Raw genomic sequence first — 115,648 nt, 5'->3', positions numbered from 1 at the left:
TCAGTGAGGGTGTGGGGTATATTTGTTTTTTGCTTCTCACTTGTGTGTGGCCCTCAACTGAGCATACCCTGACCCAAAAAAGTTTCCCACCCCTGCAGGCCTAACCCATCACCCTACAGCCCTGTACCGCCTTACACCCTAACCAATCACCTCACAGCCCACCGTGCCCCCTACACGCTAAACCATAACCCCACAGCCTCTGATCCCCCCAGCTCCAAACCTCCCATCCTCCCACCCCACACTCGTTGAGTCCCACACCAGCCCTAACACCTCACAGCTCCCAAAACTCCTCACACCCTAAACCAGGGCTACTCAATACACGGCCAGTGGCCTGTTTGATTGCTGCCCACGGTGTGGTTTGGGTTTATGCAGAGCTCAACACACCGCCTGGTTGGTCCTTTGAACATGGCCTCCGCTGGGAACACGCTCCACGACAGCAAGGCATCTCCCAAGCAGGATGAGCATTGAAAGACGCAAGCAGATGGGCTGGCTGGAACAGACAGGTACAGGTTGTCTGCATTTCTAGCCCCCAGGCAGGAGGCACCAGGAGTGCTGAGGCATTGTGGGAAGTGCTTTGTAGTCATGCCCATCAGTGTGAAAGAAGGTATTTGCGTATATATTTGCATGTATATGCAGGGGTGGTCGGAGGCAGACTGCGGCAGCTGGCACCTCAGGTGGAATGCCCTGGGCACCCTGTTGAAAAAAGCGCCCTAGGCAACGGCCAAGTTGGCCTATACTCATGGGCCGCCCCTGTGTATATGCAACCACACTTAAGTTGCAGCCTTCAGCATGTGCTGTGAGTATCGTTGTGGTCCCCAGGGCTTCCAAAGTTGAGTAGCCCTGCCCTAAACCATCATAACAGCAGCCAGCCTGGGTCAGACCAAAGGTCCATCTAGCCCAGTGTCCTGTCTTCCAAAAGTTGCCAATTCCAGGTGTTCCAGAGAGAATTAACAGAACAGGTAATCAAGTGATCTATCTCTTGTTGCCCATTCCTAGCTTCTGATAAACAGAGGCTAAGAACACCATCCCTGCCCACCCTGGCTAAATAACCATTGGTGCAACTATCTTCCATGAACTTACCTAATTCTTTTTTGAATCCTGTTATAGTCTTGGCCTTCAGAACATCCTTTGACAAGGACTTCTACAGGTTGACTATGCATTGTGTGAAGAAGTACTTCCTTTTGTTTGTTTTAAACCTGCTGCCTATTAATTTCATTTTCTGAGTCTTAGTTCTTATGAGAAGGAATAAATAACACTTCCTTATTTTCTTTCTCCATCTCAATCATGTTTTTATAAATGTCTGTCATATCCCCCCTTAGCCATCTCTTTTCCAAGCTGAAAAGTCCCAGTTCTATTAATCTCTCTTCATATGGAGGCCATTCCATACTCCTAATCATTTTTGTTGCTCTTTTCTGAACCTTTTCCAATTCTAATAAGCTTTTTTTTTAAGATGGGGGTAACCACATCTGTCCTCAGTATTCAAGATGTGAGCATTCCATGGGTTTATATAGCAGCAATATGATATTTTTCTGTTTTATCTATCCCGTTCTTAATAATTCCCAACATTCTGTTCACTTTTTTGACTGCCGATGCACATTGAGTGGATCTTTCCAGAGAATGATCCACAATGACTCCAAGAGCCCTTGAGTGATAACAGCTAATTTAGACCCCATCATTTTCCGTGTATAGTTGGAATTATGTTTTCTAATGTGCATTACTTTGCATTTATCAATACTCGATTTCATTTGCCATTTTGTTGCCTAGTCACTGAGATTTGTGAGATCTTTTTGTAGCTCTTCACAGGTTGCCTAGGATTTAACTATCTTGAGTAGTTTTGTATCATCTGCAAATTTTGCCACCTCACTGTTTACTCCTTTTTGCCAGCTCATTTATGAATATATTGAGTGTGATTGCTTACAGTGCAGACCCCTAGGGACACCACTAGTCACCTCTCTCCATTCTGAAAAACTGATACATTTATTTCTATCCTTTGTTTTCTATCTTTTAACCATGAGAGGACCTGCCTTCCTATCCCATGACAGCTCACTTTGCTTAAGAACCTTTGGTGAGGGACCTTGTAAAAAACTTTCTGAAAATCTAAGTACCACTAAGATCAGCTGGATTCCACTTGTCCACATGCTAGCTGACCCCCTCAAAGAATTCCAGTAGAGTAGTGGGGCATGAGTTCCCTTTCCAAAAAACATGTTGATTCTTTCTCAACAAATTATTTCCATCTAGATGTCTGATCATTTTGTTCTTTACCATAGTTCCAAACAGTTTGCCTGATACTTAAGTGAAATATACCAGCCTGTGATCGCTGGAATCACCTCTGGAGTCCTTTTAAAAAATTGGCATCACATTAGTTGTCCTCCATTCATTTGGTAAGAAGCTGATTTAAATGACATAACATAAGAACATAAGACAAGTTACAAACTTCAGTTAGTAGTTCTGCAATTCATATTTGAGTTATTTTGGAATTCTTGGATGAAGGCCATCTGGTGACTTATTACTGTTTAATTTATCAATTTGTTCCAAAACCACTGCTAATGACACCTCAATCTGGGACAATTCCTCAGATTTCTTACCTAAAAAGAATGACTCGGGTATGAGAATCTCCCTCACATTCTCAATCGTGAAAACTGATGCAAGGAATTAATTTAGTTTCTCTGCAATGGCCTTATCGTCCTTGAGGGCTCCTTTAGCATCTCGGTCATCCAAAGGCCCCACTGGTTGTTTAGCCGTCTTCCGACTTCTGACATATTTAAAACATTTTTTGCTATTACTTTTTAGGTCTTTGGCTAGCTGTCCTTCAGATTCTGTTTTGGCCTTCCTAATTATATGTTTATACTTCATTTGCCAGAGTTTATACTCCTTTCTATTTTCCTCACTAGGATTTAACTTCCATTTTTTAAACAATGCCTTTTTACTACTTGTTTTACTTTGTTTAGCCATTGTGGCACCTTTCTGGTTCTTTTACTATTTTTTTTATTGGGGGTATACATTTAAGTTGAGCCTCTTTTATGGTTTTGTAAGGGGGCAAGGCCCTACGGCCAAGAGGAGCATAGAGAAGTCCTCCAGATTGGTTGGTTCCCTCTAACCACTCTATCAAGGATCAGGAGGGACTATATAAGAAGCTGCAGGACCAGAGGTGGCTCAGTTTCAGCCCAGACCTGAAAGGGAGAAGGTCAGGGCTGGCTGGACCAAGGACAGCTCAGAGTGAGGAGCTGTTAAAACATTGTCTCCAGGAGGAGAAGCCCTGGAGGCACCACTCTCATATTGAATGGGGAAACAGACTTAGAGAATGGAATGGGCTCAGACGCACTACAGAAGGCACTGGAACGGACCTCCGTTAGAGCTGTACCCCAGAAGGGGTTGTGATCACACAGAGCATGACTCGGCTGAAGGGCTGAGTAGTTGCAAAGCTTTTAAGATGGACACGGGTGCTTGCATGAGGTGACCGCTGACCCCATTACAGGAATCTTTAAAAGCTTTCATGCAGCTTTCAGGGATTTTGTTTTGGTACCGCACCTTTTAATTTCTGTTTAACTAACTTCCTTATTTTTGTGTAGTCCACCTTCCTCAAATGAAATACTACAGTGTTGGTCTGCATGGTATTTTCCCTGCCACAGAGATGTTAAGTTTAATTTTATTATGGTCATTATTACCAAGTGGTGCAGCTATATTCACCTCTTAGATCAGACTCTGCTCCACACTGAGGACTAAATCAAGACTTGCCTCTCCTCTTGTGGGTTCCAGGACTGGCTGCTCTAAGATGCAGCTAATGTGTCAAGAAGCTTTCTGCATCACCTCACAGCCCCATCCTCTTTGGCTTCCTGCTCTCAAACTCCCCTCAGTCTCCCACTCCACAGTACCAAACCTCTCCATAGCCCTAACACCTCACAGCTCCCAAATCCTCTCACCTATTAATCCATCAGCCCCCAAACCCCACGCTCTCGTGCCCCACAGTTCTGATGTCTCCCAGCCCCTAAAACGCCTCACTCCAAGCTATCTCTCCACTACCTCCATTCTCCTCCCTTCCCTCATACTCCACAGCCCCCAAGCTCTACTCAGTCCTCTTTCCTACCAAAGTCCCAAAATCCCAACCCAAAAGCATCCCTTGAAACCCTTTACATCCTAAACCAAGGAACATGGGGGCTGGATGCAGCCCCAGTGTGCCTGGATCTGTTCCCCAAGCCTCAGCCTCCCCCCCCCACCATTGGAGAGCCTATGCTGGTGCCCCAGCCCCTCTACTCCCACACCATGGGGCTGACAAAATCTACTAGCCTGGGCCCTCCTAGGTTCTGGTGTTCAGTGAGAGTGTGGGGGCTGTCTTTCTCCTTCACAGTCAAGGGCCACATCAGTGAGGGTTTGTTTTGGGTTTTTGCTTCTCTCTTGTGTGTGGCCCCTGACTGATTTTTCTGTGGGTCAGCAGCCCCAGACCCAAAATAGGTTCTCCTCACACCTGGCCTAAACCATTACTCCTTCCACAGCCCCAGACCTCAATAACACAGCTCCCTACTCCTTCTTAGTCCTATAACACCTTTCCCCCTTCAACCTCTAATGCCACACACTCAAATTGTCCCTTGCCCAAACCTAACACTGCACACCTCCATATCAGCCTCAGTCCTCAAACCTAACATCTCACCCAAATCCCTGTACCCCCAAATCTAATACCACAAACCCCAAACTCCTGCTCTCTAAAACCATAACACTCACATTGCACCAACCCCCACACTGAAAACAGCACCCAAATCCTCTACATTCATTAGCTCCCTGCACATCTCAACGCTATCAAAGCTCCCCAAATCTCACTTCTTCCAAAATCTGACACCCCACAAACTCCCCCAAATCCCAATAGCCCTTCTCCCTGAATACTACATGCTCCCCAACTCTCAAACCCCATAACTTTTCAGTTGTCTCAGCTGCATCTCCTCCCCCATGGCTGGATGTCTGCCCTGCAGCTCCCACATTCCTTTTTCTCTTAAACTCACAACAGTCTTATAACCCCACATCCCTCAAGTTCCACTCACTCCTAATCTCCAGCCCTCAAAATTCCATATCCCACAGCTGGTCATACCTCCTGTCCCCACAAAACACTCATTCCTAAGCATGCAAGGGGGGAGGAGGGGTGGCTCAGTGGTTTGAGCACTGGCCTGCCAAACCTAGGGTTGTGAGCTCAATCCTTGAGGGGGCCATTTAGGGATCTGGGGCAAATCTGTTGAGGGTGGTACTTGGTCCTGCCGTGAGGACAGGAGACCAGACTCTATGACCTCAGGTCCCTTTCAGCTCTATGAGATCAGTATATTGCTTTATAATGCTATCAGTCCCACCAGTTTACAGCTCATCACAATACCCCATAACCATGCAGCCCCTTCCAAATCCAGACCACCAACCTCCAGCCAGCCCTGACCTTCTCCCTTTCAGGTCTGGGCTGAAACTGAGCCACCTCTGGTCCTGCAGCTTCTTATATAGTCCCTCCTGATCCTTGATAGAGTGGTGAGAAGGAACCAACCAATCTGGAGGACTTCTCTATGATCCTCTTGGCCATAGGGCCTTGCCCCCTTACAAAACCATAAAAGAGGCTCAACTTAAATGTATACCCCCAATAAAAAAAAATAGTAAAAGAACCAGAAACCCATTCCCTCAACTCAAACCCAATTATAACTCCCACAGCACAGCCCCAGCTACCACCATCCCCACCACTAGAATGTGTGTTGTCCTCTAGTTAAGCTGGAATAGCCACCTGGGTGATGGTCACCTTTTTGCCAGTAGTAGTTCATCTTCCTCTTATAGACTCAGCATAACTGTAGCTCCCCCAAATCATCATAGACCTAAACAAACAAGACATTATTTTATCATTTTATTTTCTAAATGTTTGCAAAGAATTTAGTGCTGGTGGAAGTTGGTGAGCTGACAACCCTGGAAACTGAAGGCCTCTTTTAGCCGCAGGACAGGTGCATCTCAAAGAACAGCAGCATGTTTCCCTTACCCACACCATGTGTCAGGTTTCCTATGGAGGGACCAACCACAGGCAAACAGGAAAATTCAGTCTGCCTGGCTCAATCAGTCCTTCAGTTTGCTTGGTGAGAGGTGGGATACTTGTCCCACTTAGAGACGGCCTGAGATCACCTCTTTCATGTGTCACAAAACATCATTAGACTGTCATCACTTTTGATCTCTACTGACCTGCTCCGAAACTTCAAAGTGTCCAGGCCTCAATGGAAAGCTATAAAAGAAATTGCAGATAATCCTGCTAAACATGCCCTGCTACCTAGATAACCTACTGGTAAAGAGCATGGCTATAGGGAATAATGCTGCATCAGAAAGACACAGAAATGGATTTGAAGTGCATCAGGATACAGCCTTCTCTACAGTCGTATCCGGTACACGAGGCAGCAAGAGTAACATAGGCTGAACCGTCAATTTCCTGCTGGACAGTCTGAGTCACATCCTTACTGTTATTGTGGTTGCTATTTGTCAGTTTCTCTTTGATGCTTTCACCATCTGTTGTGGAAGTAGGTAGGTACAGGGCACAGCTCACTGTGTGGTTAATGAACTGATGGTTAAATTCTTTGGCCCCAAAGTTTCACCTAGTTCCTTGTCCAACCCTACTGGAATCAGCAGAATTGGATGGTATGGAAGTAAGCACAGAATTTGGCCCCTACCAATTTAAAATTTCCACAATTATGTATGACTAGAATTCAAGGTCCATCGAGTTCTAGAAGCTCTGGGAAATGAGTGATGAAGACATGGACTACGTTTGGAGGGGAGAAACATGTTGAGTGAGGCACGTCCAAGAGATCACCCACACTCAGGAAATGGGTTCCCTTGGCCTGAATCTGGGTGGTGCAATAGGCAATAAATGGGATCAGCAAAGCCTGAAGCAACAGCTCGAGTCCAGAGAGGGTCAACTTGTGGAAACAATTACTGAAATGGGTGGGTGGGGGGTGTGTGTGTGTGTGTGTGTGTGCGTGCACGTGTGCGCGCAGGAGGCAGTCTCCTGGGTGTGGGCTAATAGTGCAGGGCTCATATTCAGGCTCAGGTTTCTGAGTGACTGTAGCTCTGTCTCCACTAGAGAGTGTTGCTACGCTTTGTGTGCTGCAGAGTCTCTTGCAATAGCACCTAAGGACACCAGTTCAAATGGGTTTTTACCAGTTGTTTTCGACAGCCAGAGATACTGAAATTGCAACAGGTCTGTAGTGAGTCAGCCTGACCTCCCGCTGACTCGGACCATTACACGGTCTATTTTAACTCATTGATTTATTTGGAGTTTTTAGTTTAATGTTTATTTACCAATGCAACATCTGATGTAAACATTCCGCTGACATTTTTAAAACAGAAGGCAAAGTTTAAACACAACAGTCCAGTATTGGAGCTTTCTGTCTGGGAAACAAATTAAGAAAATACCAGACATATAAATGTCCAGAATTTTCTAATTAAGTTTTTATTATCATCATGAGTATCAGTACGTAGTTGCGTACTGCCGGGCTGGTAGACACGCTCACACTGTGAGAGCATGTCTACCAGCCAGGCAGTATGCAACTACGCAGTAGAGAGGAGAGGGATGGGGGCAGGCTGGAATCCCCAGGGCTAGATTTGCCCATGCGCTCCGCCGAGACCCTGCACGGGACCAGCAGCACCCCGGGATTTGCACATGCCCAGGCCAGTCCCGCTCCCCGCCAGCTGGTTCCCTCACTCCCTTTCCCCCCAACCCCCTCCTGGCCAGCCCTGCTTCCCACCAGCCGGTTTTCCCCGGCCAGCCCTGCTCCTCCTAATCCCCTGCCAGCCAGCCCTGCTTCCTGGTGGCCGATTCCCCCAGGCCAGTCCCGCTCCCCCAACCGCCTCCCGGCTAGCCCTGCTTCCCGGTGGCTAGTTCCTGCCCTCCCCCAGCCAGCCCTGCTTCCCCCCAACCCCCTCCTGGCTAGCCCTGCTTCCTCCCAACACCCTTCCAGCAAGCCCTGCTTCCTGCCGGCTGGTTGCCCCCCCTCCTCCCCACTGTCCCTGCTCCTCTCCGGCCGGTCCCCCCCATCCATCTGAGATCAAGCATGTCTGGTATTTTTTTTAAACCATTTGGTAACCCTAACAACAGACACAATTGCCTTCTACAGGCTCAAATATATGGAGCATGTCCCTCAAGCAGATCGTTGCAGAATTCAACTGATTCCAGTGGCAGCATGCAGATCCCATGGATGTTTTGGAATCTCACTATAGCCTCTTCCAGTTGGCTGGAGGGTTTCAGGGTATGTTTTATTTTAAAGAAGGGGTGGGGAACCTTTGGCTTGTGGGAAGGTTCTGGCCCCCAGCTTACTTGGATCCAGCCTGCAATAAGGCTTGGGGCTTCCTCCGCAACAGGGAAGAAGAAGCTGGCACTTGCGTTCCAGCCCAGTGGCATCCTCCGAGTCTCAGCACACACCCCTCCCCTAGGGCTGGAGCAGGAGCACCACATCTGGGGGAAGCCCTGAGCTTGTTGGGAACCAGATCCAGGAGCTTTGTTTTCTTTTGTTGCTTCTCATTTGTGCGGGGCTCCCAACTGACTGTTTTGTGGGTCAGTGGTTCCTAACTGAAAAAAGGTTTAAAGTCTCATTATCCATCATGTTTGCTACATTAGCCTGTTGCTGCAGAGGCTAGTAAGTACGTTCCAGAATGCAGGCATACCTGCTTCTATGTTCCTTTAAGTCTGTCCCTTGTAGGGCTGAGAATGCCAGTATCTCAGAGGAAACTTTTATGGCCTGCTGCAAGCAGGATTTGAACCAAGGCATCCAACTACAAACAGCTACTGGTTGGGTGTGTATGTGGAGGCTGGGGAGACGGGGAACGGATAACACCCTAAATCACTAACTGGCTAGATATGTATAGTATACTGAAATACCGTAGAACCAGATGGCTCGGGGGCACCAAGGGTATGTCTACATGGGAAGCAGAAACTCACAGCAGCAAAATCCAGGGTCAGCAGAACTGGGGTCCCACTGCAGTGCTAAAATAGCTGTGTAGCCATTGAGCCTCAGGACAGAGCTAGGGCTCTGAAGCTATTTTGAGCACGGCAGCACAAGCCCTGGGTCTGAGACTCACTGCCATGGCTTTCTGCTTGCTGTGTAGCTGTAGCCCCAGAGCCTTCATCAAGCTTGGACAGCTGGAGACTGTCCCATTGATAATTAGCTAATTCTGTCTTAAGCAAACTCTTTTGTGACTCCACCTGTTCTGTGTGATGCAGAAAGGGCTTATCCGGGTGCTCGTGCAGGAAATGAAGCACACGGGGAAGGCTTCTCCTTGCGAGCTAGAGGATGCTTTGAGTTTTTCCGGCCCAGTTTTTATTCTGCAGATAGACTCATCAGTTATAACCTACCCGCTAACCTTAAACAGGCCTGCAACTAATTTCACTGGACAATTAATTATGGCAAAGTGCTTCACAGAAGACCTAAGAATAAAAAGAGAGCCACTCCCACAAAGAGTTTACTGATTAGATTATGGCCATCAGACAACCAGCAATGGTGACAAACTGTAGGAGGAGGATGAAATGAGGATGGGATTTACAACAGTAAGAACACTGAGTTGTGCACACAGTGGGAGTTCTGTGTGCCTTTAATGAAGAGTAGCATCAATTCACTTATGCCAAGTGTTCTGAGCGATGCTGTCCCCATTAGCAGCTCCATCACAAATACGTGTTCTCAGACTCTACGTCCAAGGCAGGAAGTTGCAATGCAGGATTAGTCCAAGCAGCCAGTAGGACAGGAAGTATCCCAGAATGCACTTGGTGACAGGGGAACTTATTCTCCAGTTCAGCAGTAATCTCACAATGGGGTTCCCAGAAATCCCTTTTCTGAATGATCCAGGACAGAAGCTGCCTACATTGAACTTCTCAGAGAGGGATGCTTCAGTCTGGGTAGCAGCTTCTTCTTTCCACAGCCAAGGTTCATAGTCCTGGAGCAGATGAGCAGAGAACCAGTACAAGACTGGGGTAGATGACCCTAGGAACCTGGTTACAACCTGAAAACAACAAGGGAGGGAGCACATTAATTATGTGTCTGTGACTCTAAGCGACCCTGATTTTGAAGAATGACAGGTGCAATCTACCTGCCTCAGACAAGCTATAACAAACTGCAGTGAAAGATAGCCCCTCTTTATGGTGCTGAAATGTATTACAAAATAATGTGACATAAAATGCCCCTCGGCTCCAGGTTATGTTTATAAAGATGTCTGAAAGCTGCACTCTAACACAGGTTACAGACAAACACAGCAATAGTTTACTCACTACAGCCACGCAGAAACCTATTCTATAATCCCTACAGAGCTACAGTGAAACCTTGAAATGGTGTCTCCTCCCCCAAGGAAAATGAGAAATCCAAGCCCTAAGCGAGATGATGGCTATTTTACATTTATGAAGAGCCTCCCATCCAGGAGGTTTCCCAAAGCACTTTTCAAATACTAAGCATGGAGCATCATTAAAATGCAGCCATCTTTGCGGATGACATCAGCAATCAGTTGGTATACCGCACTCTGCTGAACAGGGTAGGGAGGACAAGAAACAATGGCCTAAAACATCTGCACCATAAACGGCCAACAACTTCTAGAAAGTGACAAGGAACCCGATGTACTGAACTAGCTGCCATGCAACGTGGCTCCCGGGAAGGATAAAGTTCACCCTGTGGTTCCATGGCATCCCCATGTCTTGTAACCAACGATGGGGACAAGAACCTGTAACCACTGAACAAATGTATACACAGAACAGTAGCAAGTCCCCAGGACCAGATGGCATTCACTCAAAGAGTTTTGAAAGAACTCAAATGTGAAATTGCGGAACTATTAACTGTGGTTTGTAACCGATCCTTTAAATCAGCTTCTGTACCTAATGACTGGAAGACAGCCAATGTGACACCAAAATGTAAGAAGGGCTCTAGAGGTGATCTTGGCAATTACAGACTGGTAAGTCTAATGTCAGTACTGGGCAAGTTAGCTGAAGCTAAAGTAAAATTGTCAGATACATAGATGAATACAATTTGTTGGGGAAAACTAAGTGACTGGGCAACAAAATGGCAAATGAAATTGAATGCTGGTGAATGTAAAGTAATGCACATTGTAAAAAATAATCCCAACTATACATACAATATGATGGGGACTAATTTAGCTACAGCTACTCAAGAGAGATCTTGGAGTCACTGTGGATAGTTCTCTGAAAACATCCACTCAATGTGCAGTGGCAGTCAAAAAAAGCAAATAGAATGTTGGGAATCATTATCAAAGGGATAGAGAATATCTTGTTGCCTCTATATAAAACCATGGTACGCCCACATCTTGAATACTGTGTATAGATGTGGTCACCTAATCTCAGAAAGGATAAACTGGCATCGGAAAAGGTTCAGAAAAAGACAACAAAAATTATTAGGGGTTTGGAACAGGTCCCATATGCTGAGAGATTAAAAAGATGTGATCTTTTCAGCTTGGAAAAGCAGAGACTAAGGGGGGATATCTTAGACATCTATAAAATCACGACTGGTGTAGAAAAAGTGAGTAAGTAAAAGTTATTTACTTGCTCCCATAACGTAAGAACTAGGAGCTTCGGGGTAGCCGAGTTAGTCTATTACAGAAAAAAACCAACAAATGGTCTGGTAGCACTTTATAGACTAACAAAACATAGATGGTATCATGAGCCTTCATGGGCACAGCCCACTTCTTCAGGTTATCTAAAGAAGTGGGCTGTGCCCACAAAAGCTCATGATACCATCTACATGTTTTGTTAGTCTATAAAGTGCTACCAGACCATTTGTTGTTTTTTCATAAGAACTAGGGATCACCAAATGAAATTAATAGGTAGCAAGTTTAAAACAAACAAAAGGAAGTTTTTCTTCACACAGAGCATGGTCAGCCTGTGGAACTCCTTGCCAGAGGATGTTGTGAAGACCAGGACTTTTGACAGGTTCAAGAAAAAACTAGATAGATTAATGGAAGTTAGGTCCATCAATGGCTTTTAGCCAGGATGGGTAGGAATAGTGTCCCTAGCCTCTGTTAGAGGCTGGGAATGGGTGACGGGAGAAGGATTGCTTGAAGATTCCCTGTTCTGTTCCCTCCCTCTGGGGCATTGGCCACTGTCGGCAGACAGGACACTGGACTAGTTGGATCTCTGGTGTGACCCAGCCTGGCTGTTCTTATGTAACCCTCCTGAACTCTGAGTAATTGGTGGAGCAGCCTGTCAGCACAAGAGGAATCTGGAGTCATTCTCCACTAACCCCTGCTTGCTGAACAGGTGCCCTTACACCCACAGAGACTGGAGAGGTGATTTAATAGGGTTCCAAATGAGAGGAGGCAGATTCAGAAGGAGGAGTCCTAATGCTACACTGGGAGGCAGAGGAAGAGAGACAGGACCTCCTCCACTTGAGTTTTTATTTAATGCTTCATGACCCACATTTGGAAGCACCAACTTTCTACTACCACTAGCCATATATTAAATGGTCTTGAAACATTTCTAGAGACTGGTATAGGGTTACAGAACCTTTCGCTTCCAGGTCACTAGGGGTGTGTCTAGACTACTGAGTTTTGTCGACAAAAGTGGACTTTTGTCGACAAAACTATACCTGCGTCCACACTACCACTGAGTTCTGTCGACATAACGTCGACAGAACTCAGCAGTTTTGTCGACGCTGGTAAACCTCATTTCACGAGGTATAACGCCTTCTGTCGACAGAGTTTCTGTCGACAGAAGGTGTTATTGCATGTAAACTGTCCTTTGCGTCTACACTACCATGTCGACAAAGCAGCTTGCTTTGTCGACAGAACTGAATGTAGTGTAGACGCTCTTTGTCGACAGAAGTTTTGTCGACAGTATCTGTCGACAAAACTTCTGTCGACAAAAGCCTGTAGTCTAGACGTACCCTAGGATAAGTACAGCCCAAGGTGGGGGAGACCCAAAATTTTTACCCCCCCCCGACAGCTGACTCTCATTACTTTGCTGTTCTAGTGATAAGCAAGTTAGAAATACTATCAGCTAGATAGGTAATTGGGCAAAGTGAAAAAAGCCTGTAGCTCCTAGTGAACAAGTGTCCCCATCACACTTAGCACCTAATAGGGCTCCTTTTAGACAGCCCCAATGAAAGAAAAGGAGCTAAGTGTTCAGGGAAACTAAAGAGACCTCTCTGAGCTGGAATTGGTTCCTACCAACATGGAAATGTGCGGAGAGAAAAGCTTGCACTGTCCCTGACCTTGTTCTGTGGCTAGAAAACTTCAGGCGCCATGGCTGCCATCTTGCCCCAGCATTACATTTCTTTAACGTCAACGCTGACAGAAGCTGCTGCAAAGGTCTCACCTGCACGTGCATGCAGAGGATTCCGAAGGCCAGAAGAGCCGTGGCATGGACCACGTACACGAAGACACTGGAGCAGCAAAATCCAACCTCTGGCTTATCAGACTCCTCTCCTTTCCCTTCTCCCTTCGCTCTTCTCACTAGGCCAAGCCTTAAGCAGTAGTGGGGATTTGCAGTAAGGTAAAACCAGGCGGCCCAAGAGCCCAGCACGGTCACTGGTGCAGCTAGCAGGAAGTTGGGTACCTGTTTGGGCTCAAAGTACCTTAGAAAGCCCACATTCCAGTAAACATCTTGAATATAAGAATAGGCCACAGGGAGCCCCTGGGAGCACCACGAAGGTTTCACCCCATTTGCGGCCGCTAGACGATACCCTTTATCCACAGCCAGCTGCAATAGCAGCCTGGGAACAGCATGTTCAGAGCTGGCATCAGGGTTGCAGAATGTCCAGTAGGCATAGAACTGAAACAAAGCAAAAGGGAGGAAGACCCCAGCAGACACCAAAGCCACTGAAGCTGCAAAGCAGAGGAGTCGTCTCCAGGTAGGAGGCTGCTTTATTACAGTCCCAGCACCTGCCTGGAGTTGGAGGGCCAGGTCTTTACTCTGGGAATAGAAGAGGAAGCCGGCATTGATCACCCCGTTGGAGCGTACACCAGCAGCAAGGCAGAAGAGCAGGCCGCTGGTCCAGCTCTGCCCTTTCTCCAGCTGCAGCATGGCACTGAACACCAGGAAAGCAAACATGCTTTCCGAGTATGCGGCGGCCATGAACACATTGGCAGGGGTGAGGCAGAAGAGGACAGCAGAGAAGAAGGCCGTTCTGCGACATTGCAGCACCACGCACCCCAGCTCGTAAAGGACAGCAGCTGTCAGGACAGAGAGCAGAGCGTTCAAAAGCACCGCCGACAGGAGAAGGCGGCTCCATAAACTCAGCAGCCCTCCCAGGGGCCACAGCGCGAGCTCCGCCACTGCTCGCACGCTGAGGGGGTACCCTGGGAAGAAGGCGAAGTTGTGCTCATACAGGTAGCCATGCTCAGCTATGAACAGGAAGTGCTCTGCATCCCAGTGCGACAAGCCTCCCAACAGCCATTCCAACAACCGGTCCCCGAGGCTGGGCTCTGACAGGCGGGGTGGAGAGAAGGCATCTGCTGCATGATCTGGGATCAAGACATTAAACACGGCCTGGAAGAGAGAAGGAGAGAACTGAAGCCAAGCCCCCTGTCCTTCCAGCACGGAAACAGTCACCCGGAGTCCCAAGTAGGAGGCCTCGAGGGATTCAGTGTGTTGACTCCAAGAAGGGAGCATAACTAGAAGCTAGGGGTGTGTGTATCCTGGAAAGGTGTGTTCTTAGCTCAGTTCAATGGCTCAAATTCTATGCCGGTCTCCCCCAGGGGCTTTAGCTCGAGATACTTTCCGAGTTGCCGTGCCTTTGCTGCTCTTTTAGCCCGAGCTAGTGAATGCTGGTTAGTTATCCTGAGTTAACATACACGTTGCTTTGGCAGCTTTCACACCTGGAGCACCAGGAAAAGCTTCTAGATGGGGAGACCTATTGGACTCCAACACGGCATCCAGTGAAAACCCAAGTCACTTGGAACATTCAAATCTGGACCAGACTAGGGATGTTACATTTAGATGAATTGGCTAATTGAACAGCTGGCCCCAGGCCCCACGCAGCGCTGCCACTTTGAAGCACCCCCGCCCCGCTGCCTCTTTTTGATGAAGGCAGCAAGGTGGGGGAAAGCGACTAGTCAACTAGCATGTCGACTATCCAATGAGCATTTGCTAATCAGATAGTCGACTAATTGTTAGGCCAGACAACGCTCTGGAAAATATGCAGAGAATGTTCCAAATTCTTCATTAACTCTGTGGTGCAAGAGGCGGGAAATGGAGAACGAGCAAGTCTTTTCTTTCTGTAATGGCTATGATTCGGTAGCTAGCCTCTGCAACACAGTTTACTCATTCCTACAGCACAACTGCTCTAACTCTATGTACCCGGGAAGGTACTACTGGAGCAACTTCCATATAAACCAAGTGCTTTACAAGGCTTGTTTCACAACCCTGTTCCCATGCCAGCAAGAGTCATTTTGACCCCTCTTTACATAGGGGAAACTGAGGCATGGATGGGGGAAGAGTCTTACCTTTGTCTCACAGCAGGTTAAGGCAGTGCCATAGGCCCCTTCTCCAGCCACTATATCACATTCCCTTTATCTCTGCTGCTGTGGGAGCTGACACAAAGGTGTCCCCTGACCTTCATATTAGACAGGTGAAGGGACCCCCAATCAACAAGCCCCTTTGGGAGTTTGTGGCATTCACCATGTTTTAACAGAGGAGAGAAAACCAGGAAGCTCAAGAGGCCAGGGTCTGAATTTCAAAGCACTGCAATACCCACCCAGATGAATGTCACACAGCTGGCGGAGCAGTCTCTCAGTTTTATACACGGAATTAGAAGTGTCCCCTGTACAATGACGTCAGTGTTGGCACTGACCAGGGAAGGAGGACAGAAAATAAAGGCCTGCACTGAATAAACTAAAAAATAAATATTGGTGCTTTACAGTGAAACCTACATCACCAGGAAATTGGCTGGCTTAGAAGACTGTTTCTCAGATATGGGACCTCTCATCTCTTAGAGGACTGCTCAAATCCAACCCTGTAGAGACCTAAAGTTGTTACTATCTTTGACCTGTTTGGTGGCGCTCAATCTTTTTCACAGACTGGTTTCACTTCACAAAAGCCAGAGCAGCTGGGTTCCTTGTTGAGTCTCAACAGACACACTAAGCAGAGATTGGGCTACGAGCACCAAGATGTTCTCGTGTCTAAAGGATGTAAAATTCCATTTACAATTTGTTTAACCAGTTAACCCTCAAGCCGGGTGCCGATTAACCAGTTATTCTGATAAGCATGACAGCATGGTAATGTTTACCCGGTAACTGATTAACCATTTGACATTCCTGCAAAGACTGATGCACCTGTTTCGTGGATAAAGAAGGGACTTCGCTCTACAGAACTGTCAATCCAGCCCCCTGCAACAGCAGCGAATTCACACAAAAATGTCAATTTAAAAATAAATTAACTGTGTCAAACTTCTCTTTGACAGAAGCACGACTTCCCTGATGCTGCAGGTAGGCTTCTGCATGAGAAGTGCAATTACAATCATGAAGCTCCTGGTAGCACACTAAACATCCTGAAGCAGAGGTAAGTTGGGAGTGGGGTATTACATTTGTTTCAATGTCTTGTGTTCACTAACAAGAGACTTGCCTGGAGCACAAGTGCCAGGGCTCTGCAGCACACTGCAAACCAGATCACCTCTCGAACATAGGGGTCTCTTCTGTTCATCAGTTTCATTATGACCTTGGAAGTTGCTTCTGTAGGTTACTGCTGCTTTCCGCAGTGGAAATTCTCTCCCCGGCTTTGGAAACCTGAATTAAACACAGAGCTCAGGGACACAAAGAAGCATTGCAGGCTCCAACTATGTTTGTAAGTTACAGATCTTTATTTACTGGCCAACATTACTTTCTTCATCAGCCTTAAACAAGAATGTTTCTTTTGGAAGAGACCACATAAGAACATCAGAACAGTTTAAGATACTTGGTCAGACCAAAGGTCCATCTAGCCCAGTGGCCTGTATGCCCGCAGTGGCAGATGCACCAGAGGGAGGGAACACAGCAGGTAATCCTCACATGAGCCCTCTCCTGTCATCCATGGATCAGGGACACTGCAGAATCTCGGTGGCTGACTACATCAGGAAATTTATTTATTCACACAATGCACATTCAACCTGTGGAACTCCTTGCTAGAGGATGTTGTGAAGACCAGGAGTTTAACATGGTTCAAAAAAGAGTGAGAGAGATTCATGGAGGTCAGGTCCATAAATGGCTATTAGCTAGGATGGGTAGAAATAGTGTCCCTAGCTCCTGTTTGCCAGAAGCTGGGACTGGTCATCAGGGGACGGATCACTGATGGATCCTTGTTCTGTTCATTCCCTCTGGGACAACTGGCATTGGCCAGTATTGGCAGACAGGACACTAGGTTAAATGGATCTTTGGTCTGACCCCGTCTGGCCATTCTGGTATTCTTAAGATTGGAGCACAGGTGGTGACATGGGAAAAACTGACCTGCTGCTGTCCATCTTGCCTTTGTTCCAGAGAAGCAGAAAAAATGGCTAGAATCCCCTCAGTGTCCAACGCCTGCCACTTAAGCCCTCCACAGAACAATGAAATCACTGTCCTGACGTGACATTTACAGAACTCTGCTCTCTCACTGCTTGGCCAAGGTCTCTGCTCACTAGAATGAAGGCACCTGCAAATAATATATGCTAAGGGGACTCTTACTTCCCGTACCTTCTGTAGGGGATTTACGCCAGTTTAACATACACCTTAGTATTATGTCCTGACATTTCTAGAGCAGATATCCTCAGAACAGGACCATGGCTATAGAAGGCAGTTAAGCAAGCTTGAGATGTTCTCTAGGGAGCTTTAGAACAAGTCTTTCCTTGGCCGCCATAACCCTTAATGCCTTCTTGCTTTGAGAAATGGTAAGCGCTAGGCCGCCTTAGGTTCACATTCTGCTCTCCACTCATTCATTGCATCCAGTCAGTTTTCTATAATTCACATGAAGAATTCAAAGCACTTTACAAACTTTCATGAGTCACACCTTGTGAGATGAAGAAATGGCCCCAGCTTCATTTCACAGGTGGGCAAAACAGAAAGGTAAGGTGAACCATCCAAGGAGACAGAACAGGCCCGTGGCAAACCCCAGAACAAGAACCCAAATATGCCGAGTCCCTGTTCTAGACTGTAACCATTAGCCTATGCTTCCTGTTTTCTCACACATAAAACTTTTGGTTTTGCTCATACAACCCTGTCCTTCCCAAACATTTACAGCAGCAGACAAATCAAGTAATTAACATGGGGAATACGCTACTGCACCATGAAGCGTTAATTTAGTATGAAAGGGGATCTCAGCCCAGCTATACATTGTACATTCACGGCTGTAAATCCTATTAAAGCAAATAAAACATGAGGGGTAAAAAATGTCTATCAGCACATTGGATATTTAACAAACCCTGAAATGAATTCCCCAAGAAGGTTCAAATCAAGCTATGAGAAAAGCCTGTACCTGTAAGCACACAGTACACCCTCTATCAGAAGGCTCGAAAGCCTAGACAGCCACCATACTGACAGAGAACACACTGTAGCTTAGGTTTGGATGCCCTTACACAAAAAGCATTACCAAGTGTGCTCATAGGGCCATAAGAACACCAAAGTGGATAGAAAAGGGACATATGGCAAAGATGGGTAAAAAAAAATCTTCATAGAAGAAAAGTCAAATCTTACGTTAAATTAAAGGTGGATTTCTGTCAATGTTCATTCAATATTTCTAACCAATTCATCGTTTTTGGACAGGAGTTCCCTTTGCATCATCCCATTAATTATGCAAGGGGGTAGGGATCCTCAATAAAAGAGATGTTAGATAAATCAGGAGGGAAATTAAAATGAATCATGATGGGTCCGAAAAGTCTGTAGTGTTGACTGTCCACCACCATGGGGCAGTACACTCTTACTACATTGGCACTTCCTTTTTTCATACATATATACACTATAGCAGTGAGTCTGGTAAGGTTATAGGATTCCTATTAGGAAATCCATTTCAGTGTACATATTGAAAACACTTATAAAACAGTGATTTAGGCATCTTCCTTCAAATTAAAGGGACACTTGAATTATAAATATATTTACAACATTCTCACCAACATTACAGAAATCCAATTCACTTTTCATTGTTTGTACTGCTTCTTGTTTGCACATGTAATGGCTTTGATTATAGCAGGCCTAGTCATTTTCATATTTGTTTCTAGTCAGCTTCAGTTTCTGGTCCTCAAACACAAGACGAAAATGTTTGGTTCTCGCCACTGCACTATTTCTTTTAACATTTTCCACTCATATTTTTTTAGAAAGGGAATATTTCTATTCACCATAGTTTTTCTAAAAGCTTATTTGTACAAAATGTATGCACTTGGTGAAAAATTAACATGCTGCTTGCTGTCCTTGTATAATTAATTTGAAAAAACTGGCCCATTGGACCACAGCCAGAGTTGTTTTAACGGGTACAAATTCACTGAAGTCAGACCTGCACCTGCTTACAGCAAGTCTTGAAAATGGTCCAATTAATTTCACACACCTGGCTATATGCCAATTGTTTTGCCCTACCTACATTTTCAAATGTGTCTGAAAATACTTATTGTGGCTAAGAGAAAATTGAACTCCAAAAATCACTTTACAAGAGTAATTGGTCTCAGACCAAGTAACACTTTATTTTTTTGGTTCATGGACTCAAATGCATTATTTTGCTGTTTCTTGCAGATAGCTAAAAGCCTGGACCTGACATTTAAATTTAAATGATAAAATGAAACAAAATTATTCCTCCTCATTTGGGAGATAAGTAGGTCTTCCAATTTGCAAAGATCCCAGCAGAGGTTAGATTCTGTGGAAGTCCTGAATAGGAACACTGTCAGGGTTGGTAGACAGTTACTTAAATAGCTTGCATGTGTATTAATGGATTAATATTAAACACCATAGAATATGAAATAAAAAGCAGCATTTATAGACATAAAAGGGCCTCAACCCCAACTCAGGTCCCTGCGAGTATTTCCATGTAATGCATTAATGTCTGTTGTTGCACGTCTCCCTATAGGGGAGCAGCCTAGGACGCCTCAGTGTCGGCTAATTCACTGCCAGGTCCCGCTCAGCTCTGGGCTTTGCAATTAACTAGCCCTGCAGAGGGGTCAGGGCGAGCGCGGCCAACTCCCAGCGGCAGAGGAAACAGCGGCCCCGCCCCCGGGCGCGCCAGGGGATTTTAAACAGGGTCCGGGGCGCTCGCTGCAGGCTCCGGCCTCGGCTCGCTCCTCTGGCGCAATTCCCGCGCCCCCCCCCCCCCCTCCGCCGCGCTTCACTCCGCGGCCCCGCCCCGCCCCGCCCGCTTTGTCCCGCGCCAGTTGACTCCGGTCACGTGGAGCAGGGACCGAACCCCCCGCTCAAAGGCTCCGCCCCGGCAGGGCAGGGCGGGGCCGGTCTCCCTCTCACCCCCCGCCCCGCTGCTTTCCCACGTGCCCCCGGCCCGGGAGGCTCCAGCTCGGGGCGCGCGGCTCCCGCCTCCGCCCCCCACCCTCCAGGGAGAAAAGTCCCCGCGGCGCCGGGCAGGGCGAGTCCTCGGTGGGGGGGGGGCTATTGGGAGAGCCCCCGACAGCCGCCCCTCCCCCGCCCGCTGTGAGGGGCTTCAGGGCCCCGCCCCTCCCCCACCTGAGCACTAAGCGCAGGGCTCCACTCCGGCGCCATCCCTCAACTTCCGCCTCGCTGCGAGCACTTCCGGGGGCAGACGCCTGCGCGGGAACGTTCAGCGAAGCTGCCCGCCTGAGTGACGGGCCAGATAGCCGCCATCTTTGTTAAGGGCATCGGCCGCGCCCGGCTCCAGCGGTCCCCTCGTGGTGGGGGGAGGCGAGGGAGAAAAGAGCTGCCTGGCCTGGGGAGGTGCCCAGCAGGGCTCGGCCAGGGGCGGACCCCCCCGCGTGGTGACGTAATGGGGGCGGGGCAGAGCACGAGGCGCGTGACGGTCCCTTGTGTTTAGCGTCCCGCCCCCGCCGCACGTGGCTGCGCAGTAGCCCAGGGGTGACAATCGCCCCCCCCCCCCCCCCGTTTACGCCCTTCGCTGACCTCGTGCACGGAGCGTCCCTCGCCGCCAACTGCTAACTTAGCGGGGGGGGGGGGGGGGGGGGGGGGCGAGAATAGGCAGCAGAGAGCTCGGTCCGTACCCACCTCGCTGGTTTTACTTCTCCCACGTGCATAGAAGGGGCAAGACACTTTCTCCGCTCAACGCTGCTCCGGCACAAACTTTCTACTAAAGAGGCGGCCCTGGATCGAGGAGCGATGAGACGAGTTACAAGACTTTTCTTCAAAACGCTCCCCTGAACAGGCTGAAGTGGTGGAGCATAAGCTTTCGTGGGCAAATAGATGCATCTGGCAAAGTGGGTCTTTGCCCACGAAAGCTTATGCTCTAACACTTCAGTTAGTCTATAAGGTGCCACAGGACTCCTCGTCGCTTTTGCAGATTCAGACTAACCCGGTCGTGGGCAAAGACCCACTTCATCAGATGCATGTCGAAGTGGGTCTTTGCCCACGAAAGCTTATGCTCCTACACTTCAGTTAGTCTATAAGGTGCCACAGGACTCCTCGTCGCTTTTGCAGATTCAGACTAACACGGCGACCCCTCTGATACTTAGCTGAGCAGGATCTGTAACAGTTTCTTACCAGTTGGTAGGTTCCTGCCTCTCCACCAAGGGCTTGACACCACACAAAGTTTACAGAAAGCTCTCCCTCCATAAAGTTTTCTTCTTTCAAACATCAAAAGACAACTATTTCTCCCTCTACATGGTTCTCTTTTCCTATTTAAGCTTACAAGGAATGGATTCCCTATTAACTTCAAAGTTTCCACCACAAAATTCAGATTTTCCCTCCAGGCAAGATTTATATTTATGAAGCTGAATTTACCACCACTATGGCTAATCTATAACTCATCTATATTTTACCCCCCCCCCCCCCCCCCCCCGCTGGCAAGGCAGGACAACGGACAAACCATGGAGATAGGGATAGGATCCATTTTTCTAGTAAAAATAAAAACCCTTACAAACATCTTACCAAGATTTAATGTACATTTATTCTTAACACGTGGAACATATAGTATAAAGATTTCATACTGAATAAATGATATTCATTAAGCCAAAAAAGGAAAAAAGGGAGGAATTTACATCAAGTTTTTAGCTACATCGTCTGAAATACAAATATGCAGAATTCATCACTGAAAAATCTCAATTGTGTTTCTTCATCAGGAACTTCAACTGAACCTAGAACTTTTTCACACCTCGATTAGAAAGAAAACAAAAAAAACAGGAAAAATAAACTATAAGTTGATTGGCTGCTGAGACAGCAATGACTTTATACACAAAGACCTGTACAGCATCCTCCAGGGAGAGATGTCTGGCAAGAGATTAAATAATTGTGTCTCGCTTTTGCAGGTCATCAACTTGTTAACTCGTCATACTATAAAGGGGGGCAGGGAGGGGAACAAAACTGCAAGGAATCGGAGGGTATGTGCAATGTACAACGTCATATATATATACACACGTGGCAGCGTTCAGGCTGCAGCTAAAGGTTAAAACCAGTTCTAAGAGGTGATCTCAGGGTTATTCATACAATCAAGGAGGAAGAGAGAAAGAGGTCAGGGTGTTGTAGGTTCACACATGATACTTTGGGGGAAAAGCCTTTTTTTCTCCTCAACATTAACTAAAAACATTTTTAAAAACTACAGCTTGCTGCTGATCCAGCGTTTTTTTTTTTTCAATGTGAGACATTATTACAGTATGTTTACAGTTTAAGGTGTACAGTACATGAAGTTCTACACTCTACTGCACAGGCCTCCATTGGACAAGGTCTGTTCACAACCGGTAACTTCTTGGTTCCTGCAAGATTGTGAATGTACAACGATAAACCACACAGAGTTCAGCAGTCACTTGTGTCCTTCAGAGTTTACCATTAAAAACAGCTATGAAAGTGGCGCCTGTCGATGTGATAACACGGCAAGTCGTTTTCCCCAAACTCACTGTAAACGACAGTAACTTTGGTTAAAATAAAAAAGTCTTCTACGTAGGCAGAACTTTTGTCTCCTTTAACTGGGGATTCAGGGCAGAGTTGAGGGTAGGGTAAAGGGAAAAGGGAAGGGGGACATCTTTCCCCAAGGAGAAGCAGGGCAGCGCAGGGCAGACAGTGGATTCTGAGGTGGTTTTGCATAAATAAAGGGCAACAGTCAGTTTCTAAGTTCTCCACTCACGCACACGCACACAGGGGTATAGGCATCCCACGGCTGTCATGACTGGCCAATTAAAAACAGTACATCACAAATAACTTGTGAAACCAACGAGTTCATCAAAGGCGACACGGAGATGTCCAACAGCCGCGACTCATATAACGTGAACTCAGAGTGGTTCTCGTCCACTTTGGCCAGGGCAAGCAGCGCCCGAGCTGCCCGACGCATCATGTCCACACTCGTTGACTCAAAGGGAGGGTTTTGCATGTGCATCAAGCTGGCCTGACTCTGCTGGAACTGAGTGGCTGCCAGGCTGTCCTCCAAAAAGCCCAACAAGTTGCCAATGCTGCCCTTCTGCACAGCAATTGCCCTGGCTGCCAGGCTGTCACCCTGCGCCAAGTTGGCCAGCAGTACCACAGCCATCTCCCGACACACGGGGTTCTTTCGGTCACTAAGGAAACGCACCATGGTGCTATAGACCTTCTCCAAGCGACTAAAGGGAGGAGTTGCAAGAATCAAATCCACATTGTTGTCCTGGATGCTGAGTTTGCTGAGAGTTTCCAAAACCAGTCTCTGAGGGGAGAGGACAGCGTTAGGTCCCAGGGTTGGAAAAGGGTCCTGGGCCTCTGCTGATGGACATACAGCCCAGTGGAGGAGCCCATCCAGGACAGGCAAACAGATGCTTTCAGGGTAAGGGGAGAGGTCCAGCTGACCGGAAATGTTGGCCAGTGTAACCAGCGTGTTTTCACGCAGCATCTCCAAACAGTCCCACCACCACTCCACCTTGTTGCAGCTCACCCCTTGGTCCTGTTCCTCTTCCTTCTCATATGTCAGTGGTGCCTGTTTGCGTTCCGGATGCTTGTGGTGCAGGAGAATCAGTTTCCCTAGAATCAGCAGCAGACCGGGGTGCTTAGACATTTCAAAGTCATTGCCCGGCACAAATGATAAACTCCTGATGATGTTAGACACACAGACGCAACGTTTAGCTAGAGAGTCCTGCCAGTCTAGGATGGTGCAGAGGGGTGTCTCGTCCTTACTGTGAGGTTCATCCTCCAGAATTTTTATATTTCTGTGGCTCTGAGCTGGACTGCTGCCAAATGGAAATTTGCTGCTTTCCTTTGCTGCTGCCGAGTTTTTGACCTCCTCCTCCTCCTCCGCCGCCGCCAGTGAGCCTGGCCGCGCCGAAAGCATGTCATCCATTGTAGCTGTTATCCTTTTCTCCGGGGGACCATCAGATGGCAGATTCTCCCCCTCTCTAGTTCCTGGATTGCTCTCTGCTGCTGAACATTTTCTCAAGACAGAATTGCAGGAAGCTCGTTTGTGAGTTAATAGTAACTCCATTTTGCTCTCAAAGTGGGTTTGAATGTGTTCAGTGGTATCTCCACCACCAATCCGCCAGTGTAGCAGTCCACTTTCAAACTCCTGTACTCGCCCCAGCTTGTCTGAGTAGTCTACCACAAATGGGTCATTTTTCTGCACTATCTTGACTGGAAGCTTATCAAATTTACTGACTAGTTTTTCCTCACTGCTCTCTACGGGTGCTTTGTCTTTACTTGCAAATGCAGCCTCCTCTTCCTCCTCCTCGTAGTTAGGGCTCTGTGGTGCCTCCTCTTCCTCCCCCTCTTCAGGATGGGGACTTGAAGACTTGCAGAACCTTTCAGGATCCAATAGTGTTTTCTGTCCTGGATCTCCCACTTCATATTCTTTTAAGATCCCAAAGATTTCTATCAGGCAACGCCGGAAGTATTCCACCAGTAGTTCCAGCAACCCTGGAAGCTATATGAAAAAAAAAAAAACAAGGGGAGGGAGTGGAAAAAAACCCACATCAGAGTGCAAGCCAAACCTGGTGATTCACTTCATTACTGGGGAGGTGGGTCAGAAGAGGGCTGGGTTGAAGCAGTATTGTCAATTAGTTTCTTAGAATACAGGCTATACATTACAGTGTGTGCTACGCCAAAGAGAAAACTGGAAAATATGAGGGTTCTCATCTAGGAAAGGAAATAAAGGGGGCATAGGGGGAGCTCGGTCAGTATTTACCATTGACCAAGCAAAGGACACATGCCTGTACCTCCTTCCTGGTCATCACCTCCTTCCTTCAAGCACTGGGTGCCAAGGGAAACAGTATTTAGAAATTTCAGTGCATGGTTTTTGCTGTGGCGAAGAGGAAGGAGACAAGACACTCAGCCAGAGGCAGTTTAGGAAGAAGGTTAATGTCCTTAAAGTGGCACCCAAACGTCAGGAAGAGAGGCGTGACCAGGACAGACAGCTAAAGAAAACAAGTGGCGTTGCAGAACAGCAGAGACGATAGGCAGCCTTCAGCATGCTGCTGTACCATCACTGGGAGAGCAGGTTTGTACACCTCTCATTCACAAATTCATTCTCTCTCTCTAAGTGGTGTAAGTGCCACTACATAAGACAGTGAACCACACCCAGCTGGTGCATGGGTTACACGTACACTGACAAAGTAGCACGTACCCAGACTCTGAGCAGTTATGTATTCAGGGTTGGCCTACACAACAGGCACGTTTAATTTCTGCAAATGCTGGGATGGCTGGAAGCTTGGCGCTAGCTGGAGAAAGCGCCAGGGTTCTGCTATCTTGTCAGCACTTGGAATCAAAAGGCCTACATCTCAGAGCATCTGAACCCACCTGGCTGAGGTTGAAGGTCATTATGCTGTTGTCATCATAGAGCAGGATGTTTATGGTATCTAAGGCCCACGTACTTTCAGCCAGCAGCCCCGACTTCAGAGACATCATCACTCTCCAGGCTTCAGGAGTTCCTGAAATATAAACATACGATACTTCCAGTTCCTGGGCTTGAGAAACAAGAGACCTACAGTCAATGTTGCTTCGTTTCCATGGACAGCACAGCCCATTCCACAGGGTTCTGCAGACCACAGTGCAGACAAGCCAAATATCTGGGGTAGGGGGGGAGAGGAGGCAGTTATACAGACAAAACCACCGAAAATTGATTTCCCTTGATGGCTCCCCTTCCCAACAGCGCCGATGGTCCCTCTGACACATCACCTCCAACGGCTGACAGCAGAGCGGGAGCCAAGTCTTACCAATATCTTTTGTTGTCAGCCGTCTCCTTGGCTTCAGCACAGGCTGCGTAGCTTCCACTGAGCCAGGTGGGAAGGTGATGTCCCGTCGTATCATGGGCGGCTGTACGGCTGCTGAGGCTATGTGTGAGGCAGGGACAGGAGGCCCTGCCTTCTGCATTTTCATCCCCGAGTGCAGGAAGGGAGATTTGCTGGGCGAGGTGCGGTTCTCCAGAGGTCTGGGCAGAGGTGCTGGGCTGGATACCTGAGGAATGTGATTCTGCATGCTAGGAGGGGTCTGGTAGTTCGGCTGTGGGGGTCTTGTCAGTGGGGGTACCGGGGCAGAAGGACCATAAGGAGGCTGGCGGTTCCCATGGGAGGGCCATGGTCCCTCATGATTGACCCTCTGCTCTGAATGGAGAATGTCATCTGTTCGATTCACTCCGTGATAAGCAGGCCCCTGCGCCGCAGAGCCGGAACTCTGCCTGTTTGGATAGCTGTACCCTATTTCATTACGCCCCTGCCATAGGCTGCCCTGCTGCAGGCCCTCTGGAGTAGGCTGCATGGGACCACCCATCATCTGAGGTGGTATATTCTGCTGCGTGGTGGAGCCTGGGGGAGCCGAGACCCTGTCTCTGCCAAACTGGAATGGGAACTGGTTCTGCGGCCCTGCAGCAGGCCGGCGGTCAGTGGCAGGGTATGTACTCCCATACTGGTTATACAGCTCCTGCTGGGGGGAAGGCTGGGCACTTTGCTGCTGGCTCGGCTGTTGGCTCTGTGCTGGAGGCAGCTGCTGCTGTGCCTGTCCCTGTCCGGTGCTGTAGGGTACGTTGTACATCTCCCCTTCGTGTCGCTTGGCAGGTGGGCCGTAAGTGCCGTCCATTGGGCGCTTGTAATTCTACAAGGAAGAGGTACACAGCAGTCGGCAATGGAGTAGATTTAGAAAACATTAATGACAATGTGAATTCTGGGGCAGAGCTACATAGCCCCAGGTGGGACTGGGTCCCCCAGTCACATGAATACTGTGATCTACCCTGCACTGGGGTGAGGTTTGCTAAAGGGTCAACATGATCAACCTTCCCATGTGTGACCTGAAGAAACAGCAAACGCCACATTTTACAACCCACCACAGAGACTCTCAGGCATTTTGAGTTTTCCTAGCTGCTTTCTCAAGGGTGCTTTCAGGCTAAAGGTCAGCAGGAAAGACTTGCCTATATCAAGGGCTCAGCCTCTCAACCTTTAGTACAGTGTCACCACACAGTACAGTCTGTGCATCAGTTCCATTCTGGTCAGTGTCAGGGGCTTTGGCAGATCCTGTTCCAGTTTTTCCATACATTGGATGGCAAAATAGATGTTTCGACTGAAATCTCAGCTAGGGGGTGCATCAAAAACTACACTGAAAGCTTGAACTTTTAATTGTTCCTTTCATCCTAGAACTCAAAGCATCTTACAGAAGTGACAGTGGCTCCTTTTTTACATGGGGAAGTAAGTGAGACCACGGCACCGCCAGGATTAAAACCCACATCTCAATTCCCACTCCTGTGGCCTACCCAGGGTGCTGCCCATCTAGGTTTCAGCGCAAAGGCCTTGAGCTCCAGGAAGACACTTGAGAAGCGAAGTAACTGAAACCCTTGGCCCAGCGCCTGGTGGCTCTGGTTGCAAAGCCAAACAAATGGCAATGCAGTTGAAATTATTCTTAGCGCAGATCTGCAAGTGCCCTCTGCAAGCTCACAAGCCGCACAGCTTCTCTCCCAAACATACAAGGAAAATAAGGCACTGATGGAGACATCACCATGAACAGCAAGTTAAATCTCCTTTCTTTGTGTTTATCCTTGTTACGCTAACACGTCTCTGAAACACACACCATGGGTAGCTATAAAAACCCCACTCCTGGGGATGGACGGAACCCCCAAAACTTCAGCAACCAGCTCAGCAACTGAAGCATCCAAGAAAATCCTGGGTGCATGGAAAGATCCAGGTCAGCGGCTGCTGCCTAGACCCACTGAGGGGTGAGAGTGAGGCCACCCATGAAATCCTAGACAAATCTGTGGACTAGACCCCTGGCTGTTAGAGATACCACAGAAGGTCAGACAGGAGGATTACAGGGAGAACAAACCCCAAGTGAAACTTTCTGGCTCCTGGTATCTGAATTGGCAATTGTACTAGCTTTGCTCTGAAGAGCCCCCCTCTTCACAGAACACTGGGTATTAGGTCTACACATTGTACACACTGTGCAAAATCACAATACAAGGCACATTAAAACCCAACTTAATAACTACTTGAACACTATTAGTAATATGGAAATGTTTGACACAAAACTCTGACCTATGAGGGGAGACTGGAAGAACTGGGTTTGTTTAGTTTGGAAAAGAGAAGACTGAGGGGGGACATGAGAGCAGCTTTCAAGCACCTACAAGGGTGTTGCAAGGAGGAGGGAGAAAAATTATTTTCCTTAACCCCCAAGGATAGGACAGGAAGCAATGGGCTTAAACTGCAGCAAGGGAGATTTAGGTCGGACATTAGGAAAAGCTTCCTGCCTGTCAGGGTGATTAAATACTGGCATAAATTGCCTGGGGAGGCTGTGGAATCTCCATCCCTGGAGATTTTTAAAACATGTTAGCTAGACATTTCTCTCAGGAATGCTCTAGATGGTGCTTGGTCCTGCTGCAAGGGCAGGAGACTGGACTCGATCTCTCAAGGTCCCTTCCAGTTCTGGTATTCTATGATACTAGGATAATACTTGGATGTATGCACATTATGTAACTGCTGCGTATTACATATCAATCAGTACATCAGATAGCTAGTTCAGAAAACAATTTGCTTTTGACAACTTTCCAAAGGAAATTCACCCCTTGCTTCTCTCGAAGAAAGTGGAGACATCTGGGGAGCTCACCTGCTGTTGCTGTTGGTAGATAGAGGTTTGCTGACTGGGAAAGGGGGTGCCAGAGGATGTGCCTTGAGTGGAGAACTGATTGCCATAGGAATCATGTCTGCAGAGAGAATTAACAGGTACGTTACCTCTGACCAGGTGCACACTTAACGATGAGGGTTTCTGAGCCCACTTTCAGTTGTAGGAGGCAGTCACTTCTACTAACTGGTAAATGCTGTTTGTTTGGCCCCAGCCAACACCTACCGTTGCTGCTGCTGCTGCTGCTGCTGCGGATAGCGGCTGGGGGAGTACATCCCTGAGTCAGGGGTGGAAGGCATAATGTTGGCCTGGGGAGTTCCGGTTCCTAAACTGCCCTCGGGTCCCATTCCTGGCTCCGTCCTACACAAACAAATACACTTGGTCAAGACTGCTTCTTTGTTCCTCTAGAGGAAAGAGGCTACCAAGGCAGTCGCTGCAGTGATGAAAAGATATCAGCCCTCACCTCACTCTGTCGTAAGGACCTCCATAAGGGTAATGTTGCCGTTGTCCCAGGGCCATGTTACCCATCCCTGGACCTGCAGCACGATTGTAAGGGTCACCCATACCAGTGTTGGGGCCCTGCCCTGAGGACATGAAAGGATCACTTCCTGGAGCTGGGAGAGAGTGGGAAGGGGAGGAGGGGAAGAAAAAAAAAATCAGCACAGCAAGTTCACCTTGGAATCAGAAAAATCTTCTCTCCTTTTGTTGGAGATGGATGAGCAGCACATGGCTCCAGCGCAGGGGCTGCATAGATCCCTACTGCACTGTCAAGAGTTAGATAGCTCAATAGCATTAAAAGCTTAATCACCTTTCCTCATACTGCTATAGGGATCCTTGTTTGGCTCATAGGACATGCGACCCATCATGTCAGAGGTATTCATGCTGGGCTGGTACCCTGGATTTGGAGTCATGGAGTTCCGCTTCTGGAACGTTGGGTCACTGCCATCTGCAAAGGCATCCTGGAGCCCCACAGAGTTGCTCCTAACAGAACACAAGAACATACTGCTTAGAACAAAGTCCTGTGCCACTCCTCTCCCGCCGCCTTAGGAGATGCCGATCGTATCCCCCTCCTGACAGACCCACCAAAAGAAGGGCAATGATTACCTACATGATAGGCTATCATTGCCACTACCACAGGTTCACTCCAGTTACCCTGGAACCTCCATAATCCAGCAACCTTAGGCATTGGGGGTAGGGGTGTGGGGTCTGGAGGCAGGAAGGGTGCAGGAGCACATGGGGGATGAGAGTGCAGGGTCTGGGAGGGAGAAAGGGAAGGAGTGTTGGGGGGGAGGGAGAATGTGGGGTCAGTGTGAGGGGGAGGAGGCGCCTAGGACCTGGCACCCTGCTCTTGGGGACACACAGTGCTACTCCCAGGCACTGCCCCCTCGTCATCATGGGAGTGGGGGGGAGAGGAGAGGAGAGCCTCCAGACCAGTGCTTCACTGTGCTGCCATTCCTCCAGCTGGGGGGGGGGAAGAGGGGAGGGAGGAGAGTATCACCACAGAGCCACTTCCTCCTCCCCCTGCCCGGGTCTGAACCACAGGTGTTCCCAAATCAGGGACACCCGGATTATGGAGGTCACAAAATGAGCATGACTACTGCAACTGAGCAAAAGCTCCCTTTGGCCCCAACTCAACACTGCTAGTGACCATTAGCAACCCTGCCTGCCCCACAGGCTCTCTGCTTGCAGCGGACAGAGTGTGGCAGTGCACTACCTGACGCCTGGCAAAGGGGGCATCTGGCTGTGTGGTGTAGATGCTGGCGTTGGTGGTTTCAAATCTCCTCCCTCTGCCATAGAGCTGCTGGTGGACTGAGGTGTTTGAGGACCCTGCATGGAGCCTGAACCCGCTGCAAGAAGAAACAGGAGAGTCAGCATGAGCAGCTCTGTGCCGGACAGAAGAGGCTGCCCTAAAACACACCAGAATGTCAGCAACTCAAAAAACCCAATGCACACCCTGAAGGAGAGGCATGCCTATGAACTCAGCGTACAGGATGGACTCTTGGCTCTCCAGACCCCCCCCCCCACACCTGTGACAATGCTTAAGGCCCTTATATTTCTCCATCAGAGAGAGCATCTCATCCTATTCCTCCCCTTTAAAACACCTCCTACCCCCAGACTCTCTACTGACAGAGGAAGCTGCTTAGTGTACCAGGCGGCACAGAATTAAAATGTTTGTCCCACAAGCATGACAACCACAATATCAAGAGTGGCAAGCACTGCAGCCCTGCACCTTCGTGAGTCTGGTTTCTGTACGGCTCACGTCCTTTATGAAATGGACACTCCACTGCCTTCAGTGACGGGCACTGACTGTACAGCAAGGTTCCCTGATCCGACTTGCCCTGCTGGTGGGGGGCTTGTTCAGGATAATTCATGGGGCACTCCTAAACCATTTTGGGCTAGACCAGGGGTAGGGAACCTAAGGCAGCCCCCAGCTTGCCTGGATCCAGCCCCTGAGGGGTGGGTTTTTTTGTTTCTCACTTGTGTGCAGCCCCCAAATGATTTTTCTGTGGGTCAGTGGCCCAACCCAAAAAAGCTTCTCACCCTGGGCTAGACCCTTAGGAACAGACCAGAGAAAGAAGAGCACTTTCAACAAGTGACAAAAGCCAAGAAGTGGCTACTCGGGATCCCTTGAGACAGAGGCCAGGACAAACCCAATGAAAACCCTAGGTCCCCATGTGTAAGGGAGCACACAATGTGCTTAAGTCCCACTATTCCTGCAGAACTACTGCTACTCTCCTTGCAGCTGGCAAGAGCCGAACCCTTAATTAATGTTTCCATTAGTTACCATTCCCGGCATCCGATATCCCTCAGCTTCAGCCTTGCTGGTTGATGAGTCATTTCAGCTATTCATTAAAATCCTCTAAGGTCACTGGCAGGTCATGTTTGTTTATGCCCCACCTTCCTGGCACCCTGTCCCCCCCCCCCTTCCAGCCCGAAGGGCGGGCAGTCCAGCTCAGCAGGGAGCTTCATTCATAACCCTCCCCCCACACCCTGCTTCACTATTCATTAGCATGTCAGCACCAGGCTCCCCTGGGAATTCAGGGCTGGTCTCCAGGCTGGGGACAGTCCCTGTGCTGGACAGCCCCCTGCTGTCCCTCCCACTCACTAATTCACAAACTGTTGGAGACCAGCCAACTCCACCTCCCAGAGGACACCCAGCCATTCACACTCAACAGCCCAAGGAGGCCTGGAAGGGAGGGGCAGTAGCCCAGACTGTACTGCCCAGGAGCCAGCTTCCTGGGCACACAAAGCACGCAGCTTTGTGGGGCAGGGGGCGGGGGGATTCTGCACACTGTTTTCCAGAACGGCTTGCCTGAGCGGGGCACAGATTTCAATACAGTCTAGTAGCGCTACCCCATCACACGCTCCTGGGAAGATCCTACAGCTACGAAACACATCACTTAGCGCACAACTCTGCATTAGAATCTAAGCCTCCATTAAGGCAAGAAAACATGGAAAGCGCTCGTCACAGCCCAAGGACCAGCAATCAAAGGTGAACTGAGCAGTCCGCAAACAGCATGAAGCAACAGCTCTGAGGAATACGACCCACCTCTATCCATCTTCAGGGAGTGTTAACCTCACATGCCAGCAACGGGAGTTTAAAAGCATTCAGTGATGGATAAGTAGGGCACAGCTCGCTCCCACCAAGAGTCATCTCAGAGACACAGAGATGAAGCCACAGCTGCCCCCTCAGTTCTAAGGGTCAAACTGCTGTCAGTTGCCAAACCTAACTCTGCCTGCCTGGGTACCACATGCCCCACTGCCGGCTACCCAGCTGCCAAAAAGAAATGTTCTGAGAGTTGCCCCTGGGCACTCCCATTTGCGAGATGCTCCCAGTCTGGGCATCAGGAACTTGGTGGGACAGGATGAGCACCCACCTGAGGCATTGAGGTCTGGAGTCAATGTTGTGAAAAGCGAGTGAACAACATGAATATGCAGAGACAATTCTGAGAGGACCACCCAGCTATCGGCTTTGCGTCAAGGTTACTACAGCATAAACGCACAATGAGGTGCAGGCAGCAGACCCACAGAGTTCCATCACCAAAATCAGCCATCAATGCCACCTTATCCCTAGAAGGCCAAGTCGTGAGAATCACATTCCCTTAAGCTAAGCTAAGCAAAAAGAAGCAGCTATACACAAGCTAGTCCACTCACCGGGAGCAAGAGGAAATCTCCAAAAGCCATCGCAAATTAAGTGACTTCCTAGATGTGTTAGTCCTAACCAAACTCACTCAGAACCCTCTTAATGCCTTGGTTACGTAGCTTCCTTTCCTTGCTGGAAAGAATGAGGTTTTTGGAAGAGACGGGTGGTCTGGTTTAAGTTTAACTCAGATGCTGCTTTAGGCAAAATTTTTGCCTAATGACAAAAGTAGTTTCATCCTGTGGAATACAGTGAAGTTATGTCCATATGGGGACAGGTTTCCTGAATGGAGAAAAGACATTACCCAGTTTTTTTAGGCTTCTTGGGACTGTGGCTAAACGCTTCAGTTGCCTGTGGGAGAGAGTGGTATTCTGAGGTGGCAAACAAGTGCATTTTGTTCAAGGATATCACACGGCTGATGTTTCAGATACAGGTAGAAGTTAATACAAGATTATATGAATACAGAGTATGGTGACAGACTACTATCCACTGCTGCGAGAGGAAAACCTTTATCCACTTCTGGGAGTAGAATTTCAATAGGGAAGGCTAAGTGGATCTGGCCCACGAAAGCTCATCTCCTAATAAACCATCTTGTTAGTCTTTAAAGGGCTACATAGTCCTGGTTTTTGGTCTGCAAGGAAATACTTTGCTGCCTTGCAGAATTTGCTAGATGAAAAGAAATCCATGTCCTGTGATCCAAGCAGCTAGGTGAAGAGACTGATTTGTGATGCAGGAGAAGATGGCTGTCTCATGTTACGAGGCTTGGAAGTCTAAGTAGCAAATATGGAGACATTTCCTGTTCCAAAAACTGGACTGATCAAGCAAAACTCTCTCCCCCCCACCCCCCACGGGTGGTAGCAATGGGATTGTTGAAAATACACATAGTAGATCCCTGCTCCAATTCAACAGGAAAAATACTGATCACTGGATTTTCTGCTCATCCCTGCACTGGAACTAAAACGTAAAGGCACTGACTGCACTGCCACCTCTACCTGAGGCAATATGGTTTTTCGGCCCCATAAGTAAATCTTTCTGGTTTTGTCAGAAGGGCAGAACCACAAAGCCTGGTGCTATTAAAGCTTCCCTTTGGCTGCAGAGACACCCAAAGAGTCTGAGTCAAGTATGGAAGAGGTGCGAAAATGCTGCTATAGAACCGTGTACAAGGAATCTCTTTGTGGGCAGATCCTGGGGTCAGCCAGTTGCCTGTAGCAGGTGTGTGTCAGCATCAATCAACAGCTAAGTTCTTCTCCTTGGTCTCAGATACAGTATATATCAATACAGGCAGCATTTTCTTCCTGGACTTTGACAGTCTTCTACTCAAGACATTTATTCAAACCAGCAACTCCCGAAACTATCTGCAGTCATCAGGCGTAAGGGGGCAGATGTGATAGTATTCAAGCAAAGCAGAAGTTTTGCTATCAAATATGACTTCAGCCCTATTCAGTACAGACATGTTACACTGTGGATATGAGCCACAGGTGAAGAGAGATGAGAGAACAATTTAAAGAGACAAAGACGGTTCTGGTGGTTGCCCGTGGCCCTTTTGAGAAAGGACAAAGCAACAGGCTTCTCAACTGGCCACCGATAAATGGTGAGGATGGGAGAAAGCAGCAGCATCTGCAGAGAAAAATGCCAAGGACCTGAGAGGCCTTTGAGAGAAAGGTCCCAGTGGTGCCTAAAAGGGTTCACACAACCAGGACTGACCAGATTTGATTTGAGAGTACAAGTAGAGTACTCTCAAAGCAGGACTGTTGCACTGTTCTGGAGCTGAACAAAGAAGCCCATCCCAGAACCAAGGATTCTCCCATTCCCTCATGAAGGTGTTTCAAAGCAAACAAACTGCACCTAATGATCTGACTTGAGAGGGAGGCTGTGGAACAGCTGAGTTTACCTGGTATTTCGCAGTAGAGGTTCAAGGTTTGGCATGTTCAGAACAGCCACCTAGGGAGTGGCCTTCCATCTCTACAGAAGGCACCATATTCTGGGAAGAACACAGGGCTCAAAGTGCACTGCTTAAACCCATACTTTTTTCCTGGTCTTTACTGGCTGGATCAGACATGATGCTCAAGAACAATCTAGAGACTCTCCAGGAAACAAAACTACACAACAGTCTACTTCATAGCCTACTCTAAAGCTCACCCAACTTGTCTACAACCAAAACCATCCCAACGAGTTGGTATTTAAAAAAAAAATCGTTTGTAGGCGCACAGCCCTAGGCCAGCAGCTAGCTGTAGGAAAGTAAGCAACCGAGGCAATATCTGATTACACAGGCCTGGAAGGCAAGCTTCAAGTATTCAGTGCTTTGGTGAGCATAAGGTGCTACTTTCCCAGAAGATCGCAAACCACAGCTGGATGCAATGCTGCTCAAATATACAGAAGTCACCTCAAAGAGCCTTCTCCAGGCCATGATCCCCCACTTGCCCCTTCCTCCAAACAGTTCTGTCAGGGCAAAAGCCTGCGGAATATTAAATGTTTGGAGGCAGCACACAAGCCAAGTACCAAAGAGTCTCCGTTAATGTGGTCCCTATGGATATGCACTGCAGGCAGGCATGTGCTCAGTATGCCAAGGACTGGAAATCCTTCAGCAGTGCCTGCTGGTCTGTGCCAGCACCTGATGCCTTCTTGTGCTGCAGGGCATAAGGGGCAGTGCAGACTGGCCACCTCTACAGTTGCCACTCTGCCATGAGCCATGTGAGGATCCAAACAAGAGGAGAAAGAAAGGTCACAGTCACCACAGGAACCATACACTTTTCTTTGAGTGCTGGTCTCTAAGTATTTACTATGAGTGACTCCCAAGCCATGTCTATGTCTTCTCTAGGTTTAAGTGCCCCGATGGCTGGAGAAATGGAAGGGAGAATCCCAAGCCTATCAGCTAACAGTTTAAGACTTTACTAATTAATAAAAGGAACTAATACAACTATTTACAGCATCTGCAAACAAAGGACAGACATCACTAGAAGGCCACATGCATGAGGGCTCCTTCCCAATCTGCAAGCAGCAGAAAAGAAACAGGTTAGGTGGTCAGCTTGCCGCACCCCACATGGCCCTGAAGATGCAGGCCAATGGACACTCTTACTGAAGGACTCACATTTGCACCCGCCGGGATGAGCACTGCAAGAAGATGCACATACCACAAGGAATACTTTATTCACTGCACTAGTCATATACACGGAGCCCATTAAAAGCCTCAATTTGAACACTTCAGATATCGTCATAAGAAATTTCATGTGACAGTAGAAAAGAGGAATTTAAATCCAATTTGCTGCAGAATATAGGGCATCTTGTCTATAGTCTTTATACTCACCTGGAGATGGGGGCTGTATCTTGGGCTGGGACTTCTTTGAATCAGCAGCTGCAAAGATGTCTGGGGGTGGGTCTTCGCCTCGTTCAATCTTGCACTCAAAGGCATAGAGGCATTGGATGTACTGCTTCTTCAAAGAACTAGCTGCACTGCTAGACGTGCCCACATTAAGATTGGTGGCTAACTCACGCCATTTCTTGTTTTTATTGACCTGCACACACACACACCCCAAAGAAAAGAGGGTCAGAATATAAAATTCAAGCCATTTCCCTTTTCTAGGGGATATACCCCAGAGCCATATTTCCCAACTAGATACCAGCAAAACAGGTAGCAAGCACAACAGCCACACAGTTGGGCTGAAACTGTGGATCAAAACCAAAGCAGTAAGCCTCTGCTTGCCTGGCTCAAAGGAAAGGGAGATTCAGAGAGGGGTAACAGCGAGCAGCAAACTGAAGTAGCCAGGAGATCAGCAGGCAGCCCATATGCAGCAACACTAATAAGTGATGCAAACAGGGCCTCACTGCTGTTCTACAGCCTGGGTGAGGAAAAGCACCAAGTGGATCTCAGTGAGGTCAGAATACTCTCAAGCACTGCAATTAGATCCACTTAATTCTAGGATACTGGATTTTAGAAATAAGGTATTGACACTACTTTAAAGTTGCAGATTCAATTTAAATCTGAAGAACTCAATTAGCAACTCGAGTTAAGCTTGAATCCAGCTGCCTATATGATTGAAGTTTTGAGTCAGAGGCTACATATAAACGTACAGCCATCTCATTTGCATCACGGTTGTGATGGCTTTCTGAACTTCTGGTCACGCACCTGAGTCAGTCCTCCAATCTCTTTTACAGAGATATAGAGCCGGTAAAGGTCTAGAGGTTTCCTGCCCACAGCCGGGAGGTTGGTCATGCCCATGGCTTTCTCTTCAGTGAAGGCTAGGTAACGATCTACCCAAATCTTCCTCTCCGGCTCACCACCCAGCTCATACAATTTGGTAATCTTTTCGTTGGTGGTGGTAGAAGAACTGGACTTCTAGAATGAAGAGAAAACAGATCTCAAGATGGAGGAGCAAGTGAGTCAAAAAAAATCTTAACACATCAAGCTCAAGCTGGTTTTGTCATCTTATAAAGTAGAAACCCTGAAGGGATAAAATTCTGCAGTTGTATTAGGAGCAGCCAGACATCAGCCCAAAGGTGAAACGCACATGTCAAAATCAGAGGTTGCTGTAGACCAATGCAGGCAACTTGCAGCGCATGGGTCACATGCAGCCCGCTGGGGCTCCACTTGTGGCCCACAGAACCCCTGCCTACGCCCTCCCCTACATGTCTCATGTACTGGGCCAGCCAGAGCCCCATGCTTATTTGCTTCTCCCCTACCCTCCCAGCACATCTGGAGCCTGTGAATCGCCTGATTCGCACTCTGTCCCCTGCTCCCCCCCCTTCCCAGAGCTAGAATGCTGCAAGTGGTGTTCCAGCTCTGGGAGGGAGGGGAAGAAGTGGGCACAGAGTGCAAAGCAGGTGATTTGCAGGCTCTGAAAGTGCTGAGAGGAAGGGGGAGAAGCAGTTAAGTGCTGGGCTCCGATGCTCCAGAGGTGTGTGGGGGAGCAGATCGGGGGCCCTGCAGGTGGAACCCCCGTTGAGTCACGAGCTGCGGTGGCCCACTAAGGTGAAGGAGTATCACTCTTGTGGTTCACCCACCATTCCTGGTTGCCCATCCATGCTGTAACAGATGGGTAACATTGAGCTTTTGTGGACAATGCTGCTGAGAATCAAAACAGGATCCCAATGAGCACACTTCAAAAGAGGAAGTTAGTCCACCCACAGAAAGGCTATAGAAGCCAGGTAAGTTTCATCTAGACACCAGAATGGTTTGTGTGGTGAGGGGGAAAGGGACGGACAAGGGGTGACAATCTTTTCAACAAGAGACTGAATAACCCGTATGTCTGCTTCTCTGAAGAGACCTTAAAGGGATATTCTTACTACTTGGTCTGTTCCATAGCACAATAAATGGGGAATTCCATCAGCTCTTAAAGTTTTCTGAATCCTAAGCACAGCTCTATCGGGATAAAGACAAGCCAGATCCCTATTAGCCATCACTCTCTGCCAACTATAAACACTACCCTCCTAACCCTTTTAGTCCGTCCATTTTCTATTACTCTGGTGGAAGGTCCCAGCATACATAACTACAAATGCATCAAGAACCAAAAATAACACTCTGAAAGGTTTTCAGTTAAAACCACCAAATCCTAATAGGAAGTAAATGTGTGAGGAATCCTACAAAAGAATCTTTTCCTTTCATAATCTTCCCTTCCTAATGATTGAATTTACAGAATTAGGTACAAGTTGCAACAATGTCACTAATGTAAAAAACATTGGAAACCTCTCTCTTCCCCTGCCAGCACGTGCTGCTTTTTCCCTGCAAATATAAAAGAAAGATATCTCTTAAAAATACCCTCAAGTCTGCGGAAGGACAGCACAATCAAAACTTCTTTATGCAAAAGATTGCCAACTGAAAATAAGGGTGTTTTTTTTTAATTAAAGACTGTTTTGGAGGCAAGAGGAAGGAAGACGGTTTGGCCTCTCCTATCTTTGAAATTGGGTCTGGAGTAGAATCTCTATTCTAGAGGCCAAATTCAAGCAATAATGTGTGAGTCTGCAGAAGGAAGATCATGTAGCTACTCTGCAGATGTAATTGATTAAATATTTGGGGCAGACTATGGTGACTATGTTGTCTTGGAGTTTTTTTACAAGGTCTTCTTGTTTCAGGCCAGCACGTCATAAGAGCAATCAGGTATCCATTTAGATGTGGTCCCACGGGTCACAATGTTACCTAGCAAACTGGTATGAACAGAAAAAGAATTGGGTGGATTTTTTTTTTTTTTAAAGAGTCTAGTCTGCTCCAGGTAGAGCCAGATACATCCCACCTTGGACTGTTTGAGTGACACACACAGAAACATGCTTCTCTTGCATGGGGGGCATGCCATGCTGGTGAGTGGTGATAGGGGAATAAGTTCATTAAGATGGAACTCAATGTGCTGCTTCAGAGCACTCTGAGATGAGTCTGCAGCACCACTCAGACACCGTCTACCAGGTTTTACAAGGATAGTCACTACAGCACTTTGTGGCTGACGTCACCAATACTAAAATGCCCTTTCAAGAAAGACATTTAAACTCCCTGAAAAACATGGTTCCCAAGGAAAGTTCATCAGCTTTGATGATACAACAGTAGTGTTCCACAACGCAAGAGTGTGTGTGGGGGTGGTGGTGGGGAGTTTAATGTTTTTTCATCCCCCCCCCCCAAGTATCAAGCCTTATGGGAGTCTGACAAGGGGCTTCCCAGACCTAAGTGGAAATAGGCTAGACATACCTGGATGGAATCAGATTGAGACAGGTGAGAAAGGTAGCCAAAAACATTTTTTGCAGAAGGCAAGTAAGAGAACTTGGATCAGCCCAAACCTTTTGCGCACGGATTTGTAGGGCTTTCTGGCAGAAGGTCCGAGATGCCAGGAGAACACAAGCTACCTGCAACAGACATCATGCCTATGCATTGCTATCTTGCCAAGTGTTCAGTGGCTAATGAGCTGTTAGCTGTCCATCTAGAGGTGGGTATTAGCAGTGCTACCTAAACAATGATTGCAGGACCAATCCCACTTGCAAGCTTCTGACAAAAGGAGCAATGCCTTGTAAACATAGGGACCAAGCTCCATGTAGCTGTCTTCACAGTTTCAGAAACAGGGACAGTCTGCCAACAGGCAGCAGAGGCTGTCTGAGCTCTCAAGTGGTCAGGTGGATCTTACCTGGCTGACTCTTACTGTGTCTTTATACACATGGAGACTCTGGGAGGATATTGCCTAATGCAGGTGGAACCTCTCTAGTCTGGCACCCTCGAGCCCTGACCGGTGCCAAACCAGAGAATTTGCCAAACCACAGGAGGTCAATACTGTCTAGCAGCTTTACCAACATTTCCACTGCTTCCTGGGCTCTTAAGACATTGAGGGGTAAATTAAGAGCTAACTGACAGCATAAAACACAGAGCCAGGACTGGTGGCTGGAAACAAATTTTATGGGGCCAAGGGAAACTTGGCTACACGTATGATAAGTGGACATCGGCTAACTAAACTCATGCCGGACCACAGATGTTGCAGGACCAGAGAGGTTCAACCTGTACTCCTTACAAAGGCCAAAACACAGAGCCCACGGGTATTCCTGAATGAGTCTGTCCCGTCAACGTAGAAAGACAGTTCTAAAAGGGCACTGAGTGAGGCTTGGCGAAGACCACTTGGAAATAAATCAATTGGTTCACATGAAATTCTAACACAACTTTGGGAAAAAACGTGGGTTGAGGTTTGAGAGATCCTGTACTTGTGAAAACATGATATAAAAGGGCCCCTGCCATGAGGGCGCCATTCCCTCTGCCTGTTAAGGTGATGTACTTACTGGTCACTAAAATGTCAGTCGTCCTAGATAAGTGGCAAAGAAAACAAGTTGCTAAGGGCTCTGCAGTGGGATTAATCAACTGTGCTAATACCTGAGGCCCTCCATCTGAGGGCAACCACAAATAAGGTCCTTACAGGATCTTACTGCTGTAGCATGGGAAGATACAGTATGGCCCCCGATCTGAGGATGATGAGTCAAGAGTCCAAAAACAGGACACCAACCTCCTTTCTTCTTAGGGATGGTGAAATAGTTGGAATAAAACTGCCCTGCTTCTGAACTCTGAGGGCACCTCTTGCACTTCTCTAAGTGGCAGAAAGATATCAACTTATTGTTTTAACAAAATCACATGTAAAGGAGCTCTGCAAAGGAATGGGGGGGAAGGGCTGGACCGGAAGGGGACTGGAACTGGATAGAATACCTCTTGTAAATTTCTAGGCTCTAATGATCCAAGCTAATCAGAGTCCAGGCCTCCCAAAAATAAGGCAGTTGCCAAAAGTGGGTGGGCTAGAAGAGCACAAAGCCTTTGGAGGTTCTGCCAGGTTACCCCCGACACCACGTGGTGGACAAGAGACAGTAGCAGCAGCAGCAGCAAAGGCAGAGAATCATCACCGGAACCTCTGCTTCTCTCAGCAGCTCTGATGTCCTCTGAAGGCTGGTAATAGGAGAGGCCAGAAGAATGCTGCCTGAAAAAATCTGTGGTTTCACTGCTTCCTTCTTGTGGGTGGAACACAGAGGCTGAGGGAGGGTAGCGTCACCCTGGAGTCCTTTAAGCAATGGAGTCGGTCTCTCAACTAAAACATTTGTTTCCTTAAAGGGAGGATCTTCAGTTGCTGTTTGGACCTCTCCAGGCTGGAGCCAGGATGATCGGCTCACGCCCACCACTGTAGTTACAGAGTGCACAGCTGCACTGGACACATCCAGCGTGGGCTCTCAACTGTCCTTCAGACACCATCTTCAGTTCCTTGTGCTCCTGGAGATAGCATGTCCACAAACTGAGAGAGCTGGTTCCAACTGAAATAAAGGCATTTAACAGAAGCATTTGGAGGCTGGAAGATGATCTGAACAAGTCCAGTCTCTGTGTGTCTGCCTCAGTGTGGATTTGGGAGGCTCTAATTCCTTCGACATCTCTTGGGCCACAGTTACAACAATAAACCTGGTACTGGATGGGAACAAAGGTGCTCAAAATCCCTTGGAAGTGACTTAGTGTGGATGTAGCCAGAACAGTGGTAGCTGTCATCTACCACAGATTTTTTGCACATTCTAACAGACCCTCCTTTATAGGCATGGAGGGCCCAGCAGGCATGGAAGGGTGCAAAATGCCCAGCAATCTGGGAACAGGCACTATTTCTAGAGGTATCTTTAGAGACTCTGCCATGTGCTTGAGGCAGCCCTAGAATGCCTTGAAGCCATCAGCTAAAGACAATGCTGAGAAGAGAATGAGGAGACTGTGGTGGGAACAAGCTGTTCTTCCCTTTGTAGATGTCATTTCTCAACACTCTCCTCCTGCCTCCGCTCCAGCATCTGATGCGAGCTGACCTGGTTGTGTTGGTTTATATAGTCTCTTTGGAGTGGGGGTTCTAACCCTGAGGAGGGGAGGGGGAAAAGATGAAGGCTCATGTGAATATGGCTGCAAGCCCTAGAGAATCTAGCACAGGTTGTACCTCCCTTGTCCGACACCCTGGGGACCCGAACCAGGGAATGTGCAGGCCGGGGAGGTCAATGCGGCAGGGGTTGCTTTACCCCAGGCAGCTGCACTGCCACCAGGGCTCTGGTCTCCCCACAGTGCAGGGGGAGCTCTACTTCCCCCACCCCCACTTCGCTGCAGCCTGGGACTCCCCTCTCCCCACGGTGGCCAGGAATTCCACCACAGTAGCCTGCTGCCATCTGAGGCGTCACGCTGTCCCAAACAGCTTTGGTGCTGCCCAGAAGACTCCATCAAGCAGCCCTGCTGCCGCCCGGGGAGCTTCATGCTTCACCAAATGGCTCTGCTGCCACTTGGGGGGCTCCATGCTCCTCCCCAGCACCTCTGCTATGGCCTGCGGGCCTCTGTGTTCCCCTCCGGTAGCCGTGCTACTACCTTCCCTCCCATGACAAAGTTCCGCTCCTCCCCTGATCCCCAGAGACCAGGGGCTCGGAGTTCCTCCCAGTGGCTCCGCTGCCCCATCTCAGCCCCCTGATTTGGCAACGCTCCCAGCCCCAGCCCAAAGGCTTATCCCTATGGCTGCTCGCACAGATGATGCCAGACCAGGGATGTTGCTGGACAAGGGAAGCGTGGATTAGGCAGTTTCAACCTATAGTGCCAATGCCAAACACAGGGAGGGATAAATGGATTATGGGGAAAAGACCAGAAAGAACATTCCTCATGAGCCCTAGGCTCTCAAGGATCTCTCCCCGGAGTCTCACTGTGCTATCAAATGAGGGTACGTAGAGAGTTCCTATTATACCTCAATTGGAACAAGTAAGGCGCACACCTCGTCCATGGAGGGGGCCATCTCATAAAAAATGTCCCAGCTCAGCTGCATTCCCCTCAAGTGGGCAGGAGGGGAAGTCAGTAGCAGTACCTGCCACAGTGACACCTCAGTGGCAGATGCCTTAGTTATTACCACCCTTGACTCTTACCATGCTCACAGGTAAATCACTAGCTACAGGTGTACTGGGAGCCAGCCAACAGTTCTGAGGTTGCCTGTACAGAAGTGCTGACAGTTTGTAGATACAGTGAGTAACCGAGTGTCAGACGGTCTCTTCCTTGGCTGTTGACTGAACCTCGACTGTTGAGACCAAGAGAAACCTGATGCACAGCTGGATTCAGACACCTGAAGTGACATATACCCAAGCTCAACTCCAATGAAAGGCTCCATCCTACCCATTGGCTGAAGTGGGAAGAGAGGCATATTGGGGATTACTAGTTAACATAGCCTGGGAAGTCAGAACAGAACCTCTGCTTGTCAGGGGACTGACAGGAGGACTGAGGAGGCTAGTGTCGAGTGCTCCAACTGGATCATTTTTAAGGGGGCTTTTCTAGCTCGGACTTTGCGCAGAGAAGAAATGATGTTATGTCACTACTCACAGGTCTATGCTACACTCCTACACGGCTGTAACTGACGCTGAGCGGGGGGTGGGAATCCACACCCCAGAGCAAAGTAGTTAGACCGACCTAGCCCCCCATGTATACAGCGCTATGTCAACAGGAGGGCTGTTCCCACTGATAGGCAACACCTCTTGTGGTGATATATTAACTGCATGACAGAAGCAGCTCTCCCATTGGTGTTGTACTGAAGCACTACAATGGTGCAGCGTAGCTGCACCAGTGCATCACCGAACATGAAGACGAGGTCTCCGGACCAGGTCCCTCTGCTAAACAAAACAGAGCCCATCAAGTGGGATTGAGGCTTACCCAAGGAGCAGGTTCAAAGCACTGGAGCCATTTTGCTGCAGCCTAGAACTAGAGGTGGTGGGGGCTTCACACCACAAACTAGAACCTAAGACAAGGATTTGTGTATGTGCACTGCCAATGGGCAACAAGGTTCTCTCTGAACTCTGCTCTGCGCTGATTAGGTCTCACCTGGAGTATTGTGTCCAGTCCTGGGAACCACATCTCAGGAAAGATGTGGAGAAGATCCAGAAAAGAGCAACAAAAATGATTAAAGATCTAAAAAAATGAGCGATGAGGAAAGACTGAAATAATTGGGTTTGTTCAGTTTGGAAAAGACAAGACTGAAGGGGGACATGACAACAGCTTTCAAATACCTAAAAGGATGTTAGAGGGAGAAACATTTTTCTCTTTAATGTTTGATGCAAGACAAGAAGCAAGGGGCTTAAATTGCAACAAGGCAAGTTTAGGTTGGACATTAGGAAAAACTTCCTAACGGTCTGGGTGGTGAAACACTGGAATAAGTTGCCTAGGGAGGTTGTGCAATTTCCATCACTCGAGATTTTTAAGAGCACCTGAGTCTCACACACATCAAGGATGATCTAGATGTTGCTTGGCCCAGCCATGAGTGCAGCGGACTAGACTTGATGGGCTCTTGAAGGCCCCACCAGTTCTATAGTTAACTCCCACAGCCAGAACTATCCACCTGCTCTTCTCTCTCTCTGCCAAGGAAGGTGAGAAGGAAATGAGGGTGAGATGGACTTCTCTGCACTCAAGTGCTGGTGGCCATGCACAGCCCCAACGAATGTCTGGCCATAAGAATCCAATCTTCTGTGCATATGCAAACCAAGAGTGGAGTCCTTGGGAATCACCACTTGAATCATCTTCAGTTTTTGGTACAGGGTCGTGGGTGCTGCTCAAGTGCCCTTCAGAGAGATGCTGAAAAGGAAGAAAGCTTAAGAAGTGGAGCCTTTTCCTTGCATCCCTTGAAGAACCCCTAAGAAACCAAAATGCAGGACAATGTAGCACTTTAAGAAACCACAGCCTTTGCCTCCTTTGCCTCCTGCAGAGAGGCTTCCTGATTCTACTCTCCAGTGTAAGTCAAAGCCCTCAAGAACGGTTGTCTTGGTGGGACCAGCATGGCCTTAAGGCAAATGCATGCGTGCTATATATGCCTGACTATAGTTGTATGGCTGCTTAAGATCCTATGATTTCTCTTGGAAAGGTGAAGAGGGAGGGGAGATGAAAACTGACCAGGATAGAGGCCTCATTCCAAAGCCCCACCTGGCCCTTAGCTACAAGGACATGGTAATCCATGACTAGAATCGTTGCTACTAGCGATATAAAATCCTGATTAAACCAGCTAAACATTAGGTTAACTGTATGTTTAATTGGTTAACCGACTAATGCAGGATCCCACCCAAAGGCAGGGCTGTCCACCACTGGTGGCAGCAATCTCCCAGCCCTGGGGCTGCCACCAGCAGTGGCAATGGCAGGACAGTCCCAGCCCCAAGATTGGGACTGCCGCCACCATGGCCAAGAGCAAGGATGGGCAATAATATTTGGTGAGGGGCCACTCCGAAGGCTGGGTGCAGAAGGGCGCACGGGGTAAGGGACTGGGGTGCGGGGTCTGAGAGGGTGTTTGGGTGGAGGAGGGAGTTGTGATCTGGGTCAGAGGATTGGGGTGTAGGTGCAGAAGAGGATTCCGGCCTGAGGGAAGGGTGTGGAAGGGGGTACAGGCCTGGAAGGGAGCTGTTACCTGGGGCAGGGGGCACAGAGGGTTTGGATAGCGAGGGAAGGGAATTGGGGTGCAGGAGGGGTTGGGATGCCAGAGGCAGGCGCTGGCTGGGCTCCCTCCATGTGGCTCTCAACACCAAGTGGGGGGGGGGAGGAAGGGAAGAAGAGGCTTGCACTGCCCCAGTCTCTCAGGCCAATCTCTCAGCTCCGATTGGCTGGCTGTTTCCAGCCAATCGGAGCGATTGGCTGAGGTCAGTCCTTATTGGCCGGTTGTTTCTGGCCAATAGGAGCTGAGGACTGGGCTGGAGGCAGAGACCCAGCAGGAAGCCTTGCCCTACCTGCAGAGCAGAGAGCTGCAGGGACCGTGTCAAACCGCAGCAACTGTGTGCGCCCAAGGATCTCGGCAGGGTGGTCTGCGGGCTGGATCTGGCTCCTGGGCCGTATTTTACCCAGCCTTGGCTAAGAGGTTCCCTGCCCTGCCACCACTGGCAGCAGGAGGGTCCCAGCTCTGAGACTGAGGCTGGCTCCCAACCCCGAGGGGCCAGCCCTCCACTGTGATCCCAGGTACCAGTTGTTCACATCCCTAGTTGCTGCCACACACTTTCCAATTACTCCCCCACATGAACTGCAGTTCGGAAAAGACTCTGGGCCACAGCACAGTAACCAAGCTTTCCAATACCCACAGCCCCCACTAACAAGTTCTCTTGAAGAGGGTAGAGACAGTCAGCAGCACTCTCGGGTAAGATGGACTCTCCCTCCCTGTCTACCACATAGGGGGACAGTCTTTGCTAGCTGACCCAACACACAGTGTAAAGGCACAGTACCAATATTGGCCAGAGATTCCTGGCTCACATACTTCTCAGTTTTGACCTGTGTAGATTCCTGGGCTAGATCCAAGTTGGGGGTGGGGTGGGGTGGGGAATGTCATCTGTCTTCACTTATGTGAGAAGTAGGAAAAATCAGGCTCTTCCTATGTGGACTCTCTGTGCTCACACTGGAGATGTATTTTGCACCGGAAATGTCTAAACGATAGCCCTTTTCACCCAGATTTTTAGTGTGCCTCATACAAATAACTAGAACTGTCCATGTGATTTTGGGGGAGAGGAGGGAAAACCTGTATAGTGTATGCTGTCTGCACCATAGACTTGTGTATCAAGACCGTATAAGCCTTGGCACAAAGCACTGATATGGAGACATAATGGTGCTGACAGCAGAACTAGAGCAATGCAAAAATGCAGCATGTAGCGGAGAACTCTGCCGATCCAGTCAAGAACTGGAGCGTCTGAGAGGGCAGCAGTAGTACTTTGCAAGGGCATGGTATGTGATGGTCACTAGGATCTGGTGTATACTCTACCTCAAAGTTAAAATAGAAACATTGACAGCTCTGGGAGATCCATGAGCCTTGTAGTAAGGAGTTAAGACCCAGGCGGGAGAATCCTTTGTAGATGATCTCTTTAGAGAACAAATTTAGATGCTCATACCTACTTCACACATACCTCCCCCCTTTTGATTTTTTCTAATTGGTCAGCCTTTTGCACATGCAGAAATACTGCAAAAACCTAACCCTATTAGCAAGGAAACAGGCTCTCCCACATTTCCTAAGTAACTGTTCAAACCAAGAGGCGAGAGTGGCATCTATACAACAGAGAATTTTAAGGAGAGGGTAAAATAATCTCCTTGGGATAAAGAACATGTCTGTGTGTTTGCACAACACCCCATGCAATGAGGCCCCAATTCAGCCTAGTTGTGGCCCCAATTCAGCCTAAAACAGGAACACACGTTTTACCTTTGACTTGGATTCTGTTTTTGGCGTCCCATCTGCCTTGTTGTTCATTTTAGTTGCAGGTGTCAGTTTGACATCCCCAAGGCCCATCATTTCCGGACTTGCTGCCATCCCTAGAAGATTAAACAGGCTCTCAAAACACTGCATTTCAATTCAGTATCATGAAATCCAATGCCCTCCTCGGGGTTAGCACTGCTTTACCTGCCGAGTTGTTGGCCATATTCCCACTCATAGAATATGGAGGACCCTGGGGATTTATCATGCCAGCCATACTGTTAATTCCTTGTCCATAAGGAGGTCCAGTTCCCATCATTCCTCCTTGGTTCATGTTGGGATAGCCAGGAGGCCTAAAAGCAGGAGAGGGGTAGAGCAGAAGTATGTTTTCAATATCAAGCATTAAAATTTGCATTCTGCTGGAGTGGGCTTTGCTAACAGAGGCTTTCTGCCGCTGACATGAAACGGAAGCATCTGATTCCATGAGAACACTTGCCCACTAAAACTGAGGCAGAATAAAGTCTACAGAGCACTTAAGTGACTCTGAAGTCCAACTGCTTGTCCACACTGCACCACAACACGGACATTGCAGGGCGTGAATTGCAGAGTAAACCCATGTGCTAATGGCTCTGTGTGGACGCTACTAGGGCGAACTAGCACTCCTCTTTCAAATGGTGTCAAGTATCAGAGGGGTAGCCGTGTTAGTCTGAATCTGAAAAAGCGACGAGGAGTCCTGTGGCACCTTATAGACTAACTGAAGTGTAGGAGCATAAGCTTTCGTGGGCAAAGACCCACTTCGTCAGATGTACATGCATCTGACGAAGTGGGTCTTTGCCCACGAAAGCTTATGCTCCTACACTTCAGTTAGTCTATAAGGTGCCACAGGACTCCTCGTCGCTTTTGCTAATTGTGTAGTTATTCAGAAACTCTTCTCTCCTCCTAACTTCTCCAGATTGACTGAAGACTTGCCCTTCTGCAGGCATTTTAAGGAAACCTGTATTCAGAGTTTCTCAAAGTCTGACTGTTTCAAAACGCACCCTTGTCTGAAGTCAGAGGATATGCCACATGAAAGGGCTGAAAACAACAACAGGACATAGGGCAGTCTCATTTCTTACCTGTTCTGGATAGAGTTGGCAGCAGCATGCATTGCAGCAGCAGCTGCTTCTTGTGCTTTCCGGTTCATGCCACCTGGTGGGGGGCACATCCCTGTCCCCACCTGGGGAGGCATATTTGCCATGTTGGGTCCATAGGGCCTGTTCCCCATGGCAGCATGGCTCATCCTTCCTGGGGGAAGCCCAGTATAGGGTGGCACACCAGTCTGACCATGCATTTGGCTCCCTGCTCCCATTGGGTTTATACTTCCTCCCATTCCTGGGCTGGGGTAGTTGGCATTAGGCATAGCATTGTAGTTTGGCTGCCTGGGATAACCTCCTGCAGAGAGAAAAGAGGGGAGAAAGAGCACCTCCAGCTATTTAATCTGTGACTTACTGGAAGTCTTCAAATCTGCAGCTGTTTTAAAATCATTAACAAAAAGAGCACAGAGACCTAGGTGAATTTTAGCACCTAAACTCAAGTTACCTGGTTAATCTGCATAAAATAGGTCTAAACACAATCAAGTTACAGCATCAAATCAAAGGCAGCATGAACCTCCCCTGAGCTCATCACAGAACACAATTACCCAAATGGCCCAGTACAGAACAGAGAGGCCCTAGTTAAAGTGACATAACACATACAACTCTGTCAAATTCTTCCCCTTCTGAAGTCAACCAATTCAGCAGTAGTTTTTACAAGCACCCTCATCTGAATTTTTTTCAAATCAAGAGGGGAATTCTATAGCAGAAGCACTTTAATTCTTAAAGTCATCCGTCTTACCCTTGTTTCCAAGTGTGAGACACAAAGCACACTCTCTTTTGTGGCAGGAAAGTGTTTCAGATGCTGTTGCAACATCCACACATTTTAATACGGTGTAAAAAATGCAAATTTGTTAAAGGCAAAAAAAAGGCAGCAGGGGATATGGGCCATTTTTCCTGCTCACATTTACTAGTTCTAGCCTCCCATTCTATCCAGCTGGTTCACGCTCATACCTTGAGGACCATACTGAGCCCCCTGGGGTCCATAGCTTCCCATTGAATTCTGCTGATAAGGTCCCATCCCAGCATGCATCTGTCCTCCAGACGACTGACGAGGAGATAAGGCAGAGCCAGGCTGAGGGGAGCTATACTGGGGCATCTGAGGAGTCCTCTGCATGTAACCTGATCAATGAGACAATCAAATTAGTTGGTACAATTGCATACATAAACTTCCCTGGGTCCCCTGAACACACGCAAACATAACAGACTTTTTTTAGCAGTTGTCTTTTAAAAAAAATTGTGCTTTGTTTTAATTATTTTTGTAAATAAAGCCAAATTTATAACTGCGCTAGCCAGGGAAAAGCTGTAGCCTGTCACTGTACTCAGTGAGCTAGCCAAATATTGCTTATTAGTGGGGGACCATAGTACTACATATGCCTACAGCCATAAAGAGAAAAGCTCCCACTCACCTACCCTTCTTCCAGTGAATCTGTTCTCCTTTAGGGAGAACAGACACACAACTGTTGTAAACATCCCACATTTTGAAAATGCAGCATTCACAGAAATTTGTTTTCAAAGCTGCAGGGAACATCTTAATCGAAGTCAACTCTCTAGGGCAAGCAACAGGCAACCTTATTGCAATGTGCTCTGAATGTTTATTGAGTTGAAAGGGCTGCTCCAGCTCTACAAACTGTATATTAGCCCATAATCTCTGCCTCACATAGAAGATGCTGGTTTCAAAGCTTGCACAGTTCAGGCGATCTTTATTATTTATATATCCTGCTTTATATTTAATCTATTGCTAAAACTTAGAATGCTTAACACCACCCCTACCTCGATCTTGGACTATGCTTGATTGATTCATGGAAGGATGCAGGATACTGTCCGACTGGACACTTGGTGGTCGGGGTGGCATCTGATTGCCTGCACCACGGATAGAAAAGTGTTAGCCACAAGCAGCACACCAGAAAATGCAGAATACCTAGAAATGGCTACTAGAGACAAAACCATTCCTAGGGGGATGTGGGGCAACCCCATCCTAGTGTCCTAGATGCAGGTTCTGGGTAACCCAAGCCCTTCCCCCAAACCCCCTTTTCCTCAAGTAATGCAAGGCAGAAGATTACCAGAGGGACCTGGTGCAGGGTAGCAGCAGGAGCCAGAGTGGCCCAGCAGCCTGCTCAGCCACCCCCTCCCAGCCTGCTGCTGCGGTGAAGCCAAGCACATTGGGGAGAGACGAGAAATGACTCTTCCTGCTGCCCTGCGCCAGGCCCTGCTCCCCAGGTAATCCCCTGGGCCACCTTGGGATCTACTCATAGGAGGGCTTAGGCAGCGCCTGGGACAGCTCTGACTAGAGACTTAGATAAACATTAGAGTTGCAACAAAATCCAAGAGGAGATGGTGAGGGTGTTAAGCCAACCAAAGGAAGCAGGCCGAAGGCAGGAGAAGAAAAGTTACATTAATATTTTTCAAATAAAACAATTAACAGTGTTACTTGTTTTCAAGCGAACAGATTGATCCCTTATTTTATTTAAAAATCCCCTCCTCTAAGTTGTAGCTTTATTTTTAAGGCAACTAAATGATCACAAGGACGCACACTGCCAGGAAGTGGGACTGCTCTTGGTAAACTTCTCTTTAAAAGAGCCAATATTAATTCACTGTGTGGAGACTCTTCGGCTGCACAGAGCAGTCACAAGCAGCAGATCCACAGATACACTGAATACTTTTACCTGGTACAGCAGCAGGTGAGAGTGGACCGGAACGTGACTGAGCAACACTAGCAGGAGAGCCAACAGGGGAAGGGGAAGGTCCTCTGATTCCTGGGAGGTGAGGCGAGGTATGCGGAGAGAAAGGAGACTGAGCTGGGTTACTCTGCTCTCCTTGACTGCTTGAAATCCCTGATGTGCTTACTCCAGGACTCAGGGCTCCTTCGGTACCCATTGGTAGATCATCTATTGAACCAGACAGATCCTGTAGTGCACAGAAAAGTGGATCAGACAAAAAAAATTGGATCAGACAAAAAAAATTAAGAGGCAAAGAAATTGTTCTCCCAAACACCATCAGGAAAGAGAAGTGTGTGTTACAGAATTCACTGCATTCTGCTCCTAGGCAAACTACAAACAAATAGAAAAAAAAAATCAAACCAGCTCATGTTATTGTCAATTATGAAGGCTGTAGCACAAACCTAGTTAACTGACAAATGTATTTTATGCTATCCTCTCCTCTCCTCCTTTTCCGTCCCCCCTCCCCCCAATCCAGAAGTTCCCCAGCTGTGGTCTGTGAAGTGCTGGCTAGCAGTCCAAAAAGCTAGTTGGTCACATGGGTACCAATTCTCAAACGTGTTTCCAGCTGCTAAGTTGCATTAAAAGAGGGTAAAAGTAAGCCCATTCCTATATAAACAAGTGCTGCGGTTGCCACAGGCTCATATAGGATTGCACACAGGAGAAGAGGCTGTCTGTGTGATGACTAAGTGAAGGGAAGTGGTCCATGACAGAAGAGTGGTTCACCCTTTGAAAGAGTATGAGAACTCCTGCCTAGCCTCAGTCCCTTCTGAGGCCTCCGATAGGCAAACGAGTTTCTTACTTGAGAAAAACAAACGAAAAAATAACCTAACGTAGATTTAAAAGAAAACACGAAACATTTCCCACTTCTCATTCTTCCCAGACATCAGCCATTTCTTTCTACAGCATTAGGTTTTAGGCTTTGTTGAAGGCAAGAACAGAAAAACTCTCCCTTACTGCACACATCCATCTTGAACTAGGAAACAGTTTTGTCTGAACTAGCTTCAATGCCCTAAACTGGAATAAGAGTTGCTGGAAAATTGCAGCCTGCGAACAATTGGTAAATTGTCTGACTACCGTGTTTGGGTGGGCAGGAGAACCTCATATAATCGACACATGGCTATTAGTGAAGTACCTTGGTAATGTACAAACAAAGGTGCAGACGGTCTTTGCCATTGAGTAGGCACTAGGGTTCAACTCACCACCAGACAGAGGACCTAGCATACTAAGAACAGCTGGAGGAGGGTTACATGATGATGTGCTCATAACACTTTCACATCCTTATACCACACCCACTGGTCCATCAGTAGTAGCTTTGTAGAAGCTCAAGAAACAGTGCAATGAGGATTCTGACCCAACCAGAAATCCTATTTTCTGTATTTCTAAAATATACACCTAAACTTTAAAATTAAAGGTTTCTGTTTTTTAATCTTTGTGTAGGAATCATTGCTTCCTGAATTTGTTATAGTTTAAACAAAAGTTGTGCAGATTTTCCTTGATTTGGTCCTTATTTCTTATCCTGCGTGAGATCATCATTAAAAAAGGCTACTTAAAATTAGTTGAAATATTTTTTGTAGAGTCTTCGGAGGTATTTCGATGAGGAGAGAGGAGCTTGGAAAACCAGTTTTAGGAGCACGTTTAATACAGAAAAGGAAGCATGATGAAAGGCTCAGAAGCGGGGAGGGGGGAATGAAGAGCAGAAAATGGTGCTGATAGATTTAGGAACAGGCCACATTTTAGCCTACATTTCACATTTATTTTATAACAAGAACAGACATCAAGTTAGCTTTGCTCTGTACCTACCACTGGCCTAAGCACTGCGCATTATACTTTTAAACTTTGCATTTGTCAGGAGTAGCCATGTGACCATAATATTCAAATCTGATTTGCGGCAGTTATGCTAAAAACATTCACAGTCTTATGTAGACATCTTTACTGAGAGGACAGCTAGTTTTATAGTACAGGTTGTATCTCTCTTAACCGAGACTCCCTGGCCCAGCATCATTCGTGGTGGGTCTGGTATGGACCACCGATGTTCCTGGACCACAGAGCCCAGGAAGAGGGAGGTCCAGTGGTGGGGCAGGAGCGCCATAAGGGGCACCAGCAACTCATCTGGGAGCCCAAAGTGTGTGTGTGTGGAGGGGCAGAGGAATGGTGGCATGGTGGGGAATTCTGGCCCCAGTGGAGCTTCCTGGCCCCAGCAGCCAGGGAGCTCAGGCCTGGGCCATGGCGCTCCACCCCATCCCTCCACCCCAGCCGCGGAGTCAGGTAGCTGCAGAGCTCTTGCCATGGCACTCCGGCCCTGGCAGCAGCGGGGCCAGGGAGAGCCATGGGGGACTGAGGCAGCGGCAGGGTCAGGCTGGAGACCTAGCCTGGTGGGGAGGAACCTTCCCTGGTCCAGCAAATCCCCTTGCTCAGGACCAGTCAGGTCCTGAGGGTGCTGGACAATCAAGGTCCAACTTGTATCTGTGAAATAGCAGGTGTACAACGGCAAGGGTGATCTGACTTTCCATTCTTAGACACGACAATCTCAACACTTACGAAGTCTGGATTCAACCCCCTGCTATTACAGCCATCCTAGGAGATCTTGGGGGCAGGTCACTATCTCAGTTCCCCTAGTTTGTAAAGTGTGGATACAATTAAAGCCACATTGCAGAGGATGTTGTAAAGATACATGCTACAGCAATGGATGGTGGGGAGGCATGTAAATTAGGGATGTTAAAAATGCATTTAATTAAAGTAACTACGTAACAGCTGAAAACTTCAGCAGTTGCACACAAGGTAGCCAGCAGTAGACTCTTTGTGTGAACTGACTCCCACCTGCCCCGTGCTGCTGCCTCCGATACAGGCTTATCGGTTACCCATGTTCAGTTACACTTCCGTGTCCCTAATATTAAATAGGGGGCAGGGACACAGAAGAGCTCACAGAAGCTAAGCATTGAGAGGAATGGGTCTGAGAGCCCTATACAGGAGAGGACAAGAAACTTGAAAGCAAATTTGGGAAACTAAAATGGCAACTCTGAGGTCTGTTGGAAAACATCAGCAATAGGTGTGGAGGGGTCAATCAGTGGAATACACGTGCACATTGGGGCCTAGCTTATCACTGTACAGACTCTGTGGATGTTTTTCCCCCAAGAAACACAATCCAGTTCAAGCAGCTGTTATTTCAGGGGAAGTTCTATGGCTTGTATTATGTTTGCAGGAGTCAGGTTCAATCACACTGACCCCTTCAGGCCTTAAGAGTCCATGACACTCTAGCCCAGTAGTCCCTAATGTGGTGCCCGCGGGCGCTATGGCGCCCACCGAACAATCTGGGCCGGCCCCGCCCCCAGGCGCGTGGCACATGCGTGGTGCTGGCCCTGGGCGTGTGAGGCATGGGCGGCCCCTGCCCCAGGGGCGTGGCACAAGCGCGGTGCCGGCCCCTGGCATGTGGACGGCCCCTGCCCCGGGGTCGCAGCACATGTGCGGGCCCCGCCCCCAGGGGCGCAGCCTGTGAGTGGCTCTGCCCCTGGACATGTGGTGCATTAGTGACCCCGCCCCTAGGCACCCGGTAGCCCCAAAAGGTTGGGGATCACTGCTCTAGCCAGATTAGCACTTAGAAAGTGTTGCATGACTAAGCATTAAAACCAGCTCAGACAAATCCGTTTGAACAGCGCCACTTAGGGGTCCAGCATGAACAGGGCCAAACCACCTTTAAAAAACAGAATTCAGAGAAGTCAGGACAATTGCTAAATATGATTGAGAGAGTCTGGTTTCATCCTCACTTGGTGGGCTATACCAGTGTTTCTCAACCAGTGGTACAAGTACCCTTAAGGGTACTCGAGGAGTCTGGGGGGGTATGTCAGCACAACTGAAATTTGGTTTGTTTTAAGTTTTACAGCATTTTATTTTTGTACTTTTTATACCCAAAAATTTCATTGTCCACTCGGCTACGATTAAGTTGTTTAAACAAATGTGTTGCAATGGTAAAAAAAAAAAATTGTGTGTGGGGGGTCTGAAAACTGTAGATACTGGGGGTACTTAATTTTTTTTTTGAAAAAGGGGTACTTATTAAAAAAAAAGTTGAGAAACACTGGGCTATACCATTCTTGACAGCTCAGATAACCCTTCCCCACTCCAATGCACATGGGGCCTGAAGTACTGCAAAGTTATCTGTCAGAGGCCTTGTCATTCCAAAGCATCTGCTCTTCAGTGTGTCCCAGCCTCTGGCTGTGTGCACAGCTCTTCGCTGAAAGTTCAGGAAAGGGAAGACACGAAGGCACAGGCCACAAGTGAGGAGATTCCTGCTGCAGATTCCTGGCCATCCTAGAAGATGGTTGGGTAGTTCATGATGGGAGAGGGTAGGCAAAGAAATCCGTGTGCAAATGGATGCATAGCAGTGGGAGGGTATATGAACAGAGTCTCATCATTCTGCCTTCTCTTGCACCATTGCAATTGCACTGACTTTAAGGCTGGAGTTTGGCTCCATTTTGCTGCTTTTCTTTTTTATTTCAATCAAAGTAGGACTGTCCAGAAAAATCCTAAAAAGTTTATAAGTTCCCATGACTCTTCCATCTCTCTGCTGATCAGTCTCAGTATGCTTGATGGCACAAAGCTCCCCAGTCTAAACAAAATACAACTCTGGTCTCTCCAGAGAAGGCGGCTGTGTGCAAGATACCATCTTCATGCCGTTATTATTGGTTCTTAGTCACTCATATTCAAGAGTATTATCTCAAATCCAAGAAAGATCTTCTCTCATCATGCTTTGGTGCTTTAGGTTAAATTTCTCACTAGGTAGGAATTAATTTCTTCTTCTTCTTCAATCTAGGAGTGCAGTCGAGTTGCTCACATTATCCTAACCCATTTGCATTTGGGGTGAAATTACAGATATGTATCACAACCTCATGTCTAAGTGGGAGTGTTACAACTGTAGCTTCTATTTAACCCTAACTTTGTGTGCCCAACCAACCAGCTAGGTTATTACTTTGGACTTGCCTAGCACCTTCCATCTAAGAATCAAAAAGCATTTTATAAATATTGCTTCACAATACCCTCATAACAAAAAAGGAGTTTATACCTGCGCTATAAAACTGAAATTAAGGGAATATACAAAAAGAAAAGATAGCCAAAATGAGCCACACACTCAAATGTATAATTAGAATCCTGCACAGATACAAAATTTGTATCTATATCTGCAAAAGTAAGTCATGGATAACCACAAATTTACAGAGTTCTAGATACAAAACTTGCATCCACAAAAATGAGCTGCGAATATTGATGCAGGGCTCTATGTATAATGGTCTGAAAGGTTCTCTTACTACAAGATGTCTGCCTTTTTGTAATCTTAGAAAAACAAAAATTTCTAATCTTGTCTTTTCTGATTTTGATTGGAGAAAGAATGATGTCGAAACTGTAACAAACATCCCCCCCAAAAAATGCTTTGTGAAGTGTTTTAATTAAATAGGAAAATTAAAGAAACAAAATTGTCTAAAAATCCCATTTCTACTACAAGGCTTGGGTTTCACTTCCTTGGTAATGTAATGTTACAATCTTAGTAGTTTCTCTGTAGTTGTCAGAGTCTTTTCTGGAAGACAAAGTAGATAAGATCTGAATTCCTAATGTGAAACATAAGTGGAAGTTTGATAAAGAATAAAAAAGTAACATACAACCACAAATACAGAGGGGGCAAGTTCTTCCTCCCCCCACCCCCTCTTAGCAACTTCCATTTAAGTGTCTTTAAGCAGTATTAGCCACTGGAAGTTTATATACTCCAACAATGCAGCCATCTCTCACTGGAGAGGAAATCCACCAGATACACTGTCTTGGTCAGGAGTCAAACTTAAGCAGAGTATCATATGGCATTTATAAAATTTCACAATAATTTGGACTACAACAGGGGGGCAGGAGAGAAATGGAAGAGTTATGGTTCCAGTTTTAATTATGGCAAAGACTCGTCCAGTTTCCCAGACTAGCTATCTTTTAATCTTGCCCAAATAACTTTAAAATATACCTCACTGAAGTGCATCACAAATAAAAACGTACTAAGGCTTCCCTTACACAGTCTACTTCTGGGACAGGCTTTAGCGCAGACCCTGATCAAAAGTGCACTGCTTTCAATAGTTTTGGACCACGGTATCTGTGCTAAAACCTGTCCCAGAAGCAGACTATGGAAGGGAAGCCTTTCATTTCATTTGCCCTTCACAGGGCTTTCAGAGAATGACTAGAACTATGCAAGAATACCACTAACAGGGCTCTTCCCCTTCTCGCCTCTGAGCACAGCCAGTCATACTGAGAGACAGGAGGTGAGGATCAACAGCAGTAACTCTGCCAACTTGAAGGAAACGTCAGGGTCTGGAGAATTTCCTCACGTGTTTCCAATGTGTTTTTTATGCATTTTATTGCTCATCTGCCATGCAGATCAAAAACGCTGGAGGGATTCCAACTATTTCACACAGAATCTCACACTCCAGGCTGGCTGCAGCCCCAAAGCCTTAGTTTCTTCACTTGAAATACTGCCCAGTGTTATTTTGGGATGTGACCTGATAGCGGAAGCCCACAGGGAATCTGAAATGATAAATGTTCCAGCTGCAATTGGTTGCCCAAACCCAGCTCATGCCAGCATGGGTTTGTCAGCATTGCTGACAAACAGGGACTCAGCAGCTAAAACCTTTTCACACCACAACAAAACCATGCATAAAAAAATCACACAATCCAACACCCAAAGGAGGAGGGGAAAGGGAATTTCTCAGAGTGGGAGCTGCAAGTCCTAGCAGGACCAGTAAGAGGAAGCTGCTTGGTTTGTGCTCAAAGTAAAGGTTTTTGTTTTATATGAAATGGGAACAACCATCTCTCACACCATTAGACACTAGTTCATTTGCTAAGCAAACATCAGGATGGATGGTTTTGAAAAATAGAAAAACTTAATGTGAACAAATCATTGGGACCGGATGGCATTCACCCAAGGGTTCTAAAAGAACTCAAATGGGAAATTGCAGGACTGTTAACTGTGGTTTGTAATCTATCCCTTAAATCGGCTTCCATACCTACTGACTACCTACTGACTGAAAGATAGCTAACGTGACACCAATATTTAAAAGGGGCTCTAGAGGTGATCCCGGCAATTACAAACTGGTAAATCTAACGATGGTACAGGGCAAATTAGTTGAAACAATAGTTAACAATAAAATTGTTAGGCACGCAGAAGAACATAATTTGTTGGGCAAAAGTCAACATGGTTTCTGTGAAGGGAAATCATGTCTTACTAATCTATTAGAGTTCTTTGAAGGAGTTAACAAACATGTGGACAAGGGGGATCCAGTAGATACAGTATACTTAGATTTTCAGAAAGCCTTTAATGAAGTCCCTCACCAAAGGCTCTTGTGTAAATTACATGGTCATGGGATAATAGAGAAGGTCCTTTCATGGACTGAGAATTGGCTAAAAGACAGGAAACAAAGGGTAGGAATAAATGGTAAATTTTCAGAATGGAGAGGGGTAAACTAGTGGTGTCCCCCAAGGGTCAGTCCTAGGACCAATCCTATTCAACTTATTCATAAATGATCTAGAGAATGGGGCAAGCAGTGAGGTAGTAAAGTTTGCAGATGGTACTAAACTGTTTAAGATAGTCAAGACAGAAGCAGACAGTGAAGAACTTCAAAAAGATCTCACAAAGCTGAGTGATTGGGCAACAAAATGGCAAATGAAGTTTAATGTGGATAAGTGTAAAGTAATGCACGTTGGAAAAAGTAACCCCAACTATACATATTATATGATGGGGGCTAATTTGGCTATGACAAATCAGGAAATATTTTGGCGTTATCGTGGATAGTTCTCTGAAAACGTCTACATGGAGTGCTGCGGCGGTCAAAAAGGCAAATAGAATGTTAGGAATTATAAAGAAAGGGATAGAGAATAAGACACAGAATATCTTACTGCCCCGGTATAAAACTATGGTACGCCCACATCTTGAGTATCGTGTACAGAGGTGGTCTCCTCACCTCAAAAGAGATATTTTGGCCTTGGAAAGGGCTCAGAAAAGGGCAACTAAAATGATGATCGGGGTTTGGAACTGGTCCCATATGAGGAGAGGCTAAAGCGACTGGGACTTTTCAGTTTGGAAAAGAGGAGACTGAGGGGGGATATGATAGAGGTATATGAAATCATGAGTGGCGTGGAGAGGGTGAATAAAGAAAAGTTATTCATTAGTTCTCATAATAAGGACTAGAGGACAGCAAATGAAATTAATGAGTAGCAGGTTTAAAACTAATAAGCGAGAGTTCTTCACACAGCGCATAGTCAACCTGTGGAACTCCTTGCCAGAGGAGGCTGTGAAAGCTAGAACTATAACAGAGTTTAAAGAGAAGCTAGATAAATTCATGGAGGTTAGGTCCATAAAAGGCTATTAGCCAGGGGGTAGGAATGGTGTCCCTGGGCTCTGTTTGTCAGAGGCTGGAGACTGATGGCATGAGACAAATCGCTTGATCATGGTCTTCGGTCCACCCCCTCCGGGGCACCTGGCGCTGGCCACTGTCGGCAGACTGGCTACTAGGCTAGATGGACCTTTGTTCTGACCCAGTGCGGCCATTCTTGTGTTCTTATAAGAAATACTTAAGATTCGGATAGTCATTCTTCTGATTCTGGGCTATTCTCTAGACCTTTTACACTCCTCTGGCAATGTAAATGGCTGATCAGTAAGCCAACAAGTTTCATCCGTTGGGAATTACATCTGTCCCACCACCTCCTATAGCCCCCAAGGAAAGGGCACAGATATAGTGTGTTGAAAAGGGAAGGGACAAAGCCAAGGTGCACTATGAACCTAGCTACTCTAACTACACATGCTTTAGTTGGAGCATCAATCGCTGCTCTACATATAACAGAGATGGACAGGCCTAAACCTGTCCCAGATTCTCAAAGCTGCAAGATTGACAAAGTCACTCTCACCTGTCCGTCCATGGTGGAGCCTCTCCACCTTCCCACAGTTCATTCCAGATATGTTCTAGACCTGAAGATTTTGTTACAAAGCCCAAGATAGCAGAACCATAGTGAAAGTTGTAAAGGTTTTTACGCAATTATAAAGAAAGCTTGATTTTTTTTAACTCTAATTTTTTTGGCAGCTTATCCTCTTGTTTGTTATCTTGCCAGAAGAGTATTTTGGGGCAAGTTTTATTATTATGAAATAAATTAAGAATTTAAGATACAGGACTTGGGTGAAACACACACACAAAATCCGCCCAAAAGCGCACACATCCAGAAGCCTTCTTTTATTTGGGCAACTCAAAAACAGCCCTATGAAGAAATTCTACTTGGTCCTCAACTTATTTTTTGGGTCCACTAAGTAAGCTTATATAGCATATGCACAAAGCATTTAAGACTCCACTGAGCCACAAAGTTTATATAGTCCCAGAATTGGAGAATAAGGGTTCCACAACAGTCAATGTGTCACTTACAGACTGTTTGATCTGTTCTACATTAAGCACTACAGACACTTCACTTTCTAAGGACAATGTTGCGCTTGCAATCCTTGCTGGCACCAGTAAGCCAATAACCGCAAACTGGAGAAATGGAGTAGAGCTAACCGCTTCCACACAGACAAGTAAGCTGCACTGGCAAAACCAAACAGGGATTCTAAAATCTTACAATTCCCTCATTAGTCTTTTCAGAACACACTGTTCCTATACTCTGGCTTTTCTGAAAATGAAAAGCATCCTCATCGCTGCTTAATTGAAACACCTACTTTCTGGTAAGGTTTCTTCATTTTCCTGCAACTTTCTTTCCAAGCACTCAAGAATTAAACATCTTCCATACCACAGTCTCCTGTTCTCCCCCCTTTCTTCTCCCCACACACAACTACTTAACCTATTTCATATTCAAACAGGTATCACAGACCAAACCTCCTCCAATCCCTATACCACAGAAAGCTAAACAGCAGTCCAGCAACTATGATCTCCACATTACTTATGTGGATTTCTTCCTTTCCAGTGCTGAGACTGCTGTATCTTCCATTTTACACTCCATATGGCCACCACATTTACTCAGATATGGAGTCCTCACTATACCTCATTAACATATTGAAGGGTTCACCCTATATATGTCCCCGTGTCCCTAACAGTGCTGGATATGCCATCATGCTAGCACCACACCATAATGTATTATTGAAATTCATTTATAAAACAGATCACTTTTGACGGTGGGTTTAACTATTTGGAAGACAGGTTGGAGTTGAGGGGCAGAATAAAGGATGAGGGTACAAGTTTTAATTTTAATTTCCTTACCTGAATATTTTATACACATGTTCTATTAATTTTTTACAAGTTAATGTATTTCAATTAAATCCAAGTTTTTATTTCTGAATTATAGTGGAGAGAGTTCTCTCATCTTGTTGATTGAACGGGATTTTCCATTCACAGTAAACATACTAGCTGAAGAACTATATTGGTAGCCAAACAAAATCCAGTTAGCGAGAAGAGAGTGTCCCCATTCGTCTTTGCGTTGTGTGAACTTCACTTTCTACAGTAGCTGCAATCACTTAAGTGCCTCATTTCAGTACTACAGGCCAGATGCTCAGCTCCCACTGAGGTACATTTCCACTGCCAGAATGGCATAAAAGGACCGTAAACCATCCTAAATAGATAACTGAAGAGTCTCTTTTCTCCCCCAGAGCAAACCTAGCATACAAAAGTGACCAGAAACACTTACAGAATTGAGGTTTATTAAACTAGGTAAAAGGAACTTGTAGGTTCCAGTCCTGTTCTTAGCAGATATTTGTCCACCAGTAAAACATTGCTATTTGCAGGCTGCGGGGACTGGATGAGAAGTGTAGAAACCATGAGACCGAACTGCTATTTCACTCCCCAAGGCAGTAGCATCAGGATACAGTACAGGCAAAATGCCGAGGGAATGCATAACCTGTACTGCCCTCTGCTCAGATTGTACCTGTTGTGTGTATTGAAGTTCTAACTGTACTATCAACACAACAGTCTCAAGCACTCAGTTCACCACAAGCTGATTCATGACGCTTTTGCTCTAAAAAAGTAAGCCAATGCTAGGACATGAGCTGCACAGGAAAGCACTACACAGACCTACAAGTGCCGTGAGGGGAAAAAAATGAAATGATTAAATACCAAAAACCACAGAACACAGATTTCCAGCAACCCCAATTCTAGCCTAAAGCATAAAACTTGCCACAGTGTGGACCAGGTCATTGAACTACTCCACTCTTCCACAACAGGCTATTGTGTGGAGGATAATGGGCCATTCTTCATGGTATGAGAAGCACCTTCTAGATGCTCATCATTCCTGGGGCACATATTGAGGGGTAGAGGAGGAGAACACAGAATCTCTCGTTCATAGGCTTCTCTCTAGCTCTAGAATACTTTGAGTCCAAGGGTATATCTACATTGCAATAAAGAGCCATTGGGACAGCAGCTGCTGGCCTAGGGCAGCTGATTTGGGCTTGTATGATTAAAACATTGTAGTGTGGATCTATTTGAATCTCTCCTGAGTGGTGGCACAAGTGCACAGCTTACAGGGAACACTCGTGTGGATGTCTGGGTTCAAGTTGGAGCATCGTCTCTGAGACCCTTCTCACTCCACCCCTCACCAGGCTTCAGAGCCCAGGCTCCTGCCCAAAACAGCTACTACACAGCAAGTATTAGCCCCATGAGCCCAAGTCAACTGAACTGGGCTTAGACACTCAATTCTGTGAATATTTTTATGGCACTGTAGATGCACCCTAAAGACTACACTCAGAGCTCCTGCTGACAGAGATGATTACTGACCATCCCACAACCATCTTTTTACCTGGGGGATGGGGGAGACAGAGAGGAAGCTTAGAAAGGTCAATTTATATTTAGCCAACAGCTCTGGAAGTGGGACTAGACAAGAGATATTGACATGTGTATACATGCTAGGAAAAAGAATGCGTGTCAATTTCCCCCAGGTACCTTTAAACTAGGGATGTTAAACAACAGTTAATTGAATAGTCAAGTAACCTCATGAAGTCTTATTGGTTACTCGACTATTTTATTGTCACTCGAGTATTCTATATTCGCCAACAGCCAGTGCACTCCAGCCCCACTCCTCAGGAGCCCCTACCACTCTGCGCTGTTGCCTCTGTAACACAGGCAGCAGCAGGAGTTGCCAGGCAGGAGCTGGTCTGCAAGAGAAGCCAGTTTAAAAAACAGCTCCCCTCACGAACTGGCTTCCTGTCACCCTGCGCTGCTACCTCTGATACAGAGACAGCAGCACAGGGTGGCAGCAGCCCCTGTCTGCGGTTGGGGCTGAGCTCCTGGACCTGGCTAGAATTGAGCTGGGCTGCTTGCCTCCTAATATGCTTTAAATGCAGAGCTGCAGTGGGGGGTGAGTCCCGAACCCGGCACAAGCCAGGACTAAGCCAGCCTGCTTTAAAAAAAAAAAAAAAAAAAAAAAAGTTACTTGGGGGAAGGGGGATTGTGTGTAGTCTATAACATTAACCTATAAGCTTTTGCTTATCGATTAATCAACTACACTATTTTAAACAGAAATGTATAACAAAATTAAATACCACAAAATAACTTAAGTGCAGCTGCACACTTCAGTACAAGGCTATGTCCCCTCTGCCCCAATATGCTTTCTTCCAATACATTCGTTATGCTCCCAAAGTGCAGAAAAGAGGACTATCTTTGTGGGTTTTCACCATTCCTTAAACTAGAAAAATATTTTACTTATTTGAAACTAACAATTTTGTGGAGGAAGATTACTTTCCCGGTGTTCCCCATTTCTAATACCGGGAGGAAGAAGTCAGCACCTTCTGTTGTCTGGTTCTAGGCAGAGCTCCATGTGCAGATATCTGTGCACCTGATTCATAGCCTGCCCTCTCCCCGACATCCCTTTTCAAAAGTTTTAATGATCAAGCAGAACGGACAGCTTTAAATATAACTGACAAATCAGGTTCCCAGCTTCCCAAAAGTGTCATCGTGAGCTCAACTGGCAACAAGGCTGATCTGAACAAGGACGGTGTGAGAGCAGCTACAAACTAGACAGATTCTAGGTTGCTCTTTGGAGGATGCACAGCAACTTTTGGGATAAAAAAGCATAAGACTGGGGTTGCTAACTAAAGGATACATAAAGTACTCCAAGTCCCACTATCTGGGACATACTCCATCCAACCAGTCCTCAAAATTGAGTCAGTCATTCCCCGGCTCAAAAGGGAACAAAAACAAAATGCTAAAAACTAAATAAACACTCCTCAATTTTCAGTCTCCTTTTTTTATTCTATGGACAAGCCATTTTTCCCTCCCTTCCTCCATGAGGCGGCTGAGCGTCTCTGGAGTATCAGAGTTGTCAAATGATTGCTCCAGGGCAGGGACTAGAATATGGCAGAGCAATCTCGGTATGATTTCCTTCTCTGAAAAGCTCACTCTTCTAGGATGGCTTCAGACAAACTGGGAGAAGCTGCTGGCTCTAGCTGCAGTGCAGGCAAGGAGCGTTTGGAAAGGAGGCTGTCAGGAGGAGGGGCTCAGTGTCACAAGAAATTTTACTCTAATTGCAAAAATAAGCTGCTGTTCTAATCCACCTCAGCAAATCTAGGTGGGTCTGGCTGCTTTGGTGGAGACTGGATACAGAATCAAGGGGGGGGGGAGGGAGAAGAGTACTGCTGGCTTTACTACATTCCTGCAACGGGAGACCTTGCAAAACAGCCAGCACAGCTACTGCAGCAGCCATTGATTTTTCAGGTCGATACTCCACTCCCACAGAACTGCTCAGCAGGAGCTTCAAACACATCTACTGCTTCTGCTCTCCACCACCCCTTCTTTTCTATCCACCCCAAATACAACTGAAAAAAACCACACATACCCCCAAACACTGAGCAAACCCCATTTCCCCTCCTCTCAGAGAGAAATTCAAAGCTACAGTGGCAGAAAAAAGTAAGAGGAAGGAATAACGTGATTCATTCACAGAACAAGATGTCGCAGAAGGAAAAAAACCCCATCTAGCACAGGCCAGCAGTCTCTCCCTCCTTAGGGAATGCTGGGTGCTGATCCCTTCTGCAAGTTCCTGGGAAATACAGCTGCAAAAGTAGCTTACATTTAACCCTTTGAGGGCCCCCTCCTAGTTTCTACAAGGCACTTTATACATTAATGTTAATTAAATGCTAACAGGAAATGTTCAAAGTAACAGTGGAAAATGCTCCTGTTTTGGCTTTTCCTGGCTTGCCAAGGTAATCAGATTTATATTCTGACTCATATTTGTTGTTTAATTGTTTTATCATAAAGGCTGGCCCAGAAAAATGGACAGCAGCACAAAAGAGGATCATAAGAATAGACGAGAGCCAAACTTTTTGATCCTCAAACAGGTCAGGGCACAGGTAGGTCTGGATGTTGTTAGTGGCAATACTGCATCATTCAAGAAAACTTTCTGCTCCCAGCAACACTTTCATATTCTAGAGAGAGAGATATATAGTCCACTTTAGTCAAGAACATTGGTCTTTGGAAAGGAAAATGGCAATGTGTGTGAGAGTGAGAGAGAGAAGTATAACACTCAAACGACTGACCACAACTTAGTATTTTTGGTTTGTTTGTTTTCAAATGCACCTCATCCTTTATCTATGAAAGATGCAGAGTCTCCTTGGAGGTCAAGAGTGTCCATATACAAAGCTAACTCTTCTTCATGCCACCCCTAATTATAAGAGTTCCCAGAGCTGCTTCTTGATCTTCTCCATGGCATTCTTCACCGTGATGTGTTCAATTTGGATTATGGAATCATTTAATCATCTCCACATGTGATTATACCACCATGCCATCCACACGAATTTGGGTGGCTAAAGAAATGCAGAGAAGTCAGGAAAATGTGTAAGACTCTTGGCAAAACAAACAAAAAACCTGCCACTGAGTGAGGACAGCACAATACTCCTGAAATTAAGATTTGAGTAATAGGGGAAATGTGGGGTGGAAAGGGGATTTGGACTTCAGAAAAACAACAAAGCCAGCATCAAACGTTTGTTGTAAGTCAGATAGATCTTGCTGAACCAGGCCACTGAAACCCCAGGCCACCACGAAGGGCTAGCCCCCAGGTCCTCTTCTCAAGGCCTCGTCCTCCACCCCTACTTACTCTCCTCCTCCACAGTAGCCCAGAACACCTCCACTGTAGCTCTCAGCCCTTGCACTGCTCGGCTGTGGGCGAGGCTTCAGCACTGCCAGCCCCAGTTGTGGTGTTACAGACTGCTGGGCAACATGGGTACCCTGCTTCCTGCCCTGGTGCTTGGCCAGCCAGCCCCAGAGCGCTGGGCAGCAGCGTGGCCGTGCACCAGCTGCTCCAAGTCCCAGTGGGAGGCAAGGCCAATGTTAGATTGTTTGGAGAAGCACTGTCTATGATAGCTGCCGCCTGTGCCCATCCTCTTTTCCTTGCTAGCTGCCACTTCCACACAATTAACTCTGTAGCAGCCGTCTGGGCATTGTAAAGGCAGAGTGGGGTGTTCAAGATGAAGGCACTTTTGCTTTGAGAAGTCAGGCCATCAACACATTCCTACATTATGCTGCTGCTCTGAATGAGCCAGGCCAGCAGGGAAACTGAGGTATGTAATCTAGGAAATTCTCCTTCCCCACCAGTTGACAGAAATGAATGTGGGCAAGGGAAAATAAAAGTGAGCATAACCATGGCAACTTAGCCCACTCCACACACTGATGACTGCAGATTACTACCCCTGGAGGTCAGAGGTTGCCAGAACAGTCAATTACCAGAGATGTCTTTCTTGCCATTTCAGGGAATTCAACAGTTTAAGAGGTTTCTTCCTTCCAGGATAAAGAGCTGATTAAAAATAATAAAATCAATTGCACAACTCCTCTGCTCCTCACTGAAGCTTTGTCTGAAGTCCTAGTGCAAACCCTGGATCAGTACTGACCTGGGCACTGCCCTCACAAAGCAGCCAGTGTCTCCACAGGAAGGGGGCAGAGCAGACAGTAAACTGAAGAGGCTGAGCCTTGAACCTACCCTACTTCTACCTCCCCATTCTCACACAAACCCCTTCCCATAAGAGCCAGGTAGGGGCCGTTTTCCCTATGGATACTTGTTACTTGTATGCATTAGCTCCCAGAAGTCAATTCTGAATGCCAAGGGTGTAGTCACATGAGGATACATGCTGTCAACTGAGAGCTCAGGTGACACTGTGCTAAAGCCTGTACAATTAACAGCCAGAGTTACCCATCTCCATTTATCCCTTATACACCTTATGCCTAGAGCAGAGAGAACCAGTCAGTACATGTTCTCCTCGCCCCTCCCACCTTTCTTCAATTCTCCAGTGAGGTTAGCGTCAGACTGCCAGAGGGAGACATCTGCAAACTGAGTCAGTAGCAAAGTAGAACAGGTCTCCTCACTTCACAACAGACATCCCTGGAGAAGCTGTCCAACTCTTCGGCCATCTTTCAAAGATTGCTCCAGAACTGCTTCTAGGATGCAACACGTCAGCCATAGGTTTTCACTGGCTGTATGTGACCAATGGGGGACAATTATTAGGAATCCAAGATCAGAATGGGTAGTCCTCTAGCAATTTCCTGATTAAACACTGACCTGCCTATTTACTACAGTCAGGCTTAAAAGCAAACTGTGAAGAGTAAGAAACATACTTTCAGACAGCCTTGGTTATTCCTCAAAGGAGACAAAAAACTAACCACTATAAAACAAGCTACACTGAAATTGTTCCTTTGAAAACAAAAGGCTCCAACAGTTAGGGGAATCTGTGTAACACATACAGGCAGGAAGCAGAGCTGAGCCACCAACGACAAGAATAGAAACAGGAAACAGGCCCTGGATCGAGCATAGAGCAATCTGCTGCAAGCACAAGCCCCAGCACGAAGCGCAGAGAAAGCAAACTGCATCAGTGGCTCAGAGCAACATGATTTATACGGTGGAAGCGGATTGGCTACCCCAGAGAGAAAATGAACGCACGGGGCTCAGCACTGTTCAGAACAGCCATGGTTGAAACAGCAGCGGGGGTGGGGAATTTCATTCTACACACCAGGTTAGACTAGCTTAATCCAAAAGTGGAGGGAGCAGTGGAAAAGGAGAAATTGCCACACGGACAAATAGCAAAGCAACCTGAAGAAGAAGCAGGTCACGCACAAAAACCATGTAACTAAAATGACTAGAAGATCATGCTAGAGCTGCTGATGCAATGTCCGTCCCAGAATATTGGACAGACAAATTGGATGAGGTAATTTCTTTTATTGGGCAACTTTTGTTGGTGAGAGTGACAAGCTACCAGAGAGCTTCAGAAAGGTAGCTGGGTAGCTTGGTCTCTCACCATCAGAAGTTTATCCACGAAAAGATACAGCTTCGCCCACCTTGTCTTTATGCATTAGAGCTCCTAGTGGCATTCCCCAAATCAACACCCCCCCCCCAAAAAAAAACAAACAAATCCACTAAAGCAGCTCAGGATTCCAGAGAAACAGCAGAAAAATGTTACCAGCCACAAGACCATAGCAACAAATAATCAATTCTAGATTTTAAAAAAAACCTTCTATAAGAGAAAGGGGATTCCCTTGTCAAACCAGACTTTATAGGAAGCTCAAAGAGGCACCAGTCCTTGAAATACCTTAGGATTGCAGGAATTGCACACGTGAGGATAAGTTTTTCCCTTCTAGATATTTCTATGATGCCCAATCACCAAAGCATAAAAGTGACAACCGGCTTTAAAATTGTATACACTGCTGGTCTTGCTTATAAGGTTTATAGTCAGAAAAAGGTGCCACAAGTCCAGAAACAAGCAAGTTTACAAAAAATGTTCAGCAGGAAGCTAACTTTGAGTTCACCATTAGATTTAGCTATGAATATGTATTTCTCCCTCCAAGTCACCAGCCTGGCTCTTAACTTGGTCTTTAGCACCTAAATTTTAAATGAAGACATTTGTGGCTTTTTTCCCCCAGCAATTTCCTCAAGTCAGTCTTTAGCCATAATTTAGTTTACTGTTGTTCTGATTATTTCCAGTCAGGGGAATTCTGCCGAAGACACTTTACTCAGACACAGCTAACTAAACTCACAAATTATTCTACATTTCAGTGCCTACAAATATAAAAGTTGGAGGGAGAAGACAGGCAGAAAAGTTGAAATAGTGGTAAATTTAGCTAATCCCACCAGCAGTTCTTGACAAGCCACAGATGCCAAAAAATAAATGGATGTTAAATATTTGGGGTGGCAAGCAGGTAGAGAACTACTAAATAATTCCCAGACTGCCACACCACACACAAACAGAAGAAGAGCTGTGCTGCTTTTCACCACTTCCCCAAAACTATTATCTAGTTTGAACTAAAATTATCTAGACTGAAAAAATATGAAGCCATAGTGAAGGTGGAAACTGATATTTGGCTTTTGAATTCTCTTTTGTCCTCAAAAAGGTATTAATTACCCCCAAACATCCAATGGCAAGTGAATGACCAGCACATGCAGCTACCAAACAGTATCAAAGCACATCAATTTTAGAATACCCTCAAAGATAAGTCAGAGTGTCCCAATAACCACAGCTAATCCTCTGCACTTGGAAAAGTTATAAATCAGTAGATATTTCAACAATAATTGTCTCTTGATGTCCTCCAATCTCAGTCTCAGAGCTTTCAGGAATTCTTTTACTCAGATCTTTCAGGACAGCCTGTAAACCAGATACTGCTGCAGCATGTGGTTGCTGGGGGGGGAGGAGGGGGGGAGAGGGGTTCTTTTGGTGGGTGGGGAAAGGTGAAAACTGACAACTTCTCCAAGTCAACCCTGAACCAGGATGCCAATAAATAATTTAAACCTATTATATATTTGCAGTTCCCCTCCTCCTGTACTCAAAACCAATAAGTGGAAGAGATCAATAACTCACAATCCTAGTGACTTGATACTTTATTTATTCCTTAGGGCAGAGTTTACAGCACCAAAAGTCACTTTTTACAGCAAAGTCAAATAGCTCACTACGTCACAACAGCACACTGGCACAGGCACGCAGGGTTACAAAATCTCCATTCTTCTGACATGGGAACCCCTTAGTTTCTACATCTTTCTTTAAGCTCCTAACAATTACATCTTCCAACCACACAATTCGAAGAGGTTTCAAAAGTACTGCCTAAAACAAAGTGTCTATAAACAAGAAAACAGCCTCCCCTGCCCCCCTATGCCATGCTGCTGTCTCTGATAGGAGGCAGCAAGGGGGGGCAGGTGGGTCGGTGGAGCTGGCACACACCCCGACCTTCCACGCTGCTGCCTCTCATCATTGGCTCCCACTCCTCCCCCCCCCTCCTGCTGCCTCTGATACAGAGGCGGGGGGGGGGGGGGTGTTGACAAGCTTAACCGATAAGCCTAGGCTTATCAGTTAATCATATATAGTCATCTACACACAGACTTTCCTAGAGACCAGAGACTAGCTACAGTTTCCTCACATTTTGCCCTGACTGGTAAGAAGTGCCACATGGCCTGGATATTCCTATCTGACTTATGGTTAAGTATCTCAGACATTGACTTTTTCTTAAAGAAGCGTTTCCCCTTTTATTGCCTAAAATTTCACCACAGGCAGTAAGCCTGACAGAGACTCGTGGAACCTATGGCCCTTCTGTAATTAAGAAAAAAGTCGAAATATATTTAATACCGTCTAAGAAGAGAGACCTAGAAAAGAGCAGTATTTACTTTAGCCAGGGCTGCTCTACATTAGAGATGAGAGTGGGTAAATGTTTAAGCGCGATACTTACTGGGTAAGTTAACTGTTACATGGGAACAGCCCCCTCTCCCTCCCCTCCTGTGGAAGAGGCAGCTGGGGGGGAGGGGGGAGCTGCCAGCTAGTAGCCCAGTACATGACCAAAAGCAGCTGGGCTGGGGCAGCCCCTGCCTGTGGGCCATGGCAGCTACAGCCTGCCCGCCCCCATTTAATCAGTTAACCGGTTAAATGTAATGTTTAATCAGTTAACTAAGTTACATGGGATTTTACATTCTCTACTCTACATGTTTGTAATTTAGAAGCTGCATTTCACAGGTTACAAGTTTCCAAGGCACACAACAATGGCTACTCTTCATGGTTTATTGATCTTATGGAAGCACCTAAAGCTTTCAGATGTGAAAGGCCACAAAACTACTTACAGTTCTATAATGCATTTATATGGTTGCTTGGGAAATTTACTGTGTTGTGGGGGACTCCAAAATCCGATCAACCTGCCAACTTTGAGGGACACAGGGGAAAAAATTAAACGCACACACTTATATTAAGAGGGAAAAAATCCTGAATAAGTACCCATTATCAAGTTATTCTGCTGCCAAATCTTCCACAACAGGACCCAAAGGTTGGGTAGACAAAATAAACATCTGCAAACATTCCCTTTTTACTGATACAGGAGTTTGAGACCATATGGGATGTGCATCAGACAGTAAGTAACAGACAAGAGAACGTTTATCTTAAAGCTAGTGTAGAGCATTACTAACCTATGTGACCACAATAAGGAATTCTGGGAAACAAAACAAAAAATCAGATTTTTAAAAATCCCACATATCTACAAATATAGAGAAAGACATCAAAAGACTGACTGGTGGCCTTTGATTTCACTACCTAACCCTTGAAAGTCTGAGCGACTGAAAGGCTATACAGATGTTTGGTTAAAATAGAACAGTTGGTCTTACAGAGCGAACACGTAATACAATACCGACAGCAATGCTGGATTGAGTTCCGCATGCTACAGAGTTCTAGAACAGATTTCTCACAAGGGAAGCTTAAGTACACATCAAACACGGCTGGAGATGTTAAAATTCAAGCTTCCACACATGATGGCACTCCCATGCATTTCCAATCCTTCTATTCCACAACAGAGCCACTCCGATGGTGAATTTAAAGAGGGCTCAAAGAGAGACCACATTTATCCATAACACCACAAAAACAAACTCCCACTTGGCTCTGAGCAGGACTTGCTTCTGCCAAAGAGAACAATTCATCCCTATAATCCCAGTCAGCTCCATCTGACAGGAAGGATTCATGGAGACAGCAGCAGTGGTCACTGCTTAGATCCTGAAGCCTTTGAAGAAACTGCTCTTTCCCTACATTCCAAGACAGAAGATGGGTGAAGGAGTTAGAAAGAGAAAAAAGAAGCATGCTTCTACTTTAAAGATTCTCCGTGCCTCAGAAAATTAATCTTCAGAACCAGGTTCAAAAAGAATCAACAGCAAAATAAATGTAACCCATTTTATTATCCAAGTTAGAATCCTATCTGCATTCTGATGACACAACTTGCCCCTATGATCTAAGTAACTATTTAGAAGGGCTCACAACAGACCAGAAAACTGGTCCACACTGCTGAGAGCAAAAATAACCTTTGCTATGCTCCCAACTTGTTCTCCTTTGACCAATCCAACTGGTTTAGGAAACTGCTTTACCCTAGATGCTAAAGGAAAAGAATTTCCTGTAAGTGGAAATAATCAATTCTTTAGTGAAATCAAATAAAGTTCAACAGCTCAAACTCTTCATAGGCAAGGATCTATTTGGTTAGCATACACAGAACTTTAAAGGAGAAATTTATCAACCCTCCCCACTAAGTTGTTTTAAACTTCCTAAAATGTAGCAATCGCATCTCACTCAACAAGCTGACAGACTGCTGTATGCAAAAATTGGGTAATTTTATAAACTATATAATAGTCTGATTTTTTTTAAACATAGCGAGCAGATTTGGAATGCAAAGGAAACTACTGTCTGCAGTGAAAGGAGCTATTTATAGCTGATCTTCCTAACTCTAGGTACAGAGTAACAGGTCTTATTCACAATGTGTTTGGTCATGTTGAAGCGTAGGTGCACTATTCAGCAATGTAAATAATTCACTGACACACCTGCAGCCTGAGCAAATTGTAGCCACTATTAACATACAAGTAATGCTGGGCTGAACTGAAGTGCAAAAAAAAAACCCAACACAAACAAACCCCAGTCAAAACCAAAATCACCCAAACAAGTCACTGCACACCTACATTTTAAAAACCATAAAACCAGAGGCTGTCTTAAGAGTGATCAGTTCTCTTCAACAATTGGAGAACTAACATGAAAACATTAGCACGTCATATTTGAATAAATATTCAGGCCAGAGCTTTCAGGATTAAAAAAAAAAATTACCCTCAGCTCCATTACCTTTGTAAATTATATTTAATCTCCAGGAAGAAACCAGAAGCTACTAACTAAAGGCACAAAGCATAGGCAGCTTCTATGACTGCTTCATCTGGAATATTACCAGTATCTGGTTGCCCTCATACCCTCACTTACAGGCAGCCTCACCACTCACCGGCAGGCTGGAGGGCCTTGACTGAAGATTCAAGTTCATATCTTCTTGTCCTTTACTGGAAGCCATTGAGGGGGCAGATGATGCTTGGGACCCAAACGAGTCTTGAGATAACTCCTGAAACACAAAACACAGAAGTGAAATAGGGGTACAGCCCTGCAAATCCGTGGATATCTGCTTTATACCCATAGATATTTGCATCCGTGGATATGGATGCGGTTATCCGTGGGTCATTTTTGCAGATATGGAGGCGGATACAAATCCATGCACGGCTCTAACTGTGGGTTCCCCAGCAATCTGTTCGGGAGTATTCCAACAATAAGGAGGTAACAGTTTATGTAACATTTGATGGCATTTGTCCAAAACAAAGAAGGGGACCACATAAAGGAATTAAGTTAGCATCCGCTGCCTTTACACAGGATCAAGACTACTAATGGACAGCAAGAACAAGTGTCAGTATTACAAGGAATTTCAGCACTAAAATATTGACTTGTCTCTATTTTTCACAATACATACTACCAAAGAACCAAGATCTCTTGTAGGCACTTTCTCCTAACTTCTATATTTTTCCTCTGTCAATTATAGGAATCAATTAAATATATTAACAGACCTGGTTCAAAACACAGGACAGTTTTCTAAGAAGTTGTGTCAAGATTATTAATCTTTTTTACAAAAATTGTGAATGTTGAAGGTTTTCTGACAACTCAATGCGTTAGAATGGGGTAAATGCATTAGAACAGGTGTAGGCACCAAAGGGCCTCTGCAGGCCGGATCCAGCCTGCCAAGCGGGTTGATGTGGCCCACAGAGGCCCTGCAGCTCCTCTGCCCCCAGGCCAATCAGGGCCTAGGGACAGGGGAGTGCGCGGCACTTACAGTCAAACACTAGGGTTGACTCTAAGCACTGCATGCTGGAAGGCAGGGAGCAAGAGACTTTGTGCGCAACCCCCTGTCCCCCAGGCCAATCGGGGCCTGAGGGTGGGGGGGAAGCGCACAAAGTCTCCTCCCGCCCTGCAAGGGGCGCTGCGCTTCTGAGTGCTGCACGCTCCTTGTGGTACAGAGCCAGGGCAGGAGGAGACTTCGTGTGCTACCCCTCCCCCAGGCCCTGACTGACCTGGGAGAAGCAGGGAGCACACAAAGTCTTCCACCACCAGGGGCAGGGTGCCAAGAGAGAACCACCAGCTGTTCAGAACAGCTGGTAGTTCTCTTGGGGGGTGGGGGGTTGTCTGAGGGTGGGGAAGCACAGAAGTGTCTGGGTCCCACCCCTTCCACCTGAGGTCCCACCCCTTCTGGGGCAGCCCAGGGCCACTTCTAGAATTTCTGAGGTGGCCCCTGGTCAAAAATTGTTGCTAGCCCCTGCATAAGCATGTTAAGGCAGATGAAGATAATTTTACCTTTAACATAACCAGCTTTGCTCTCTGACACCACCCACCATTTTATGTTTGTGCTGGGTATTTCATTTCGTCCCAACTTTAGGGTTTTACATCTAAGGCTCAGCTCTTCCATCACTCTCTACATCCCCTACTACTCTGTCGTCTCCAGGTCACTTTTCAGACTGGGTCTAGTTTTCATTTGCTTCGTCTTCCAAACCTGGGGTCATCTGTAAACTGAAATAGTTTATGTGGAAAAGCCTCACCCAAGCTTTTAAGCAACAAAGTAGCCACTCAGGCTACGTCTACACTACAAGGTTTTTGTGCAAAAACCTGGGGAGCATCCATGCCTCAAGCACGTTTTTACGCAAGGAAATGGACAGTAAAATGACAGAACAGAGGGCTTTTTGCAGCGTAAATATACCTCCTTCTATGAAGCATAACTCCTTTTGTGCTACAGCTCTTGCGGAAAAAGGCAAGTATGGATACTCCACAGGGGTTTCTTGCACAAAAAGAGTCTAGCCGAAAAAGCACAGGTGCCCTGATGGCCATTCTGTGAATGGCCATCAGTGCTTTCTTGCGCAAGAGCATCCATGCACTGTGGATGCTCTCTTGCGCAAAAGAGATGCGCTTTGAGGTGTGGATGTGCTTTTGCAGAAGAACTCTTCCGCAAAAGACTTCTTGTGCAAAAACCCTGCAGTGTAGACATAGCCTCAAGGTGCAGAGATAGGCTTGTGACTTTCAGTGATCAAAAAAGCTCCAGATCTCTTGGGAGTCTTGCATTGGGATACAAAAGCAACAGGAAGCATGATCTCTTGAAGGTCTAGAAACTCTGACAAACATTGCAGCTCTGTGGACCACGTGGAGACATTGCACGAACCGCAGTTTCAAAGCCTTTCAAATGACAGGTCTTTTAGAATGGTACAGGCAGTCCCCGGGTTACGTACAAGATAGGGACTGTAGGTTTGTTCTTAAGTTGAATTTGTATGTAAGTCGGAACTGGTACATATTGTAGGGGAAACTCTAGCCAAACATTTCTCCATAGCTCAGTTTTATTCTCCCACACCTCACTTCCCTCATTCCTTTATTCTCAAGCTGAGGTGTCTGCTGAGAAAAGCCGCTCCGCGTCTCCCTGGTCTGCTTGGGGGGACGCTAGCTTCTCATCTCCCTGGTCTGCTGGGGGGAAGCAGCTAGTGCGGGGTTGCCTCACCCCGTTTGTAAGTAGGGATCCGATGTAAGTCGGATTCATGTAACCCGGGGACTGCCTGTATTGCCAATTAACAGTATTCACCAAGTACAAACAGTCGTTTCTGAACACTACTGTCTTGGTGACCTTCTCTACATAGTAGCCTACACTCTGAGCATTCAGTGGTCTCATTTCTCCATCACAGCCAAAGGGGAGACAGGTCTATGCCGACAGAGGGTGATCTGTTCATTAGTTTAATCATGGTTAACTAGGGGTTCAGTGATTTTAAAATGGGCAAATTCTGGTAGTTACCAACGGAAGGGGACAGTGAGCAGCAGAGGTGCTACCTGTGGAGGTGGAAAGCGTTGCTGGGAGTATGCAGATGGTGGCTGTTGCTGCGGCTGTGACTGAGGGTATGAAGAAGACTGCTGAGAAAGAGCAGAGGAGGCTGTTTGCGGAGTTTGTTGCTGCTGCTGGTAGGGTGACTGCGACTGCTGCTGGGAGTACGGAGGCTGGCTCTGTTGGTGTGGCTGGGCTGCTGGCGGCTGCTGGGGATATGGAGATGGGGACTGCTGATGGGGCGTCTGGGACTGCTGCTGTGAGTATGGAGGCTGGGACGATGGAAGCTGCGGAGGTTGAGACTGAGTCTGCTGTTGTTGATAAGAAGGTTGGGAGTGAGAGGTCTGGGATGGTGCTTGCTGCGAGTATGGCGACTGCTGTTGTTGGGGATGAGGACTTTGCTGGTTGTAATATGGAGTCTGGCTCTGCTGTCCGTATGCACTTGGGCCCTGCTGTCCATAAGGAGGAATCTACACAAGAAAAGTATAATTATGCAAGTTAGAAACAAATTCCACAAACAACTAGAATATGTAGGAGTTTCTGCAGACGACTCCTATGCAGCTTTGTTGGGCAATTAACTGGAAAGGTAATAGAAACGCTGCTTCCTAGATAAGTACCCCTCCAAGGAAACAGCAAAGCTGGTGGTATGCCAGATTTCCTCTGGAAATTACAGATCTTTAATATGGATCACAAGGATTTCATTGTGATGTCTATTAGCTCATCCTCATGTGTAAGTAAATCACCACAAAGAGTGAAGCCCCACTGTAAAGGCAGTCTTTTGAATTCTGCAAGGCATCATGAAGAGATGAAGTAGCAAGCCTCCCTGACCTGGAACTTTAAGTTATTCAGGAGTCGTTCTAGATCTATGTTGGTTTAAAGATTCATGTAGCTGCTATTTTAATCAATTAGCTGTCCTCCCTCTCTCCTCCCCCCCTATATTTGTGATACTAAATATCTATTGTCATCTCCCTGGAGAGCAAGATCATCACTGAACCCTGTCCATCACATAAGGAGTCATTGGTTTAAGTCCAACCACATCACAACACACAGTCTAAGCCCCAGTGGTCATCAACCAGTAGATCGGGATCTACTGGTAGATCTTGGAGCCTTTGACAGGGGATCCTGACAGGTTTGGCTGGGAGTCTGTCAAGTGCTGGCAATGTATCTGCCTGTCTCAGGACTGATGTGCTGCGCCGGCCCTCTGCCTTGGATTCCCCCCTTCCCTCCCTCCAAAAGCCTCTTGTTTGCTGTGCAGGGCACAGGAAGACGACAAGGGGGTGCTGATGTCAGAGTGCCCTTCCCCCCACCCTGTACCCCCATCTCCAAAGGCTGGGGGAGGAAGGGGCAGGAGAGAAGGCAGGGATGGAGAGAGTTTGCTGGATGCTTTTGGAAGTGGTGCAGGGCTAAAGTCGGGGTAAGCCTTCCATACGCCCCTGCACCACCACCCAGAAGCCACCTGTGCCCAGCTGGAGCCCACATTCCCAACCCTGGACCCAGACCTGAACCTCTCTGCATCCCAAACCCCTGCCCCTAGCCCTGACTCCCTCCCAGAGCCTGCACCCTGAACCTACACTTCAACTCCCTGCCCCAGGCTCAGCTCCAAACCCCTCCCACACTTCAAATCCTTTAGCCCAAGATCAGAATCTATATCTCCTCTCCCCCACACCCCAGCCCTCTGCCCGCAGACTGATACGCGTGAGGATGAGGGAGGGCGGATGGAGTAAGTAGGGGCAGGGCCTCGGAGAAGAGGCGGGAAAGAGGCAGGGCAATGGTGTTTGAGTTGGAGGTAGATCGTGGATTGCACTTAAATTCAAAACGTGATCTCGTGCTTACAAAGGCTGGAGACCATTGGTCTAAACAAATAACATTTTTACCTCAATAACAGAGGACGGTACATAGCAGAACTTGTTGAAGATGGTCCCATTATGGGAAACATATTTGAAGAGCTCACTCCTCTGCTAGTCAGAGAAGAATGGGCTGTGATGAGGCATGGAAGGTGTTTTATTTTTCGCTCTACCTGCTGTGCATATGAGATGCTGCCCATTGCACTCTGTGTCCTGCCTTGCATTCCCATGGGATATCTCTGGGGAGTCTGTGGCCCATATGGTTGTCCTGGATATCCATGGCCTTGCTGTGGCCCCGTCTGAGGTCCCTGCTGCTGTGTGTATGGGTTACTTCCTCCATATGGCTGAGGTCTCATCTTCCCCATTTGATCCATTGGGCTTGATGGCTGTGAAGAAAGTCAAAACACATGTAAAAACTATTATATTTGCATATACAATCCTTACTCCCATACAACCATAAAGAACTGGTAAGCAAGAAAGAGTGCTAAAAAATCTAAGCTGTAAGCTATCTTGCATCTCCTCAACTAATGAGCTATCAGCTCACAAAAATGCAGTAATACTCAAACACAGCAACACTTTCTGGAAGAGACGCAAGCACACAAGGCCGACAGACACTCCCTACAGCACTATCAGGCTCTGAAGAATCTTTTTACATTGTGTCATCTCTTATGAGGCCAGGAAAAAGGAAAGTCAGTTGATATATCCAACTGGGGAACTAAAGAACATTCATTTCACATGAAAAGTGGAAGGGTCTTTCCTCCCAGCAGGGAGTAGTTTAAACAGCATGTACACCACAAATAATTAAATCCTCTATAAAAGTTATGTTAATGCAACGCTATAGCTGAAAATTTAAGTGCAAAGAAGTCAAAATGTTCATGGCTCCCACAGCATCCCCCAGGCACTGATAGTTTCTTGCTTACCTCTGCTCGCAGAATGAGTAGGGCCTTTTGTGCATTTAGAAATTCAGCCGCACTGTTGCATTAATCCAGACATTTATTTCAGAGCATGGGTGCTACAAGTGCTCTCATCAATTCATGTGTAAAGTCACGTTTCTACTTTTTAATGTGTGTTTTACAAGTTTCTCGTGTAACTTTTGAAATGCGTACCTATTATTTCTAAATCAATTTTTTTCAACAATATAAAATGCCCCCCATTAGCTTTCAGAGCCATGCCTATGGAAAGAATGAGTTTTAGAACCAAGCATTTTTTTTTTGTTTTTAAATGATACCCAATCACACATGAACTTGCAGCAGCTCTTATAAAAAGAGACTAGTCATATTTATAGTCAAGGAAAATGATCTAAAGTCAGTCCCTCTTTGAATCCTCTCAGTTCCCCCATCCCCATCTGCTTCCATATGATAAAGTACAGGCCTTGGTCATCATTTTCTGAGTCCTGTATAACTCTTCTGTCCCCGCCTATCACCATACCTCCCCCTCCTCCTAATAATGCCAGCCTTTTGCATTAATATCAACGTTTTAAACTTCCAGCCACCACCATATGCTGTCTCCTAGGGCTTGTCTACACAACAGATGTTGGTATAAAACTTTGTCTGCTCGAGGGTAGGAATAAACCACACACACGGGTATAAGTTACAGTGACCTGAGCACCAATATGGACAATGCTATGTTGGTGGAAGAGATCCTCAGGGAAGCGGCTTTATTATTAAGCCAACGAGAGAGCTCTCAGCACAGAACATCTTCACCAGCTGGACTGCAGTGGTGCTGCTGGAGCACAGTGAGGGACCACCTAGGCTAGTGAGTGGGCTGTGTGAGTGGCCCTCCATCTTAGCAGGCTGTAAGATTGCTGTAACCAAGACAGTCTCCTGTGATAGAGTAGCTTTTCTAACTGTGCTTGCATACCAAGAATTTGCGGGGTGTGCTGACTGAACTGTAGCAGCACTTTGGACGCAGAAGGAGTACATCGTTCTCACAAGGTTGTGTGCAACTCACCTCACTTCATGTGCCCTTGCTTTAAGTACATGTCACTTTTGTAATACCAGTAGGAAAAAACTATGCAGACAAAAACCAGGAGAATGAGGCAACCCTGTGCGTGGGCTATGGTAAACAGTGTCTCTGGGGCCACAAAATTGCAATGGGCCACAGGCTGCCTAGCACTCCAGCAGTGTTTCTAGCATACACTTGTCCTTATGCACATCTCTCTCCTTCCTTTGATTACCTACAAGGCTAATGCCACTTTTCAAATCCCTTGTCAAAATCCACTTCTGCCATGACACCCACAGGAAATCAGTTGACTGCTACCAATAAACTTGAAGAGTGATGGGGAATAGTTTATATATAGCCCTTAAAAACAGGACTTAGTATTTCCACACTATGGTCATATCACCACCTTGGCCACTCAGACTAGGAGTACAGCATGTATCTTTAGACGGGAATCCTCCAGGTCAGTGCCTATCGATACTGAAAGCAGCCAGCATACTATGGATGCTTCCAGAAATAAAAAGCAAGTCTGATAGTTAAGTGGTTTATTTCTACAAACACACCATTCTAAACTGAGGCCCTTTAAATCAAAGTATGTATATGAAAGGAGTGTAAACTCTAATTCATCCCTGAGGAAAGGACAAAAACTTAATACACATCTCTGATGCTTGTAATCAGAGCAGGCTAAGAGTGCTGCAGCACACATCAGCAGTGGAATAGCAGCACGTGGCCCCTTCCTTCTAAGTCTTCCATTACATACAATCACCCCTTTCATTGACAATGCTAGGATAGTTAAAGCCCTCACACACTTGCTCTGTTTTTTCAAAAAGTGTACCATCAGGAATCCCTTTATGCAATTTAACCCACGTACTTCAAGAAAGGAAGAGCCAGGAATGAAATGCAGTGGTGGGGTGTATTGATCCAGAAGCCAGTCATCTCTTGCACACTGATGTTACAGAATAGCAGATGGAAAAGCCAAGAGGAAGTGATGCCTGTCCACTTGCAAGAACACTTCAGGATAAATAAGGAAATACCAAACCCTGACTGCAAGAGACTGAAGATTCTTCTCTGGACTGACACATGAGAAATCCTTCTGACAGGAAACCACAGGAGTGATTACTGTGATTGCACGTTAAAAGCCCAAGGCCCTGCCACGAAGATGTAATTGAGAGAAAAGTTTTGCTGCTCCTTGATCAGTGAAGTCCAGACCTTTTTGTTACACTCTTCTGCATTCTTAGAAAGAGAAGGTAACTTACTGTAACTGGAGGTTCTTCGCGGTGTGTGGTCCCTAGGTGGATTCCAAACAGAGGCGTGCATGGGCAACAGTTCCTAGTGTCCAATGACCCCACTAGGGACCATCACTCGCAGAGCACCAAAAAGAAACCAAAAGCAAGCTCAGAGGCTGTTACATGTTTGTGAACTCTGAGAGGATTACAGAGCTAGACAATTTTTGATCCAGTCATCAGCAAAATTTTCAAAAACCAAAGTTGCTCTACTCCAATGTACATCAAAATAAGTACTTGTATGCCAGAGATTAAAACCAGTCTTTGGGGGAAAAAAAAGTCACAACCCCAAAAAGCCCCCTTCCTCCCCCAAAAATAATCCATTCTCCTAGGCAAAGGGCTTGTAACACCAAGTTTCAGACCAGAGCAAGTTTACTGCCACGCTCTAATATTCCCCACCCCCAATCAGATTGTATAATGGGAAGCGCATAAAGGTACAGTTACCCTAAACACACCATGCTGGCTCTGCTACAACGGAGAGACAATTTTACAAAAGAGTAAAAATTGTCCTAAGCAGGGTAACAGAACAGCATGTGCTGGTCAAGATAAACGCTAGTTTCATACATACAAGCAGGATTGAACAGGGAAGTCTTTTTTACAGCTTCAAAGCAGGTGAAAGTGTTAAAAACACACACACCACACAATTCTACCAGAAAACATAATGAAAGAAGATCCCATTCCTTTCTAAAGGGTTGAGTTAATTCACTTACCAGACCAACATGAAACACACTATGAAAGAGGCCACAGAGCAAAGAACAAACTGACAGCCTCCACAGCCAGGCGAACACATAGTCCTTTGACTTATGACAGTATTACAAATATTTTTGGAGGGTAGGCAGGGGGGCACACAGAGAGAAAAGGGGGGGAAGAATTTCTCACTGAACACTAATTTTGCAGCATTTGAATTGGCTTCTCTCAGAGATCTGCCAGTGCTGGGATAAACCAGAAACAGTTTCAAAATTCTTACCTTGGATCTGAATTTATTTCTGATCAGATCTGTTGTCCATGTTTGTGAGGGGATGGAAAGAGGAGGAAATGATAAAAAAAAATAATAATAATAAAAAGCATCCCTGGCTGTTTAACCCAGAGAAGCCCTAATTGATTCCCACAGTAATTAACCTGCATTTTACCTCCAAGAGTGGTAGTTAAGGAAGTCGGCACTGCTATTTATAACTCATCTCAAATTGAGGGCAGACTGCCTAAAATCTAACACATCCCAGCTGTACTCCTGTTTGAACTGGGGCCAAGGGAATTTTTTAAAGCAATCTTGGCACTGAATGAATGACACCAACAGTATGAGAGAGCGTGTGGTTGTGTTGTGGTGACGTAGTAGTAGAGGTGGAATGGGAGGGGGGAGGGAGGCAATGTACTGTAATCCCTCTCTCATGCAAGCTTTCATTTCACAGGCCCCAACCCCACAGTCCCTGTACAGTGTACTGGGAACCACCCACTAAGAACCAAGCACAGGAAATGTCTTTTCCTGTGGAACCTTGAAGTGAGAAGCACATGGCTAATCTGCATAAAAAGCAAAGCCACACTGCCCCTGCCAGGAAGGTTAGTGCTCATAATCTCTGGCCATGAGGCTGGCTGCCTGTGAGGACTTGGACCTGTGCCCGATAACCCAGAAAGAGTGGAGAGAACAGATGGGTAAGGACCCCGGCAGAAAACAGCAGAGGTCACGTGATTCACCACATGGCCCTGCAAGCACAAACTATTGTTTGGCTGCTGTGCTCCTATACAAAGGCAGCAAGTCCATTTCCTGCAAATTCAGGGAGAAGCAGCAGCTGGTCACTGCTGCTTCTCCTATTGAATCCTACCATGCTCAAGCTAGTCAGAGGACAGGGACCACTAAGCCCCTGGGACCTGGAAGCCGCCAGACAGAAAAAAAGCTCTCACCAACAAAACACCGATTAACACTGTTTTTGCAAGCTCATAGATGCAGCTCTCGTCATCAATTCCCCATAGCAGAACCCAGATGGGATCTTATAGAACTGAAGAAAAGAAATTAGATTTCTGCTCAGAAGATTGTCCTCTTTTCCTGTGTGGCAAGGATTACACTGCTCAGGCACAAAGCCATAACCAGCCGTAGTTACTGGAGAAGCTGGAGAGCAAGCTGTCTGATGCTCACTCCATTAGTGCTGAATTAGTATTGGAGAGTACCAAGGAGACTATTCCTCTCCACTAGGAAACCTGTCTACAGAGGGTTGGTTTTTAGATATCAGGTTTAACTATTCAAACAAGACATGGGTGTAAGGTGAGCCATGCTCTCTGTAACTTTAAATACCTTGCTTCTAACTCAAGCCCACAAATTGTTCAAATAGAGTAGCAAACCAGTGACATAAGCATCACTGAAAGTGAAAACACCTACCATAGTGTGTTGAAGTGAACAGGATACAGGCTAAGCAACTTTACTCAACCATTTTCCAACACTTCCCACCTATACAGGGCACTGCAGCCCCACTGGCAAGTAAAGGAAAGTGACCCATAAATATGCTTTTCAATTCAGAATCATTGAGAATGTAAAGAGAACTTTGCTCTTGAATGCAGGGAGCTGAGAGGAGCCCAGACTCATTGACATCTACAAGAAGGTATGTCAACTGAGTATCTACATCATCTCAAAATCACGCAAGTCTTAAATGAAGAGACTGTAATGAACAGAAACTTGATTTCTGGCTCGTTTCTTAAACAAGATGACCAAGAGTCATCAAGTACTAATGGTCCCTAGGAATCTCAAACCTGGCAGATCCATTAAGGGCAGTGTGTCTAGCAAGATGTCATGTGAACCATAAGGATGAAGCATCAAGCCATACACAGCAAGCCCAGACTCTACAGAACTTTAAATGAAAATAAATAAGAAAAGGTACCGAGATCAACATTTTACAAGGATCAGTGAACCATAATAGGATGGACATTGGAAGAACCTCTCAGATACTCAACAGCTCATTGCATCCTGGATGGAGGTTAACGTAGCTCCATACAATGGCAGATATAGGGCAGGGCAAGCAGGTCGGCTGCCCCGGGCCCTGTACTCAGGGGCAGACTGGCCCGGCGGGATACCACACTTTAAATTCCCCGGCGCCGCGCACCGCATGGTGGAGGAGCGCATGCGTGGCATGCTGAAATGCCGTGCAACACAGGTGAGAGGAGATGCCCGGTGAGAGGGGCTCCGCGAAATTGTGCTGTCCTGGGCCCCACAAAACTCTCATCCGCCCCTGGCTCCATACACACATTCACAGGGCTTGACACAGAAGGGGTAGCTCCTTAGCTAGCATAAACTATCACAGCTCCATTGACACCAATAGAGCTCATCAGAGGACCTGCCCCAAGGAAGTAGAGGGCATTTTCTAACTTGGTAAAGAGAACAAACGAGAGTTAACATTCAGCAGGACCAAAGGCATTATGGTTCAGAGAACTCAACTTTCAGTGAGTACTTATTTGGCATTTGGTGTCTGCAAACCTTACCTGTGCAACCATTTTCATGGCACCACTAAATGGAACAAACTCTCCCCACAATGTGTAAAAATCAACTTCAGCTCTTTCACAACTAGTCTGCAACAAGTATAGGCTGAAAAGCTAGTGCACAGAACTAATGAATATTCTCATTCAAAAATAAACAGAGCTCACCTTCTATTCAGAAGCACTTTCATCTAATCTATTTAAGGTGGAGTTGTATGTATTAAGGTCAATATCCCAGTCTGAACTCACCCATCACCTTTTATAACCTTATGACGGAACAGTTTACCATATTTATAATTCATCCATTTTTACTTTTATCTTGATAAGCTTGTCCTTTCAAAAATTGGAGGTAATTGAAGGCTAGTAAAAACCCACTCCTCTGCCAATATATGTGTTACAAAAGAACAGAATTACAGAACCCTCGGAAGGAATTACATGAAGAAAAAGGCACTTGCAAGATATTCTCCTCTCCTGCTGCTATCAAGAATCATTCAACTCTCCCCCACATTTAGAATTAGGGCTTTTACAATGGGGGGGAAAGGAAGGGAAGAGATATTTCAAATGTATCAACAACCAGAAAGATCCAAGTCCATTCCAGTCAGGAACACTAGCAAGTTCCCTCTCTGATGAGAAAGAGCAAGAGTGCATTCTACACTGCATCCATAGCTCAAAATAAACTACACAATTTGAGCTATGCAAATTGTGTAGTTTATTTCAAAACCTGGCGCTGTCTACACAGCACTTATTTCTAAATAAATTGCTCTTCCGAAACGTCCCTTACTCCTCATGAAATGAGGTTTACAGGGACGTCAGAATAACGAGCCTGTTGAATTTCGAAATAATCGTCAAAAGACGTAGAATAGCTATTTTGGGATATCTCTGGTATCCTGAAATAGTGCTACAGTGTAGATGTAGCCCAACAGAAGCATGAACTCTCCCTTCCACATTCCACAGGGCTAGAAGAGACCTCATGAGGCAAGACCAAGTACTCCCAGGTCATCCCTGACAGATGTTTGCCTAACTTGACCTTAAAAACCTTGTCAGCGGGACAACCTCATTAGAAGCCTTTTCTAGTGCTTCACTCTCTGTATTGTTCGGAAAATTTTCTAACATTTAATTTAGATTTCCTTTGCTGTAGATTACATCTTGTCCTACTTTCAGTGGACATGAAGAACAATTGATCACCAACCTCTTTAGAGCAACCCTTAACACATTTGAAGAGAAAACAGATCACTCTCCCTTACCTACTGTCTTTTCTCCAGAATAAACATGCCTATGTTTCTTAAACCTTTCCTTATAGGTCAAGTTTTCAAAATCTTACACCATTTTGTTGCTCTCATCTGGACTCTTCAATTTAGAGACATCTTGTCTAAAGTGTGATGCCTAGTGCTAGATCCAGTACTCCAGATGAGACCTCACCAGTGCCAAGTAAAACAGGACAATTACTTCCCACCTTTTACATAAAAACACTCCTTTTAACACAAGATTTTGCAGTATATCACTAATTTCAGGAACAGGCCTGTCCACACACCCCAGATGAGCCATACTAAACACTGCTGTTTCTACTATCCCACAGTTTCAACTAGTCTGGGCAGGGATTTTGTTTGCAGAACAGGCCATTACAGAAGAACGACCTCATGGAAGAGGTACGCAGAAGCTGAACTTTCTTTGCAAGTGTTCTAATTAAAACATGTATAAAAAAAATAACCAGGACAGGCACATACACACAATGACTGGCCAAGTACAGTTTTTGTAAAGATGTGTCTCATACGAGAGCAAACTCAAAAGAAATATCCCTTTTAAAATGGTGCCAAGACCACATAAATGTCTGCTGAATGGACCGCTGAGTCCTCTTCAGAAGGCAGTCTGTTCAGAGCACACAAAAGAATCACCTTTCACAAAATGTGCTAGCTATATAAATATTAGAAGGTGGCACAAGAAGAGAATCTTTTTTATGCTCTGCAGGTATCAAAAGATGGAGGCTAAAAAATTAACTACTATTGTGAATTAAGGCAAGATATGTTACATCAGCAAATAGGGGTGTCATACAACAAGCAGGCTTACCAAGAGGACCCTAGTTTCATAAAAGCTCAAGTAGCTAATCTAAGACAGTCCACAATTATCAGGAAATCCTCAGCAACAGTAGATGAACTTTTTCAGAAGCCAGAGTTTTTCCAAATCACCTCTCCTCTTTCTGGCCTGTGACTTTTAAATCCTTTCTACCAAAGCCACCAAATCCTACTTATCAAAGTTTCCCTGTTCAGCAAGTTATTCTCCATGACAGATGACCATTGCATTTATCACTCCAAAGTTATTAGGTATTTTATACAGTCCTCCACTTCCATACTATCTGAAAGATTGCCATAGAGGCTATATGTTTCAGTAACCTACAGCATTTACACGGAGATGGACTCAGAGACTGGTCTACCTGGAAATAGTCATGTGTTATTAAGGCAAAGTGTGTTGCAAGGGAGCTAGCAAAAGAGATTTATAGTGTATCTAGCAGTTCAAGAGGGGAGTGAGAAAGGCACTCCTGCGTTTTTAAGCTAAGTCAGTGCTTATAAAGATGCCAGTCAGGCTCAACCTTGCTAATACTAGTTGTGCGAATCTGGGCGTCTACTATGCCGCTTGCAAAAAAAAAAAAAAAAAAAATACAAGAACCATGACACACAACTAGAGGAGGTAAAAGCTCCTTTTGCTGGTCCAACATAGCCCTTTGTTACAGAATCCAAAACCCATGTCTGAAGACATTGAACAAACAAACCCATGATGCCTCCATCCAGGTAACAAAAATGACTTTTTATATTTTGCGCATTCATCAAGTTTTGCTAGGGTGTCAGTACAGCAAATTTTAAATCCAAGGTGTTTCAAAATAGTCAAAAAGTGATCAAATAAGCCTGCCCCCACAGAATTCCAGTTTGTTGCATAGGGAGAAAAATCAGAAGCTAAAGTTTCCTTGCAGTGTTCTCAACAATACTGGCTACAGAGGATAAAGGGACATGTGTTGTGCATGTCTGACCTATACCATGCCTGGTCAGATGAAATAAAACAGTAGGTTCTTTTTGCCACCTCCCTCTCTTACCTAGAGATGTATATAGAGTGGTTTAAAGTAGTAAAAAATAGAAATTTGATAGTAGTTATATGGCTTTTGGCAAGGTAGACATCAAATTCTGCTCATAAATTTAGTCAGTCAGTCCGCGCAGGAGCTCAGCAAAAAGCTTTATGGAACAGACACAATCACCAGTCAACCTGTTGCCAGATGCTCCTTCTAGGTATGGGTGTATTGTGGCATTTTGGTAGCACACTCGCATATGTACTAGAAGAGGTAGAAGATCAAATGTTGATCAAGTCTGGTAACAAGACATGAAAATAAATCCCTTGAAACAAGTACAAAAACCCACAACACAGACCAGGAGAAAATAGCCACAATGCAAGTGAAAAGCCCAACTATCTTCCAGATACCAGAATGCAGGACAATGTAGCACTTTAAAGACTAACAAGATGGTTTATTAGATGATGAGCTTTCGTGGGCCAGACCCACTTCCTCAGATCAAATAGTGGAAGAAAATAGTCACAACCATATATACCAAAGGATACAATTAAAAAAAATGAACAAATATCCTTTGGTATATATGGTTGTGACTATTTTCTTCCACTATTTGATCTGAGGAAGTGGGTCTGGCCCACGAAAGCTCATCATCTAATAAACCATCTTGTTAGTCTTTAAAGTGCTACATTGTCCTGCATTTTGCTTCAACTACCCCAGACTAACACGGCTACATCTCTATCACTATTCCAGATACCAGTGCTACTCAGTGATGGGATTCAGAACAGCTGAACAGTCTAAGCCATTCTGATCATTCACAAGCCAGTATTCTCAGTAAGCATCATTAAAACTTCAAAATAGCTTCAAAACTGACTAATAAGTCTATTCAGACAACTGTAGCCAGCAATGAACTTTCAGTCACCATTAGCCATCTGGTTCCCTAAAACCCTGCTCTTCATCCCAAATGAGCAATGCAGACTCCAGACACAGCAGGGCATCCTCAGCTACCCAACAGTGCTGGCATTCAATCTGTGCTCTAAAACATTAGACCCGAGGGAAGTCCCTGCAACAGAGGATTCCAGGATTCAAAGCAAAATTTGTTTTATTAAAAAGCCCTTTATACATGGAAATGTGACAGGGTCCAACTTCTGTCGGATTCTCAGATAAATCACTTTTTCCTTTCTGTAGAGATCTTTTTCTGCTGCAGGTGCGGTTGCAAAGCAATAGACATGTAAGACAGACCCAAAACCAAGGAGAGAGAGTGAAGTTACTGGTGCACACATACTTTTCAAGAGAAGTCAGGTCCTGGATGTGGAACTGACAAACCAGAAAGTTTAACTAGAGGTAAGAGAAGATAATGAAAGAAAACCACCCCTGAATTCCATACTCTTTTATTGTACAATAATGAAAAAGTGCACTTTATTCAGAAATGTGCTTCATTGTCAGTTTTCTAGGAGACTGAGGCCCATAACTGGTTTGTAAGGAAGGAAAGAATAGTCCATGATTAAAAGCACAGAACTAAGTCAGGAGGTCCTCTTCTAGATTTCTTGTGTGACTTCTGGTACCTCATTTTAACCCTTGCATCTCAGTTTCTCCATCTGTAAAATGGGAATACTATACCCTTGAAAATTTCTCAACTGCTGCACCTCTCCATTTGAAATGCACAAGAGCCACAGGCTCTTAACTAATCAAGTAGTCAATGGAAATTCCATTGACTACTCAATTAGCTGATTAATCGAAATTTAACATCCCTAGTTCTGACAAGGTCCAGGATAGCATGAAAGTAAATAGTCTCATGATCAAGAGAACATCACTAATTTCACCGCCTTGTAATTACTTTAATTTTATTTTAAAGTTCAGTGGGCAGGTGAAGAAGGTACTCGTACTTACAAGTGATGCAACTTGAGGTCCTTGTATCAAATAACTACCTTCCAGCATGTAGAATCAGGTGACCGATTTGCATTCAAAAGCCAAAAGTAAAACTCATGTCTACACTGAGAAAAGAGGTTGCTGGGAGAAGAAAGACACTGCAAGAGCTGCAGCCAAGCCTTTGCTGTCAAGGAATAGGAAAGACACTCAAAAGCAGCAAAGCCAACATCATACTGATTTGGATACATTACTTTCGCAAGCCTTACATGAATCCCAATCCTACAAACACACATCTTAGAATTGGCCCTAAATAAAACTTATGAAAAGTACATATACGGTTTAAATGACAGGTCATATTTCCCCCTCAGTCACAACAATCCTGATGCCTAAATTATGAGGAGTTTCTTTTAGTTTTCCCGGCCTTTCCTTCTGGCTGTGAGCTTCTAGCCTCACATCAGCCCAGGCATTAAGCTGCTTTTAAAGCAAAGGTGGTAACACTGGGTTGTTTAGCAAGTTAAAAAGGAGAGCAGATACCCAAATTAATGACTATGCCAATGCCAGGGGGAGAGGAGGAACAGCCAATGCTTCAAACTCTTCACTGGTTTCAGAAACAGGTATAACAAGAAGCCATAAATCAACAAATGAAAAAAGGAAAGACAGATATTGCTACTGCATCTCTTCAGCAATGGCAACTCTAACAGTGCAGCACAATCAGCAGATTCAAAGCTAAGTCTGTGCACATCTAGTACAAATACTACAGCCCTCCTGAAAAACAATGCACTTCTAAAAGGTGGTCCACCCATCAACAAGCCAGTAAGGTAACATTTTGTGGATCAGATTTCCTGGTACCCAGTGCTCTTACTGAGCTATCTTCTTAGAATCAAATTTTCTTCCTTTTCTTTCCCTGAAGTCACACTTCGGACAACATTGTGCACTATACGTTAGGGTCAAGGAATTGGGAAAAAGAGGATTGTTGAAGGCTGATATGAGTAGTTTGAAGGCTGAACAGGAACACTCAGCTGCTCTCTCTCTCTTATAGGGCAGGAACATTACTTCACTTGATTTTAAAAACTCCCACATCATGTATGCAAATGTTTTTTCAATGGAAGTTCTTCCTTCAGTGAAGAGCAGTCAAATCACCTTTGAGCAGAAAGCACAAGTGTCTTCATTTCCATCACATGAGCGAAGAGATAGGGTTTGCAGAACTATTTTGGGAATATTTTTGGAGTTTAGACAAGTAGGTAAGCAGAATGGGTCTACAGCAACCATTTCCATACACTTATGTCTGACTACTGGAAGATCATATTAGGTCAAGTGTTTTACTAGTTTTTCCTTTCTCTAGCACATTAATTGCAGGAATGCATTTTACATAAATGAATACTCTTATTATATTGCTACTGTTCACCAACATGTATCATCAAAACACCCAGGTCTGGTGTGCTGCAGCCATCAACTGGCAATGCTTAATGTTTTTATTTACTGTAAACATATCCCATTGCAGGAAAACTGAGGCCTTCCCTCATAAGTGCCATGCACAATTAAAATAAGGAGCACAAAGGAAAGACTGGCATTGTCCCATAAAACAATACTTTCCCATAACAAATACTGTCATAACACAGAGGTACAATCCCACTTCTAGAGAGGATGGATGGCTACTGGTTAGAGCACCAACATGGATTTGGAAGATCTGGCCTCAAATCCTTGCTCTGACAGGTTTTCTGTGCAACTCTGACCAAGTCCCTTACATTCTCCGAGCCTCAATTCCCCACCTGCAACCTAGATTTCTGAATCTCACAGGGGTGAAGACAACAAATACACGACAGGTTGTGTGGAGTTCAGTTACTACCATAATGGGGGGAAATAAGTGCCCAGAATAAATTCCCATGGCATCAATACCTGGTTGTAGCTTTAAAAAAAATTTTTTTTTTAATTAAAAAGCAATGAATGGTCTTGCAGCACCTTAGAGGCTAACAAAAATGTAGATGGTATCATGAGCTTTCGTGGGCACAACCCACTTCTTCAGATGAATGAAAGTATATCTATTACACATGCATAATTAATAGGCCTGTGCCTTTTTCCAAAGGTTATGAATGGGTACAAGAATCTCCAATCCCATATGGAACAATAGTTGAATTGACAAAAAAATAAATACAGCCACCAATCCATAGTGTATAGTTTGAGTATTTCAGAAACCACTTTGTCAGCCTATACGTAGTCCAGCACAGTTAAAACACTGTAAAAAAAAAACCATTTCTGCAATCATATGTGCATCTACAGATGTGCAAGGCTACCAAGCATATTTGATAACAGTACTCAAGAAGTCAGAAATGTTACAAGTTAAAAAATATATACAAAAATCACAACTATTTTCAGCACTTCAGACATTTAAATATTTCCTCTGAAGGAGAGAAGTGTTCTCTTCAAACCATTCCATGGCTAGCACGTTTGAGGAAGCCCACTGCTAGCTTGCTAAGAAAGTTTAATTATTTACACCAAGTTAATAAATACCAGATACTCCTTCTAAACCTGTACGGGGTGCATAGTCCTATAGTCATTTGGACTTTATATCCACAGTTTGATAGTTGCAGAGGGCAAGACATGAAACATGAGTACAGGAAGGGCTACACAGCAAGAGAACACTGTATAAAGCAGCATAGCCTGTTCAGTCCTGGAATCCTGGAACAAGTTCAGATGTTACAACAAGAACAGTCAAGTTCCTTCAGCACAATCTTAAGTGAACATTAATTTAAAAAAATGAGAAAAAGACACTGCTCACAATAGGGATGTTAAATATCAGTTAATTAAATAGTTGATTAACCTCATGAATTCTTATTGGTTAGTCGACTAGCCTATAGTCCCCGGGCAGCCCCTGTCGGGGGGCGGGGGGGCGAGTAGGGGTCTGAGTGCCCGGAACTAGCAAGAGTTAGAACTGAGCCAGGCTGCCTGCTTCCTAATACACTTTAAATGCAGAGCCACAGCAGGGGTAAGTCCAGGGCCCAGTGCAAGCGGGGACTGAGCTGAGCTACTGGCCAGTCCGCTTAAAAAAAAAAAAAAAGTGCTGACAAAGGGGGGGAGGGGGATGCGTGTAGTCTATACCATTAACCGATAAGCTTTTTGCTCATCGGTTAATTGGTTAATCGACTATACTGTTAGGGGAGGGATAGCTCAGTGGTTTGAGCATTGGCCTGCTAAACCCAGAGGTGTGAGGGGGCCATTTAGGGATCTGGGGCAAAATCTGTCAGGGATGGTACTTGGTCCTGTTGTGAGGGCAGGGAACTGGACTCAATGACCTCTCAAGGTCCCTTCCAGCTCTATGAGATCGTAGATCTCCATATTTATATTATCCCTAGTTCACAATTTCTTAACTGGAAGGTTCTCTTCCAAGGACCAAAAGAGATCTGTGCAACCACCTACAGGGGATAGCCTACGAGCAAGTCTCTTCTCACTAGAAGGGGTGGTAAAAGCAAGCAGCCCTAGCTCTAGGTTAAGAACACAGATACTGAGAATAGCAGTATTAGACTGAAGAAAGAAACCCAAGTCCAAAGTCAGATTTTACAGTGGTCCCATAATATTCAGCAGGAAATGAGGGTGGCAGATGCTGTTTTTTTCTCCCCAATGATCAACTCTGGCCTCTTACTAATCACATGAACCTGGCTCTCCCAACAGCAGCAGAAGCAATGGTTCTAAACATTCACATCACCACAGGTCAGGATTCTTCCAATCCCATAACAAAAAAAAAATGTTGCCAAGAGATCTACCATGTCCTCCTAGGAAACTGAATTAAAGGCTGTTTAAAAAAATTGAGTGGCATTACAAATTGGTGCACAGGGTTGCAAGACCACTCAAATTTAGCCCAGCCATCCCTCTACCATGCTTGCCTTTGAGAAGCTAGTGAGCTATACACCTTCTATTCAGTGCTGATATCCTTCTTGGGACCATAGGCTACATGCCTCAGATGAAGGTGCAGGAGCTGGTCTGTGGATGCATCCACAGAGCTGGTGTTCTGTGTGTGGATATCCAGATGGGATAGTCATTCTTCATCAGCAAGAAAGAAGAGGGGAAACCTAAGACTAGGCCCACGCCCACACACACACAGGGAACTGATGTCCGACTGCATTAAAACTACAACTTTAACAGAAGCTTGGTCACAACTTTTTAACCAAAACAATCCCAAAATTTTCTTATCAGCCTTACAGATTACCTCATCTTTCATGGGGATCTGATTCTTGTTAAGGGCTTTTTTTTTTTTTTTTTTTTTTTTTACACACACACACACACACACACACACGTACGTTTTTGCACTGCTATAATTATCCATCTAGAACCTAATGAAAGTTTAAGCAGCACAATCCCTTAATGCAGACAGATGAACAAGCACCAGGGTTATACTACTGTATAAAAATAATGCCAACACCTAAGCACTGTATCAGATCATACCAGACCTAAGTAAGGTTCTGGAAGAATTAAACAGGACTCTCTTTAAAACAGGGATTGGCAACCATTTCAAACCAAAGAGCCAAACTACAACAAAATTCAGAACAAGTGGTCAACAAAAAGCCGTATAAGAACGCCCACTTACATGACTGAAAATACACAGCTTAATATTATCGATAACTGACAATGATTAATGATAGCACAAATGAAACATTGTACTCACAGACTTTATTTAACGGGACTTCTGCTGCTGCTGCATCTTCTCGCACAGTTCTTTGAAGTTTACATCATAACTGGCCAAATTCAGCTTCATACACACATTCAGGATGTCTTCTGTCAATCTTATGGCAGGGGGCTAGTGATATGGGGGTGCAGGAGTCCAGGTTGGGATGTATGAGGGGCTCAGGGCACAAGGTTGGGGTGTACAAGTGTTATGGGCAGGGGACATGAGGGACTCGGGGTAGGGGATTCAGGTGTATGATGGGCTCAGGGTTGGTGTATGGGTGCAGGAGTGTTATGATGCTGTGAGCAGATGGGAGCTGAGCCCCAATTAGGGGCTTGTTGGCCAGGTTTCATTTTTAAATAAAAGTAAAACACTATGTCCAAACACAAAAGGTTTCAACATGGTCTTTATTTATGGCAGGGGTGGGGAAACTTTTTTGGGTTGGAGGCCACTGACCCACAGAAAAATCAGCTGGGGACCACACAAGTGAAGAAAAAGAAGGAAAAAAACCCCAACCCACACATCACACCTCCAAAAACCTCCAACCCTCGCTGATGTGACCCCCCAACTGAAACACCTCACTCCCCCGGTGCTCCAGCCCCATAGTGGGGGGAGAGGCAGGGAGGACTGAGGTTCAAGGCCTCAGGTCAGATATACTCTTCTGGGGCTCCAGGATTAGTGGATTTTGTGGGCCCACCTAGGCTCTGGGTCGGGGCAAAAATGAGGCATTAAGTGTGCAGGATGGGGCTCCCAGTGAATGACATAGGGTTGGGAGTACAGGATCTGGGGAAGAGGTGGAGTGAGGGTGCCAGGTCTGGCCAGAGGCAGAGGGCAGGAGGCATTTTGGTCAGGGGGCAAGCTGACTGGCCAGGAGGCTGGGGGTAAGGGGTGTCTGGCTTGGGGCAGGGGAGTTGGCCAGGGGGACTGACCAGGAGGCAGGGAAGACAGGGTGCTGGAAGGAAGCTGTCTGGCCAGTGGGACAAGTGAGAGGGGGTTTGGGCATGAGGGGCACTTACTGTTTTTTGCACCATGTGACATATTTCCCACTGCTCCCATTTGCCGGCAGGAAGCCTTTGGGAAAGGTTGGGAAGGGAGGCCTGCGGGAAGTGTCCTCCAAGTGAACAAATTAACCATATGCAGGGAGCCATGTTTGGTTCCTGGTTTCCCCCACACGGGGGGGGGGGGGGAGGAAAACGCTGTGGGGCCAAGCTATTTTTAGTTCTGCTTTTTCCCTGCACACTGGATCTGGAGGGGAGCCTCGGGGCTCCCTGCCCCCCACTGGCTTTCCAGTCTTCTGGGGGGCCATAAGGCTGTAGCACCAGCACAAGCTCCCTGCTGCAGGGGGAGTAAGGGAGGGGCTCCACAAGAGCCATATCTGACTCCCGAGAGCCACATTTGGCTTTAGCACCCTAGGTTGCTGACCCCGCTTTAAAACCAAGGGGCTGCTACTGAATGATTCCATTGGCTCTAGAAGCAATGGAAAACTCAACTGCATCCATCACCAGTGTTCTGGACCAGGATGGAGAATGGTCCCAGGGACTGGATTTCATCGCCGTTGCTATCTATTCACTTCAGAATTGCTGACATTTAGGATCACCCCAGTAATATATTTACCACATTAAAAACGAAGGTGAAAGTTACACTCTCAAGTTGGCTACACATTCAGCTTTCATTTTGCCCACACACGTGTTATTTCTTTGCACAGGACCCTTGCCTGGGATGAGTCACAGTTGTGTGGCAGATTAGGCCATGTGCAGGCACCCTACCACCTTATTTGTTGCAAAAGATAGAAGGTGTGTAACAAGTGAGGCAGAAGACTACAGGAAGAAAAGAAATTGGTCTTGTGGTTAAGAGAAGTGGAATGTCACGCCCCAAAGGCGCCCTCTCTAACTGCCTTTGCAACGTTCTTCCTACAAGATGCCAAGTCAGTCACTAAACCAAAATTTAGGCACAGAGCACTAGTTGTATAAACCTCCTTTCTAGGCATCCCAATGGGCCCCGAGTGTCTCTTAAGTGCTTAGAATGTCTGCATATTAGCTGCAACTAAAATAATGGGAGTTGTGGACATGCATCGCCTCTGCACTGAGGCAGTGTGGCCTAGAGGAATGAGCTGACAGTTGGGAGGTCCCAATTTCCTACCCTGTGGGAAAAATGGCCCACGGACTGAGCTCAGGGGGCTCCCCTCTCCCACCAGCTCTCCCAGTGCATATGAGAAGTTGGGGCAGAGCAGGGTCCAGTGTTTTAGAAATTCATGTCCAATTCTTTTGCAGACTATCAAAGTTGTGCTAAAACCACTGGGCAATGAAGATTTTCATGTTTTCCTCAGCCAAACCCACATGGAATTTCACAGAACAAAGAATAGGCACTTCTCTGGTCACAGGTCTCGTCTTCTCAAAGCCCTGCTATGAAGTCACAGGATTCTTTTACAATGAAAGTGTTGGGGAACCCAACAGGGAACATTTTATGTTCCTAGGATATACTGCCTTAGTTCTAACCTGTACTTCATAGATGCGGTCTACACTACAAACTTATATCAGTATAACTGTGTGTCTCAGGACCAGACCAACGCAGTTATGCTGACCTAACGCCCCCCCAGCATAGACAGCACTATGCTGACAGGAGGGTTTCCCTGATCACCGCTCCGAGAGGCAGTAAATACGCTAACAGGAGAGGTTCTGAAAGCTCTATGTCACTAGAGAGAGCTCGCATTCACATACTAAACCCAAGCGCTGCATCAGTGCAGCTGCACCACTACATGTATAGACAAGTCCATAGTGAATACCAGCCCAGAATGGTCAGAGTTCTAAGTAGTTATAGCTAGCAACTTTTCGGGAAGATCACCATACTGGTTACTGCATCTGACATTACAGGTTGAAAGTCTCTGGTCCGGCAGGACCATGGATGTTGCCAGACCAGAGAACCCGGTGGCTGGGAGAAGAGCTGGGAGCCTGGCACCAGGATAGGAAGTGGAGCCAGCCCGGAGGTAGGGAGCTGGGAAGTGTGTCCAATTGGCAGTCAGGACCAAACCCAGCAGTGCAGCCTGGGCTGGAACACAAGTGTAGCCTGACGGACACAGAGCCCAGCAGCCTGGGGACAGGGAGTCAGACCAATGGCTGGGCTGGCAGCAGAGCCAGGTGGTGGCACAGAAGCTGGAGGGGAGCCCAGCCAGGTCTGCCTATAGATCCTAGTAAAGTCCCAAGTCCATTAGCAAAGGGGCCAGAACTGGCCTCTCCTCGTGCAGCAAACTCCCTCCTTTGGGATTGGTCAGGTCCCAAGGGTCCATACCACAGAGGTCCAATCACTAGTAATGATGGGGAAACGGGGTTGGTCAGTGTTTTAGTTCCACACACTGGCTTCTTACAACAGCTGAACAGAAATAAAAAAGCCACGCTCCGACAACAAATGGGGGAAGGGAGGCATGCAAGTCAAATTATTCCCCTCTCCTCCTCCACCCTCCAAAAAGGAGATAGCACTGGAATCAGCTTCCATCTGAAATATTTTACTTCGGAGTATCTAAAACAAGGAATTATTTGCTGAAGAACTATGGCATTGCTTTTATTGCACTCACCTACCATTACACAGCATCTGATACATTTCACTACAGAAAGCTCATGTTCACATACTAACAGCCTGACAAGAGTTTACACAAAGCTCAGAGACACTCCAGAAAGAAAAACAGCGCCAAACTTGCAAATGCTCCTGCTGAACTGACAACGAGAACTGGGAGTGCAGGTGTATCAAGAGGAAGAAATATGAACCCCTCCCCGATCCCTACTGGCTACTTACACCACATGGTTAGATCACTACAGGAACAAGGAACGTATGCACATGAGATCAACCCTGAAAGAAGTGGCTGTTCCTGTTCCAGCCTTTACCAAAACTACTCTATCATTCTGCAAGCCTCCTACAGCTGGTTTGGGCATGGTATTTCTTTAGACAGAGCACGATTTAAAAAAAAAAAAAAAAAAAAAAAGCTGTGGTTGTTCTTTTAAAATGTACTATATTTAAAAATGAATCCTATATTAAATGGACTAATAGCCTTGTGATTAAGGTACAAATCTGGGAGTCAGAAGACCTAACTCCTATTCAAATATTCACAGCTCTGTTAACAACCTTTGTGCCAGTTCCCCCTTGTGTAAAAGCATTACCACCACAAGAGTGCAAGGCTTGGAACAAAAAGATCTGTGCACAAGTGGCAAGGTATCCCTAGGAAGTGGTAGTCTGCCCCACACTATTAACTTTGACCAAAAAAAGCTAAAGGAAAAAGTATGTAGCACTTTAAAGACTAACAAGATAGTTTATTAGGTAATGAGCTTTCGTGGGGCAGATCCACTTCTTCAGATCATATTCTGAAAGTGAATTGGCATGACCATATATAACAAAAGAATACAATGAAGAAAGTAAACAAATGGATTAACTGAAAATCTAAGTTTAAGTTTATACCAGTGGCCCTGCAATCTTTGCAGCTCCTCAGCTTACTGAAGTGTAGAAGGGATGCAACAAAAAAATTTTCTCTATTGTCATCCAGGCCAGGTGGACAGTAGAAAAACAAACGTGACTCATGTCAGTTCCACTCAATTTTCCCAAATAGCAACAGGGAGCAATAACTTTGATCCTACCAAAACCAGCCTCCCCCATCCCCGCCCCGCCTTTCACATTTACCTCTGGCTCGCAGGGTTAGAATTTTGGCTAGCAAATGAGTGGTACATTTGCCAAACCATGTGCATTTCCCCTTTATACACAAGGGGTTGCCCCCAAAAGTTTAAAGTTTACAGTGAATTTTTTTTCCAAAATTGATTTCAGCATATGGAAGTTTGGCATAGCACCTTTTAAAGAGCATGCGCCAATTTGTCACTTCCCATTTTTAAAAAAATGCAAGGAGAGGGGAAGGAGAGGCTATTGTGCTCCCCTGCTGAGGTTTAGAAGGGTTTTTGCAGGAGAGGAAGTGGGTGGGCCAAGCAGCAATATCAAAACGCTGTTAGGCTCACCCCTCTTGCCCTTTTTCACTTTGCACATGCTGCCCCTTCAGTTTTAGCTTTACTGCTGTGACTACTTTGAAGCACTCTTGGGGGACCCAAGCAATTGCATGCCATGAACTTTTCCTCAGAGCACTGCAAGAGACAGGAAATGAAACTGAGCCGAGTCAATAAACTGTCCCTGCACAAAGTGCCCTCAAATGTACCAAGTGAACAGACCAGGCAGGAAAGAGGACCGTTTCTCCTCTAATGTTGCAATTCTACTAAGATCGGCAGGTACAGATTTTTCAGGTGGAAAGGGAATTTCCAAATCGATGTCCCTTGGAGCACAATATAGCAAGAGTGATGGCGGAGAAGCAGTAGATGTTGTAACACCAAGTGGCTTTAGGCTCCCTTTTATGTTTTCATGTGTTTTTTAAGTGGAAGTTGCTGGGAATGCACGTAAATACCCTTAGAAAAGTGGTTCTCAAACTTTTCGGCCCATGGCCCACCCTACTCTATGCAAACTTTTCTGCAGGCCATGAGTCAACCGCTCATGATGACAAAATGGGTGCAGAACAGAGTGCAGGGTCTGGGCAAGAGTGCGGGAACAGGCTGAGAGTGGAAGGAGGTGGGGTCTGGCTGGGATTCCAGCCAGGGCGCAGTGAGGAAAGCCTCCACCTCCAGGTAAGCAGCTTCCCCAGCTGGAGGAGAGGGGAGCAGCAGTATGCAGAACTGATTCCTTCCCCCGCCCCCAGATCTGGCCTGTAAAGCTCAGGGCTTCCTCCTGCAGTGGGAAGCCAACCTCACAAGAGGGGGGATGCGTGTGCGGCTGGAGCCTCTGCACAGGCTCCCCACTACAAGGGCCCTCCCTCGAGCCTGTGGCCCACCTGCAAGACAGTCACAGAGCACCAGCAGCCCGTTGACCACACTTTGAGAACCACTGCCCTAGACAGATATTTACCAGATATCCTGGGATGGAAGGTATTATATCAGCCCAAAGTATCTTTGGAAGCTTAGTATTTTCATGATAAAACCCAGTGATATTTGAAAATACCTATTTAAAAAATAAAATACATAAATAAATAAATAAAAAGGAACATTCTTCCCACATCCCTAACACCTCTACCATGATGGAAGAGAGACTTGGTACACCCGAAGAATATGTCCCATTGAAAAAAACATCAGTACTTGCATTATCGTCTAGTGTTTTAACAAGTCAAGTAAAATGCAAATGGAACTAGACTGATAGTTACAGAAAACCATTTGCCAGAGATTCTGGTTTACAAGAGGGGATTAATAAAGCAACACCTTCCCCCACCCACACCCCAAAAACTCCAGAGGACACATCACCAAGATACTAGTAGAATAATGCAGCTACATAATCTTTTTGAGTATCATTTCCCCCATGCACAGTAACAAACAAGCATCTATGTATGTAATGCTTTTCATTTGTAGACTTCCGCATATTTTATTACAGTGGGCAAGCATTACTAAACCAACATCAGCTAGGTAACTAAGGCACAGAGTGGTTACTCGGACTTGTCCAAGATTGTAAAAGCGAGTCCATGAAAGCAGAGGGAACAAAATGGAACACCAATTCTTACTGGCTTTTGGGTGTCCCTTCCCACCAGATTATGCTGCCCCCTGTAGACCTCACGAGCTCAGTGTAGTCTCCCAAAGCTCAGTTCTTAGGAAACGCCACCCTCCTAAAAATTCTCGCACAAAATATAAAGAGAATGGGGAGGCCAACACCTTGTCCGCACAACAGCAGTTTAACTAAAAATCAATTTAATCTAGCTAACCTGGGTGAACCCTAAGTGTGCCCCCTACCTTAGGGGCTTGCACCATTTTAAGCAATTTTACATTAGGGACTTGCACCCATTTAATTAAGTCAATTTAAAAATCAACTTAATTAAACCCATGAGCTGCGTCTACACTGGCATGATTTTGCGCAAATACTTTTAACGGGCAAGTTTTTCTGTTAAAAGTATTTGCGCAGGAGAGCGTCTTTACTGGCATTTGCCTTTGCACAAAAGATTTGCTTTTGCGCAGAAGCATCCGTGCCAGTGTAGACACTCTCTTGCGCAAGAAAGCTCCGATGGCCATTTTAGCCATTGGGCTTTCTTGCACAAGAAATTAACATTGCTGTCTACACTGGCCCTCTTGCGCAAGAATACTTGTGCAAGAGGGCTTATCCCTAAGCGGGAGCATCAGAATATTTGCGCAAGAACCACTGATTTTGTACATTACAAAGTCAGTGTTCTTGCGCAAATACTCGCGGCCAGAGTAGACAGGCGGTAAGATTTTTTGCAAAAGCAGATGCTTTTGCGCAAAATCTTGCCAATGTAGACACAGCTATGCACTTCTGTAGTAGAGACAAGGTCTGAAAGCTATTCACAACCATGGTCCACATCACAAAAGAATGCCACCTTTTTTTTTTTTTTGAGCAAGAGAGATCTAGTGTTTACAAGACCTTATGAACACAGGCAATACAAGACTTGTCAACAGTGGAATACGAAGCAAGGAAAACCCCTAAGATAAAAGTGACCAGGAGCCAGAGCTCAATTTCACATTCCAAGATATCACAGCTCACTGGCACTAAATGGCTCTATGTTGCCAATTTAGTTTGAAAGCCATGTTTTAAACATGTTTGTGATTCGGTTGCTACTAAAGTTGAGATTTAAAATCAACACTGGGCCCAGAGTTATTTTTTTAGCAGTATGTCATTGTTTTTTAAACCAAATGCTATGTATAGTACACATAACTGACTGTGGATGACAGTACACCTAGAGACAGGTTATTCATCATGTGAATGTTTAATGTGACCCAAAGAAATCTGCTATTACCCACCTAGCTACAGTAAAAAGTATTTGTCGTGGTACAACACTATCTCTACTCATGGGGGAGAGGAGGAATCTTAAGGATCTTTCTGCCCCTCTCTACATTCTTTTTCTAAATCTACAACTAATGAGACTGGACAAAGTCCTAGTCCAGTACCCAAACCAGCCATACGCTACAGGAAGAAGGTTAGTGTTTATCTTCATTTTACTAAGAGCTCTAGAAGCCCTGTATGCGAGATGGCCCCAAATTCATGCATGTCGTTTCCATAGACCACCAGTGTCTACTAGATTCACTTGTTCTGTAAAAGAAGTCTTCTGATCTGAATCCAAACTAAAATGGCCATTAGAATAAAAGAAAGTCCTGCATCTATCCCAATCCACACAGAGAACTTCCATGTATCACAAACTCCCCCAGAGTGAGCACTGCACTCTTATAAGTGATCTATCTGCAAAAATCTTTATGTTGAGGGGGCTACATATTTCTGACACAAGTAAGCCACTCTTAACCTCTTCTTATAAGAAAGAGCCTTTCATATCAAGGATTTACAAAGTTAAGTAACTCCTAAAGCAAAGTGATGTGGATGTACCCATCATTCATAGATCATCCTGAGTTTAGAGAATCAATAACATTTACGCTCTTTCTTCTTTAGTGCCTGCCCTCCCAAAGAAATCTGAACATTTTTTCGTTCTGGCTGACTATATGAAGGGAACCAACTGTTCACTCTGCCCCAAAGTCCATTCCTTTAATATGGAAATAGAGGTAATTTGATGGGGGGGAGGGAGGGAGGAGAAAGGGGAATTAACTGTTCTCTCCCTGTCTTAGCTTTCTGAAAATTTCTCAGGTAAAGTTATTTGATAAACACTAATAGGCTCCACCACTGTACAAGACAAAAATGAGATTGAAAGGACTTGCTTTAGTCCAATTTAAGAAACAAAACAGGATACGCTGCAAGTAGGGTATACCATAAGTTTGGGGTACTATTAAACTTTTTTATTGCCCACAAAAAGTGACACCCAGAGCCTTGCACTGTTGCATCTGATTTTGGCATTTTTTTAAAGAGACCACTTACGCGATCTAAAAGTCACATTCATTACACACACACACACACTTAAGATGATGGGACTAGAAGGCTCTCTCATATTAAACTGAATGCCTTGAGTATAAATTATATGCAGCGCACAGAAACACACCAGGCTTCCCCCTGAACTTGTATACAATAGAGGGTGAGTTTTTACTTTTTAAACTAAACAAATTTTGAAAGTTTCTATCATAGAACCACAAACCATGCTATTCATAAGCCCGATAGCCATCTGAGAAAGGATTTTTACTCCTGTGCAAAAAGTTTAATCTTGGTTGTGTTTTACTACCCCTCTTATCCATACTGAGAATTTTATATCTTATAAAAAATCCAATAAGGCATCAATTTATAGGACACATTTATGCAACTTTCTTGCAAATACATAGGGCTGTATCACCCAGGAACTCAAACCTTTACCAAAACAGTGACAGAGATGCAGCTGTGTTAGTCTGGTCTAGCTGAAACAAGAGACAGAACTATGTAGCACTTTAAAGACTATCAAGGTGGTTTATTAGGTGATGAGCTTTTGTGGACCAGACCCACTTCTTCAGCTCAATATGTGGAAGAAAATTGGCACAACCATATATACCAAAGTGATACAATTGTATCACTTTGGTATATATGGTTGTGCCAATTTTCTTCCACATATTGAGCTGAAGAAGTGGGTCTGGTCCACGAAAGCTCATCACCTAATAAACCACCTTGATAGAACTATGTAGCACTTTAAAGACCGTCTTTTGTTTCAGCTTTACCAAAACAGTTACTACAAGTTACATGAGGACAGCGTGGTAACTACAGCACTGATATGAGGCCACTCTGTTAGACTGAAATAGTGTGTTTTCTAGTAGAGAGCACACAGTTGAGATGAAACAGATATTACTATCAGTTATCAAGGAACAAAACCCACACTAAGTTTTCAGAGAAGGCCCAAGCAAGAAGGGAAAACTCTGGAGCTGTATGTCACACTCCAGAGTATCAAATATCACTGACCCAAGGTTTGCAATGAGAACAGGCAGGGTATGGACAGAGACAAGTTCTACACAAGTCCCTTACACATTCAAATCTAAGACATGTAAACACAGCGTAAGAGATTATCAGCAAGCTGATTAAGAACAGATATGAATAGCGTTAGCATCACTGTTCCAATATCCAAAATGTCTGACTTGCATGTAGCTGAAAGTATTATAACACTTTTGTATTGCTAGCATTTCTACACTGCCAGCAAATTAACAAAAAAATATTGATTTATAGACTTATTTACCCTGCTCCCACTCCTGTCCAAAAAGTAGGAATTAATGTAATCAGAACCAGTTCAAGACATTTGACGTTTAATGTCACTATAACAAACAATTGCTCCCTCACAACCTAAGTAAAATTAAAATAGTGACTAAATTTTTTTTTGAAACACAGGTATGGAGTAAGGCCAGTACTTAGAGAGAAAACTTTTTTGTAATAAATAATTCACCATTTCTGGTGCTGCAGCTACAAATGCTTATTAAAAGGATTTAAACATCCCCCATAAAAGCCCCACATTCATTATCTGATAATGAACTGAACCAATTTCAATTTTGAAATGGGTCAAAATTACCCAGGAATAAATGCATCCTTAGAGCCATCAAAGAAATCCTTTATACCAATGGGAAAGTCACATAACCAAAACAAACAGCAAGCCCATTGTACAGAGAACCCCTGCTACTCTTCCGACAACACAGAATCTATTCCAGGCTGTATAAAACATTACAAGCAAAATAAATCCAAGGTACAAACAAAATGCCATCGCCTCTTCTTTTGTTTCATGCACAATGCAACAAGGGCAGCCTGTCTGGAACTCTGCTCCTGCTGATACAGTATTGCTACTGAACTTCCTCAAGGTCACAGCCAATTTCAGCTGTGGAATAAAAAGGCAGATAGTGGCAGTGATGGTTTGGGTTATGGCTGGCAGAAAAGCAGAGTGTAAAAGTTTATGAGCTCATCAGGATTGTTGTACCATTACATCAGAGGCAATTATAAATGGCCAAGAGCAGGAGATGAGGAGCCAATCAGATCACAGATAGGATGTCAACCTAAGACCAACTGTCTCCTGGCTTTGACAGAAGGATTTTACCTCCATAATTCAAATCCCAAACCAAAGCAATCTGCACTTACTACTCCAATCGCTGAACTGTTTACCAGCACTTCCAGGGAGAGGCCCAGCCACTGGGCTAGCCAAGAGACTGCTCAGGAAAATGGCCACAGCTTGCCTGGGCAAGCTACAACTGCCCAAAGCAGGCCACTTCCCACCTTCCTACCCCCAGGAAGTGAAAAGGCCCCTCACTAGGAGCAAGAAGAGGAGAAGGAGGAAGAGTGTAATGGGGGCAAATGTGTAAGTGCTGCTCTGCAGAGTTCCCACTACCTCTGTTCCTCGCACCCCATCCCCAGCCCAGCCCCGAGGAGCTCAGCTACCCACCTTCCCCTCATGCACACAAGCACCACAGCGCCAAGCCCTTCCTCCACCCCAGGGCTCCCTCTATCTCCCCTCAAGAGCCCCCAAGGCAGGCAGGGGAAGTAGGAAGCTGAAGGCACCTCTCTAGAAGCCTCACACAAAGGCTGGAAGGGGAGGAAGAGTAGGCAGAGAGGCAGCCATTTTAGAGAGAGAGACAGAGACAGACAATGGCAGCTCCCCAGCAATGTGGGTCCAAGTAGGGGAGGGAACAGTAAGAAATTCGGCCATCTCGTGACCCCCTCCATATCCCCACGTGCCCTCATCCCTGCCCTTGAGGAGGCCCCTCTTCTACCCTTGCCCCCATTGTCCTCAGCCACCCCACGTGCGCCCATCCCCTACTCCTAACCCCATTCCCTATCCCCACCCGCATCCCTCCCGTGCCAAGCTCTCACCTGCTGGGTCCTAGCGAGCGGCTGTCCCCCTCCAGCGCTGCTGCTCCCGGGGCTCATGGGCGCGTGGTGGCTCCTTTGTTGCCCCCCTCCTGTGGCCGTAGCCCAGGCCTGGCTGTTGCCCCCGCCGTACTGGGAGGCCATATCCGCGGCCGGGCCTTTGGAGGCGGCTCCTCCGTCCTGGGGCCCGCTGCTGTAGTCGCCCCCGGGGTAGCCCTGGTAGCCACGGGCTGAGCTGGGGGAAGTGAGCAGCTGGTTGAGGGTGGGAGTCGCTGTGGGCTGCGGGGTGGCGCCCCCTCCTCCTGCTGCCCCGCCGGCGGCCGAGGGCCCCATGGCCCCGAAGCGCTGCTGCTGGAAGGCGGCGGCGGCGGGGGATTTGGCCCCGGCGGCCGCTTGCGCGGGGCTCTGCGCGCTGCCCCGGGGGGAGCTCAGGGCGTAGGCCTGAGGGGGAGGCGGGTAGGCGCCGGCGCTGCGCCCGGCTGCCGCCGGGTAGTAGGAGTTGTACTGGTGGTTGGGGAAGCCGTGCTCAGCACCGCCGTGCGAGTTCTGGGGAGGGGGCGGCCCCGAGGGGGCCCCCGCCGGTCCCGGGTAGGGCTGCTCCAGGCCCCCGCTCTGCAGCGCTGCCATGCCAGGGCTTTGTTGTCCGCCATGTTGGTGGAAGGCAGCCGCGGCGGCGGCAGCGGCGGCAACAACCTGGGCTCCCCGGCCGTAGGGCTGCCCGAAGCTGTAGGCTGGCGGGGGCAAGGCGGCCGGGTGCGAAGGGGGAGGCTGCTGCGGCGGCGGCTGCTGCTGCGGCGCCCCCACCCCGTCGCTGCTGCCGCCGCCGCCGCCACCGGGCGGCTCCGGGAGGTTATTGTTCAGGGTGGCGGCGGCAGCGGCGGGCCTGGGGCCCGGATTCCCGTTCGAGCTCTTCAGGTCTGGCTCGGCCCCGGCGTCCCCTCCGTTGCTCTCGGCCCCGTCCTGCAGCTCCTTTCCCGGGGGGCCCTCGCTCTCCGCCTGCTTCTCTCCGCCGCCGCCGCGCTCCGCCGCCGCCTCGCCCCCCGCCTCCTCCGGGGGACAATCCCGCTGATGCGCCTCCGCTTTCTTCAGCTCGGCGGGAGCCGGGGCGCCCAGGCTGCTGGTGGTGGCGGGGGCGACCTGCGCAGCCATGATCCCCCCCTCCCCACCCCCCGGACTCCTGCCCCCGAGCTGCTCCCCTGCCTGGCCGGCCGGCGGGAGGCCTCACTGCTCTGCTGCTCCCCGCTCAGGCGGCGGCGGGCTCTTCAGGGCAGCGGGGGTTCATTCCCCCCGGCCTGGCTGGCGAGGCGGGGAGGGCTCCGCTGGGCTGGGCTCCCCGGGGCCTGGCCCCGCTGTGCCTCCTCGGTTGCAGCCGGCGGAGAAAGGGGAGGAGGGAGCGGGGAGGGGGGGGAGGAGGCGGGGGGACCCGGGACGGGGCTCCCGGCGTGGGAGAGGAGGGAGGGAAGGGGACTCGGCGGGCGAGCGGACTCCGTCCCTGGAGCCGGGCTGTGCGGTAGGGTGGCCGGACTAGGCAAGCCGAGTAGCAGCTCCCGACTCTGGTCCGCCGAGTCCTGCTCACTCCGACACGAGGCTCAGCACTGCCATTTTACCCAGCTTCGCGGCGGCCTGCCAAACCTGGAGCGGAGCCCGGCTCGGACTGGAGCCTCCCCCCTTCACAAAGGAGGAGCAGGCAGGCCTCGGACGCTTGCAACTCAGCAAACCTGAGGCCGCTGCCGCACACAAAACCCGCAGTGGATCCCGCGGAGCTGAATCCAACCTTCCGCCACAAAAGGAAGCTCCCTTACTGCGAAACACGGAGCGGATTTCAGCCTGAGCGAAGCGGACTGCCACAGAGTCCTCCTCCAGAAAACACGCACCAAAGCGCTCCCCACGCAGCTCTACTGCCCGGCGCCCAAAAAGATGACTTCAACGACCAGAGGCTAGTGTTCATCTGGGCTAAAGGAGAACAAACAGAACTGCATTAACCAAAGGGCTGGGAACTAGGACTCCTGAGTTCTGGACTAACTGCAGAAGTCAGGAAAGCTGGGTTTTCTCCCAAAACTGGGATATTATGCTGGCCACAGGACCAGGCATGGATCTGAGTGCCTGGAGTACAAGGACATGCAGGCTGGGTTAGTCCAGGGGCCCATTCCATCCAGCATCCTGTCTGCTAATACTAGATGCTTTAGCGGAATTTACAAAAACTCTAAATGGAAAATTATGAAATAAGCTGCCCTGAGGGAAGTGTCTTCCTTAGCCTCTCAGGGTATGGGCCACAAAGGTTTGGAAAAGGATTCTAGCTACCAGTCAGTATCATGCACTGCAAGTTTCATAGAAGGATATGGAACAGAGCCTATTACTTAGGATGTCTAATGTGATCCAATTTTAAGTGACTCTACTTTTGGGGGAAATTTTTACACTGCATTGTTTGCTACAGGCCTGTGAAGTTCAACCAGAAGAAAGACCCTTGGGCTAGATAAAAGCCTTTTCTTCGTCCCAGGATTTTCCATTGATTTAACTGTTCTAAACTGTTAAAAATTTCCATTTCCTGTCTGTTGCTTGTGTTCCTTTGGAAAATGTTGGCAGTATGCCAAAATACTAACTGAACATAAACATGCTGAAGTCAGGGGCTTACACTATTGCCAAAGCTGCAGGCACTGCCCTGGGAGCTGGGAGGGGACAGGGAAAGATAGAGCAAGCCACGCCCCTTCCCTCCTCCCCCATTACATACCCTTCAGACCAATCATATGTCCTACCTCATTTTCATCATTTTCTATGAGAGCATCACCCAAAGCAGGACTCTCCCACCTCAGGCTCCTCTCATAACTACACCAGATCCATACGGGGCAGAGCAGCATATGTTCCCTATTCCAGAGGACCACATGGGGCAAATATCTTTCTCCTGATAGTGAGACAAGAAAGAGAGCCAAGTCAGGCCATCCCTGTGGATACAGCATATTGCTCCAGCAGGCCATCAGCAGAGTTAGTCTTGTAACTAAAGTGATGCAAGTAAGGCCCCGCCCCCCTTACAAAAACCCAGGAGTCTTGCAAAAATATATTAAAAGAAAGTTAATTATACTGCAAAGTCAAGCAGTTGGAAGTTAGGAAATGTCACAGTTGGATTTGCTCATTCAACCTGAATTCTGCCCCCTTGCAATATATACATTGATATATTCCAATTATACAGTATGTTCACAATATTTTTTTCCACAGGATTCTTATCTTATTCAGATAACAGTTTGGATAAACATGGAGCTGCATTAAGGTTGCATGGATTATTGTAAATCTGATACTTCCTATCTTTCAAGCGCTTGACTTTACAACCTAAAAAACTTTTTGATAAAAGTTTTGTGTCTGTAATACATATATAATTATGTAAGTTTCTTCTTGGTAATCAGATTTTTAAAGAGTGCACAAGTTATACAATTTTGTTTCACAATCCTATCCATCAGCACCCTTTGTCTTTATATGATCTACTTTATAACCTGCCCCCATTGATGATTAACTGGAGTAGAACAGGCTTTTGTATTGGAAACCCCATCTCTTTGAAGCACCATGTACACCTACAACAAATGCAGAAATAGGTAACAGATCACTCCCCAACGCTGTTTCTCCCATATGTGAAATGAGATTACTACTAAATCTGTCCAACATCTCTGTGAGAAAAATGTTCACAAAATACTTGCAAGATCCTTTAATGTAAGGATCTCAACAATGAAAAATATCATTGCTAACAAGTCTCGCATTACATTAGTACCTGCAACACTATTTTTCAGTTTGGATCTTGATTCCATGCATTGGGCTTGGAGAGGGCATAAAGCAGTGGTTCCCAACCTTTTGGGGCTGCCAGGAGTCCGGGGACAGGGCCGCGCTCGTGCCACGTGCCTAAGGGCGGGGCTGTGCAGGCGCCACATGCCCAGGGTTGGGGCTGCGCATGCACCGCGCATCTGGGGGAGGGCTGCGCACGTACCGCATGTCCAGCACTGTGCGCCCGGGGCAGGGGCCACGCATGCATCGTGTGCCCGGAGCCCGGGCCGTAAGAATGGCTTGGGCTGGCTTTGGTCACTCAGTGGGCGCACATAAATGCCCCGGCAGACGCCATGCAGGCACCATGTTGCGGACCACTGGCATAAAGTATAGCAGGTGTACTTCATTGTCCTAACAGTGTAGTTAGTTATGAAGGACAGAGACAGCACTGAATTTTTTACCTCTCCTGTAACTTTTCTTTCATTATGTGAATGTTGCAGCTGCTATTTTCTGATATAATCAAGTTCTATAACCCAATCACCATTCTCACAGTACATTAGGAAGAAGGGTTTGGTTTTGGTTTTTGTTTTTTGTAAAAGGGAAGTTTTACAAGAGATATAGAACTGCTACACAGAAACACTACCATAAGAAAACATACTTCTAGGGGGAAGGTAAAGATACAGTCTTTCAATTCCAGAACATCATTTCAAACCAAAGGGCAGTAGTTCCCAGTAAAGATGATCAGCTGTTACATTCTTAAAGCATATATGAAATGGATTGGTGGTCTCACCCATTTCTTAACTATAGTCCACGTCACAAAAAGCATTATCACAGCATCTTTGATGGCAGTCAAAGAGGCCAAGCATAGGACAGTAAGTAGGGCAGCACCAGAAACACTAAATGGTCACTGTTAATACTGTGTATGCTTTACAATAAACAGAAAATGTCAGTGTCTGATGCAATCAATTAACCAATACATTTCAATACAAAAATTAGAATATAACAGGTGTTAAAAAACAGAAGTGACTTCAGAGTAGTAAGCTGGGGTTGAAGTTAGCACAAGTCAATGATTAGCTAAATTCAGAATGTATTCCACAGTAACAAATGGCATTACAGGCTCCAAAACCAAGGCCATGTTGCCATTTTACAGCAGAATGTATAACAGAGTAGATTCCACCTTAGCCAATTGGCCTAAAGAAAGAGGGGATTCTTTTCTTCTCCTCCTCTACTATTTTACTTAGGGTTGCAATGGAATAATACATAATAATAGCTACAGTATTTTTAATAGTATTAGTATTTATTTTGTAATAGCCACCCAAAAGCTGCTCTTAGGATTGGTGCCACAAAAACATATAGGAAGACACAATTCTTACTAAAAAATGTATAGTCTAGTCTAAAACAAAAATTATATGATAGTATAAAGCCAGAAAATGGATTGGAATCTCCTTCACAAGATGCACTTTACCAACTGCCACGCAATTCTAAAACAATTTCAGAGGGCTTCATTTGGGTTGGATTCCAAAAATCACCAATATTTTCTTTTTACCCATTTGTAAGTCTATCACAAAACTTTTCCTCTAGCAGAGGAGGGTTGGGCATGGCATGTCTTTATATGCTTGCCCTATGAGAACATCACTATTAAAGTGTATGAAAAAAATAAAGGAAATGAACAGAAACCAAGCTAGATTCTCACACAAAGGTGGCCCTGTGGCTTTACCAAGTTCTATGGTGGGCTGTAAAATCCAAAGAAGATTAAAGAGCAACAAAACGACAGGATACCCTTTTCAAGGATACTTCCCCCACTTTAAATTTTAACAAATTTTAAACCGCTGCACATCAAGCACAAATAAACTGGAACAAGCACTACCATTTTATCCTGAGTAGAAACCAAATTAGAGTGTGCCTCATGAAATTAAACTTTGCCATCTCATTGGACCCCTTTAGAAGCTATCAAATACAGTCCAGGAGCCTACATTTCAGTGTAAAGCAGTGATACTCAGACTGAGGCTTGTGAGCAGCAAGCGGCTCTTTAATGTGCCAAAGGGATGATACTTGGTCCTGCTGTGAGGGCAGGGGACTGAACTCGATGACTTCTCAAGGTCCCTTCCAGTTCTATGAGATGGTATATCTCCATATATAATTATAATTATATTATATTATATTAAGGTGTCTTCTCCAACTCTTTGCAGTGCAAGATATTAAAACAAAGCATGTGATTTAATTAGTAGCCAATCAGATGTTTTTACTATGTTGTTAACCAATTGTAATTGATAAAATAATTGATCATTTTCAGTGAGAATTCATATATGTGTATGCACAACACACATTCTAAATATTTTCTCTGCCATACTGGTTACATATTACCATATAGTAAATGAAATAATGAAGTCATGTTACTGTGGCTCTTTTGGATAACACTGAGCGCTATTCTGGCTCCTGAACTGCTGAGGACTAACTTTCCACTGGACTAGACACTCCCCCATCCAAATTATACATTTGTATGTACAGTTATCTTACAATTTCTCACCCTGTGGAACCTTCTTCAAAGAACACTGTGGGATTCTGAAACCTAGAGCTGATTGGAATGTGGAATCTAGAATGGATTTCCTTCACAATAAGGAAACAAAAATGAAGAGTCCTGCAGTGCCCTTAGAGACCAACAGATTTATTAAGGCATAAACTTTCATGGAGAACAATCCATTTAATCAAATCAATTGGAGTGGAAGTTACAGAAGCAGGTTTGTATATAGAAAGAGGAAGTTGCTTATATTAATGAAGCTAATCAAGTCAGGGTGGAATGGAAGTGGCTCATTCACAGCATTTGGTGTGGAATTGTGAATATCCAGAGAGGGGAAATTGAAGTGGACCCATTTATTGACTAGATATACAATATACATGGCTAATACTTGATGGTATATCACATTAGTGGATGTACAGGTGGACTAGCCCCTGATGGTGTGGCTTATGTGGTCAGGTCCTGTGATGGTGTCGCTTGAATAGATATGGGGACAGAGTTGGCAACGGAGTTTATTGCAGGGATAGGTTCCTGAGTAAGTGTTGTGTAGCTGCTGGTAAGTATTTGCTTCAGATTAGGGGGGCCATATGTAGGTGAAGACTGTCCTGTTTCCAAAGGTCTGAGAGAGGGAGGGATCATTTTCCAGGATTATTTTTAGATTGTCAATGATGCACTGGAGGGGTTTTAACTAGGGTCTGTAGTGCCAACAATGTCCCTTTGCCATGTATATTGGCCAAACCGGACAATCTCTACGCCAAAGGATAAATGGACACAAATCAGACATCAGGAATGGTAACATACAAACTTGTAGGGAAACACTTGTAGGGAATCTTCCTGGACATTCAGTAAATGGATTTGAAAGATGTCATCCTTCTACAAAAGAATTTCAAAACACAATTATGAAGGGAGATATCTGAACTAGAATTCATTTGCAAATTCAACACTACCAATTTAAGGTTGGTTAATCCATTACAAAGGCAATTTTCCCTCTCTGGATATTTACATCTCCACATCAAATGCTGTGAATGAGCCACTTCCATTCCACCCTGACTTGATTAGCTTCATTCACACAAGCAACTTCTTCCTTATACATATGCCTGCTTCTATAACTTCCACTCCAATTCATCTGATGAAGTGGGCTTTTCCCATGAAAACTTATGCCCTAATAAATCCATTATTCTCTAAGATGCCACAGGACTCCTCATTTTTGCAGATACAGACTAATCCAGCTAACACTCAGACTTTTCACCCACAAGTAGATACTCATTTAACCAAGAAGTTTGTGAAACCTGAAGCAATTCCAGAACCTGTCTCCCACAAAAAGGAGGCTCTGTATTTGTACTGAATACTGAGGCATTCTATGAAACCCAAACTATTAGATTTGGAAAACAGAGAACAGAGTTCTTCCAACGTTTCTACCCAAGACCTAAGAATCCTCTCAACAATCTTGTGGTTCTGTTTGAGATTATCAGACAAAGAGAACTGGACAAGACTTTCTTTGAAACATATTAACTCCCCTCCTTTATTGACCTAAGAAATCACTATTACGTTATATGATGCTTTTCCCTGCTCCCTCTCCCCTTTTGCTGAGCATATTTCCTCCACTGCCATGCCAACTGCTAGCAGTTCAGAGAGTGAGATACCACAGGATGGGAATCCAACTCAGGTCTCCCACATGGTAGTGCAGGCCACTTCCACTAGGCTTGCTCTTATTAAGTAAAGTCTCCTTCATGAAGGTGGCCTTGCCATTTAACCTAGCACCAAGGCAGTTTAGGAAACCTGGTATAGATTAGAGTGCTAGAAACAGGAGTAGTCTCCCTAATAAAAGAAGCCCTGTCAACTGTGTGATGGCAAATATGGACTGAATTGTTGACATGGAAACCGAACTAAAGTCAGTCTCTCTCTCTCTCTCTCTCTCTCTCTCACACACACACACACACTCACACACACACACATCTCTGGCCCCTTAAATAAGCTATAAACATGGACTGGATTATTACTTCAGGAATTGGATAGAGTTTCTGCAAGAAAGTGTTAACTACTGTATCCAAGCTGGAATGAAAGAGCTGAGCAGAAACACACAGACTGGAAAATGAAGATGCTGTTTGTTCCATTTTACTGGGATGCACATGTATACTGAGAATGTGATATCTGGACTGGACCAAAATAAGAGATCAATCTATTCTAATTCATAATATATATTGCAAAATATGGAATGAAAATAACAAAAGTCATCTACACTAGCTTATAGTGCCTATGTGGCTGCTGACCAATTTTTCTAAAGAGAGTTAAGTTTCCTGGAAACGGGTTTATATTTATTAGCTACACTAAAATGTTGTGTAGTATCTTTCCACTATCTTAGATACTATTATATCTAGCTTCAGCATATGTATTGCAGCTTTATAACAGCTAAGTCTTAATATTATTTATGGTTTGTTATTTATTTGTGTGTGAATAATCTACTTACTGGGCACTGTACAAGACAAAGACTTTTGCAATACAGTATCTGTTTAGGTTCTTTAAATGTAATATCAAGATATTGCATTATTCCCTCTCAAACACTGCCAGAATAGCAAAGAGGCACACAGTGAGAGATCACTACAGAAAAAACTGAAGTGGAGTTTGATCATAAGGTAACTCTGTCAATTTACTGAGCACGACTGTAAAGTTCAAAGGCTGGAGTGGATTTGAAATTTGGATTTGTTATTTCTTAAAAAGTTAGCAAGGAAGGTAGAAAGAAAG

At 46.0% G+C, this 115,648-nt stretch overlaps 2 protein-coding genes across 5 annotated transcripts; both read right to left on the bottom strand.

Annotated features, from left to right (window-relative positions):
- Positions 1–9,437: 9,437 nt before the first annotated feature.
- On the bottom strand, positions 9,438–20,846 carry PIGV (phosphatidylinositol glycan anchor biosynthesis class V). Of its 2 annotated transcripts, XM_075908652.1 has the most exons (4): positions 20,581–20,842; positions 16,541–16,701; positions 13,295–14,467; positions 9,438–9,984 (listed from the first exon to the last, which is right to left on the bottom strand). In XM_075908652.1, the coding sequence occupies exons 2-4, from the start codon at positions 16,625–16,627 to the stop codon at positions 9,673–9,675; spliced, it is 1,572 nt and encodes a 523-aa protein (XP_075764767.1). In that variant the 5' UTR covers positions 16,628–16,701; positions 20,581–20,842; the 3' UTR covers positions 9,438–9,672. The 2 variants fall into 2 exon arrangements, with proteins under 2 accessions (XP_075764767.1, XP_075764768.1); XM_075908653.1 differs by lacking the exon at positions 13,295–14,467 and having other exon boundaries at positions 20,581–20,846.
- Positions 20,847–21,968: 1,122 nt separating this feature from the next.
- Positions 21,969–109,546, bottom strand: ARID1A (AT-rich interaction domain 1A). Of its 3 annotated transcripts, XM_075908744.1 has the most exons (22): positions 109,401–109,546; positions 108,450–108,600; positions 106,651–106,882; positions 78,824–79,036; positions 76,815–77,276; positions 73,918–74,031; positions 51,644–51,884; positions 50,751–50,840; positions 49,932–50,099; positions 48,963–49,278; positions 48,055–48,200; positions 47,857–47,966; positions 37,350–37,559; positions 36,531–36,738; positions 30,800–30,932; positions 29,894–30,066; positions 29,549–29,699; positions 29,311–29,445; positions 29,071–29,167; positions 26,202–27,075; positions 25,786–25,916; positions 21,969–24,913 (listed from the first exon to the last, which is right to left on the bottom strand). In XM_075908744.1, exons 3-22 carry the CDS (start codon positions 106,789–106,791, stop codon positions 23,198–23,200), a joined length of 5,829 nt encoding a protein of 1,942 aa, XP_075764859.1. In that variant the 5' UTR covers positions 106,792–106,882; positions 108,450–108,600; positions 109,401–109,546; the 3' UTR covers positions 21,969–23,197. The 3 variants fall into 3 exon arrangements, with proteins under 3 accessions (XP_075764859.1, XP_075764860.1, XP_006139209.2); XM_075908745.1 differs by lacking the exon at positions 109,401–109,546 and having other exon boundaries at positions 108,450–108,972; XM_006139147.4 differs by lacking the exons at positions 108,450–108,600; positions 109,401–109,546 and having other exon boundaries at positions 106,651–108,391.
- Positions 109,547–115,648: the final 6,102 nt, after the last annotated feature.

The sequence above is a fragment of the Pelodiscus sinensis genome, chromosome 25 (genome assembly GCF_049634645.1).
Source record: "Pelodiscus sinensis isolate JC-2024 chromosome 25, ASM4963464v1, whole genome shotgun sequence".
NCBI lineage: Eukaryota > Metazoa > Chordata > Testudines > Trionychidae > Pelodiscus > Pelodiscus sinensis.
This window is presented reverse-complemented; position numbering and strand designations above follow the sequence as displayed.

Bases quoted from the DNA above. Each gene is read 5' to 3' on its own strand.
- PIGV (XM_075908652.1), bottom strand. From the start codon at position 16,627: ATGAAACTGATGAACAGAAGAGACCCCTATGTTCGAGAGGTGATCTGG. The intron at 14,468-16,540 runs GCAAGTCTCTTG...TCTCTCTTCCAG, and splicing joins CCCTGGCACTTGTGCTCCAG to GCCGTGTTTAATGTCTTGAT. The intron at 9,985-13,294 runs GTGAGACCTTTG...TGTTGTTTTCAG, and splicing joins TCCTCTGCATGCACGTGCAG to GTTGTAACCAGGTTCCTAGG.
- ARID1A (XM_006139147.4), bottom strand. From the start codon at position 107,796: ATGGCTGCGCAGGTCGCCCCCGCCACCACCAGCAGCCTGGGCGCCCCG. The intron at 51,885-73,917 runs GTGAGTGGTGAG...TGTGCACTACAG, and splicing joins CAAGGCCCTCCAGCCTGCCG to GATCTGTCTGGTTCAATAGA. The intron at 27,076-29,070 runs GTGAGCTCCCCA...TCTTCCTTGTAG, and splicing joins TCTACCAACAGCAACAGCAG to AATTACAAGCGCCCAATGGA.